Here is a 144,179-nt window from a genome sequence, read left to right as displayed (position 1 = left end):
TGTATCCCAGTTTGTGCTAGCCTTCTTATGGAAAACCTGTTTACTTATGTCTGTACTCAGATATTGTTGCTTCCGCTGACTCGTCTATGATCGAGCACTTGTATTCGAGCCCTCGAGGCCCCTGGCTTGTATTATGATGCTTGTATGACTTATTTTATTTTTAGAGTTGTGTTGTGATATCTTCCCGTGAGTATCTGATCTTGATCGTACACGTTTGCGTGTATGATTAGTGTACGATTGAATCGGGGCGTCACACAGCTGAGCCCGGGCTCCAAATCGCCCCTCTTGTTATAAAGGTTGTTTATTATCTTCTTGGACTATACGCCTAGGCGTGTGTAACTCTATCTGCAGGTTAGTTATTTCTTCCCAGGGCATATGTGACTTAATCTGGTCGTCTTCTCAATTCTAGTTGGTGGCGCATCGCCATGGGAAGGACAGGACAATGATAGGAGAAACAAGACACGGACCGGTTCCGGCTGGCTATTACAATTCCAAGTAAGTGTCTCCACTCCCCTGTACCAACCTTACGTGAATCCATCCGGCCACCGTATCGTACGACGCTGCACAGAGCCCCCGCATTGCACCGTCTATCACTTTCGACATATTTATTTACAACTCCAAGAAAAACTACATGAAAGAAACACACCATAATGTATTTGTAAGACTTACTTTTTTAATAATCATTTGATACTTATTTCGAATTAAATGAATTACGTAATATTATGTGAAAATTCTGAAATTAATCACCTCATAAAAAAACTATTTCCCCTTCACCCACGTACTCTTTTCTCTCCATTTCTCTAAATCCTTTTCCGCATCCACCCTGTGTCCCCACCGGTCAAAGACCCATCCAAAATTACTCTTCTATTTCGCCCGCGAAGAGGTGCCGCTAAAAGCCACCGCCCACCCCGGTATTTTTTTGCCAGATTCAATCGGTTCTCCTATCCCACGACTATAGCGATCAGGGCCGGGAGATTGGGGGTGGCCGGCTGGCCGCCCCGCCGGTTCGAGCTTGGATCCACAACATGAACCAGCCCCGCGAGCACTCCGCTCTATTCTCCCCCTGATTGCAGCGACCGGCGACGGCGGATTGAAGGAGGCCGCCTCACCAGCGGATCTCGGATCCACCGCATCAACCGGCCCGCGAGCCATACCCCAACGATTACAGCGACCGGCGACAGCTCTCGGTAATTTTCTCATCCCGCAAGCCCTTAATGTTCAGTGATTAGGGTTCATGCATACCATTAATCATCCTGCCCTTCTCGTTAATTAGGATCACCAGGATACAGCGAAGGGATTTGGGGGAGAAAAGCACCGAGGTGATGTAGACGAAAGAGAGAAGGTGAGATCCAGAGTTGTATTGGAGAGGAATTCAGAGTTTCAGTTTTACAAGTCATACCCACACATGGTAACAGCTTGCCCCTTTAACTGAACTCAGGCACCACACGGCCATAGTGCTTGTGGTTAAAACTTGAAGCCTTAAATTGATTCTACTGCCTGCTTGTGGTTAGCTAAAACATGAAATTGATTTTACTGTCGCTGCTCGTGGTTCAGCTGCCCCATAAATAGTCCCTAACTAGTGCTGTTAAAACTGAATAAGCACTGAGACTGCACTTGATTTTGACTCCTCACAGAGATGTATAGCCCTGTGCCAATGTACTTTTATCTCCACTACTAAATTAAAGAGAACTAAACTTAATATTTGCCTTGCCGCTCTTAATTGATTGCTACCCATGATGTTAAGGGTCTGAAGCCCACAAGCATATTCAGTACGCCCATAACTTGATAAAAGCAGATACATGGTGAACTCAAGCTGCTCCTACTTTACAAACATACAACACCATCCATTGAGCCTTAATTTTGAAAGAGTATAGTAAACTTTATGGTTTTCTGAACTATGCCAGCAGTGACAGTAATAGTATTTTTTGTTGTTTTTTGTTCTGAACATTCTGGACAGGTAAAATAATTGACTAAAGATTGATTCATTTCTATTCCTGCACTCTTTTACTCTCCTACCAACTACTCCCTCCATCCCATAATATAAGAAGTTTTTTAACAGCACACTAGTGTTAAAAAACGTCTTACATTATGGGACAGAGGGAGTAATCTAGATGATGCTTTCTCTGTTCACTGTCATCCTATTTGAACTTGTGCTGACATTGCATAATTCAATGTTGATTAACTACCTTCTTTTACTTGACTTGTTTGACACAGGCACCTGAAGGTTCTACCATGCCAAAAACAAAAAAGCGTGTCAGATCTACAAACGGTGCATCAGCTACCTCAAGAATAACTGGATCCAAAGCTACCACAACAACTGAGTTGGTTGAAGCTACAAACCATCAAGAATAGTCTGCACCAAATCCAACAAACACATCACCTCTCCTAACTTCTAAGGATAGCAACTCGCCTGACACTAATTAGGGGATGCAAGGTTCTCAAGACATGATAGGCACATCTAGCCAATTTCATAACATGATTACACTACAAGGCCAAGGTATATGCAACATCATCTTCACACCATCTTTTTTCCACTTGCAATTCTAACTTTCTAATTTATCTGACAAGTTTTAATGTAGACTCATAAGCATGCTCCACTGGTCCAACTGATGCATAAGCATTCTCCACCATGGGGGATGAGACCTACAGACCCAGTCGAAGCAGCTAAAATATCTTCTTTGTAATCCATCATATGAAGTTTGCCTTACTGGTGGTAGGAGCAAGCCGGTATGTCTAGCTTATGTAAGATTTCTTCCTATTGTTTCAGACTTGAAATAGATTCTCATATTGATCATGTGTAATCCATCATATGAACTTTGCCTTACTTGAGCATCAATTTTCTTTATACTACAGAATGTGATGGAAAAGAAAAGGGAAGCACAATCAGAAGGTGAGTTGGCAATATCGGATACAAAAATTGTGGCTGGAGTTCTAAAGGAAGAAAGCACCCATAGCACCTTCCTTTCTAGCATGGGTTATGCATCAAGATCCAGGAGATTTGAGACCTCTACTTAATCTTCACAGAATTGAAGAGAAGGATAGAGAGGCGAGAGATGCAAGTGATAGGTACATGTCTTGTTTCTCTTTGTGTTCTGCTTGTTTCTTTTTCCTTGCTTTTGTGCATGTGCGTAGTGCACCCATGATAGTGAGAAAATGAGAACACAAATCTGAGTGAACAAGACATTCGTCTTCAATTCTTGTAACGGAAGTTGTACTAAGGAGTGCTTTGTTGTTTATGTATTGTTTGTTCCAAATCCAATCATACAAAGTAACATAAAAATAATATATATATGCTTGTAATGAGAAATACATGGTTTGTTGCACGGTTTTTTGCTGCTGCAGCACAAAGGCAGGAGAGTAACATTGTAATGCATGGTTTCTAATCCTGAAATCTAGTATGATTTGTTGATTGGTTTATGTTCTTGCTTTTTAGAATGATATAGGCTGGTAGAGTTTGATCTAGAAAATTGTTGTCCTAGCTTAGTTGCTTGCTTGGGTTGTTGACTTGATATATTATTTGTGGTGCTTGCTGCTTTTCAAAATGATAAATAAAATCTAATTCTTGGGTTTGCATGTTTTTCTTAACCATTATAAGCTATTCTTGGGTTTACTGTTTCATTTGCCCATTTGTATGCTTTCCTTGACATTTAATAATGTTCCGCTCTATTTCAGATTGTTAATTTGATAGATTGTAAGCCTCTTAGTGGTACTCCTGTACCTTGTTATCTTGTCTATTTTCATCTCATCAAAGGTACAACCTTGTTGCGTTTCTTCAATTTATAGGCACCAAGAGGAGTTAGCCGTGAAGCTTGAAGCACAAGTGACAACATTTGAAGAGATGCAGAGGAAGCAATAGGAAAAATTGGAAGCTATGAAGAAGAGCCAGCAAGAGAAGAATGAAGCCTGGCAAAAGAAGCAACAGGAGATGGATAACCTAATTGGTTTTCTCTTAAAGGCTCAAGCAAACTTAGCAGTCCCAGTCTGTTGGGGATATAACTACTGAGTATAAACCGCCCAGGAGGGGCCGGGTTATACCTGTAATGAGTTATCCATATTGAAGCCCATGAAGACAAGGTGTATGGCGCTTTATGGAGGAGATTAACAAGAAGGCCCAAGAGCCGAAAGGCGGATTACGTCCCGTAGATGTAAATCGCCATATGGTAGTTGACTTGTGTTGTAAGATAAGAAAGGGTAGAAACCAAGCCGGACACGTTTATGAGCCGGCTGGGATTCTGTGAACCGCCGGGCGTCAACCTGTTTATATAAAGGGACGACCTGCCGGCGGTTTAGGGACAACAAACAACAACTGGAGAGTCAGGACAAGCGGATTCGCTCCTTGGTCATCGAAACCCTAGCAATTCCACATCAACTGGATTAGGCCTTTACCTTTACTGTAAGGGGCCGAACCAGTATAAACTCCTTGCGTCCTTTGTCCTGCTTTAACCCCCTTTAAGCTAACCTATCGTGATGGCTCCACGACTAAGTCCTCACACTAGAAAGTTGGCGAGTCATCCACCGGAGAGACCGAGTCATTGTACCAACTGCAAGATGGCCGGTTTGGGGGCTGTTCCGATGGCGACAGTATTCCGGACCCCCTCGATCTGCCGAGCCGGGTTGCGATCTTCATGGCCGGTACACAGTCAGCGCAACACTCTTCGACCGCAGCGGCGATGATCTCCGGTTCAGTGCCGGCGGCAGCAGCTGGAGCAGGAGGCCCTGCGCAACCGCCGGTTCAGGTTTTGTCCGATTTATTTGACACTTTGGCAACACTACTGGCGGCTGAGGTTAATCCGGCGGATCAGGATCAGCATAACGCAGAAGTTGCGAAGGTAAAGGATCAGATAGCTCAAGCCAAGGCAGACCTGGCAGCTGAGAACACCAGGATGGCTGCAGAGCGGGCCGAGTTGGATGCACAGGCTTATCGGCTTATGTTGGATCAGAACGCGTCTAATGATGTAATGAGGAGAAGGTACCGGTCTCACCTGCCTCCGGTTTATGAGGCAAGGAATGTCTTTAACACGCCAGGAGCAGGAACCAGCAATCAGCCAGTGGTAAACCGGGTAGAAGCACCGGGAACGGGGCCGCCGGTCTAGCCGCGCACAATGGATCCGCCTCGTCAGAATATCCTGTCACAGCATTTATCGATGCCTCCGGGTCATTACTCCAACCCCTTGGATAACATAGTCGCTGCCGCTTCACGATTAGCGGCCCTCCCAGTCGAAGGCGAGTCCCCCGTGGCGGTTGAGACGCGACGGGCTAGGGAGCTCCTTCAGACAGCCTTGACTCAGCAGCAGGCTTATTCATACAGCCGCGAGAGGATTCATTCCACCTTCCGCCCAAGCTGGAGTTACAGCAGGCACATTGATGAACTGGCTGTATCGAGCAGTGCGCGGAACCGTAACCCGCCTCGAGGGCATAACCCGGCGGGCGGTGGTGCTAATGCTCAGGACTTGGTGGATCATGGTAGAGCGCGTCGAGAAGCCGAGTTAGCAGCGTAGTACGCGGCCTGTCAGCTCACTCCGGTTTCGTCCAACCACTTCGGTGGAACCAGGAGTTACATCTAGTTCTTTGGGGGTGTCGTGTCTCGCCCCGGCTCTACGTAATGTACGGCTGCCCAAGGACTTCAAGGATCCTCGTAAAGTGCCCAATTGCACTGCCGATTTACCCCCCGAGTCATGGGTCGAAAGCTATGAGATGGCGATGGAGATGCTGGACGTGGACGATGCGGCATGTGCTAAATACTTCACCATGATGTTGGAAGGAACAACTCGCACTTGGCTGAAAAGTTTGCCAGCTAACTCCATCGGGTCATGGGCCGAGTTAAAGGCCCGGTTTATCAAGAATTTCAAGGACACGTGCAAGAAGCCCATGTCAGTTGTGGACTTAGCCGCCTGTGTCCAAGAGGAAGGGGAATCGATGACCCATTGGGTGCGTCGGGTTTCGGAAATCTTGCATTCATCGGACCGCATCAATGCCGATACATCAGTCTTAACGTTAGAGGGCAATTGCCGGTTCACGCCTTTGAAGCTGAAATTGGGACGGCTCAAGCGTCACTACAATGACATGGGAACGCTTATGACAGCTCTGGTTAAGTATGCCGACTCTGATAGTACCAAGGACCCCGAGTCTGACGATGAAAAACCGGGAAAGGGAAAGAAGAGCGGCAACACCAAGGGGCAGCAGCATAACCCGCCGGGCCATGGAAACAACGGTAAGCGTAAAGCGGATAACAGTTTAGATTTTGTGGCTAACACAAACACCCAGAATAATGGTCAGCGTCGTAAGGGTAAACCGCCCCCGCGGGGTGGAGGATCAAGTGTCAATCTTGAGCGCCTGTTAAACCAGCCTTGCCCAAGGCATGGGACGCGAGAAAGGCCAGCTACGCACCTCTGGAAGGATTGCTTTATCATGTGGGAGTTCAAAAACTCGGATCTTTTCCAATATAATCATGGACCACCCGGCGGTTCAGGACCCGGATCTCATGGGCCGGGTTATGGTGGAGGCAGTTCTGGCTCAGGATTTCAAAGTAATCAAAACGGACATGGCAATCAGGGCAGTCAGGGCAACCAGGGTGGTTATAATCAGCAGGGGAGTCAGCAGCAGCAACAGTCGGGTTACCAGAGCAACCCGAAGTAGTTGAATAGTGGGCAGTATCATGTCTTCACTACTAGCCTGTGCAAGCGCGATCAGAAGCTTCATAAAAGGGCAGTAAATTCTGCTAATGCCCGGGCTGTCAGTATGGCCATTGTAGTGGAGCGCAAGGAGGCTGGGAAGGAATATCCGGTTTAACGGCTGGTTTATTATATCAGTGAGGTGCTTATTGGGTCCAAACAGAGGTACCCACATTGGCAGAAACTGGTGTATGCAGTTTTCATGGCAAGCCGGAAGCTTAAGCAGTATTTTCAGGGTCATCCCATCACTGTGGTTAGTTCTGCCCCTTTATGAGATATAATCCAAAACAGGGAGGCAACTGGCCGGGTTGCCAAGTGGGCCATTGAGCTTGGACCTCACGGGTTAAAATATGTGCCTCGTACGACAATCAAGTCCCAAGCGCTTGTGGATTTCATCAATGACTGGACAGAGTTACAAGCGCCGGAAGAAAAGCCGGATCATACTTATTGGAGTATTCATTTCAATGGATCCAGGCAATTGGAGGGCTCGGGGGCTGGAGTCGTGTTAACTTCCCCACTAGGTGATAAGTTTTGTTATGTTCTCCGTTTAATGTTCCCTTGCACTAACAATGCAGCTGAATATGAGGCTTTACTCCACGGTCTTCGAATGGCTAAGGAGATGAATTTAAGCCGGGTTAAGTGCTTTGGTGACTCGGACCTGGTGGCTCAACAAGTGTCTGGTACTTGGGATTCCAAGGGCCCGCTCATGGCAGCACATCGTCGAGAGGTGGATATTGTTGCTGGTCACTTCAAAGGTTATCAGGTTGACCATGTGGACTAGCGAAAGAACGAAGCGGCGGACGCTTTAAGCCGTTTGGGTTCCCAACGTAAACCGGTTCCACCCAATGTTTTTCTGGATGTTTTGCATAACCCGTCGGTCAAGCTACCTACAGAGGAGGATTTGGCTATTCCTGATCCGGAGGCTCAGCTGGTGGCGGCTCTTCACGTTATCCCAGTTTGGACGGTCCCATATTTGGCGTATATGAACCGGGGCGAGTTACCGGAGGATGGAACTTTGGTCAGGTAGATAATCCGGCGGTCCAAGTCAATGACTATAGTCAACAGAGAATTGCATCATTGCAGTGTAACATGGGCGTTTCAGCGCTGCGTATCTCCTGAAGAAGGCCGTGAGATTTTGCGTGAGATCCACGAAGGAGAATGTGGTCACCACGCCGGTTCAAAGTCTTTGGTAGCTAAAGCTTTTCGTCACGGTTTCTATTGGCTAACCGCTCATGCTGATGCTGAGGACTTGGTAAAAAAGTGTGATGGTTGTCAGAAGTTTTCACGCCGAGCTCATGTTTCGGCTCAAGAATTGAGGATGATTCCAATCACTTGGCTATTTGCAACTTGGGGGCTGGATATGGTTGGGCCCTTTAAGAGGTCCAAGGATAAGAAGACCCACCTTCTGGTGGCGGTTGATAAGTTCACTAAGTTGGTGGAGGCAGAGCTAGTCAGTAAGTGTGATGCAGCTACGGCAGTTCAATTCATCAAGAAGGTGATTTTCCGGTTTGGCTTTCCACACAGTATCATAACTGATAATGGCACCAATCTATCCAAGGGTGCTACGAAGGAATTTTCTCAACGTGAGCACATCCGGCTTGACGTGTCATCAGTGGCTCACCCCCAATCTAATGGTCAAGCGGAAAGAGCCAATCAAGAGATCCTGAGAGGCATCAAGCCCCAGCTTATGGCGCCTTTGCAACGGATGCCGGGTTGTTGGGTGGAGGAGTTACCTTCTGTGTTATGGAGTATCAATACCACACCCAACAGATCTACGGGTTATACGCCTTTTTTCATGGTTTATGGAGCAGAGGCGGTTCTCCCTAGTGACATCCGTCATGACTCGCCTCGGGTGGTGGCTTATGTTGAGGCTGACAATGAAAAAAGGACGTCAGGAAGCACTTGACCTATTAGATGAAGAGCGTGACATTGCAGCGGCTCAGTCGGCGATTTACCAGCAAGATCTGCGTCATTATCACAGCCGCCGGGTCAAAACCAGAACTTTTCAAGAAGGCGATCTGGTGCTTCGGTTCATCCAGGATCAGACTGATATGCACAAGTTATCCCCGCCTTGGGAAGGACCTTTTGTGGTCAGCAAGAATCTGCATAACGGGTCATACTACCTTATCGATGTTCGAGAGCACAAAGACTCACGTAAATCGGAGGAAGAGACCCATCGGCCGTGGAATATCGCTCATCTTCGGCCCTACTACACCTGAGCCATATGCTCCTCTTATGTACATATTCTTGACGATGTATATATTATGATCAATATAACAAACCGGCATCCCTGCTAAAGCAGGGCCTCTGCCATTCTTCCTTCAAAAGTTATTTGGTTACATGGGGGCTTCTGTTTATAAAGCGGAGTTCTGATTACCCATTGATCCGGCTTATAAAGCCACAAAAAAAACTTGGGGGCTTGTTACCCAAGGTCAAAAGGGGCCAAAGAGAGTGTTGCAAAAAGGACAACTCAAACATAGGCACCCATTGAGCACAGCTCAAAATATTACTTGGGGGCTTTTTGCTTCTACAAGAACAAAAGTCTATAACCTTGTAATAGGCTATAAAAGCCAGGCTTGGAAGCCAGGTGTATTCACCTAAAACCCCGGGTTATCCTGCCTTTCTTAAGTAAGCCACTCCATCCAGGTAATCCTGGTAAGACATGTCGAACGTTTGACAAGTCAATCTTATAAAGACCCTGAACTTGTCATAGTTAAAATGACGATTGGTTAATGTGAGGTCCATCTTATAAAGGCTTTGTAAAATGGTTAACTCAGTGGCCTGGCAGCCCATGAAAAGCCTCGCCTTTTTCCATATTTTCTTCTGATTTTTTTATTTTTGAGATCTATTTTAAGGAGGTTTATACTAATCCGGTGTTCATTGACCTGGTCTGGCTGTTGACTATAAGTCGGTCGAACAAACTAAAAAGATTGATGGTGTCGATTGGCCCGACTTGGCTTTTGATTATAAATCGTCAGCGATAATCCGGTGTTTATTAACTCAGTTTGGCTTCGACTACAAGTCGCCAGTATGATATACGGATAATCCGGTGTTTATTACTACCCGGTACGGCTTTACTACAAACCGGCAAAACATGGGAGGAGTTATCAGTACTCAAGATTTGGGTTATCACCCTTACTACAAAAAGTTGGTAAACCAACAATGTGATTCAAATGTCACAGGTATGATATATTTCATATTTGATTATTCTTGAGCACACCTTGGTTATAAACCGGGTTATATGTTGGGCATTATGACCCATCCGGCGGTAAACCGCCAGGACACTTTAAACTTGTTGTATGCAAAAACAGGTTGAATAAAGTTGTTAAGGATCATAAGCAGACATAGCATTATTATGACGGATTAACAGTATTATGCAAAGTGAATATGCATGATGGCATAGCAGACCAAGTGTTTCAACTAGCCTATTACAAGGCGCTTTGATGCTCACAAGGATAATTGTTTATCACAAGCATTGCGGTATGCAGAGGCTAAACCGGCCTCCGGATCATGAATCTTCGCGAGGCTGACTTGAAGGTTGTGGATCATCCTGCGCCGGTTCATCCTCCTCCTCTCCACCCAGCGGCTGGAAGTCAATGGTTGTCCAGTCAATCCCAGTTAAGGCTTGGAAAATAGCTTCATCACTTATAAGGGTGGACGGTTCAACATCAGGGGCATAAGTATGCTTACGGATGGGCGGGATAAGATTCTGCACATCATAATTTGGCGTGTTAACCCGTCTATTGTCGGCATCGTAAATCGACTGGTAATGAGAAAGATCAGTCTCTTCAGCCAATTTACTAGCCAGAGGACGCATTTCCCTTGTCAAAGCTCGGAGGTCATCATTGTCAAAATCTGATCCGTCCTCCTTTATGCTCCGGTAGCCATTTCCTACATCAGACGGGTCAAGATCTGGCACCCATGCCTTAGCCCGGGTTAGCGCGGTCAGAGCACCTGCCCTTGCAGCTGATCTTTTTAACTCCTCAAACCGGGCGGGCAACATTGACAGCCTCTGTAATGTCTCCGTGATCAAGGTTGGGGGCGGTTTGTTATGAGAGGCAGTACAGATGATCCATTGTGCGCCGGTATATAACTGCTCTATAAGAGTATAGGCAGCCTACAATTTCTTTTGCATATCAGATCCAAGATGGGTAATGCGAGATCCTACATCATTACACATGTTGATAAACCGGCAGTTTATGGGATAATACATGCTCAAAGCTTATAGTAAGGATACTTACCAAACACATCAGTGGTCATGGCATTTATTTGCCGCTTTAAACCGGTCAGCTCTTCTACCACCGGATTAAGAGCTGCTTCTACATCATCAGCCCTCTTTTGCAGTGTGGCTTTCTCTATGTCCCAGTCCGCCCGCTCCTTCTTGAAGTTCTCTTTCGGTTTCTCCATGGCTGCTAAGGCACTGGTCAGCTCCTCTTTGGCTTTGGAGGTTTCTGCCTGTTGGGACTTGATATTTTCTTGAAGATCAGCGGTTTGGGATTCCTTTTTTGCTCAGCTCAGCCTATAAGAGATATACATGTTATAAGTTGACAACATATATTTGAAGTACCAAGCACATAACAAGTTATACACTTGGCACTTGGGGGCTAATGTCTATTGCTTCTTATCAAAATTTTCTTGTAAGTCCCAAGATCAATTCAAGCATTATTCTTGGCACTTGGGGGCTAATGTATATTTGCTCAATAATACAGTCTCCGGTTCATCTTGAGGAGATAAACCGACCCTTGGGGGTTACGCGGGCAAAAGTGGAAAGATCAATATTCTTAAGTCCCACTTCATCTTGAAGAGATAAAGCGGCCCTTGGGGGTTACGCAGGCAAAAGTGGAAAGATCAATATTCTAAAGTCCCAGTTCATCTTCCAAAGATAAACCGGCCCTTGGGGGCTACGCAGGCGAAAATTCAGATATTATAAAGTCCCGGTTTACATTGGTATCATAAACCAGCCCTTGGGGGCTACTGGAGTTGATATTAGAAATTGGACATAAGGGAGAAACAATTATGCAGAGTTAATGGTATTTACCTCATATCGCTCCTTCATCATGTTTACTAAACCGGCTTCATAGTCGCGGCTTGTGTACAGATGGTTTAAATACCCAGAATGGATGTCTTGGGCATTGAGGTGAGCATAGATGGACAAATCTATATTCCACTTGCCCTTATCCATAGCAGAAAATTCCTCCTTGGCATTATGTTTTGATAAAGCGACAGGATTGCCAGGGGGTGGCCGATGCCAGTAATCATGATATCATCCGTTTTATCACTAGCCGCTTTGACTGGGCTTGGCGGTTTATCCGCAGCTTTAGCCGGACTGGGTGGATCAGCGGCATGAACTGTGGGATCATCTTCCATCTGTTCAGCAAAGGTTTCATGGTCTTGCGGAGGTGGATCATCAGGAATAGCATCAGGATTTGGCTCAAACTGTTCTGGAATTTTTTTCGGTTCAGCAGTCGGGTTATCATCGGCCGGTTTATTTAACTTGGCCTTTTTGCTAGGTCTGGGCTTGGCACTGAAAAGAACAAGCACAAAGGTTGATACAGTGAGTAAAGCAGAGAATATTAAGGGTCAGTTTAAACATGCTTACCCAGGAACCGTTTTAAGGGTTGGCAGTTGCGTCTCTGTTGATTCGCCAGAAGAAGAATGGGAAGTTCCCTGATAATTTGAATCAGATGGTGTAAGAGGTTGCCGGAAATAACCCGCCTTAGGATAACGTGGGTCAGAAGTATAAGAGACTTCTGGGCGGCGCTTACGAACCAGCGTGTTCGGTAAACGGGAAGAGGTTACCACGTGACCATTGTGCCGGGTTGTACGGCGAGCTTCGTGTTGCTGTTTCTTCAAAAGAAAGTTTGGGTCCATGTGAGCTAGAGGGTGAGAAAATCTTACTTTCCGGTTTGCTTGACGAGTTTTCGGAGTTGGCAGAGGTTCTGAGCTGGAGGAAAGAATAATTACCTCTATGTCACCAGCTTGACTAGCCTCTGCGTCCTCCTGATAATAATCATTATCAATAAGATGAATGAAGAAGGAACCAAGTGAATCAAGTTCTACCTCTGACTCGTGATTCTCATCATCTTCATCAAAGTTTAAATCGGTGGAGTCGGCGGTTTTCTTTTTGGCAGGCCTCTTGGTGACCTTAGTCTTGACACAAGGTGTTTTCGCCGGTTTATCCTGCGGTTTCTTCTTCCAGAATGGATCGTCACCCTGTCAAGGATTGTCAAAAGTTATAAGGGAAGATTATAAGGGTCGGATTAAAATAAGAGTTACGCAATTCTTACAGCTGGCGGTTTATTCAAAACGCAGAAGGGACTAAGCCCTGTTTTGCTGCAGACAGCCACCGGTTCATCCAGTATCTTTTTAACAGCTTCTGTAATTTCAGCATAACTTAGCTGAATGTCGATATGCCGTTGAGGATCTTTTAAGTCCCATGTATATTTGCACATTAAACCGGGTCGACGGCTTAAAGGCAGAATGCTCCAAGATATCCAGGAGCGAACAAAGTCAACGCCTATTAAACCGTTCGCAACAAAGGCTCTGAGCTTTGAGAGTTGTGGTGCGTAGTTAGCCCGTTCTTTTGCAGTCAGCCTTTGAGGGAATGGATGTGTATTGGTGAGCCGGTGAGCACGATAACCCGGCAGAGGATTCTCTTCAATAGGAGACGTATCTCGGCAATAGAAGCAAGTCTGGTTCCAATCTTTGGGGTGAGTATGATGTTTGGCGTGAGGAAAACTGACATCTTTCCTCTTTTGAATTGGAACCCCGCCAAGTTCAGTATTGGGCCCATCTGTAAATTCAGTACGACGGTTCAAATAGAAGAAGTCTCTGAACAGTTCAACAGTGGGTTCTTCCTGCAGATAAGCTTCGCAGAACACTTGAAAGTTACAAATATTGGACACCGAGTTGGGTCCAATATCTTGAGGGTGGAGTTGGAAGCTAGCAAGCACATCACGGAAATTTTTTGATCCGGGAGGACTGAACCCTTGACCCAGGTGATCAACGAATACAATCACTTCTCCATCCTTGGGTTCAGGAGGATTTTCTGCACCGGGGGCCCTCCAGTGTATGACGTCCTTTTTTGCTAAGGCGCCGGTTGCAACGCACCCATTCAGTTTTTCTTCAGTAACCCGGGAAGGAACCCAGTTGCAGGTATAGAAAGACTTAGCCATTTATCCACAACCTGAGGGAAGGTTGGAGCCGGTTTAAGGTTTATGAATGACAAGGCATAAACGTCAAAAGCGAAAAAGCAGGTGTTGAAATGCATACAATTGTTAAACCGGAGGTTGGTGTCATTGTGGTTATTAAGACGAAATTGGCGGTTTAAGAGGGGACTAATGGTACCGGCGGATTATCATTCCATAAAATTAAACCGCCTATGCTAGTATGGAAAGTACAGATCTGAAGCGATGCAAACAGGTTTCACAGATTGATATGATAAATTCAGATCTGCAGTGTGTCAGCAAATCAAAATATATTCTGACCTAAAATACAGGTGCTTAAGCAGCTCATCAAATCCAGATGGGATTTTTCTATACGAAGAGGATGCTCTAATGATGAAAAAAAGGGAACTATAACTATGACTGCACAGGAAAATATCAGATCTGAAATTGCCATTTACGCTACGAAGAAGAACAGGGAAGAACAACACTAAGCTTTGATGAACTTGCAGAAACCCTAGACAGGATCTATGGGAAAGAGCAAAGAAAGACTCACCAGGGCTGTTGAATGCTGAGGCATGCGGACGAAACTCTGGTCGAATCAGGTTGATGCAGCGGCCGTTGTTGGGGCAGAGGCGATGGTCGACGGCGGCGGCAGCGCTCGAGTACTGAGGCGACGCGAGGTGGAAGAAAGACGAAGAGGCAAGGGGAGAAAAGGAAAGGCACCCTCGGCCCTATTTATAAGACGAAGGGATAAGCGACAGGCATGGGAATCGAGGAGCCCAAAAAATGGATATGTGACATAGCCGTCGCCTCGACTTTCGGAGGCTCATTAATAAAAGTAAGGTATATGCGGTTTTTTAATGAACAGGTGACGTCATGACGGTTTACTATAATCCTGGAAGACGACGTCATGGCGGATTACAAGGTTTACTCGAAGGTGCTGAAGAAGAAATTTTCCTAAGTGTTGAAAATTGACATGAACATGTTCAAATCAATCTGGGGCCTAATGTTGGGGATATAACTACTAAGTATAAACCGCCCAGGAGGGTCCGGGTTATACCTATAATGAGTTATCCATATTGAAGCCCATGAATACAAGGTGTATGGCGCTTTACGAAGGAGATTAACAAGAAGGCCCAAGAGCCCAAAGGCGGATTAGGGCCCGTAGATGTAAACCGCCATATGGTAGTTGACTTGTGTTGTAAGATAAGAAAGGGTAGAAACTGAGCCGGACACGTTTATGAGCCGGCCGGGATTCTGTGAACCGCCGGGCGTCAACCTGTGTATATAAAGGGACGACCCGGCGGCGGTTTAGGGACAACAAACAATAACTCGAGAGCCAAGCCAAGCGGATTCGCTCCCTGGTCATCGAAACCCTAGCAATTCCACATGAACTGGATTAGGCCTTTACCTTCACCGCAAGGGGCCGAACCAGTATAAACTCCTTGCATCCTTTGTCCCGCTTTAACCCCTTTAATCTAACCCGTCGCGATGGCTCCACGACAAGTCCTCACACTAGGACATCTGCCATGACTAACCCACGACACAGTCCAAAACTGATGGTGCATGAAGGCCATCCTTTTCTGATGGAAAGATAGTTGCTGAATCATATGTTCTAGTCACCAGAGCAACACTTGTGGTCTTTAGTTATCTAAATGTTGCCTTTTTAACTTGTGTATTGTTGTGTCAAACTTGTGAGTCAGTGTTACTTTTTGATGTCATTTTTATTTAGGGGATGATTTGGCTGAGACGATTGACTATATAATATGATTGGTCGTTGATAGAAATTTATGACGTGATTTGGATATTATCTTATATATAATGTGATGTGATGTGAATTAAATATTGATAATTTGTTGTACTAATTCTAAATAATTAAATATATTTTGATGGTGTCATCCTCATCAATAATGAAACACTAGCAGTGGGATAGTCTGCTCAGGTGTTGGCGTGGTAGAAGTCAGTGACGTTGCTTTGTCACTGCATATGGCATATTTTCTCGTAACGTGTGACATTAATTGATTGTCATGGAAGTAACAAGTTGATAACGTAGTAGAGAACGTCACCGAAGTTCCCATTTTCATGACGTTACTTTGTGCGTGCCGTCACTAGGAGTAATTGGTGACGGGGATTCCATGACGATCCTTGTGACGTCCATAAAACGTCACTTAGGGGTAATTTGTGACATTATTAGCTATTCGATGACATTTTTTGTCTCGTCACACTTGGCCCGATCTCTTGTAGTGAAGACTTGATCTCTGGGTTGGCAATGCAAGGTAAACCGGTTGCTCTGAGTCGGGGTGCCACAACGCTTGGTATCAGAGCCGCGCTGATTGTAGGACACGCTAGACTGTTAGTGTGTTAGTGAAACGGTAGATAGCTTCATTTGAGTGCCGGTAGCCATAGAAATTGGTTGTTGCATTGCATGCATGTTTTATTGTTGTTATTACTCACCGTATGGTTTGTGAGTGTAGATGGCACCAGTAGCGATCTTGTACCATCCTGAGCCAGCTCCGTGCACATCGACGCACCTGCTTCAGAACGTGTGGCGACGACTCTACCCAGAGGGTGCTCATCCAGAGTATCGGGTGTATCGCGAGCATCTGGCCGGTGCATTGTATGAGTATTATGCTGAGGTAACTCTACACCACAGTTCCCCTTCCGGCACTTACACTCGTTCTTCTAAGGGTGGTCTTGCTTCTACGCCATCTCAGGTGGTTCAGTTTGCTACTATCGAGGCTCTTGTAGACTTGCGCTGCAACGAGGTTCGCATGCACACCCACCCTGGTCTTTTCTACTACCCATCTCTGCACGAGAATGGGCGTATCCGGTTTCCTTTGATTAATCCGGCGTGCGATCGTCCCACTAGCCACCTTTCTCGCTACATCACCGCTAGTTATCTCCTAAACTACAAGTTAGCTTGGGAGCTTTCACGCGCTCGCGCAGCTCTCGCGACCGCTCGTATCAGGAACCCTCTTCCAGCTGTCATCTATACTTCTGCTCCAGTTCCTTCCGCCTCCGTTCCCCCGGCGACCGCGCAGGGTACCCTTAACCCTCTGACGGTGAACCCTCGCAGCGCTCCTGCTGCATGGTCTTCCCTTGTCGCTACTCCTGCCGCTCCTATGCTTAGATCCCATCCCCCGCCTGCCCCTGAGGGAGAGCCCTCGAGGCAGCGCCAGCGTGTCTCTCTTAACCCGGAGGTCTCTACTATCAGTTCAGGATCTGGGTCCGGCTCAGGAGACGAGCCTGCAGCAGCACCATCCGAGCAGTAGACCGTTAGAGTATCGCTGTAGTCATGAGCGCGATGTATGGTTGTACTTGCACTTGTCATGATGCGTAGTTTCATGTACGAGGGTAGTAGACCCGTTGTGATGATTACTTTCATGTTGGGACTATGTATAATTATGTTGGACTATTTTATTCGCCTTGGTTTTTATTCGCTGCTTTCTTCCGGGATTTGTCATTGGCTTTTTCCCCCATTTTGGAATTTTCTCATCATGGTTGCTATGTATTGGGAAAACGAAAAATAGGATGACTCGTGGAGGCAGCAACAGCCAAGCCTGTGAGGATGTCCCTGTCCGTCGCTCCGCAAGACAGGCAAGACATTCCCCTGAGCCATACCCGGCACCTCCGTCTCCACCGCCAAATCCGCCTTCCATCGAGAAAATCCTGCGAATGTTTGAAGAAAGGAGCAACGATCTGCTGGAAATACTGAATAGTGTGCAAGTTATGGTTGGGCAGAATGGAAACCAGAATGGCCATCACTTCAAGCTGTCAGATTTTCAGCGAACCAAGCCTCCTAGTTTCAGCCACGCTATTGATCCATTGGACGCCGACGACTGGCTGAGGACTATTGAGAGGAAACTGGAGATTGCTCGCAATGAAGAAGGAGACAAGGTTCCCTTCGCAACGCATTATCTCGAAGGAGCTGCCGCTATATGGTGGGATAATGCCAAGACAATATGGCCTGCAGACGAGGAAATTACTTGGACAAAATGCAAGGATCAATTCCGCAAGTATAATATCCCCACCAGAGTTATGAAGATCAAGCAACCGGAATTCCTCACTCTCACTCAAGGCAGCATGACCGTCAACGAGTATCTGAATAAATTCAACCATTTGGCCTGCTATTCTCTCCACGATGTTGGCACCGAAGAGCGGAAGATCGACTGGTTTCTTGGAGGCCTTAATCAGCATCTCAGGTGCACTCTCAGCATGTTTGATTTCCCAGACTTCCTGACTATGGTGAACAAGACCCTCCCGCAGAAAGGGAACACAAGCTCCTGCACGACAACAAGCAAGCTATTAACGACCACAAGCGCAAATTCGAGCCGAAGAAGGATATGCAACCAGTGCAAAAGGCTCATACTTGGCAACAGACTCAGGTGGAGTACAAACCCAACTGGCAGCAGAATGTCAACAAGACTACCACGCAAGTCAAGAATGTCGTGACCAGCCCGGTGCGTGAACATTGTCAGCGCAGCAATTCATGCTTCAGCTGTGGTCAAACCGGACACTACGCTAGACAGTGTCCCAAGAACAACAAACAAGCAACTCCATTTCATCCGCAAGTCAACTACATGGAGCCGTATTCCGCCCCAGATATGATCCAAGGGCAAATCCATCATATCTCCACAGACGAAGTCCAAGAGGACCCAGAAGTCGTCATTGGTATGTTTCCTGTTAATGACATACCCGCCGTAATTTTATTTGACTTGGGGGCTTCCCACTCTTTTATTTAGCGGGGTTTTGCTTCCCAAAACAATTTTCCTTGCTCAATTTTGGGAAAACACATGCTGGTACAATCCCTGGGATCCCTACTCAGAAGCAATCTCGTCTGCCGAAATTTGGAAATTGACATCAAAGGCGTCAAGTTTCCAACATCGTTGATAATCATTGACTCCAACAAATTGGATGTCATTCTGGGCATGAATTGGTTAACCCAATACCAAGTATGCATTAGCTGTGCGACCAGAGAAGTTACCCTGAAAACATGGAAGGTCGCACCACAAGTTTTTATGGCCGCAAGCGCATACCCACGAAAGATATGGTTTTTGCAGCCGTGGCAGAAGATGTGGAATTAATTCCAGTGGTCAGTGAGTATCCAGATGTATTTCCTGAAGAATTACCAGGCATGCCACCAGACCGAGAATTGGAGTTTGCAATTGACTTGGTGCCTGGAACCACCCCGATACATAAGAAATATTATCGGATGCCTTCTTCAGAATTGGTGGAATTGAAGAAACAACTGGATGAGATGCTGCAGAAAGGATACATCCGTCCAAGCTCTTCACCATGGGGATCACCAGCATTCTTCGTGGACAAAAAGGATGGCAGTCTACCAATGTGCGTAGACTACCGACAGCTGAATGTTGTCACCATTAAAAACAAGTATCCACTGCCGAGGATTGACGATCTGTTTGATCAACTCAGTGGGGCCAAAGTATTCTCCAAAATTGATTTGAGGACTGGATATCATCAGCTCAAGATAAAGAAGGAAGATATTCCTAAGACCGCGTTCACCACTCGGTACGGTCTTTATGAATATATCGTTATGTCCTTCGGCCTCACCAACGCCCCTGCCTTCTTTATGCATATGATGAACAAGGTGTTTATGGACTTCTTGGACAAATTTGTGGTGGTGTTCATTGATGACATCCTCATTTACTCCAAGAGCAAGGACGAACACAAGGAACATCTTCGAGCAGTTCTGCAAAGGTTTCGCGACCGTCAACTTTATGCCAAATTCAGCAAATGTGAGTTCTGGCTCCAGCAAGTGGGATTTATCGGGCATGTCCTCTCGGTAGAAGGAATCTCAGTAGACCCAAGAAAGGTAAAGGATGTGCTTGATTGGTCCGCACCCACAACAGTTTCAGAAATCCGGAGTTTTCTTGGACTAGCCGGATATTATCGTCGTTTTATCGAAGGATTCTCCAAGATCGCCAAGCCAATGACTAAGCTTCTTAAGAAGGATAAGAAGTTCATATGGACTGAGGACTGCGAACGGAGTTTCAATGAGTTAAAAATCAGGCTGACATCGGCACCAGTATTAACTCTTTTAGACATCTACCGCAGTTTTGATGTCTACTGCGACGCATCCAGAAGAGGACTTGGGTGTGTGCTCATGCAAGATGGCAAAGTTGTGGCCTATGCATCTCGCCAACTGTGGCAACACGAAGGAAACTATCCTACTCATGATTTGGAATTGGTCGCGGTGGTGCATGCTTTGAAGATCTGGAGACACTATCTGATTGGAAAGAAGTGCCAAATATTCACCGACCATAAGAGTCTCAAGTATATATTCACTCAGCCCGATTTGAACCTTCGACAGCGAAGATGGCTCGGGTTGGTTAAGGACTACGACATCGGAATAAATTATCACCCGGGCAAAGCTAATGTGGTGACTGACGCCCTCAGCCGTAAACCGGCCAACCTGAATGCTCTAATGGATTCCTTGCCTCCTGAGCTTTATGAAGAAATCATGCAGCTCAATTTGGTAATCACCGATGCCCACCTTGCCAACATATTGGAAGTTGCCCCTACTCTCGAAGAAGAAATACGCAGTGCTCAGGCAGATGATAAGAGGTTGAAATCGTATGTCCAGAAGATGCACCAAGGGCATGCATCAGATTTCTCTACGGATCAGCGAGGTTCGCTAAGGTTCCGAGGAAGACTTTGTGTACCCAATCAAGCAGGTCTAAAGAAGAAAATATTGGCAGAAGCACATGAAGCACCATACTCAATTCACCCCGGTGGTACCAAAATGTATGAGGACCTTTGTCGGGTATTTTGGTGGAATGGAATGAAGAAAGACATCGCATACTTTGTGGCCTGTTGCGACATATGGAACAAGGTAAAGGCGGAACACCAAAAACCCGCCGGACTCCTCCAACCTCTGCCAGTATCCCAATGGAAACGGGATGATATCTGCATGGATTTCATCACCGGACTACCCAAGTCTCATCAAGGAAACGACGCAATATGGGTCATAGTGGATACCTTAACAAAGGTGGCACATTTTCTTCCTATCCGGACCACTGATACGTCTCCAACGTATCTATAATTTATAAAGTATTCATGCTATTATACTATCCTTCTAGGATGTTTTATATGCATTTATATGATATTTTATATGATTTTTGGGACTAACCTATTAACCTAGAGCCCAGTGCCAGTTTCTGTTTTCTCCTTGTTTTAGAGTATCGCAGAAAAGGAAAACTAAACGGAGTCCAATTGACGTGCCACTTGACGGAGATCATTTTTGGACCAGAAGAAGCCCACGGAGTACCAGAAGCAGGCCAGAAGAGTCCCGGGCTGCCCACGAGGGTGGGGGCCGCGCCCACCCCCTAGGGCGCGCCCCTGCCTCATGGACAGCCCGGAGACCCCCCTAACATGAAATGGGCGCGCCCCCTGCCTCGTGGACAGCCCGGAGACTCCCTTAACGTGAAATCAACGCAAAACTCTTCTATATATATACCCAAACTTCCAGAAAGAAACCTAGATCGGAAGTTCCGCCGCCGCAAGCCTCTGTAGCCACGAGAAATCAATCTAGGCCCTCTCCGGCACCCTGCCGAGGGGGCCATCATCACCGGTGGCCATGGAGGAGTATCCCGGAGGGGCCATCATCACCATGAAGGCCAAGGACCAGAGGGTGGAGGCCATGGAGGAGGAAGCACAAGGGGGAGAACCTCTCCTCCTCTCTTCCGGTGGCGCTGGAATGCCATCGGGAGGGGAATCATCGCCACGGTGATTGTCTTCATCAACATCACCATCATCGTCACCATCCTCACCTCTTTTACGCGGTCCACTCTCCCGCACCCCGCTGCAATCCCTACTTGAACATGGTGCTTTATGCTACATATTATGATCCAATGATGTGTTGCCATCCTATGATGTTTTGAGTAGATATCTTTTGTCCTTGGGTTGATTGATGATACAGATTGGTACGAGTTGTATGTTTTATTTTGGTGTTGTCCTATGGTGCCCTCCGTGTCGTGCAAGCATGAGGGATTCCCGCTATAGGGTGTTGCAATACGTTCATGATTCGCTTATAGTTGGTTGGTGAGTGACTGAAACACAAACCCGAGTAAGAGGGATTGTTGTGTATGGGAATAAAGAGGACTTGATGCTTTAATGCTATGGTTGGGTTTTACCTTAATGATCTTTAGTAGTTGCGGATGCTTGCTAGAGTTCCAATCATAAGTTCATATGATCCAAGTAGAGAAAGTATGTTAGCTTATGCCTCTCCCTCATATGAAATTGCAATGATGACTACCGGTCTTGTTAATAATTGCCTAGGACAATTCCGCACACCGATCCACCATTATTCCACACTCGCTATTTATAATATTTAGTAATATATTCTAACTTTATGATAACAGCACCTACTTTCATATTTTATCTCTCCGATATCATACAAAGTTATCCACTTCATACCCACAACGTAGTTTTATTTCTCGTTGCTAGTTGGAAGCAAACGTTCGGTGCACGTAGAGTCGTATCAGTGGCAGATAGGGCTTGAGAGAATATTGATCTTACCTTTAGCTCCTTGTGGGTTCGACACTCCATACTTATCACTTCCACCTTTGGAAATTGCTACGATGATTCCCTGCACTTGGGGATTATCAAGCTCTTTTCTGGCGCCGTTGCCGGGGAGCAATAGCGTGGGGTTGATATTCTCGTGTGTGCTTGTTTGCTTTCTTCACTAAGTAGATTTTGTTTTTCCTTTTTGTTTCTGTTTAGTTGTGGGTGAAACATACAAAAAAAATAAAAGAATGAAAATACAAAAAAAAAATTACTTGCCTCTCATGCCTAAAAAGTTTTTTCAAAAAGGGAAGTGATTGGAAAGTGATGCATTGAAGAAGTGAGGGTCGACCTTGAGCACTTGTGCTCATGCTCACGGAAACAATGTAGAATTTTTCATGGAAGTTTCTCTGTAAATAATTATCCCCTTGTATATATTCATTGTATTATAAAAATAATGTGCCAAGCTTTGGTTTTAGGATGATTAGATTGCTTGTTTACTATGTGCGGAACAAAAACAGAAACTTTGGCTGTAGTGCGTGAATTTACATTTTTTTACTGGAAAGTCAAATGGGCTGAAACTTTTTGCACATTACTTCTGTACAAATTTTTCAAATTTTCAAATTTAGTTCATAATTTTAGGAGTTACAGAAGTATATTAAACTTCCAGATTACTACAGACTGTCCTGTTTAAGACAGATTCTGTTTTTGATGCATTGATTGCTTGTTTTGATGAAACTATTGATTTCTATCAGTGGATTAAGCCATGGAAAAGTTATATTACAGTAGCTTCAATGCAAAAACAAAATATGAATTGGTTTGCAACAATACTTATAGTAGTGATTTGCTTTGTTATACTAACGGATCTCACAAAGTTTTTGTTAAGTTTTTGTGGATGAAGTGTTCGAAGAACGAGGAGTTACCGATGTGAGAAGAATAAAGAGAGGCAAGAGTTAAAGCTTGGGGATGCCCAAGGCACCCCAAGTAAATATTTCAAATGATACTCAAGCATCTAAGCTTGGGGATGCCCCGGTTGGCATCCCATCTTTCTTCTTCAACAAATATCGGTATACCTCCGTTTTTGTTTTGTTCACATGATTTGTGTCCTTTGTGTTTTTCTTTTTCTTTAAGAACCATGCTAGTATGAGTTGTCCCTTCATCAATTTATAGAATACTTCATGTGCTTCACTTATATCTTTTAAGTACGATCTTATAGAATTACTCTTTGTGCTTCACTTAAATCTTTTGAGTATGGTTTTATAGAATGCTTCGTGTGCTTCACTTATATATTTTGAGTTTAGATATTGGTTAGTCTATGTTAATTGTAGAATGCTCCATGAATTTCACTTATATATTTTGGAGTATGAATAATACTATCATTTAAAGTGGTCTGGAAGAGTGTCAACTTTAGGAATTAGTGATCCCACTATTTTGGAGGGTGTTGAATCTTAGTGTGATATTTATGGAAGTGGATTTGGAAGAGTGTCAACTTTAGCTAGTAATGATTCCACTATTTCGGAAGAGGCTCCAATTGAGTATGAGAATAAAGTTGCTATCCATGATGCTACTGAAAATTATTATGAGGGAGGAATACATGCTTGTAGGAGTTGCAATAATATCAAGTTTCCTCTCTATGTGCTTAAAGTTTTGAAGTTATACTTGTTTTGCCTTCCTATGCTAGTTGATTGTTGTTCTTATAAATTGTGTGCTCACAAAATCCCTAGGCATAGTAAGTAGGTTATATTTAAATGTGCTAGTCATATTCTTCAAGATGCTCTCTTTGTGCCTCAATTCCTATCTTTTATGTGAGCATCATTGAAATCATCATGCCTAGCTAAAAGGCATTAAAGAAAAGCGCTTGTTGGGAGACAACCCAGTATTTACCCTTACTGTGTTTGTGTGTTTACATGATTAATCTACTGTAGTAATCATGTTTTATAGCTTTTGTTTCAATAAAATGCCAAGTAAGACCTTTGGGAAGACTTGGGTGAAAGTCAATGTGATCTTGCTGTAAAAAACAGAAACTTTGCGCTCACGAGATTAGCTGTCAGTTTTTACAGAGGAGTGCTTTTGAGTTAATTCTTTTTGAAGAAGATTAATATAGAAATTCCTCACGTCCACCAATTTATTTCATAATTTTTGGAGTAGCAGAAGTATGGTTTATGTTCAGATCATTACAGACTGTTCTGTTTCTGACAGATTCTGTTTTCATTGCATAGTTTGCTTGTTTTCTAGTTTCTATGGCTTATATTCCTCAATATAAATTGTAGAAATGATATGGTACAGTAGGCATTGTGTGAGAACAATTATGAACCTTGTCTTTGACAGTACCAAAGTGAATGATTTGCTCTTTATCATACTAACCTATCTCACGAAGTTACGTTAAGTTTTGTGTGATTGAAGTTTTCAAGCTTTGGGTGAGATACCGATATGAGGAGAATAAGGAGTGGAAAGACCCTAAGCTTGGGGATGCCCAAGGCACCCCAAGGTAATATTCAAGGAAAACTCAAGCGCCTAAGCTTGGGGATGCCCCGGAAGGCATCCCCTCTTTCGTCTTCAAAACTATCGATATACCTTACTCGGAGCTATATTTTTATTCGTCATATGATATGTGTTTTCTTGGAGCGTATTTTCAATTTTACTTGCTGTTTGAATAAAATCAGTGGATCTGAAATATTGAATGAAAAAGAATCCTCCCATGGCTAGTTAATTATTTGACTACTCAGTGTTCTTCACTCATATCTTTTGGAGTAGTTTGTCATTTACTCGTGTGCCTTACGTATATCCTATGAGTAAATGGTTGAATAAATTGAATGTCATAAAACTGAATTTATATATGTTTCATATGCTTATAACATGGGGAGTAATGACTTCACACGTAATAAGTATAGGTAGTAAACTTATTGAAAGTTAGCAAACGTAGAATTGGTCACTTAAATAATTCATGAAAGAATATTGAAGGAAGAGAGGTTTCACATATAAATACACTATCTTGGACATCTTTTATGATTGGGAGCACTCATTAAAATATGACATGCTAAAGAGTTGATGTTGGACAAGGAAGACAACGTAATGGGTTATGTTTTCTTATATCTGAAATAAAGTATATTGTCATGGATCATCCAACATGTTGAGCTTGCCTTTCCCCCTCATGCTAGCCAAATTATTTGCACCAAGTGGAGATACTACTTGTGCTTCCAAATACCCTTAAAACCAGTTTTGCCATGAGAGTCCACCATATCTACCTATGGATTGAGTAAGATCCTTCAAGTAAGTTGTCATCGGTGCAAGCAATAAAAATTGCTCTCTAAATATGTATGATTGATTGGTGTGGAGGAAATAAGCTTTATACGATCTTATGATGTGGAAGAAATAAAAGCGACGGACTGCATAATAAAGGTCCATATCACAAGTGGCAATATAAAGTGACGTTCTTTCGCATTAAGATTTTGTGCATCCAACCCTGAAAGCGCATGGCAACCTCTGCTTCCCTCTGCGAAGGGCCTATCTTTTACTTTTATCTTCTACCTTATGCAAGAGTCTTGGTGATCTTCACCTTTCCTTTTTACATTTATCCTTTGGCAAGCACAGGATGTTGGAAGGATCCTGATATATATATATATATATATATATATATATATATATCTAATTGGATGTAAGTTAGCATGAGCTATTATTGTTGACATTACCCTTGAGGTAAAAGGTTGGGAGGCGAAACTATAAGCCCCTGTCTTTCTCTGTGTCCGATTAAAACTCCATAACCACAAGTATTGCGTGAGTGTTAGCAATTGTAAAATATTAAATGATAGTTGAGTATGTGGAGTTTGCTAAATCTAAGCTCTGACATAGACCCTTCCTGAAAATAAGATGAATTGCAACTGTTTGATGACTGAGAATATAGTTTGTTAGTTTCACGAAAGTTTATGATCTATACTTTGACATGTGAATAGCTTGTTACTTTATCATGAGAAGTTTTATGAGATGAGCTACTGTTATGACATATAATGATGCTAGAAAAGGTGACTGAAATTATCATTGATCAAACTTGTGCATGCGCTAGCATTCACACTTCATAAATTATTTCTTTTATCATTTACCTACTCGAGGACGAGCAGGAATTAAGCTTGGGGATGCTGATACGTCTCCAACGTATCTATAATTTATGAAGTATTCATGCTATTATATTATCCTTTTAGGATGTTTTATATGCATTTATATGATATTTCATATGATTTTTGGGACTAACCTATTAACCTAGAGCCTAGTGCCAGTTTCTGTTTTCTCCTTGTTTTAGAGTATCGCAGAAAAGGAAAACTAAACGGAGTCCAATTGACGTGCCACTTGACGGAGATCATTTTTGGACCAGAAGAAGCCCACGGAGTACCAGAAGCAGGCCAGAAGAGTCCCGGGCTGCCCACGAGGGTGGGGGCGCGTCGGCCCCCCAGGGTGCGCCCCCTGCCTCATGGACAGCCCGGAGACCCCCCTGACGTGAAATCAACGCAAAACTCTTCTATATATACCCAAATTTCCAGAAAGAAACCTAGATCGGAAGTTCCGCCGCCGCAAGCCTCTGTAGCCATGAGAAATCAATCTAGGACCTCTCCGGCACCCTGCCGAAGGGGGCCATCATCACCGGTGGCCATGGAGGAGCATCCCGGAGGGGCCATCATCACCATGAAGGCCAAGGACCAGAGGGTGGAGGCCATGGAGGAGGAAGCACAAGGGGGAGAACCTCTCCTCCTCTCTTCCGGTGGCGCCGGAGTGCCATCGGGAGGGGAATCATCGCCACGGTGATCGTCTTCATCAACATCACCATCATCATCACCATCCTCACCTCTTTTACGCGGTCCACTCTCCCGCACACCGCTGTAATCCCTACTTCAACATGGTGCTTTATGCTACATATTATGATCCAATGATGTGTTGCCACCCTATGATGTTTTGAGTAGATATCTTTTGTCCTTGGGTTGATTGATGATATAGATTGGTACGAGTTGTATGTTTTATTTGGTGCTGTCCTATGGTGCCCTCCGTGTCGTGCAAGCGTGAGGGATTCCCGCTGTAGGGTGTTGCAATACGTTCATGATTCGAATATAGTGGGTTGGTGAGTGACTGAAACACAAACCCGAGTAAAAGGGATTGTTGCGTATAGGAATAAAGAGGACTTGATGCTTTAATGCTATGGTTGGGTTTTACCTTAATGATCTTTAGTAGTTGCGGATGCTTGCTAGAGTTCCAATCATAAGTGCATATGATCCAAGTAGAGAAAGTATGTTAGCTTATGCCTCTCCCTCATATGAAATTGCAATGATGACTACCGGTCTTGTTAATAATTGCCTAGGACAATTCCGCACACCGATCCACCATTATTCCACACTCGCTATTTATAATATTTAGTAATATATTCTAACTTTATGATAACAGCACCTACTTTCATATTTTAGCTCTCCGATATCATACAAAGTTATCCACTTCATACCCACAACGTAGTTTTATTTTTCGTTGCTAGTTGGAAGCAAACGTTCGGTGCACGTAGAGTCGTATCAGTGGCAGATAGGGCTTGAGAGAATATTGATCTTACCTTTAGCTCCTTGTGGGTTCGACACTCCATACTTATCACTTCCACCTTTGGAAATTGCTATGATGATTCCCTGCACTTGGGGATTATCATCCACATACCGTGCAAATCAACTCACACAGATGTATGTGTCAAGAATCGTAAGTCTGCATCGAGTACCCAAGACTATCACCTCCGACAGGGGATCTCTCTTCACCTCCGCATTTTGGTCCCGACTACATCAAGCCTTGGGGACCGCTTTGAAATACAGCACGGCTTATCATCCTCAGACAGATGGACAGACTGAGCGAGTAAATCAAATACTCAAAGATATGCTCCAGGCATGTACATTGGCCCAAGGGACCAAGTGGGAAGACTGTCTGCCCTACACCGAGTTTTCCTACAACAACCGTTTCCAGGCCAGCTTAAAGATGTCACCCTATGAAGCCCTGTATGGCCGGAAATGCCGCACTCCATTGAACTGGTCTCAAACCGGAGACTGCCGCATTTTCGGGACTGATTTAATGCTCGAAGCGGAGAAGCAAGTCAAGGAAATCCGAGACAGACTGCAACTGGCCAAATCACGACAGAAGAGCTACTATGATGCCAAACATCGTCAGATCAGCTTCGCACCCGGAGAACACGTATATCTCCGAGTCACCCCTATGAAAGGAGTCAAGAGGTTTAGGACACGAGGAAAATTGGCACCCAGATATATTGGTCCATTCCCCGTCATGGCCAGAGTCGGAACCGTTGCATATCAGTTGGAATTGCCACCAGAACTGTCAGAAGTACACAACGTGTTTCACATCTCACAGCTAAGAAGATGTATCTCGCCACCGGAGAAAAGGATTGATATGGCAGAGATAGAATTGGCTAAGGATTTGACTTATGAAGAAAAGCCAATCAGAATATTGGATCAGACAGAAAGGGTCACTCGCAGCAAAGAAATAAGGTTTTACAAGGTTTAGTGGGAGCATCACACCGAAGAGGAAGCGACCTGGGAAAGAGAGGAATTTTTAAGGACCGCATACCCAGAATTGTTTTCCCAAGCAACCGAATCTCGAGGACGAGATTCATCTTAAGTGGGGGAGGTTTGCGATAGCCTGGACTTTGCCTTCTCTCTTTTTTCGGACTTGCCTTCTCTCTCTTTTCCGAACTTGATTTTTATCGTGGTTTTTGCCCTGACTTGATTTGGATTTTGGAATCATTTCAAATGGACTTGTGACTTGGGCATATCCTGTACTTTCACCCAAGTGACCTATCTACTTTATTCCTATGATAAATCTCCAAAATAATCAAATGAATATTTTTCATAAAAGAAAAATATTCATTTTTCTCTCTGAAATTCACTTCAGAAACTTGTGCTCCAAAGCAACCCCAATTTTCTTGCTCAGAAAAATCTGAGATAATTCCTGAATATTCTTAGAACCTTGGCACACCTTCCCATGCAAAAATATTACATCACTTTTTGGAATATTTTTGCTGTAGAAAATCATTTCTATTCTGGCCCAAACTTCCAGTTTGTACAGCAAGTACATTTTTCCTTTAGCTTTTAGCCTTGATCTTTCTTGAGCTTAAACACCCTACTAAGAAACCCTAAACCCCAAGAGATCAGCCCTAATGGCCTTCTAGAAGGTGGCCAAACTTGGCGACCAAGTTTCTGGACAGAAACTTGCCAGCTTGGTTTAGTCAAATCTGGTCGGCCTGAGCATGAGCTATCACCACTCCCAGACTAAACACTGCACGGACGAACGCGTAGACAAGATTTGGCCGCGCTTGGGCGTCGTCTTGACCATGCCAGCTTGGTGACCACGCGAGGACACGGCGCCTGGCTGCGTCTCGACGCGCTCTGGCTGGCGCTTTCCTCTCTGTTTCGCGCCTGCTCATTCCAGCGCTTGCCGACGCCTGCCGCGCCACGCCACCGACCCCGACCCATCACCCTTGACCGCTTCCTGGCGCTCGCCAACGCCGGAGCCGCCGCAGCAAGCACGGGCGCGTCGTGGCCAAAATGCCACAATGCGCGCGTGCGCTTGTCCACTTCCTCCACCGCCTCCTATGCTCGTTCGCGAGCGTGGACAAGCTCCTGCGTTGACGCTGAGCGATTGCCCCCTCACCTTGGAGCTTCTCGTCGCTATTCGCCGCGTGTCTGGAGAGCTTCGGCGACGACACGTCCCCCCTTGCTCCGGCTATATATAGCAACCCCGCCTCGAATCCTAGCCAAGCACCACTCCACACCACCTCCATGAACACGTTGAATGACCCCAGCTCGGTCGGGCAGGCCTCTGGCCATCGCCCCGACCAGAGGACTCCGGCGATCCCTACAGGCCAGCCACCGCTCTCCGGTGCCTCTCGAGCTCAAGCAACTGCTTGGGCGGGGCATTGGTGGCCTGTTGCTGCTGCCTGGACGCCGCCGAGCCCTCGGAGCCGAGCCGTTGTCTTCAACCTCTCCGGTGAAACCCGTCCGCCACCGTAGCTTGCGAGCTCAACCGCGAGCAGCTCCGTCCACCCCACGCCAAGCCACAGGTACGGGCAGGTGCGCCACGAGCCCAGCTTCAATCCTACCCCTCTAGCCTAGCCCCAAACCCCCTCGTCGCCGGCGTGAGCTCCGGCGAAGCGCCGCCCCTCTCTGATCTCGACCCCCCCTCTCTCTCTCCTGACGGGCGGGGCCCAGTGTCAGCCTCACCACTCGCGCCCGAAGCTGTACGAGTGGAGGCGCACTCCCGCTTTACGCCTTCGACGTCACCCCCCAGGATTTCTGTTTAATTCAAATATTATTCAGAAATTTGACTAAACTTTGACCAGCCACCATTTCTAAACCATAAGTCCAAATGATTTGATTCTTTTTTGCATTGTCTTTGTTTCAGAAAACTCTAGCAGCACACCAAAGGGTGGATTTTTCCTTCCTGTCTAGAGTTTCTGGTGATTTTCAGAATGTGCTTTGACAATTATTTTTGTGGTTTTAAATTCTTTTCAGAAGGAGAAGCTTGTCTTGAAGCAAACCAAGAGGGGTGTGATCCTCCTCTACACTAAGGCAAGCCACACCAACATTTGGATGGTGTTATTTCAATATCTGTGATTTTCTACTTGAATATGAGTTCTTATTTACATTTAAAATTTGATAAATAAATTTGGTTAATTACTAGTTATTTCATCATGCTTGATATGCTTGTTTTAGTTACTGGTTGTATGCATGAACTTGTTTGGCTAAGTACAGTAAGATTTGCACTAGACATATTGCTATGGAAATAATGATAGTTATTTTATTAGTGACATTTTCAATTAAATGATGAACTAATAAAAATATTGTTGGATAATAAAAATGAGTTAGAACTATAGAAGTTTTGATTCGGAGTATTGCAAGATGTTTATGTTGTTAAGTTTGATCCATGACTATGAGTTGTTTGATTTGCATGTCGAGTAGTTGCATAATTATTGCATTATATAACATTTGCGATAAAAGGTTTTTATCAAAGCTAAACTTGATTAAGTTCAACTTGAATATGATGTTGATCACATCATGGTGCCACTGAATCGGGGTTTTAATTCAGTGCGACCACATTTACCTTATGCAAAGGTCTTGATTCGGTCCTTTGTTGTGGCTCTCACAGGTGCCTCCCACGAGGGAAGGTTATGGGCGTGCATACCCTGGCCCGGTAGGCAGACATAACCTTGTGTGCTCGTTTTTGTTTTTATGGTACCTTGTCCCCGTTTGGGACCGTTTTGCCACGACGGGGGCCGTTGGTGTCTTTGGTAGACACGGGGACACCCAAGACCTAGCCCTAAGAGGGAGTTGGTTGGAGTGGCCGGGAAGAGTGCGTGACAAAGGGAGGGTTTCGTCGGAATGCTTTGGTCTACCCGAATGGGATTGCGAGGCCAGGTGTTCCGTAGTGTGGGTAAAGTGCGCTACCTCTGCAGAGTGTATTTAATCTATCGATAGCCGCGTCCTCGGTTATGGGCATAACTCGTGAGTAAGTCACACCATGGATCAACTTTTAAAATAAATCTTGCAAACTAAGTGATTGTTGTGATGCATTGGTTCGTGATGGATCATGAACTCTTGAGGTGTTCATGAGTGATTGATTTCAGGTGTGACCCCGGCACGGTCACCGTTTGGTTATGAGGTAACCGTCTGGTAAGCGAGTCCGTGAGACTCGGAGTAAGTGTTGTTTGCATTGCATCTGTAGTGTTTCTTGCATTAAATTAATCTATTAAATTATCATGATATTGTTTGTCATCGTGCTTATGTTTGTTGTGAGCTTGCAAGTACATTCAATGCACTGACCTGGCGTGTTATGCCAGTTTTCAGGCAAGTCGGTTCGCATCGGAGTGCATCTCGTGTCTAGGCCGTGTCCACGTCGATGTCCCTGTGCTATGGCGTTCCACTTCGTCATTCTTCTGCTGCCATGTAGTTCGTGTGATCGAGGCCCCGTCATGTTCATTAAATAATGTACATACTATCCAGCAGCACCGAGTGTGCCGCTTGGCCTCGTATCTCGATGTAATATCAGACCTATGTAATCCGCTAGCATCCATAAAGCGGTTGTTTCTGTACCATGTTGTTGTGTGTTGCCAGAATACTTGATCTGTGGGATGGCAATGCAAGGTAAACCGGTTGCTCTAAGCCAGGGTGCCACACCGAAGGTTTCATTCCGTTTGGACTCCGTTTGATATTCCTTTTCTGCGAAACACTGAAATAAGCAAAAAAAACTAATTTGCACTGGGCCTTGGGTTAATAGGTTAGTCCCAAAAATAATATAAAAGTGTATAAATAAGCCCACCATTAAACATCCAAAAAAGAATATACAATAGCATGGAGCAATCAAAACTTATTGATACGTTGGAGACGTATCATGCATTACCGAGAGGGCCCAAAGATACCTCTTCGACAATCGGAGTGACAAATCCTAATCTTGATCTATGCCAACTCAACAAACACCATCGGAGACACCTGTAGAGCATCTTTATGATCACCCAGTTACGTTGTGACGTTTGATAGCACACTTTCAGTATGTATCCAGATTGAGACTTAGAGTCATCCGGATCAGTGTCAAAGCTTGCATTGACATAACCCTTTACGACGAACTTTTTGTCACTTCCATAACCGAGAAACATGTCCTTATGCCACTAAGGATAATTTTGACCGCTATCCAGTGATCCACTCCTGGATCACTATTGTACCCTCTTGCCAAACTCATGGTGAGGTTCACAATAAGTCCGGTACACAGCATAGCATACTTTATAGAACCTATGACTGAGGCATAGGGAATGACTTTTCATTCTCTTTCTATTTTCTGCCGTGGTCGGGTTTTGAGTCCTTACTCAACTTCACACCTTGCAACACAGGCAAGAACTCCTTCTTTGACTGTTCCATTTTGAACTACTTCAAAAACTTGTCAAGGTATGTACTCATTTGAAAATATTTATCAGGCATCTTGATCTATCTCTATAGATCTTGATGCCCAATATATAAGCAGCTTCACCGAGGTCTTTCATTGAAAAATTCTTATTCAAGTATCCTTTTATATTATTCAGAAATTCAGTATCATTTGCGATCAACAATATGTCATCCACATATAATATCAGAATTGCTACTGAGCTCCCACTCACTTTCTTGTAAATACAGGCTTCTCCAAAAGTCTGTATAAAACCATATGCTTTGATCACACTATCAAAGCGTATATTCCAACTCCGAGAGGCTTGCACCAGTCCATAAATGGATCGCTGGAGCTTGCACACTTTGTTAGTACCTTTTGGATCGACAAAACCTTCTGGTTGCATCATATACAACTCTTCTTTAATATATCCATTAAGGAATGCAGTTTTGACATCCATTTGCCAAATTTCATAATCATAAAATGCGGCAATTGCTAACATGATTCGGACGGACTTAAGCATCGCTACGGCTGAGAAAGTCTCATCGTAGTCAACTCCTTGAACTTTTCGAAAACCTTTTTGCAACAAGTCGAGCTTTGTAGATAGTAACATTACCGCCAGCGTCAATCTTCTTACTGAAGATCCATTTATTCTCTATGGCTTGCCGATCATCGGGCAAGTCAACCAAAGTCCACACATTGTTCTCATACATGGATCCCATCTCAGATTTCATGGCCTCAAGCCATTTCGCGAAATCTGGGCTCATCATCGCTACCTCATAGTTCGTAGGTTCGTCATGGTCAAGTAACATGACCTCCAGAATAGGATTACCGTACCACTCTGGTGCGGATCTTACTCTAGTTGACCTACGAGGTTCGGTAGTAACTTGATCAGAAGTTTCATGATCATCATCATTAGCTTCCTCACTAATTGGTGTAGGAATCACTAGAACTGATTTCTATGATGAACTACTTTTCAATAAGGGAGCATGTACAATTACCTCATCAAGTTCTACTTTCCTCCCACTCACTTCTTTTGAGAGAAACTCCTTCTCTAGAAAGGATCTATTCTTAGCAATGAATATCTTGCCTTCGGATCTGTGATAGAAGGTGTACCCAACAGTATCCTTTGGGTATCCCATGAAGACACATTTCTCTGATTTGGGTTTGAGCTTATCAGGCTGAAACCTTTTCACATAAGCATCGCAACGCCAAACTTTAAGAAACGATAGCTTAGGTTTCTAGCTAAACCACAGTTCATACGGTGTCATCTCAACGGATTTTTAGACGGTGCTCTATTTAAGATGAATGCAGCTGTCTCTAATGCATAACCCCAAAATGATAGTGGTACATCGGTAAGACACATCATAGATTGCACATATCTAATAAAGTACGGTTATGATGTTCGGACGCACCATTACGCGGTGGTGTTCCAGGTGGCGTGAGTTGCGAAACTATTCCACATTGTTTCAAATGAAGATCAAACTCATAACTCAAATATTCATCTCCACGGTCAGATCGTAGAAACTTTATTTTCTTCTTACGATGATTTTCCACTTCACTCTGAAGTTCTTTGAACTTTTCAAATGTTTCAGACTTATGTTTCATCAAGTAGATATACCTATATCTACTCAAATTATCTGTGAAGGTCAGAAAATAACGATACCCGCCGTGAGCCTCAACACTCATCGGACCGCATACATCAGTATGTATTGTTTCCAATAAGTCAATTGCTCGCTCCATTGTTCCAGAGAACAAAGTCCTAGTCATCTTGCCCATGAGGCATGGTTCGCAAGCATCAAGTGATTCCAAAAGTCCATCAGCATGGAGTTTCTTCATGCGCTTTACACCAATATGACCTAAACTGCAGTGCCACATATAAGTTGCATTATCATCATTAACTTTGCATCTTTTGGCTTCAATATTATGAATATGTGTATCACTATGATCGAGATTCAATAAACCATTTATATTGAATGTATGACTATTGAAGGTTTTATTTATGTAAATAGAACAACAATTATTCTTTGACTTAAATGAATAACCGTATTGCAATAAACATGATCCAATCATATTCATGCTCAATGCAAACACCAAATAACATTTATTTTAGGTTCAACACTAACCCCAAAGGTAAAGGGAGTGTGCGATGGTGATCTTATCAACCTTGGAATCACTTCCAATTCACATCATCACCTCGCCCTTAACTAGTATGTTTATTTTGCAACTCCCGTTTCGAGTTACTACTCTTAGCAACTGAACCAGTATCAAATACTGAGGGGTTTCTATAAACACTAGTAAAGTACACATCAATAACATGTATATCAAATATAACTTTGTTCACTTTGCCATCCTTCTTATCCGCCAAGTATCTAGGGCAGTTCCACTTCCAGTGACTATTTCCTTTGCAGTAGAAGCACTCAGTTTCAAGCTTGGGTCTAGCTTTGGGCTTCTTCATGGGAGTGGCAACTTACTTGCCATTCTTCTTGAAGTTCCTTTCTTTCCCTTGCCCTTTTACTTGAAACTAGTGGTCTTGTAAACCATCAACTCTTGATGCTTTTCTTGATTTCTACCTTCGCTGATTTCAGCATCGCGAAGAGCTCGGGAATTGTCTTGTTCATCCCTTGCATATTATAGTTCATCATGAAGTTCTTGTAACTTGGTGATAGTGACTAGAGAACTTTGTCAATCACTATCTTATATGGAAGATTAACTCCCACTTGATTCAAGCGATTGTAGTACTCAGACATTCTGAGCACATGCTCACTGGTTGAGCTATTCTCCTCCATCTTGTAGGCAAAATACTTGTCAGAGGTCTCATACCTCTCGACTCGGGCATGAGTCTGAAATACAAATTTCAGCTCTTGGAACATCTTATATGCTCTGTGTCGTTCAAAACGTTTTTGAAGTCCCGGTTCTAAGCCGTAAAGTATGGTGCACTAAACTATCAAGTAGTCGTCATATCGAGCTTGCCAAACATTCATAACGTCTGCATCTGCTCCTGCAATAGGTCCATCAAGGGCATAATACTTCTGTGCAGCAATGAGGATAATCCTCAGATCACGGAGCTAGTCCACATCATTGCCACTAATATCTTTCAACTTATTTTTCTCTAGGAACATATCAAAAATAAAATAGGGGAGCTATACGCGAGCTATTGATCTACAACAACATAGATATGCAAAATACTATCAGGTACTAAGTTCATGATAAATTAAAGTTCAATTAATCATATTACTTAAGAACTCCCACTTAGATAGACATCCCTCTAATCATCTAAGTGATCACGTGATCCATATCAACAAAACCATGTCCGATCATCACGTGAGATGGAGAAGTTTTCAATGGTGAACATCACTATTTTGATCATATCTACTATATGATTCACGCTCGACCTTTCGGTCTCAGTGTTCCGAGGCCATATCTGCATATGCTAGGCTCGTCAAGTTTAACCCGAGTATTCTGCATGTGCAAAACTGGCTTGCACCCGTTGTATGTGAACGTAGAGCTTATCACACCCGATCATCACGTGGTGTCTCGGCAAGATGAACTGTCGCAACGGTGCATACTCAGGGAGAACACTTGTACCTTGAAATTTAGTGAGAGATCATCTTATAATGCTACCGCCGTACTAAGCAAAATAAGATGCATAAAGGATAAACATCACATGCAATCAATATAAGTGATATGATATGGCCATCATCATCTTGTGCCTTTGATCTCCATCTCAAAAGCAGCGTCATGATCATCATCGTCACCGGCTTGACACCTTGATCTCCATCGAAGCATCGTTGTCGTCTCGCCAACTATTGCTTCTACGACTATCGCTACCGCTTAGTGATACAGTAAATCAATTACATGGCGATTACATTTCATACAATAAAGCGACAACCATATGGCTCCTGCCAGTTGCCGATAACTGTTACAAAACATGATCATCTCATACAACAAATTATATATCATCACGTCTTGACCATATCACATCACAGCAAGCCCTGCAAAAACAAGTTAGACATCCTCTACTTTGTTGTTGGAAGTTTTACGTGGCTGCTACGGGCTTAGCAAGAACCGTTCTTACCTACGCATCAAAACCACAATGTTTTTTTGTCAAGTGTGCTGTTTTAACCTTCAACAAGGACCGGGCGTAGTCACACTCGATTCAACTAAAGCTAGAGAAACAGACACCCACTAGCCACCTGTGTGCGAAGCACGGCGGTAGAACCAGTCTCATGAACGCGGTCATGTAATGTCGGTCTGGGCCGCTTCATCCAACAATACGGCCGAATCAAAGTATGACATGCTGGTAAGCAGTATGACTATTATCGCTCATAACTCTTTGTGTTCTACTCGTGCATATAACATCTACGCATAGACCTGGCTCGGATGCCACTGTTGGGGAACGTAGTATTTCAAAAAAATTCCTACGATCATGCAAGATCTATCTAGGAGAAGCATAGCAACGAGCGGGGACAGTGTGTCCACATACCCTCGTAGACCGAAAGCAGAAGCGTTAAGTAATGCGGTTGATGTAGTCGAACGTCTTCGCGATCCAACCGATCAAGTACCGAATGCACAGCACCTCCGCGATCTGCACATGCTCAGCTCGATGACGTCCCTCGAACTCTAGATCCAGCTGAGACGGAGGGAGAGTTTCGTCAGCACGACGGCATGTTGACGGTGATGATGAAGTTACCGACGCAGGGCTTCGCCTAAGATCAACTTGTGTGTCTATGGGGTGCCCCCCTCCCCCGTATATAAAGGAGTGGAAGAGGGGGAGGGCCGGCCTCATGGGGCGCGCCCAAGGGGGGATTCCTACTCCTAGTAGAAGTAGGTTTCCCCCTTCCCTAGTTGGAGTAGAAGAAGAAGGAAGAGGGAGAGAAGGAAAGCCCACCCCCCATTCGGATTGGGCTTGGGGGGCGCGTGCCTCCCACTTGGCCGCCTCCTCCTCTCTTCCACCATGGCCCATTAAGGCCCATTAACTCCCCGGGGGGTTCCGGTAACCCCCCGGTACTCCGGAAAATGCCCGAACTCATCCGAAACCTTTCCGGTGTCCAAACATAGCCTTCCAATATATCAATCTTCATGTATCGACCATTTCGAGACTCCTCGTCATGTCCGTGATCACATCCAGGACTCCGAACAACCTTCGGTACATCAAAACACATAAACTCATAATACCGATCAGCATCGAACGTTAAGCGTGCGGACCCTACGGGTTCGAGAACTATGTAGACATGACCGAGACTCATCTCCGGTCAATAACGAACAGTGGAACCTGGATGCTCATATTGGTTCCCACATATTCTACGAAGATCTTTATCGGTCAAACCGCATAACAACATACGTTGTTCCCTTTGTCATCGGTATGTTACTTGCCCGAGATTCGATCGTCGGTATCATCATACCTAGTTCAATCTCGTTACCGGCAAGTCTCTTTACTCGTTCTGTAATGCATCATCCCGCAACTAACTCATTAGTCACATTGCTTGCAAGGCTTATAGTGATGTGCATTACCGAGAGGGCCCAGAGATACCTCTCCGACAATCGGAGTGACAAATCCTAATCTTGATCTATGCCAACTCAACAAACACCATCGGAGACACCTGTAGAGCATCTTTATGATCACCCAGTTACGTTGTGACGTTTGATAGCACACTAAGTGTTCCTCCGGTATTCGGGAGTTGCATAATCTCATAGTCATAGGAACATGTATAAGTCATGAAGAAAGCAACATCAATAAACTAAACGATCATAGTGCTAAGCTAACGGTCAAGTCAATCACATCATTCTCTAATGATGTGATCCCATTCATCAAATGACAACTCATGTCTATGGCTAGGAAACTTAACCATCTTTGATTAACGAGCTAGTCAAGTAGAGGCATACTAGTGACACTCTGTTTGTCTATGTATTCACACATGTACTAAGTTTCTGGTTAATACAATTCTAGCATGAATAATAAACATTTATCATGATATAAGGAAATATAAATAACAACTTTATTATTGCCTCTAGGGCATATTTCCTTCAGAATGCTACCTAACCTATTTATCCATGTAATTTTCTTTATTGTGGCATGAATGTTCAGATCCATAAGATTCAAAACAAAAGTTTAATATTGACATAAACACAATAATACTTCAAGCATACTAACAAGGCAATTATGTCTTCTCAAAATAACATGGCCAAAGAAAGCTTATCCCTACAAAATCATATAATCTGGCTATGCTCCATCTTCATCACACAAATTATTCAAATCATGCACAACCCCGATATTGGCCAAGCAATTGTTTCATACTTTAATATTCTCAAACCTTTTCAACTTTCATGCAATACATGAGCGTGAGCCATGGATATAGCACTATAGGTGGAATAGAATATGGTGGTTGTGGAGAAGACAAAAAGAAGGAGATAGTCTCACATCAACTAAGTGTATCAACGGGCTATGGAGATGCCCATCAATAGATATCAATGTGAGTGAGTAGGGATTGCCATGCAACGGATTCACTAGAGCTATAAGTTTATGAAAGCTCAAAAAGAAACTAAGTGGGTGTGCATCCAACTCGCTTGCTCACAAAGACCTAGGGAAATTTGAGGAAGCCCATCATTGGAATATACAAGCCAAGTTCTATAATGAAAAATTCCCACTAGTATATGAAAGTGACAACATATGAGACTCTCTATCATGAAGATCATGGTGCTAATTTGAAGCACAAGTGTGGTAAAAGGATAGTAACATTGCCCCTTCTCTCTTTTTCTCTCATTTTTTTGGCCTCTTTTTTTTCGTCTGGAGTCTCATCCCGACTTGTGGGGGAATCATAGTCTCCATCATCCTTTCCTCACATGGGACAATGCTCTAATAATGAAGATCATGACACTCTTATTTACTTACAACTCGATACTTGGAACAAAATATGACTATATGAATGCCTCCGGTGGTGTACTGGGATGTGCAATGAATCAAGAGTGATATGTATGAAAGAGTTATGAACGGTGGCTTTCCCACAAATACGATGTCAACTACATGATCATGCAAAGCAATATGACAATGATGAAGCGAGTCATAATAAACGGAACATTGGAAAGTTGCATGGCAATATATCTCGGAATGGCTATGGAAATGCCATAATAGGTAGGTATGGTGGCTGTTTTGAGGAAGGTATATGGTGGGTGTATGGTACCGGCGAAAGTTGCACGGCACTAGAGAGGCTAGCAATGGTGGAAGGGTGAGAGTGCGCATAATCCATGGACTCAACATTAGTCATAAAGAACTCACATATTATTGCAAAAATCTATTAGTTATCGAAACGAAGTACTACGTGCATGCTCCTAGGGGACCATCGCTCGTCCCCGACCGCCACTCACAAGGAATACAATAAATAAATAAATCATGTTCCGACTTCATCACATAGCGGTTCACCATACGAGCATGCTACGGGACTCACAAACTTTAACACAAGTATTTCTACAATCGACAATTACTCACTAGCATGACTCTAATATCACCATCTTTATATCTCAAAACAATCATAAGGAATCAAACTTCTCATAGTATTCAATGCACTTTATATGAAAGTTTTTATTATGTCCCTCTTGGATGTCTATCATATTAGGATTAAATTTATAATCAAAGCAAATTATCATGCTGTTTTATACTCTCAAAATAATATAAGTGAAGCATGAGAGTTCAATAATTTACACAAAATAAGCCACCGTCGTGCTCTAAAAAGATATAAGTGAAGCACTAGAGCAAAATTGCCTAGCTCAAAAGATATAAGTGAAGCACATAGAGTATTCTAATAAATCATGATTCATGTGTGTCCCTCTCAAAAGGTGTGTACATCAAGGATGATTGTGGCAAACTAAAAAGTAAAGACTCATATCATACAAGACGCTCCAAGCAAAACACATATCATGTGGTGAATAAAAATATAGGCTCAAGTAAAGTTACCGATAGACGAAGATGAAAGAGGGGATGCCTTCCGAGGCATCCCCAAGCTTAGGCTTTTGGTTTTCCTTGAATATTACCTTGGGGTGCCTTGGGCATCCCCAAGCTTAGGCTCGTGTCACTCCTTATTCCATAGTCCATCAAATCCTTACCCAAAACTTGAAAACTTCACAACACAAAACTCAACAGAAAATCTCATAAGCTCCGTTAGTATAAGAAAATAAATCACCACTTTTGGTATTGTTGTGAACTCATCCTTTATTTATATTGATGTAATATCTACTGTATTCCAACTTTTACATGGTTCATACCCCCTGATACTACCCATAGATTCATCAAAATAAGCAAACAACACAAAGAAAATAGAATCTATCAAAAACTAAACAGTCTGTAGCAATCTGTAAACTTCGAATTCTTCTGTAACTACAAAAATTCTGAAAAATTAGGACAGCAGAGGCAATTTGTATATCAATCCTGCAAAAATAATCAGCATTTTATCGCCCTTCTGTGATGTTTAAAAATTCTGGGACTGAGCGCAAAAGTTTCTGTTTTTCAGCATGATCAAATCAACTATCACCGTAAGCTATCTCAAAGGTCTTACTTGGCACAAACACTAACTAAAACACCAAAACACAATTACTATAGAGGTAATAATGTGTAATTTATTAAGTAACAGTATCAAAACAAAAAATACAAAAATAAAATTGGGTTGCCTCCCAACAAGCGCTATTGTTTAACGTCCCTAGCTAGGCATAAAACATAGATAGATCTAGGTATTGTCATCTTTGATGCAATTCTTTCCTCATCAAATCTTCCAAAACCCGTCTTAACAAATCTATCTTTTCCTTTATTTCCTTTCTAGTAGAAGAACTTAAATCATGAAAAAGACTTTGACTAGTGATTTTGACATTCATAAACCCGAAATCAGGACCATCACCATATATGTCATCATACAGAACACGTACTTCGTTTCTAACGGGTTCTTTCATCATCTTATTCATCCAATCCTTATTAAATCCCACATAAATTCCCCCAGTAATCCAATCAAATTCCTCATAAGCCTCAAGATACAAAGTTTGAGAGATTTTAGAATAAGGAACCCTCCTCCTAAGATTCTAGCTATAAGATCGATAATCAATTATCTAGTCTCTTGTCCTAACTTCCATTATCTAGTCTCTTGTCAATTCCCACGAGGCAAATATGGGAGTCCAATTTCTCCTCAAATTCTTACATAATTCCTATCATGCACCAAACAGAGGAATAAAATGACTTATCCCATATCTAATCTCAATAGAACTCCCTACTCTAAACTTCTATTCCTCTTTCCAAATATTGCCAAACACGCAGTAAATTTACACCACTAAGTTTTCGGCGGACCTAACCGATCCCTTATATATAATGGATCATAAACCGAATATGGATAAAATTCAACATAGATTCCATTAAAACAACCAAAATTTGACATAATGTACATATACTCGGTCAAATTTGCATAAGTTCAACATAGATTCTACTTAATTTAAATTTCAGCTCAAACTCGACATAGATTCTACATAATTTAAACATTGGCTCAAGCTAGACATAGATTCTACTTATTCTTATATAGTGCCATCCATTGGGGCCGCGTCATGCCACCGATCTTGGGGTCCAGCCCTACGCCGTCGTCGGTGATGTTGGGGAAGATGCGGCGCCATTTTTCGATGTCGATATCCTCCTCCTCATCGGAGATGACGACCCCCCCCCCCCCCCCCGTCTACCGCCTCATCAGCGAATCGCTGCCGCTCTGCCTCCACTAACTCCAGGTACTGGCGGTAGAGGTCCACCATGTACTCCTCGGTGGCGGCCTTCGTCACGAGGAGCTCCCTCGCCGCCCGGTCCTCCCTAGCCACCGTCGCGCTTACCCTTCCCACCGGCAGCGGCTCAAGCTCGACTGGCACCGTGCAGCTGGGCATCCCACTGGTCGTACTTGAGCGCGGCGAGTTTGGCGGTGTGGAAGGAGCCAAGGCAATGGCGTTGGCCGGTTTCCCTATCCCGGATCTCGGCCACCCAAGTCCCCACCCCTGTTGCCGGATGTCGTGGTAGCTCCTCTACGGCGGCCGCGACACGGGGACGTCGGGGAATCCGGAGAGGCGGACCGGAGAGGGGACGGTGGTGGCGACGGCTATTTGAGGAAGATCCGATGGAGGAGAACGCACGGCTACCATGGTGGCGCCGATCGAAGCTCCCGATCGGCGGCGGGGACATCCAGCCACCGTGTCCGGCCATGGGAAGGAGAGGCAGCGGTGGGGGAGGCGCCGTCGTCGGGGCGAGGAGAGGAGGAGAGGCAGAGGAGGGGAAGAGACATAGTGAGAGTTTTTACTCGGCTGCCGAGCGGTGGAGTAAATATAAGGGGATGAGCGACTACGAAGTATAATTTTTACTCCACTAAAGCCGATTGGGGGTCGGCTAAATCCCGGTTAGAGGAGTAAAACTGAAATTTTACTCCTTTAATCAGTTATAGGGATCAGTTAGAAATGCCCTAAACGCAGACGCGAACACTATGAGAGAACTTAGCCTTGTTCCAAGCCAGCCTGCAACAGTTGCTGCTGATGCGACCAAAGTTGCACCCAGCCATGACAACCCAAGAGGGCAACGACACAAAGCATCGCCACCCTCAGAATGAAAATAGGTTTTCACGGGTGGTATTTTCCTGCACACGTCCTAGGAGTAGTGCCTAGATGCTAGAGCCTACAAATGATCATAATTCTGAAGGTCTATTGAAACTGAACCTTCCAAGTGCCATTTTTTATCTATGATTCAAGATCATAGCGAAAAAAGGCTTTCACCCCGTTTTATATATAAAGCACCAAACCACAGGCGTCCAGTACAAACATACGCCACGCCAACGTAACACACGCACACACTCAAGACAGAATACATAGGCGCTGAGCGCAGCAACACCACTCCTAGCACTACCGCTCCGAAGAGATGAAGCTACATATGACGAACCATGCGCTCCAAGGCAGCGCCTTCATGAAGGATACGACGCCGGAGCGCTGCCACCGCCTGATCCAAGGATCATAGTTTCCCCCGGAGCCGCATGACGGGCAATGAGAGCCGCGACGACGCCTTCAAAAAGGGAACGATATTCGTCGCCGCCGGTCCGTCCGAAGATAGAGCAGGTTTTCACCTCGGCCAACATTCACCGCCACCGAACGCCACATCCCGGCAACCACACCGCCCACACGACCATGGTGTCCGGGTAGCACCAAGGCACGGGCTCTGCCCAAGAGCACCGCGCAACCACCACCAGGGCCGCCGCCCCAGCATCCAAGACCTCGACACCACCTCACCCGAGACCCGCCGCACCCCAACGAAAGAGACGAGCGGAAAGGTCCACCTTTCGTGCCCCTGGGCAACCCCCAGCATCGAGACCCAATAGGTCAGCCAGAACTGTCATCCACCGACCCATCCTGCTGCCCCAAGCGCGAGACGAGCTCGGTCCAGCAGCATCGAGAGGGCGACGAGGTCAGTCCTGCTGCACCGTGCGCGAGACGAGCTTGGTCCTGCTGCATTGTGCGCGAGACGAGTTCGGTCCTGCAGCATCGGGCGCGAGACGAGCGGTGGACCGCAGCTGGCAGAGGACCAGCCCATTGATGGGAGTAGCGCCCGGGCGACGAGGAGATGGGGTGAAGGTCGAGACGGCCCGAACGTAGACAAACCGACGCCAGAGAAGCCGGCCGTTGCCGCGGGCAGATCCATCGAGCCACCGTGAAGCCGCCATGACGCCGCCCACGCCCGGCCGCTGCCCTACCCGCGTCGCCCAGCGAGCTCCAAGCACCGGAGCCGCCGGGCACGCACCACCGGAGCCAGGCGCCACCGGCCGGCCCCCAAAGCTAGATCTGGCTGGATCCGACAAGAGACCGGTCGCGCCACACCTCCCGAGACAGGAGCACCGCAGCCGTCCCGCTGCGCGAAGAATGAGGGTCGCCGGAGCGCCGCCGCCAGCAGGCCACCCCGTGAGACCGCCGCCGCGCCGCTGGATCCCGCGGACATCCAGCGCCGCCGCCCCCCCCCCCCCCCCCCGGGCTTTGCTCGACGGAGCTCACCGGTGACGGCGGGGGCGGGGGGAGGCCGGGCCAAGGGCCGCGGCCACAGGGGGGGCCCCGGGCACGCGCGGGCGCGCCGCGGGAGGGGGGAGGACAGGGGGGAGAGGGGCGGGGCGGGCCGGGAGGCGCGCGCCCGGCGGCGGGCGGCGGGGAGGCTAGGTCGCCGGCGGCGGCGGGGGGGTGTGTGTGTGGAAACCCTAGCGGAGCGGGGCTGAAGATGCACGCTAATTTTTTCATTGGTCTCTTCGCATCTCCTTCGCCGCCCCCTCCCCTACACCCCGGCTGCTCCGTCCACCGGCCCCTCCCCAGCATCCCGGCTGGTGTGTCCCCTTGGAGATCATATACGCATGAATCGACTAATTTGATTGACAAGAAAGAAAGTGATGCATTTCCTAGTTTTTAGCAAACATGTTGCTGTTGAATTAACCTCCTGTAGTTTGTTAGCTGGAGAAGTGCTCCAAGCCGGTACGCAAAAAATGGCTTGGCAGAAGAAACCAGCTTAGTTTATCTTCTCAACAATAAGTCAAAACACCAAACAAGCATGCTAGATTTGGCAAGTATGTCAGGAAAACTCGTAGGGGCACACACGTGTCCAGCCGTGCAGACCGGCCATTTGCCTCGCGCGATCTAAGTTGTTGGATTCCGCATGGGCCACATCAATTCTGAAGTTTTAGGTTTCAGAACATAAGTTTTCATCGTTCGCTCGAACCAAGTTTTAGCAGTCAAAACTTAGCGAAGTTTTAAAAACTCATCAAAACATATTCAATATGGAATCTATATGAAAGCCCTTGCAAACATAATGTAATTTAGACTTTTGGTTGAAAAGATATAAAAGATTGAAGATCAAAAGCAAAAAAAATGAGGCTGCGTGCCCCCGCCTCTGTGTGCCAGTAATCCCCTCCCAAGCATATCAATTCTCTTGGCATCGGAAGTCAAAATTGCACACTAAAGAATGGATAATAACGTGTATGGCGTCGGCCATTTGAATCAAAGCGGTTGATGTAACATTAAGATAAAGAGTTAAATACACGGCCGGTGCCTTAACTTGTCCAGTGCGATCAGTTTGGTGTTCAAAATTGCAAAATACATAAAAATGGTGCAATAACTTGTCCTATGATGCAGATACAGTGCCTCCTGCCTATGTGGCATGCTAGCTTGGCATTGGCCCACATGTCATTGGCTGGCAATGGATGAGTGATGGATGTCACACGCATGAGGATTTTTTATAGAACCCCTCATATTTTTACAGCTGCCATTGGCTGGCAGTGGGCCGCGATCTGTACAGCCCGCCGAAGATGACCACCAGGTTAGACTCTACTTAGTGAACATATTTTACCTAGACACTATATATCACGTGGCTACTTATCTCTTCAAGCTTTCCTCTTATATATTTATTTAAATATATGGCGCTCTTATGGGCCCGTACATGTATTTTCCATGTTTATTAATTCTGTTGGAAAAAAGGAAATGTAAGAAAATATTACAACTGCCATAAACTTAAAAAAAAAGTGTTAGCGCATTTGAAAAAAAATATTCATCGTATCTTTCAAAAACATAGGTGTATTAAGAAATTGTAAACATTTTTTTTCAAAAAATGATCGTCATGCATTCAAAAAATTGACAACATCTATTTCAAAAGAATGTTCAACATGTATTAAAAATATTATTGTGTAAAATTATTCTTACATTTCTACAAACACGTTTAACATGTTTTAACACATTTATATAACTTTTTTTACACAATGGCTTTTAATACACATTGAACAGTTTTCATCATACAACTTTGTCAATTTTTAATAATTATGTATTCTAAAAATACTATGAAGATACACAATAAATCTATGTGCTTGTGGTCCTGACTGAAGATATTTTTTTACAGTATTTGATTATATACATTGAACTGTTTATATCGACATAAATTTTGAAAAAAGTTCATGTTTACCTATTTAAGCTACACAATAATGAAAATAGAATAAAGATTTAAATAGACAATAATGACATATGATAATTATTATATTTTTATATGAGAAAGTTTACATATCATAAAAACCTAACGGTAACTTGAAAGAAAGCTAAATAACATGGAAGGGAATTGCATAGCGAAAGGTAGAAGAGCTATATAGGTTTCCAGGGAACAGTTGTCACAAAGTATTGTTCGACCTGCATGCAATTTATTTAATCATACTGATATGTGAGACCTACTTTTGTCTTTCCTACATAGTTAATTAAAATATGCGGGGGAAGGGGGGGTTTTGAAAAGAAAAACATGCGCAAGTCATCCAGCACCTCACCGGCTGCCTGCCACTGACGTGTGGGCCAACGTCTTGCAGGCACGCGACACATGCATGGTGTACACTCGAATACGTATGGAGGCACCATATTTGCATAATAGGACAAGTTATATCACCAGTTTTATGTATTTTGTAACTTTTGGCATCAAAGTGACCACGCTAGACAAGTTAAGTCACCCACATTGTATTTAACTCTAAGATAAAGATGTATAAATGATATATTCCATACTAATTAAATAGGGCCATTTACATTTGTGTCCCAAACTCAAACCTACTACTCAGATTTATCCCTAATTTTGAAGCATGCTTAAATTTACCCCTCTGCCGTCAGTTCTTTATAAAATGCCCTTTTGTGCCATTACCATCCAGTCAAAGGGCTTTGACCCTTTTCTAGGTGTTTGCTGGACATTTTTGCCCCTGGAAAAAATAAAATAGAAATTAAAAGGGAAGAGAGAAAGCTTACCTTTCGGCCCAAGTACACAACGCCAGACCCAGCCCACCTTCCCTAGTTATCGTCTTCCTCTGCTCGTCGAATGCGCACGCGCGAGTGCGCGCCATCATCGACAGTTGCCGCCACAGTAGCTCGAGAAGGGCTACTTAGCGACGCCAGCAACCCCCTGGACAACCCTAGACTGCTTTCCCTCTATTCCTGTCGGATCTCGGGTTCCGGCAAAACCCTCAAGGTTCGAACACTGGGCTGCGCACGAAGATCTCCCCCTACCGAATCACGCCCTCAGCCTCGCCGAGATCTCTAAGCTTAGCTCGACGAACTCGCAACACAAGAGACACAAGATTTATACTGGTTCGGGCCACCGTTGTGGTGTAATACCCTACTCCAGTGTGGTGTGGTGGATTGCCTCTTGGGCTGAGGATGAACAGTACAAGGGGAAGAACAGCCTCCTGAGGTGAGGTGTTCTTGTGCTTGGTGGGTGTGAGGATGGGTTGGATCTAGTCCAAGATGAGATGCTGAGGCTCTGTTGAGATGAGTCCGGCCCCTACTGTGGTGGCTAATCCTATTTATAGAGGCCCTGGTCCTCTCCCCAAATAGTGAGCGGGAAGGGATGCCACAACGGTCAATTTGAAAGGGGACAGCTAGTACAAGCTATCCTGACTAAAGGTGGTCTTCGCCTACAAAAGGCTCTGGTGGTGACGCCGCCTTGGGCTCCATGGTGACCTCCGTCTTGCCGTCCTGCTGGTCTTGGTCTCGTTGCACCGATATGAAAACCTTTGCTTGACGCCTCGGTACCCCTCGCCTGCGCTTGCCTCCTTAGCACCAAAGAGGAAACAAGGACCGCTTGGCGCCCGCCTGGTCTCGATCGTCATGGCTCACGTCATGAGAACCTCGCGAGGTTTGCCTTGACTTGATCTCTCTGCCCCTCGCGAGCCAGCCTGGTGAAGGCGCTCCCGAGGAGGTCTTGTGTCGTCCGCCTCGCGAGGGTCTTGGAAGCTTGTTGGTGAAGATGGGTCGTACGGGCCTGCTCGCAGAGCCACGCCGTGGGCCGCAGGCAGGCAAGTCTGGGGACCCCCATTCCCAGAACACTGACAGTAGCCCCCGGGCCCAAGGCGCACTCGGACTTGGCTTCGAGGCGAAGCCAAAGGGCAAGTGCGAAGCGCCGCGGGCCCCAACAGCCTGCGGCCTCGGTCGACGCGTGGCGGTTGATTGGACGTGGACGCCTCCACTTCCCCATGCTGCCTTGATTCCCGCCTGGCTAGGCGGCCACCGCGGTCTACACGGTTTCCCTCCCGTTGTTGCGGCGCACTCCCCAATTCTTCCGCTTCCTCGAAGCTCAGCCTCTTCTCCCGATCCGATCTGAGCTCAATCCTCCCATTGCCATGGTGCCGGACCAGTCGGAGAAAGGGAAGAGTCCCCTGTCCTCCGCCGAGCTACGTCCGGCCATTGAGCCTGCTGTTGGCAGGTCGCTGGTGCTCAACCAAGAAGCCATGGACAAGGTGCGTCCCATGCTCGCCTCCAGCTTGAATGAGTGGGGAGTGACGGTGGCCTGGCCTGCGTCCCGTGCTCGTATCGACCGGACAACCACCGAGGTCCCATTCTTCATTGACGCCCTTTGGGCTGGCTTGGTTCCTCCTTTCTCCACCTTCTTCAACGCAGTGCTTGCCCATTATCAGATCCACATGCTGCACCTTGATCCCCAATCTGTGACCCTTCTTGCCGTCTTCGCCTTTGTTTGCGAGGCCATGGTGGGCATTGCTCCTTCCGTGGCCCTTCTCCGCCACTTCTTCTTGTTGTACCTGACTGATCCCTGGCAGAGCTCGGGGTGCCTGAGCTTCCAGGCTGTGGCGGCGACAGCAGGCGCGGGGATTGACTTCGAGCTTCCACCATCCACGAGCGAGTTTCGGACACGGTAGGTGTTTGTTGATGTCGGAGTGCTCAGCCCTCTGCTCCATTCTCCGTCGGCGCCTGCCATTCCCAACTCCGGTTGGTGCCATCAAAGGCTCGCCGATCCGCACCTTGTCCTTGTCTGGCTCAGGTTGAAGGGGCTGAAAGACCTTGGCGTGACTGCACCTATGGTGGTGAATGAGTTCGTCCGGCGCCGGGTTGCTCCGCTTCAGCCCCATTCCCGGCCAATGTGGGCCTTGCTCAGCAACAAGGACCACATGAGACTTCAGGAGTCCGGCTCCCCCTTAAGGCGTGGCGAACATGCTCGGGGTCCTGACGGGTGTCTCGTTGCCAGATGACATGCCGGGGAAGAGTTGCCTGCTGTACCGCTGCTCGAACAAGGTGGAATTTGTGGAGCGTATGCCCTCCTTCGATGAGTGGGGGCTGCGTCCAGTCGGTCTGGTGGGGCCCCGTGAGAACCCCGTCGACGTGGTTCTCCTCCCTGCCGCTGGCGTCGAGCTCGCCCCAGGTGTGGATGCAGGGGGGCGAGCACCGCTGGAGGCCGGTGGCGCGGGCACCGAGGTGCTAATGTCGCCTAGGGCTCACGAGGCGTAGTCTTCGGGAACTCGTGATTCCTGCCCTGGGGCGGCAGTTGAGGGGGTGATGCAGCCTGCGACTCCCGAGGCCGAGGATCCTGAGGCCTCGGCAGGTTGCCGCGAGGCAGAGCCCAATAGCCCCCCTCAGCTTGGCGCTCCTGAGGTTGTCCCTTCGAGTGCTTCTCCAGCTGCGCCTCGTGTTGGCCGCCATGTCCAGCGCTTCGATCAGCTTTGTGTGGACTTCAAGGAGCTCCGCAAGAGGAGGGGGTCCCCAAGCCGCGGCAGCGGCACCTTTGGGCCGTTAAAACGGAGAAAGTACATCGCCGTTGACAAGTAAGTACCTTATCTTTGTGATTCTTCGAGTGCTACTTCCCTTCCTGACGATGGCTCTTCAGGATCCCTTCCGCCAAGGCTGCGGAATCTCCTAAGAAGCAACCTCCTCTCGCCTTGTTTCTCCCGCTAGACTTGAGCGCTACAAGCCCGCGCGCCGCTCACGGCGCGGAGTCAACCGGGGAAGCTAGCCCGTTAACAAGGCGTCTTGAGCTCGCGCCCTCGCTGTCTCCCCTTCGCGGCCTTGCTTGGAATATAGCAAGCATGCCAAGGGTTCCTCCCCTAGCCGTGTACGGCGGCAGGGTGGCTTCGGTCTTGGGCTCCTCTTCAAGCAGCGGGCCTCCACTCGCTCGGGCCCCTCGTGAGGCCTGGCCGGCAACCGGGTGGGTGCCAGCCCCCGGACCCCTGCTGAAAGGGGGCGAGCTGCTTCGGGCCCCCTCTGCGGCCCCCGCGACGGAGGACGGAGTTAGTAGCATGCTCAAGTCGGCGCAAGAAAGGAGCGTCGTCCGCCACGACCTCTTTCAGGAGGCGATGGGCGCGATGAACCGGCTTGGCGAAGAGCTCGTGGATGTGGACGCGCGCCTTGTGGCCGAGGGTCTTCGGCTGGTGGAGGAGCGGGGCATAAGATGAAGGTGGCTATCAACCTCGGGCGCCACCAGCGCGAGCTTGATAATGCGAAGGCCGAGGTTTCTCTCGCAGCCTCGCGTGAGGCCTGCTCCCGAGCTCAGGAAGAGGCCCGGGAAGCTGACCGCCGTCGCGAGGCCGCGGAGAGACGCGCGTGGGAGCTCCAAGCCTGGAGCGCCTCCTTGGAGCAGCAAGTGGAGGCGCGCAGAGCCGCCCTGGCGTCGATGAGGGGGACACCCGTCGAAGAGGAGGAGATCCGGAAACATGAGGAAGTGTTGGCGCTGGAAGCCGTGGAGCATAGCCTTGAGCTTGAGCGGCTGGAGACGAGGGAGCGTCAAGTTGGCGAAGTGGAAGATGATGTTGACGTGCGCGAGGCCAGGGCCCAGGAGGAGGTCGATCGCCGGGTGGCCGGGGCTCACGCGGATCTTGAGGGTAGGCACGACCCGAAGTTGAAGTTTGTGGAAGCTGAGGCTGCAGGTAGGACTGCTGCCCTTAAGTCCAGGTTAGCTGAGGTGGAGAGGCGCAAGGAGGCCACCGCAGCCGCTCTGGTCTCGGCGCAGGCGGAACTGGCCTCCGCTCGCGCCGATGCTTCCTCTTCAGCGGCGGGTTGCTGACGTTGAGTCCGTCGTGCGGCAGAACAGGGAGGAAGTGCTTCAACGGCGGACGCTGGAGCGCGTGCACGCCCCCATGCTCCAGGGCCTCAAGAACAGGGCGAATGTTGCCCTGGGCCACATCTGTGATGAAAATGCCCCTCATCCCTGCGTGGACGACTACGCCAGTCACCTCCGCTTCTTCACCGACGTGGTGACGCGCCTGGAGAATCGTTCTGAGAGAGCTTGCCAGCTTGTCGAAGAGACACTACTAGGGAAAAGCCTATACACAGAGGTATAGTAGTAGCTCTGGTTAAAATAGGACGCTACTGCTACTTTGTAGTAGCGCGTTCCAGGAAAGCGCGCTATAGCTACAACTATAGCAGTAGCGCGTGTGCAAGAAAAAGCGCTACCACTATAAATCCCACTGTGTTGGCGGTAGGCTAGGAAAAGTAGTAGCGGTTCCGCACGAAGCGCGCTACCACTATGGTCGTTGTTGCAGCGCGTTTCCTGCGTAGAGCACTACTGCTAAGAAAGAAAAGAAAAATGAAAAACAAATAGAAAAGTAAATGAAAATGAAAGAAGTAGGAAACAGAGAAATGAAAAAAATAAAATGTAAGAATAAACAAAAGAAATAATTGCTTCCTATAGCAGTAGGTTTGTTTCTAAAACGCACTATAGCTAACTTAGCTATAGCACTTTTTCTTAAGAGCGCTACTGCTAGTTCGACTTAACCACCCGCGGGCTCAAAATTTTGCTAAGTCCTCCTTTCCCCCTTGTTCCCCTAACTCCTCTGTCGCCGCCGCCCGAGCCCGAGCCTGCCCTCACCGCCGCCGCCCGAGGCCACCCTCGACCTCACCGCCACTGCCCGAGCCCGCCCAGGACCGTCGCCCCCCGATCCCGAGCCCGCCCTCGCCGCCCCTACCTCCGTCGTCGAGCACCTCCCGGCTACCGTCTCTCCCCTCTTTGTAAGCCCCCCACCCCTCCTCCACCCCCTCTCTCTCTGCTTAGTTAGTAGATGTTTTTTAGTAGTAGTAGATGTTAATTTAGGGTTCATAGATAATGATTTTTAGTAGTAGTAGATGTTAATTAGTAGTAGTGATGGTACTAGTTAACTAGGGCAGTATGGTTAATAGTAGATGTTTTTTACTATTGTATAATGTAGTTTTTTTACTAGTTTTAGTAAGTGTTTAAAATAATTAGTAAGTAAATTAATAAACTAGTTGAACTAGTTTAGTTTTAGTTGAACTAGTTTAGTAAGTAAATTAATAAACTAGTTGAATTAATAGAACTAATGTATTTTTAGTAAGAAAATTAATATAACTAGTTGAACTAGTTTATTTTTAGAAAGAACTAGTTTTTTTCTATTTATAGTAAGTTTATATTTAGTAAGAACTAGTTGAATTAATAGAACTAGTTGAACATGTCATATTTGTTGTTATTTTTTTAGTTTAAGCAATTATTCGGGATGTATTAGTGATAACTTATAGGGTTTTTGTTTTTGCAGAAATCAAGGAGCCCCTCCATCATCCCCGTCGTCGTCCCCGTCACCGACCCCCTCCGACCTCGAGGTGAGACCAGCCAAATCTCCATGTCAATATGAGTCCTATAAGATATGATGTAGATAAAAATATGTATATCTTGTGTTTCTCAAATAGGATATGTGGTTGCCCAAGTGGCCGGTCATGTTTAGGTTACACCTCCGAGTGGCCTATGTTTTGCCGGAGTGTTGATTAATTTCCGTTCAGGCAAATTTCAGGCGCTCAATATGTCCTTTTTTAGCAAAGGTCATGCCGGATTTTTCCGTGAATTCTGGCATTACTTGTGCTAGAATATGTAGGAAATATCGAGTGGCCTAGATTTTCTTGAAAAATAATTAAACGACATTTCGGGTTGACTTTGTGGCCACCATATATGAGAGGACGAAGAATCCCGACTGTTATTGTGGGGGTCGTTTCTCCTTCTTCTCCTTCTGCTAGACCTTTGTTATGCACTAGGGGAAGGAGGAGTAACGACCATCACCGACAGTCGCAAATGTCAGAGAGGAATCAGTGAGGGAGAGTCTCTACCATATATGAGAGGACGAAGAATCCCGACTGTTGTCGTGGGGGTAGCTTCTCCTTTATTCCCGTGTGCTAGACAATTTGGTCGAATATATACACCACGTGAGCTGAGAGTTTTCAAGAAAAAGACTCGACAGACCGATAGTCAACCCGTGATGAATAATAATGATCTAATTTAGGTTTTTTAGTACATATATTTAATTGTACAAGTTTAATATTTGAATTATGAAGGTAGGAAATGTCGTACTCGGACGACGAAAGTCTCCCGAGGGAGTGCAGCTGGTGCCACGACGATCGAGGTCTGTGCGACAGGCCTCACCTGGACGAAGATCGGCGCTTCAGCATTAAGCTCGAGGAGACCTTCGATGTTGAAACGGTACGCAACGACGACAAGTGTTTTTTTCGTAATTAAGCACGACTTCAACTATTTCAACGTCTAATTTTTATATTTTACAATTCGAATAGCTTATCCCATGCCATGCAAGCCACTATGTCTTGGAGAGGATGGGTTTTGAAGACCATGAAAATTTTGAAACAAAGAAAATACACCTAAGGACCCATCATGATATGGATGTTGAAGTAAATCTGTACAATTCTCAGAGCGTAACTCATTTTGGTTGCCAAAATTGGGAAGCACTTTGCAAGATGTATGGTTTTTATGAGGATATGAGTGTCACCATGGATCTTGGTGATCCTGACATCGAGCAAGACAATATGGACATTTGGGTCCTTGTTGATACGCTTCCGATTCTACCGCTATGTGAGTTTCTCAAACATAGTTATTAACTAATTTATATTGTTTATTTCAAAATAGTTGACAGCTTATTTTCATTCTTTAAAGATTGTGCGGAAGATGGTAGACAAAATCCACTACACCGATGGCTTCGAATTAACTTATAAGGAGACAAATCATCTGATCGCATTTTGTACTGATCTTGAGAATTACAATACCTATTATTGAACTCCTCCAAATTATGGTGAATACGTGCCACTAGTGCACATGTTAAACCACAGTAACTTCTATGGAGATACCCTGGTAAGATTTTTTACTATTACGACATCCGTGCATCTTTTGCATACTTCTAAAACTAGTACATCATTGCTAACTATGAAGTTATTACTATATTTTTCAACAGAAAATCCCGATGGATTGTGTGCCTCATCTGATGTATCAGAATGGTCGCCTTGATGTTCTAAACATACAGCCAGGTCATCCTACGGATCTCACCTGTGCATATCGGATTTCTAAAACCGGTGAACACATGCTAATCAAAGAATGGAAAAAATATTTGGACAGTCGTAAGGAGGTTCTTGGAAGCAACATTAAGCGAAAGGCAAGAATTGGAGACAGGATAATCTCCATTCTCCATAATGGAGAGTCAGGGGCTATCTTGTTTTATGCTATTTTACCTTAGAGAATATAGTAGGTCCTAAGAGAATGTAGTAGGTCCTATGAGGTACAATATGTTTATTATGTGGTACAATGTGTTAGAGTTGATGATGAGGAGTAGTTGTGATTATGACTAGTGACCAACTTGCTATGTGATGTCTCATTGATGAAAATGATGATCATGAGGAGATTTTATATGACAATGATGTATTATGATGATAAGTTGTTAATGATATGATGATGATATTTATTATATTATTGGGTGAAAGAACCACGGATTAGTTTCAAGTGGATGTCCATCCACTTGAAACTAGTCCACGGTTCTTTCACCCTGTGATGTAATAAGTCATTATGATGTAAAAACAATCTCTAAATTGCTGTTGTATGAAAACTTGTATAAAGGTGTATGAATACAACATGAAATAAAAGTAAAATACGGAATAATAGTAGTAGCGCGGGCCGAGAGAAGCGCTACTAGTAATTACCAGTAGCGCTCTTTGATGAAAGCGCTACTACTAAGTCGACATAGCAGTAGCGTGGGTTAACAGACGCTACTGCTAACCTTTAGCTGTAGCGCCTTACTAGTAGCGCGGTACCCAACGCTACTGATAGGCATTATACCTGCGCTACTGCTAGGGTTTTCCCTAGTAGCGAGAGGAGTCGTGGCCTCCTGGGGCACGCATTCTCCCGTGTCTTCAGTCATCTCCAGAACACCTACCAGGACTTTGACTTTGACGCCGCCATTGCTCCAGTTCCGGAGGCCATCCGGGGTGACCTGGCGCGGTGGACGGAGGACCATGTGGACGCGCTGGTCAGAGCCTTCACTTCCGAGGACGACGCGGTGGTGGTCGCGGCGGACGAAGGCGACGTAGTCGATGATGGTGATGGCAGCGCCGGTGAAGGTGATGGTGATGCTAGCGATGGTGACAGCGCTGGGGGCAGCGGGGCCAGCGACGCGCCTGAGGACGACCTGGGGGACGCGGCGAGCGACATGTCCGACTGATCCCGTGTTTCCCTGCTGTTCGTCTGCATGCAAAAGCTCGGGCGCGGCCCCTGAGATTGTAAGAGAATTTTTGGAGGGGAAGCCCCTCATGTAAATACACTACTGCATCTATCCTTTTAGGCCAAGTTGAATATGTGTCTTTATGATCCCACGAATCCTAGGGCGAGTTTGTCGTCGCTGTTTACCTGAGCCTGGACGAGTCCCAAACTGACTCATGTCGTCGCGAGTTTCTGAGAGGCTCCCGAGGAGCCTGCCGATCCGCCCGAGAGGGCTTTGTGAGAAGCGGGCGCCCGCCGTGGCGCGACGTACGCGTGGCGCGCGTGTGCCATGCCCAGCCCCGCTCGTGAGGGGGAAGCAACAGGCGCGAACCCGAATTAAGGCAAGAACCAGATAGCAAGAAATCGCTCGAACGAGAAAAGGCACCCCCGCGCACATCAACGAAAATTCAACTTCAACTTAAATCCAAATCTAGAAGGCAGGGCTACAGAAAAGAGATCCAAAGCAAATGGCCGCGTCCGGCGCCTAGTCTAGTCTTCTTGTCTTCGAGTCTTCTCACCAGCGCGGAGCTAAGTGCTGCCACTAGGACGTGGGAGGGAGCCCCGGAGGCCAGAGGGCGGCACTCATGAGACTCTGGGGCGTGTACAGCCCCACTCAATATTACGTGAGAGTGTCACGAGCGGAGACCTTCACAGGCGTGAGCCTTACTTCATATCGCCCGACGAGGGCCCCGCCTTGCGCCTCCCTCGACCACCGTTGGGGGCGACCGGAAACCAGGACGACACCAAGGGGCAAAGGGGACGCCAGCGGCGCCCTCGGCGACCACGGGTCCTCTGCCGGGGGAAGGCTCTGGAGCAACTCCCCGGCAGAGGGCCTACCTCCGGGGGACGCCTCGCTCCGTGCGGCGCGGGGAGGGGCCTTCCTCCCGGCCCCTCTCCTGCAGCCCCCAGCGTGCCCCCCATCGGCAGGGAGGCCGACGAGCTGGGGCCGCCATCCACTGCCGCGACCTGATCCTCCTGCGTCCCATGGTTAGCGTAAGCCTGCTCCTGAGGAATTAGTGGTACCCTGTAGCTGTCGTCGCCGGTGCGGTTGGTGAGGCTTCCGGAGGGCTCCTGAAAGGTGCGGACTTCTAGCGCTTCCTCCTCCTAACCTGGCTCGAGGAACGAGCCAGGGTCGTCTTCCGGCATGTACTCCTGGTCCACCATGCGGGCACGTAGGCCTCCGAGGCCGCCGCCTCGAAGACCTCGTCGTAGTGCCCCACGCTCCATGTTGCCCGGCCTAGCGTGCCACCTTGAGGATGGTAGGGTTGCATCCCGCCGGGGCCGTAGGTGGCAGCGCTCATGCCCGCGCCCACCGGAGGTGGCGCAGGTGCGAGCGGGCGTCCAGCTCCGTTGGTTGCTCCGGTGTCGATGAAGCCTGTTGGCGTGCCCGTGGGCACGCGGGCGCGGCGAGGCCCGCCATGCGGCCCGGCCGTAGCTTGAGGTGTGAGCAGAGAGCAGAAGGGTGGTGCTCCCGAGGCCACGGCGTCCAAGAGCTTGGCGACACGCTCTAGCAATGCATCCCGGCCGCTCTCCATTAACTGGCATCCAACAGCTCCCGAGCCACTGTGGGTGGGGACCTCATGTTTGCTTGCTCCCGTCGGGTGTGCGGCGCCGTGGCCACGGCATGGCTTGAGGTCCTTGCGGCTGCCCGTTCTTGTCATGGGGTAAGGGCGGACGGTGGGTGACCGCGCCGCCCACGCCCCGCAGTGTTTGGTGGTGCGCGTGTTGCCTCGGCGCGAGGTTGAGGTCTTCTTGGGCGGGCAGCGCCGCCTGGGCTGGCCAGGCTGCCCAGCGGTCGGCGTTGGTCCTTGAGTCACCGGACATCAGAGACGCGGAGTGTCGGGGGATCAACGAGCGGATCGACTGGCGGAAGAAGAGCTCCGGCGCACCCCTACTTGGCGTGCCAAATATCGGCTCTCGGGTTCCGGCAAAACCCTCAAGGTTCGAACACTGGGGTGCGCACGAAGATCTCCCCCTACCGAATCACGCCCTCAGCCTCGCTGGGATCTCTAAGCTTAGCTCGACGAACTCGCAACACAAGAGACACAAGATTTATACTGGTTCGGGCCACCGTTGTGGTGTAATACCCTACTGTTACGGAACGTAGTAATTTCAAAATTTTCCTACGCACACACAGGATCATGGTGATGCATAGCAACGAGAGGGGAGAGTGTGTCCATGTACCCTCGTAGACCGAAAGCGGAAGCGTTAGCACAACGCGGTTGATGTAGTCGTACGTCTTCACGATTTGATCGATCCAAGTCCCGAACGCACAGCACCTCCGTGTTCAGCACACGTTCAACTCGATGACGTCCCGCGAGCTCAGATCCAGCAGAGCTTCTCCGGAGAGTTTCGTCAGCACGACGGCGTGATGACGGTGATGATGATGCTACCGACGCAGGGCTTCGCCTAAGCACCGCTACGATATTATCGAGGTGGATTATGGTGGAGGGGGGCACCGCACACGGCTAAGAGATCAATGATCAATTGTTGTGTCCCCAAGGGGTGCCCCCCTCCCCGTATATAAAGGAGTGGAGGAGTGGGAGGAGGCCGGCCTCCCTAGGCGCGCCCCATGAGGAGTCCTACTCCAACCGGGAGTATGACTCCCCCCTTCCAAGTAGGAGTAGGAGAAGGGAAGGAAGGGAGAGAGGAAGAGAAGGAAAAAGGGGACGCCGCCCCCCTCCTTGTCCAATTCGGACTAGAGGGGGAGGGGGCGCGTGGCTGCCCTAGCCGCCCGTCCTCTTCTCCCACTAAGGCCCATGAGGCCCAATTAACTCCCCGGGGGGTTCCGGTAACCCCCGGTACTCCGGTATATGCCTGAAACCTCCCGGAACCCTTCCGGTGTCCAAAAATAGTCGTCCAATATATCGATCTTTACGTCTCGACCATTTCGAGACTCCTCGTCATGTCCGTGATCATATCCGGGACTCCGAACTACCTTCGGTACATCAAAACACTAAAACTCATAATACCGATCGTCACCGAACTTTAAGCGTGCGGACCCTACGGGTTCGAGAACAATGTAGACATGACCGAGACACGTCTCCAGTCAGTAACCAATAGCGGAACCTGGATGCTCATATTGCCCCCTACTTATTCTACGAAGATCTTTATCGGTCAAACCGCTTAACAACATACGTTGTTCCCTTTGTCATCGGTATGTTACTTGCCCGAGATTCGATCATCGGTATCTCAATACCTCGTTCAATCTCGTTACCGGCAAGTCTCTTTACTTGTTCCGTAATACATCATCCCGCAACTAACTCATTAGTACAATGCTTGCAAGGCTTATAGTGATGTGCATTACCGAGTGGGCCCAGAGATACCTCTCTGACAATCGGATTGACAAATCCTAATCTCGAGATATGCCAACTCAACAAGTACCTTCGGAGACACCTGTAGAGCACCTTTATAATCACCCAGTTACGTTGTGACGTTTGGTAGCACACAAAGTGTTCCTCCGGTATTCGGAAGTTGCATAATCTCATAGTCATAGGAACATGTATAAGTCATGAAGAAAGCAATAGCAACATACTAAACGATCAAGTGCTAAGCTAACGGAAAGGGTCAAGTCAATCACATCATTCTCCTAATGATGTGATCCCGTTTATCAAATGACAACTCATGTCTATGGTTACAAAACATAACCATCTTTGATCAACGAGCTAGTCAAGTAGAGGCATACTAGTGACACTTTGTTTGTCTATGTATTCACACATGTATCATGTTTCCGGTTAATACAATTCTAGCATGAATAATAAACATTTATCATGACATAAGGAAATAAATAATAACTTTATTATTGCCTCTAGGGCATATTTCCTTCACCTACTCCAGTGTGGTGTGGTGGATTGCCTCTTGGGCTGAGGATGAACAATACAAGGGGAATAACAGCCTCCTGAGGTGAGGTGTTCTTGTGCTTGGTGGGTGTGAGGATGGGTTGGATCTAGTCCAAGATGAGATGGCTGAGGCTCTGTTGAGATGAGTTCGGCCCATACTGTGGTGGCTAATCCTATTTATAGAGGCCCTGGTCCTCTCCCCAAATATTGAGCGGGAAGGGTTGCCACAACGGCCAATTTGAAAGGGGACAGCTAGTACAAGCTATCCTGACTAAAGGTGGTCTTCGCCTGCAAAAGACACTAGTGGTGACGCTGCCTTGGGCTCCATGGTGACCTCCATCTTGCCATCCTGCTGGTCTTGGTCTCGTTGCACCGATATGGAAACCTTTGCTTGACGCCTCGGTACCCCTCGCCTGCGCTTGCCTCCTTAGCACCACAGAGGAAACAAGGACACTGCGCGCGTTGGCGCCCGCCTGGTCTCGATCGTCATGGCTCACATCATGAGAACCTCGCGAGGTTTGCCTTGCCTTGATCTCTCCGCCCCTCGCGAGCCATCCTGGTGAAGGCGCTCCCGAGGAGGTCTTGTGTCGTCCGCCTCGCGAGGCTTGGCCCCTCGCGAGGGTCTTGGAAGCTTGTTGGTGAAGATGGGTCGTACGGGCCTGCTCGCAGAGCCACGCTGTGGGCCGCAGGCAGGCAAGTCTGGGGACCCCCGTTCCCGGAACGCCGACACTTCCCCCGCTCGATTTCCTCCCTCCAGCCGCATCCGAGAACGGTGGCCACCATGACCGTTGCCATCACCGCGGCCATGGTCCTCACAGACGGCTGCAAATCTACCCAGGAGATGCGCACGCCTCTAGTACGTCGCCTCATGTGAGCAGCTCACGCAGGAATGCCCCAACATGACCAGATTGACCGTCTTCCTCGTCTACGACCACCGGATCGCCATCACCGATTCGCCGTCATCAATTTGTCGCCCTGCCCTGCTAAACCACAAATATATGTCGTCGTCGTGCTCATGGTGCCCCTATGATGTCGCCCAACCCCCTAAACCACTGGAGCTGTGCCCGCCTGCTTGAATTCATCGATCACCGCCGTCGGCCGCCGCCTAGCTCGTCGCTGTGGTCGATTCCGACCAGCCCTGCTCGCGCCGCTGTTGCCAGTGCAGGCACCTCACCGCAGTTGTTCGAACCGTACTCTCTGCCATCCAAATGGTCGTCGGATTTGCGATTCCGTCCGCCGCCACCGTGGTTTCAGTCATCGGAGAGCGCCGCCGTTTAAAACATTGCCTGGTTCACTGACATGTGGACCCAAGTCGCCAGCTAATAAGATTAAACTAATTAACCTAGTACATTAAGTATAGTTTTTTTGGTTGACTTAGATTTAGGTATAATTAATCTAAAATAAATAGCCTATGACAAGTGGGCCTAATCCTCTGTTGGCCCACTGGTAATACACTATGGTTGTGTTTTTTTACTTTACTTTTTTTCTTTTTTTCCTATGGATGAGGGGCCCATCTGTAAGTGAAAGTGAGAGGTGAGAGAGTTGTTTCCTTAAAAAACCTATGGATAACGAGGCCCACCCATAAGTGACACATGTCGACAGGGGCAAAAATGTCCAGCAAACGTCGCATAGACTGTCAAACCCCATTGGCTGGACGGTGGCAAGGGCGTTTCTATATGGACACCTAACGGCAGAGTGGCAAATTTGAGCATGGTTCGAAATTAGGGGTAAATTTGAGTACTGGGTTCGAGTTAGGGGTACAAATGTAAAGGTCCCAATTAAATAACCATCTTATGCCTCACAAGGAGAATTGTGGCACGGAAAAATATGACAAAGAAGATAAAAGGAGAATAAGATGACCGGTAAAGTCGTTGGATTCCAAAGAGGGCACATTTAGTCTCAAGTTTTAGGTTTTGAAACTTAAATTTTCATTGTTCGCTCGTACCATGTTTCAGCAGTTGAAACTTAGCAAAGTTTTAAAAAATCATCAAAACATGTTCAAAATGGAACTTATTTAAAAGCCCTCATCAAAAGAAACATGAATACACAAACAAAATTTAATTTAGATTTGGTTCAAAAGATATGAAAATTTGAAAATCAAAAGCCAAACAAATTAAGGTTGTGTGCCCCGACCCTGCGTGCCACTAATCCCCTCCCGAGCATATCAATTGTCTTGACGCCGGAAGTAAAAAATGCACGCTAAACAATGGATAATAATCAAGCATGGCTTCGGCCATTTGAATCAACCGTTTTGCTAAAACACATCTAGATGTGCTCTAAGTATTTCACATCTAAGTCTTATGTCATTGATTTTACGTTAAGATTTGTGCAAAGTTTTTTCTAAGTGCTTGTTGTAATATTAAGGTAAATATGCAAAATTGATATATTCCATAGTAATTAAATGACCATCTTATTGTTCATTGTTTTTTATACAGCTTACCACTCATGCCAAGTGGTATTAAATGACCATCTTATGTCTCACAAGGAGGAAATTCCTACGTGTATATAAAGTAAACTGATATAGAACAGCGGCATGAAAAAACTATGATATAGAGGACATAGGAAAAAAATCAATGGTGTTATGAAAAGACACATTGCAGAATAGGTAAGGAAAAATACCTTAATAATGGCGAAGAACATAGTGTGGAGATAGATTGACAGAATAGGTGAGAAAAATACCTTAATAATTGCGCAAAAGTAGTATATTACGTTAAGATTCGTGCAAAGTTTTTTCTAAGTGCTTGTTGTAATATTAAGGTAAATATGCAAAATTGATATATTCCATAGTAATTAAATGACCATCTTATTGTTCATTGTTTTTTATACAGCTTACCACTCATGCCAAGTGGTATTAAATGACCATCTTATGTCTCACAAGGAGGAAATTCCTACGTGTATATAAAGTAAACTGATATAGAACAGCGGCATGAAAAAACTATGATATAGAGGACATAGGAAAAAAATCAATGGTGTTATGAAAAGACACATTGCAGAATAGGTAAGGAAAAATACCTTAATAATGGCGAAGAACATAGTGTGGAGATAGATTGACAGAATAGGTGAGAAAAATACCTTAATAATTGCGCAAAAGTAGTATATTATGGAGATGCGGGGGATCGAACCCCGTGCCTCCCGCATGCAAAGCGGGCGCTCTACCATTTGAGCTACATCCCCTTTGTATGCATATGATGTCTAAAGTCCCCTATTCAGACGTGTAAACTCTGTCCTACTTCTGCACTGCTAATACTAACCTCTATGGGCCAATGTTTTACCTATGATGAGCGGCCCACTTGTGTGCGCCTGATGGCCCGTGCAGGTTTAACCATCGGCCTCCAAGAAAATTGTCCAGCGTTGAGCGTTCAGCGTGGTTGGAGAGTCATATTTAGTCCCACCTCGGCCGGAGGGAGTGAGCGCGTGGACGGAAGGTCTATAAGAACGGACCTGGGTGCGTCTGGTAAAATCATGATCCTTCAGGCAGCAAAGGGAAATGAGGAGTGGTACAGGCTCGCTAAATCATGCGAGAGGGGTGCCCGCCCCAATAAGCCTGTTACGACACTGGGGCATCCCCGTGATCTACCATCTGATCCTGAATTTATATTTAATGCCTTTCTTGTTTTTGTTTCTTCCCTTTGTTTATTTTGAATTGAATTTTGATTTGAAAGTCTTGGTTTAGATTTTTTTTTTAGAAAAAGGCCTTCATGGTTAACTTTACTAAAATTATGCAATGCTTACATCATCAGCTAAAATATCAGTAATAAATTTCGGAGGTGAGTTCAACCACAAGCTTGGTGGCCACAATCTTGGTGAATCAGTCCATTTTGAGCTACCATATTAGATTTTTGTTTTGGTTCACCAAATGTTTGATTTGATTATTTCTTTTTGCTTGTTTGTTGATCTTCTTTTTGTGAATGACGGTTTGATCGGAAGCCCAGGCTGGCCTGCACTGTCATTTGATTGCAGCAGTGGGTGTCGCTCACAGCATAGATGAGCTTTCATTCCAACTTAATTATGTGGCCTTCTCCAAGGTAGCAAGAACAAATCCCTGCCATTTGGAAGCGACGTTGAAAAAAATCTTCATAGTATGTTGGATCCAGTGTGAAGTAATCCGTGCACGAGCACTTCTATCCCGGGGAATAACTCTCTCACCCTTCATGGAACCCTCTGTCTTCTCCATTTTCTCTTGGACGCACATCATCATCGTGATTTTAGCATCTTTATCGTCCGAATCCGACGTGAAAGTGCGTTATATCGACTAGAGGGGGGGTGAATAGGCGATTTTTATGAATTCTTCACTAAGGAATTTGCTGGTGAGGAAATTCCTTAGCGAAGAACTACTTGCAATGGAATAAGTACTCAAAAGTAAACATAACAGAACACAAGCATAGTCATCATGATGAAATGAAGACAAGCACTGAGTATAGAAAGCGTAAACACAGGATAACACAAGATGAAGACAAACAGACTACAGAAATTGAACTGAGGAAATTGAGAAAGTCTTCAGTCAAAGTCTTCAAACACAGATATGAACAAGTGCACAACACAGTTATGAGGAAATGAAAGAGTTGAGGAAATAGAACCAGTAAGCTTGGTGAAGACAATGATTTGGTAGACCAGTTCCAACTGCTGTCTCAGTTGTACGTCTGGTTGGAGCGGCTAGGTATTTAAACCTGAGGACACACAGTCCTCACCGTATTCTCCTTAAGCTAAGGTCACACAGACCTCGCCCAATCACTCGTGGTAAGTCTTCAGGTGACTTCCAAACCTTCATAGACTCGGTCACTCGGCGATCCACAATTCCTCTTGGATGCTCTAGACCATGACGCTTAACCGTCTGGAAGAAGCACAGTCTTCAAAGGTAACAAGCGTCGGATCCACGCAGGATCAATCTCTTCAGTGATGCTCAATCACTTTGGGTTTGTAGGTGTTTGGGTTTGGGTTTTTCTCACTCGATGATTTTCGCTCAAAGTCCTCGGAGGATGGGATGCTCTCAAATGACAAGTGTCAGTTTCTCTCGGAGCAGCCAACCAGCTAGTGGTTGTAGGGGGCGGCTATTTATAGCCTAGGGAGCAGTCCGACATGATAAGACATAAATGCCCTTCAATGATATGACCGTTAGGTGGGTAGATATTTTGGGACAGATGGCACAAGGCACAACAACGGTCGGAAATTTGAGTATCAAATTCCTCAGGGCTATCATGTTCCTCACTGTGTAGGCAATCCGCACTGGCGAATTCCAAACTCCTCGGTCAGAACAAATTCCTAAGAGACCAGAAGAACTTCGTCTCTGTCACTGAAGAATATGACTGAACTGTATGAGATTTCCAATGGCTTCACTCGAAGGGATTGGTAGGTGTAGGATTTTGAGTTGAGCATCACTTGGAAAATTTTCCTTTGTATTTCCTCGACCCCCTTTAACAGTACGGTGTTTCCTATGACTCAAGAAAGAGAAAATGAAACTACGAAAACAAAAGTCTTCACGCTTCATGTTCCTCTAATGAATACCAAATCTTCAAGGTCACACCAATTTCTTCACTTTCAAAGTCTTCAGAAAGTCTTCAGAATTCCAAAATCTTCAGTCGAAGAACTTCATTTTTAGGGGTCGACTTTCTCTGTAAATATCAAACTCCTTATAGACTTATAGACCTGTGTACACCCACAAACACATTAGTCCCTTAACCTATAAGTCTTCAATACACCAAAATCACTAAGGGGCACTAGATGCACTTACAATCTCCCCCTTTTTGGTGATTGATGACAATATAGGTTAAATTTTCAACGGGAATAAACATATGAAGTATAAATACTGATATTGAGGAATTTGATTGCAAGATATAGAAGAACTCCCCCTGAAGATGTGCATAGTGAGGAATTTGCTTTTGAAGCAATGCACACTTGAAGAGTCGAATCATGGAGATCTCCCCCTATATCTTGTAATTCATACACGCATTTGACATATAATGTGAAGAATTTGAAATGCATGATGAAATATTGTAACACCCCGCATGTAACTTGCCATATTTGTAACTCCGACTCTTGCCATTTCCGGCTATGTGTTATGATTTTCCCTCCGTTGTTGGGTTTTGTCTTTCGTTTTGTATTTTGTCATGTCATGCATTTTCATATCATGTCATCATGTGCATTGCATTCGCATACGTGTTCGTCTCCTGCATTCGAGCATTTTCCCCGTTGTCCGTTTTGCAATCCGGCGCTCCTATCTCCTCCAGTGCACCCCTCTTGTTTTCTTTCGTGTGCGTGTGTCAAACTTTCTCGGAATGGACCGAGGCTTGTCAAGTGGTCTTTTTATACCACCCGGAGACTACCGGTCAAGTTTCGTTCCATTCGGAGGTCGTTTGGTACTCCATCGGTTAACCGGGCATCCGCAAAGACCATTTGAGTGTCCAGCAAAACCCCCCTCTAAAACCAGCCCAAAACCCACCAAACTCTCTTCCATGCTCTAGGTCGTTCGATCACGATCGTGTGGGCGAAAACCGCACCTCATTTGGACTCTCCTAACTCCCTCTAACTATATAAGTGCATCCCCTCCCGTATACATTCGCAGTCCAACCCTAAAATTCCCCACCGCGCGCCGCCGGACAAAACTGCCACCGACGGACACGTCCGCCGCCGCGCCCCGTCCAACCCGCGGCTGCCACGTGGCGAGCCCGTCGCCGCCGCCGCCGGAGCCCGCGAGGCCCGGGCGAGGCCCCCGCGGCCCGTCGCCGTCGCCTCCCGGCCCGTTCGCCTCCGCCCGCGGTTCCCCCGTGCCGCCGCCTGAGGGCCGCGCCTCCCGCCGCCCACCGCCGTTGCCGCCTGGGCCGCCGCCGCCGCGGCGCCCGTCCCCGCCGCCGCGTGCCCGCCGCCGGCCATCGCCGCCTCCGATCCCCTCCGCCGCCGCCGCCTCCGCGTCCCCTCCCTCCGGCCGCCGCCCGCCTGCACCTTCTCCTCCTCCGGCCGACGAGCTCGGGCTCGAGGAGCTCGAGCGACCTCCGATCGGATCTGGTAGTCCTCGTTAATTTCTCAGCATGTGCTCCTGTTTGAGATGCCGTAACTCTGTGCATGCAGCTCCGATTCGCGCGTGTAATATGTCAAATTGTTCGTCTCGTGTTGCTTTTCATTTTTGTTCAATTGCACCATGTTCATTAGAGGTCATCTTGATGCCCAAATCTTCGTTGGAAGAGGGCTAGTTGCTGTTAATCTCTGGTTCTTATCAGAACTTGGAGATTTGTCATTTTTGTATCTTTTATTCTGTGCATCTTTTCAGCCTGAGCTCTACATGTGTTTTGAAGTATGTCATGCCATCTTTCCAGTGGTATAGTACATGTATTTTTGTGATCTCTGTGGTGACTAGCACAAGCATGCAAAGTAGGTCCCGTAATATTTCTTTCTCTAAGTCTTTGTCTGCTGTAATTTTGTTGCCATGTAAACTTGATGCTACAGAGAGATCCATGCATATTTTGGAGATGTTCAGTAAGGATGATTTGTAGCTATAGTTATAGTTGATCCATTCCTGCAATTGTTTGCAATTATGGAGTGCCATAGCATGACTCAATCTTGCTCTACTTTTGCTATAAAATATTTCTGGCAGATTCTTGACATGACTTGCAATCTTGCCATGTTTATTGTAGTTAATCCATACATGCTATGCAATTGTTCTTTCCATGGTTAGCTTGAGAAACATGCCATCTTGCTGTAGGTATACTTAGTTTGTAGTGCATTGCTCTGTCGGGAGTGCATCAAGCTCACAAAGAGGCCTACATATTAATATTTCTGCCATGCTCTGTTTTCTGTTAAGTCTGAAACCTGATAACGAAACTTGCTATGTTTACGTGCTTGCCATCATATCTTCTGGTCCTTTTTGGCTTATGGTCAGTAAGGGACTTTTGTCATGTGCTTTTAGTAGAACACTGCCATGCCTTGTTTTGCTATGTTAAGTTCCTGTAGCATGTTGATTCCGTGCTCTGAACATTGCTACCCGATGCTGATTTCTGTAATGTCCAGTTTTTTCACCAAGTCTGTGAACCTGTAATCTTTTGCATTTTTGCCATGGTTGTTTGAGATTGATATGTTGTGAACTAGCCGTAGCTCAGTGTTCATCTTTTGTCAAGCATCTCCTGTAGATTACTGCCATGTGCTTTGTTGCTATGTTGGGGTGCTGTAGCATTGTTGTTTGTTGTATTTTAAGTGCTATCTTGCTGTTTATCGCAGATTAGTGTCATTCTTGTTTTGCTTGCCATTTGCAAACCGTGCATCCGATTCCGGTGATCTTTATATCGATTTAGACCGAAATCATCTCATCTTTCCAGTGGCATGCTTGGTTTGCCAAGTTACTGCCATGTTCATCATTTTCCTTCCGGAGCACGCATATGCATCGCATATCATATCTTGCATATCATACATGTTTTGCATCATGTTGCTTGCGCGTTTCTCGTTGTTGATTGTGGTTCCGTTTGTTTGTGTTCTTGTCTTGGGTAGAGCCGGGAGACGAGTTCGTGAACGAGGAACCTGTCGAGTACGCTTACGAGGATCAAGCTTTCGACAACTCTGAGAATCTTGCAGGCAAGATGACCACCCCTCGAAATCACTTCTATCTTAGCTTTGCTAGTTGTTCGCTCTTTTGCCATGCTCGCTACCTATCACTTGCTATATCATGTCTCTCATTTTAGCCATGTCAGCCCTAACCATCCTTTCCTAGCAAACCGTTGTTTGGCTATGTTACCGCTTTTGCTCAGCCCCTCTTATAGCGTTGCTAGTTGCAGGTGAAGTTGAAGTTTGTTCCATGTCGGAACATGGATATGTTGGGATATCACAATATATCTTATTCAATTAATGCATCTATATATTTTGGTAAAGGGTGGAAGGCTCGGCCTTATGCCTGGTGTTTTGTTCCACTCTTGCCGCCCTAGTTACTGTTATACCGGGATTATGTTCCTTGAGTTTGCGTTCCTTACGCGGTCAGGTGATTTATGGGACCCCCTTGACAGCTCGCCTTGAATAAAACTCCTCCAGCAAGGCCCAACCTTGGTTTTACCATTTGCGACCTATACCCTTTTTCCCCCGGGTTTTCTAGAGCCCGAGGGTCATCTTTATTTTAAACCCCCGGGCCAGTGCTCCTCTGAGTATTGGTCCAAACTGTCAGTCGCCGGTGGCCACCAGGGGCAACTCTGGTCTGGCCTATCGGAAGCTTGGACAATCCGGTGTGCCCTGAGAACGAGATATGTGCAGCTCCTATCGGGATTTGTCGGCACAATCGGGCGGCTTTGCTGGTCTTGTTTTACCATTGTCGAGATGTCTTGTAAACCGGGATTCCGAGACTGATCGGGTCTTTCCGGGAGAAGGTTTATCCTTCGTTGACCGTGAGAGCTTATGATGGGCTAAGTTGGGACACCCCTGCAGGGTATTATCTTTCGAAAGCCGTGCCCGCGGTTATGAGGCAGATGGGAATTTGTTAATGTCCGGTTGTAGATAACTTGTCACTTGACCCAAATTAAAATACATCAACTGCGTGTGTAGCCGTGATGGTCTCTTCTCGGCGGAGTCCGGGAAGTGAACACGGTCTGAGTTATGTATGACGTAAGTAGGTGTTCAGGATCACTTCTTGGTCATTGCTAGATGACGTCCGTTCCATTGCTTCTCTTCTCGCTCTCATTTGCGCAAGTTAGCCACCATATATGCTTTTGCCGCTGCAGCTCCACCTCTTTGCACCATCTTGTCCTACTAGCTTAAATAGACTTGATCTCGCGGGTGTGAGATTGCTGAGTCCCCGTGACTCACAGATTCTACCAAAACAGTTGCAGGTGCCGACGATGCCAGCGCAGATGATGGCGTCGATCTCAAGTGGGAGTTCGACGAGGAACGTGGTCGTTACTATGTGTCTTTTCCTGATGATCAGTAGTGGAGCCCAGTTGGGACGATCAGGGATCTAGCATTTGGGGTTGTCTTATTTTCATCTGGATTTTGACCGTAGTCGGTCTATTTGATTGTATTTTGGATGATGTATGAATGATATTTATGTATTGTGTGAAGTGGCGATTGTAAGCCAACTCTTTATCCCATTCTTGTTCATTACATGGGATTGTGTGAAGATGACCCTTCTTGCGACAAAACCACTATGCGGTTATGCCTCTAAGTCGGGCCTCGACACGTGGGAGATATAGCCGCATCGTGGGTGTTACAAATATGGTGACTGATGTAATTCAGCATGTGTGCATTAGTATTAACGAGGAATAAGCATGCAGAAGAACACAACAAAAGTATCAGGCCACCATAGAGTTTAAGTTTACAACTCGATCCAACAAAGTCATCAAAAGAACGAGAGTTGTAACTTAGCAGAAAAACGCCCATATAAGATAGACCCGCTTGGAGACTAACTCAAATTTCTCCCCCTTTGTCATCGAATGACCAAAAGGGTTGAAAATGCGGACTAACGCCCCTGAAGAATATCATGTTGATGGAGGAGCGCCAATGTTGTTGGGGTCGTTTGTCGTAGTAGGGCCTGCCACAGTGCCGTCCAAGTCTTCATGCTCGTCGGTTTCGCGCGATGAAGAATATGAGCTGGCCACCAAGGAAGGAACCTTGACCTTCTTGTATTTATTCGGTGGAGGAGCAGACCAGTCAAGATCTTCCTTGAGACCCATTTTCTTTAGATCTTCTTCACCATATACATGTGACAGAATAGCCTAGGTGCGACCGAAGACTTCATGGAGGTAGTAATGGTTTTTCTTCATTGCATTATGTGTAGCAGTCATGTTGTGAAGAATAGAACCAAACTGACGCTTAACCCATTTATGGTTTCGATCCACCTTCTGGTGCAGACTAAGAAGCAGCTCACGGTCAGTCATCACTCGAGGAGCAGTGGCTTGAGGATTTGGCTTGGATGCATGGGCAGCAGAATCATGAGTGGCAGAGTCATCATTGGTGGAATACGATGCAGCTTTGCGAAACTGACCATCCAATGGACGAATGCCTTCATCAATAACAGCTAGTGCCTTGCCCTTTTCATCAGCTGAGGAATAGGTCCGCTTGAGGACTTCAATCGGGGGCAAGTAGCTGAGGTGATTCTGAAAACCAGCCTTGTAGTTGAGTGAAGACCTTGTTCTGAGGAATCTCATAATCCAAGGAGCATAAGGCTTCAGCTCAAACGGAGAAAGTGCAACATTTGCCAGAGTCCTCATGAAGAAATCATGATAGTTGACAGGAATGCCATGTATGATATTGAACAGCAGATTCTTCATGATGCCAACGACTTCTTCATCATTCGAATCATGGCCTTTGATTGGACTCATAGTCTTCGTCAGAATGCGATAGACTGTTCTTGGCACATAGAGCAATTCCCTCACGAGGAATTTGGTCCTTGGGGCTTGACCAGGTTTCAGAGGCTTCATAAGAACTTGCATATAATGAGCAGTCAGTTCAGGCTCTTTGTACAGGCAACGAGCTCCTTCAGGTGGAGGACTGATGGGCAGGGTGTGAAGTAATTCAGAGGCCGGTGCCTTATAGTGAGTATTTTCGGTCATCCAGTCCAAAACCCAGGAGTTCACATCGTCAGCATCTCCTGTGATGTGCAGAGTTGCGTAGAATTGAAGAATGAGCTCTTCATTCCAATCAACTATGTCTGTGCAAAAGTTGAGGAGGCCTGCGTCATGAAGCACACTGAGGACAGGTGAAAAGCATGGCAGTGATTCCATGTCCACATGAGGAATATGCTCGTGGTCGAAGACTTTGTCCTTGTTGAAGAGCAGTGAAGAATAGAAGTTGGCCTGGCTAGCGGTCCAGAAGCGCTTCTTTCTAAGACGAGCAGAATCATAGGGATTATAGTCAGTGAAGAACACGTGCTCGCCGAAGAAATCATCAGCCTTGAATTTCTGCTTCTTTGAGAATGGATCCTTTGGTTTGGGCTGAGGAGTGTCAGTCAATTGCATTATCACCTCAGAAATCGCAATCTCAGGTTCCACAGGCTGAGGAATTTCAGCTTCTTCTTCAGTGACAGCTCGGGTCTTCAATTCTTCATTTACATTTTCTTCAGCACTAGTGGCTGGAATTTCTTCATGGACAGACGGTGTGGCATGTGGTTCATCAGATCCCATTTGAACTGTAGTTACTGGGGACTGAGGATTTTTTTGCAACGGTGTGAACAGTGGAGAGTTGGGGTGCTGACTTTCCCAAAAGTCATCATTCAACACGGGTGTGGTACAGCCAATATCCACATCTTCATCTTCCATTTCTTCAACGCCGGCCTCTTCAGCAGTAAACTGAGGCATAGGCGAGGAGACAACTGGTGTTGAAGGGATTGCATCCACTTCAATTTCTTCATCCAACTGCTCTGACGAAGCAGCAGAAGGATTCTCTTCATCGGATTCGCTTGGAATCACATATTCTTCATCATAAGGAACAAGGTCCTTTGATGGCATGGTTGAGATAGGAACAACATCAATGGGATTTGCAAACGAGCTGGTCAAAGGCTTCATCTTCTTCGGAGCGGAAGAATCTAATGAAGTTGATGCCTTCCTTTTCTTCACTACTGCACGCTCTGCAGCCTTGGTCTTCTTCACATCTGATGCAGATGGAAGGATCGGAGTAGGGGTAGGCACAGGAGGAGCAGAGGAACTCGGTTGAATTTCTTCAGGCACAACTGATGTAGTTGCCCTGACTTCTTCATTTTCTTCAGGCGCACCACTAGTGGATGCCCTGGCAATTTCTTCAGCCGCTGGAATGCAGTTATCAGCCCTGGTGCTTTGTGTTTCTTCAGCAGCCTGAATGTCATCAGCGGTGCTGGCATTTTCTTCAGTCGGCTGAGCAGATGCTTCAGCCTGAGGATTTTCTTGTTGCGTTGGAGCTGCAACATTGGACGTGAACTTCTCAGTCAAATTCACAAAACGGACTTTGGCTCCAAGCCAGTCAGTGCGGTACACGTTAAATTCATCACTGAGTTTCTTGATCTCAGATTGAATACTGACAAGTTCTTCAGTTGTCTTAGAGACAACGTGTTTCTTCAGAAAACGCTCCTTCTTGTACTGCGCTTTCTTGATCTGCCTGGCCTTTTCAAATTTCCATTTCTCTTCTTGGATGAAGACAGTCAGCATATGACTTTGGCCAGGAGTCAACTTGAAATCAGGCATAGGAGTGTTGGGGTCCTTGTGCCAGAGATCAATGTAGTCGAGGATCAACTTTGGATCCAAAAGCAGAGGCACATTTGTGCCCTTGGCTCTAGCGGCCCTGACTTGCCTGTCTCTAATGATTTCGGCAAGTTCTTCATCATCAGCTTCATCTTTGTCAGATGGCACTTGGAAGGCGACCTGCTTCTTGTGAGGACTTGGGCGAGAACCTCGTCCAACAGTGGCCTTTGTCTTCAGCAGATTGGGGCGAGTTGAAGAATTTGGTGGAGCTGAGGAACTAGCAGAAGCTCCTGAGGCAATAGAGATGCTCGTTGTCCTTTGGCACGTGGTAAGGTGCACAGGTGCTGAGGACTTGGTCGAAGCAGCGAGGACTTTGGCGGAGGAGCAGAGGACTTTGGAGGAGCAGGAGCAGCTTGAGGAGTTGGCCGTGAGGGCTTTGAAGATTCTGGCCGTGAGGGCATTGCTGAGGAACTTGGCCGTGAGGGCATTGAAGAACAAGCACTTGGCTTGTGAGCAGGCTTCTTTGACATTGTCGGCGTTCTGGGAACGGGGGTCCCCAGACTTGCCTGCCTGCGGCCCACGGCGTGGCTTTGCTAGCAGGCCTGTACGGCCCATCTTCATCAACAAGGCATTCAAGACCCTCGCGAGGCGGACGACGTAAGACCTCCTCAGGAGCTGCCTCTCCAGGCAGGCTCGCGAGGAGCGGAGATATCAAGGCGGGGCCAACCTCGCGAGGTTCTCGTGACGTGAGCCATGACGATCAACACCAGGCGGGCGCCAGCGCGCGCAGCGTCCTTGTTTCCTCTTGGGTGCTAAGGGAGCAAGCACAGGCGCGGAGTACCAAGGCATCAGGCAAAGGTTTCCACATCGATGCAACAGGACCAAGACCAGCAGGCCTGCAGGATGGTGGTCACCATGGAGCCCAAGACGGCGTCACCCCAAAGCCTTTTGCAGGCGAAGACCGCTTTTGTCAGGATGGCTTGTACTAGCTGTCCCCTTTCAAATTGCCTGCCGTTTTTGGCTCCCTTCCCGCTCAATATTTGGGAAGAGGAACAGGGCCTATATAAGTAGAACTAGCCACTGCAGTAGGGGCAACTAGTCTTGGATTGGATCCATCCCATCCTCACACCCACAAGTTCACCGAGCACAAGAGCACCTCAACCTCAGGAGGCTGTTCTTCCCCTTGTACTGTTCATCATCAGCCCAAGAGGCAATCCACTACCACCACCACACTGGATTAGGGTGTTACACCACAACGGTGGCCCGAACCAGTATAAACCTCATGTCCTTCTGTGTTGCGAGTTCGTCAAGTTCGTCCGCGAGATCTTAGCGAGCTAGGGCGTAGATCGGTAGGAGGGAAAAAACTTCGCGCGCACCCCAGAGTTTGAACCCCAAGGGTTTTGCCGGAACCCCAGATCCAACATTTGGCGTGCCAGGTAGGGGTGCGCCGTAGCTTCCCTTTCCGTCGATCCATCGCTCTGTCACTCCGTCGTCTCCATGGCAGACGCTCGCCGCGCTCGAGCTGAGCATCGGGCTGCCCTCACCGCCCATGTTGCTCAGACGGCTCCCGTCGGCGGGCCACCTCGTCGTTCTCTGTCTCCCGCCGCCAACGCCACCACCGACCCGGCGGGGAACGAGCAGCAAGCGTCCTCGCTGCACCCATCGGTGCGGCAGGACGGCCACACCGCCACTCCATCACTGACCCCCGCCGGTTCCTCGTCCGACGCACGTCGCGCTCCCATGGACGCGCATGCCATGCTCCTCATGGCGAACGAGCTCCTGCGCTACCGCCCGATCGACGACCTCTACGAGGACTGGCTTGACCGCGTCGCCGAGCTCATCCGCGCCGCAGGGGGCTCCCCGGCGCCGTCCCACTCTCTGCCTCGCCCTCCGCCAGCCACGGGCGACGTGGCTCATGGAGCGCCTCCACCACCTCTGCCCCAAGACTGTGCCTTGGCGCCAAGGCGCCCGGCCCCATGGCGCGATCCACCATGCCCGGTGCGCGCGCGAAGAGAGAAGCTGCCAAGAAATCCCCCGGCTGCGAGAAGCTGCACCTGTGCTCCCCGCGCCGCTTCGCCAAGACCGCGCGCTACCTGCGGTGGCGGCGCGCGGACCTCGTCAAGACCAAGCTCCACCTCCGAGACGGGCCCGGCAACCACGGCCGGCTGCCGCGCCTTCACCCCCGAGCTGCGTAGCATCGCCTGGCCGGGCAAGTTCAAGCCGGATCTGCCCCCTCGCTACGACGGCACCGCCGACCCCGCGGAGTTCCTGCAGCTCTACGAGCTGAGCATCGAAGCTGCCAACGGTGACGAGAAAGTCATGGCGAACTGGTTTCCCATGGCTCTCAAGGATGGTGCCCGCTCTTGGCTCCTGAACCTGCCTCAAGGCTCGATCTCCTCCTAGGATGAGATGCGCAACCGCTTCGTCGCCAACTTCCAGGGCACCCGCGACCACCCGCCGGCCGCGGGCGACCTGCGCCGCATCAAGCAACAGCCAGGAGAGACCCTCCAGAAGTACATCCAGCGCTTCAACAACACTCGCCTCAAGATCCCCAAGTTCACAGACGAGGCCATCATCTTCACGTTCTCTGACGGCATCCGCGACATCAAGATGAAGGAGGAGCTCGCTATCCACGAGGAGCTGTGCACATCTCAGGAACTACTCAACCTGGCGACCAAGTGCGCAAGATCTGAGGAGGGGCACCTTTCCCTCCTCGAGCTGCCACCTGCGGGCGGAGAGGAGAAGAAGGCCAAGTCCAAGGACGTGAAGCGCAAGGAGGCGGCTGTGCTCGCAGCGGAGCCCGACACCAAGCGAGGCAGGGACCAGCCCGAGTCATCCAAGGGCGGCCGACCGTTCTACGCGTTCCACAACCTGAACACCCATAACACCAGTGACTGTCAAGAACTCAGAGCCATTCGCGAAGGACACTTCGGTCGACGCCCCAAGCGCAGCGATCGGGGCTACGGCCAAGGAGGAGGACGTGGAGGCGGACGCTGGGACGATCGTGGCCCGCGCCAGGAGTGGCGCGACAGGCCTCGTGAGGACCGCTGGCAGGATCATCCTCGCGAGGGCGCCTGGAGGGACCAGCCTCGTGAGGACCGTCCTCAGGGCAATGCAGGGCTTCCTCCGCTGCCGCCACCACCAAGAAGGAATGACGACCACCATCAAGACGAGGGGGCTGGAGGCTTCCAAGAGTCGCGCGCTATCGCCTGCATCTTGGGCGGCGCTCAGGCCCCAGCCTCGCAGCGTATCTTCAAACAGTTCGCTCGTGAGGTGAATGCAGTCCTCCCCAAGCTCGAGGCCACGCGCCCGCTCAGGTGGTCCCAGTGCGCCATCACCTTCAACTCAGCAGACTAGCTCAAGTGCGCGGCCACCGCTGGCGCTCTCCCAATGCTTTTTTCACCAGTCATGAGCAACGTGCAAGTTACCAAGACCCTCATCGATGGCGGCGCAGGGCTCAACGTCCTGTCCGTCGACATGTTCGACAACCTCCAAGTGCCATATGAGCAGCTTCAGCCTACCAAGCCTTTCTCAGGAGTGACCGACGGCTCCACCACACCGATAGGGCAGGTCCGCCTCCCTGTCACCTTCGGAGAACGCAAGAACTACCGCACCGAGCTTATCGACTTCGACGTCGTGCACATCCGTCTGCCGTACAACGCCATCCTCGGGTATCCAGCCCTGGCCAAGTTCATGGCTGTCACCCACCACGGCTACAATGTCCTCAAGATGCCGGGAAGCGGTGGAATCATCACGATCCCATGTGAAGAAAGAGATGCGGTGTGCTCCCTCGAGCACGCCTTCCAAGCTGCAGCAATCGACGACCCCGACAGCAAGGGCGAAGGCTCTTCTGAGGCCCTCACTAAGAAGAAGAAGCAGTTGCGCCGTGCAGGATCTCAGGAGGATGGCGTCGCGGCTGGAGCCTCGTCAGGATCAGCGCCCGCTCCAGGGGCGCCTCCCTCCATCGCATAGGAAGGCGCGCCCGGCGCCCTCCTCGGGCAGGGCTCGGGGGCTCTCTTCTGGAGGGCCTCAGACCTTGCCAACATCATGAGGGAGGCGCTTGGGCACCACTTGGAGGCGTGCTTTGCGGCACGCTTCCCTCAGGAGAATACAGGGCAAGGAGCGCCCACCACTCAGGAGTTCATCCCTAAGACCACTCAGGAACTGCAAGACGCAAGGGCCATACGCGGCGATCGCCGCTCACGAGGCGCAACTCCCCATCCAGGCGAGGATGTCGTGCTGCGCGTCTGCATCAACGTTCCAGGGCTCAACAGGGCCGCATCTCAGGAGCCTTTCTGGCCTTTGCGCATGGGCCGTTGCGAGGGTCCACCACACAGCTACGTTCGCATGCCTTTCGACCTGCCGAGCGTGTCGTTCGTCTACCAGCGCAACTTGCAGCGCGTCCTGGCAGCTCAGGAGGCCAGGCACCGCGCTGTCCTGGCAGAGATGGAGACGGTCCTCAGGGAACTACCTGAGCCCCCAGAGCCTCCCGAGGCTCAGGGTCCCGGTGGCTCATGAGGATTTACCCCTTCGCTGCACGCCTTCAGCTGCACCAACCCTTCTTCGTCGATAGAACCAGGTGACATTTTCCAAATTCATTTAGCTGGGAGCACCCCTCGGGCTGCATTATTCCCAGGCCGCGTGGGTCCGTCCCTGTGGCATGTATCCCTGTTGCTTATGTCTTCAGTTTACTCTGTTGGGGGCGCCCCTCGGGCTGCATCATCCCCAAGCTGCTCGGGCCTGACCCAGTGGCATGTATCTTTATGCATTTACCCAAGCTGATTTGCCTTCCATGCTTAATCTACCTATGATATTCACCTGCTCGATCACCACCCGCCACGGGTCCATTAACCCCGTGCAATTCGCTTGCGCGTTAAAAGGGGGGCTCCTGAGCATCGCGACTCAGGAGCTCTTACTGGCTCTCCAGCTCTCACCCTTGGCCTTGACCACAGCATCGCGACCTGGCATACCAGCGGCGGCTGAGCTCGCTCGAGGGCCGGGACCTGAAGACGTAGAGTGCTTGCACCTAACCGCATTGCAAGAACATACAGCCATCAAGACTCAAGACCAGGCGCAACCCGCCTTGAGGTAGGGCCTCGTGAGTCCCGCACTGGCTCACGAGTGCCCAGATACACCTCGCAGCCCTGCCGTGCAAGCCACATGTCAGGGCGGGGTTGTACACGCCCCGGGGGCTCCTCCCGGAGGCCCCCTCCCACGCACAAGTGGAAGCACCATGCTCCGCGCTGGCCGTCAACACTGCCGAGGAGCGGCTATGCCCGTGCACAAGCAGAAGCACTATGCTCCGCGCTGGTAATAAACAACTGAGGGCGGCTTCATGGTCGCACCAACCTCAGGGAGCCCCAGAGCTCAGCGTCCGGCCTCACCGCAACGCCTCCCCTCAGGAGAGCCGCGCGAGGGGGCTGGGCACGGGGGCTGCGCTCGGGTCATGCCCAAGCGTACGCCACCCAACCAGGTCTCCTAGACCTGGGGGCTACGCTTGGGTCACGCCCAAGCGCACACCACCCAACCAGGTCTCCCGGACCTGGTCGTCGCACGCCCCTCCTGAGGCCTCGGCGAGGGCAGGTGTGGAAATTGTTTGCACGTCAAGGGGGACTCCCGAGCATCGCGACTCAGGAGCCTATCTGGTCACGTAGCCCCTCACTCCTTGGTCCGTCCTGGTCTTCGGTCGGCCCAATGGCGGTTGAGGTATGCGCGGGGCCGGGCTCTGCCGACGTAGAACATTAATCTATCCTCGCGAACTCTCCCTATAAGCTGTTTGCGCGTCAAGGGGGACTCGTGAGCATCGCGACTCAGGAGCCTAACTGGTCACGTAGCCCCTCACTCCTTGGTCCGTCCTGGTCTCCGGTCGGTCCAATGGCGGTTGAGGTATACGCGGGGCCGGGCTTTGCCGACGCAGAACACAAAGCAAATAGGAAGGAAAGCACAAAATCTCGAAGCAAATATTACAAACATATTGTCCTCACAATATTAAATGAAAAGTATAAACGCCTCCACGAGGCCTGATGCATGTTGCAGGAACAAAACAGGAGAGTAGCCGCAGGTCACCCCTGGACACCGCCATCGCCTGCGGAAGGTGCTCCTCCGTGGGTGACGCCATCTTCGCGTGCACCACCAGCCGCAGGATCGGCGGCATCGCCGGACAAGGGTGCGGAGACAAAGCCGCGGAACTTCTTCAGCAGGGCCTCCACCTGACCTTGCACAACTGTGGCGGCGGCTGTGCAGTGGTCATCAGCCACAGGCTCCAGCAGCTCGTCAAGACAAGCGTTGGGGTCGCGGAGGTGCAGATGGCTGAAGACGCGAGTCAATGCCGCTGAAGACAGGACGCGGGCTTCTGCCTCCGCCATGGGACCGACACCATCAACGACTTCCTCAAGCGCCTTCACCAAGAGAGGAAGCAGCTGGGCGGGGCCGTCCTCATCGGTGGCCAGCGACCTCTCCAAGCCGTGCTCGTAGAGCGTCTTCAGTGCCACGCAAGACCTCTTCTCGAGATCGGCAAAGGCCATGCGGTCTTCGGCCAGGACCCGCGCCTTGGCATCAAGATCGGCCTCCCTCGCCTTCACCTTCCGCTCCAGCTCTTCCAGCCGGCTGCGCTCGCCGGCCTGCGTCTTCCCCAACTCCCCAGCTCAGCGTCATGGTTCTTGACGGCGTCCTCCCGGGCCTTCATCTCCTCCTCCTTCACCTGGCGGCAGCGTGCTTCTTCGTCATGCTTGTCGCGCAGGCTCTTCAGCTCGTCCTCCAGCTCTCGGCAGTGGTCGCGGGCGGCCTTGGCGTCCTTCAGTGCCGCCTCACGATCGGCTGCAGCATTGGCAGCGCTCTGCTTCTCCTTCTCGGAGGACGCCGCAGCCTGACTCAGCGTCGTGCGAACCGCCAAGTCGGAGTGAAGCCAGCCAGAGCCCAGCTCTAGGCGTCTGGCCACCAGGCGCGGGTTCGCGCTCAGGATATCTGCCTGCAACTGGGTCATCTCCAAATGAGCGCGCTCTAGAACAGCGGCAGGAGCAGAAGAACCTGGGAGTGGAGGTGCAGCAGTGGGAGGAGGCGACGTCGTCACCAAGGCCTGGGAGACTACGGGTTTGGGAGCAGTCGGGACCTCCTCAGCCGAGCCAGGCGCCGGCACCTCAGGAGCCAGAGGGGCCGCGGGGACTGACTCCTCCCAGCGATGCTCCTCTTGGCCTCACGAAGACGATCGGGTTGGGGAGGTGCGAGCGCTAACATCTCCTTTCTCAGCAGAAGGGGGCGCAGCTGTGGTACCCTCTTTCCTCCTCTTCGCCGCCGATAGCAGCCTGGACAACCAAGACGAAGGTTAGGAAGCTGCGACATGAGCAAAAACAAGACGGAGATCAAGCACTTACTGGTCCACCGCGACGTATTCCACCTTCCGCTTGGGGAGCTTGAAGCCTGAAAGCCTCGGAGCCTGGGGAGTAGGCGCGCGGGCTCCGGGGGCAGAAGACGGCGCAGCAGGGGGGCTGGAGGCGGCCCCAGGAGGCGTCAAGACGGAGGCAGCATCTCGAGGAACCAACGACGACCTACCCCTTGTCGGGATGAGGGGCTGCTCCCTCTCCCCCGACGAGCGTCGGCCTCGGCGTCGTCAGGCAGGGCGCGGAGGATCTCGGCCTTGCTCAGAGGAGAAGTCTCCCCCACCTCTTCAAGAGTCTTCTCCGAGTCCACCTCCTCTTCCTCCTCCCCACGAGACTCGTCAGAGGACACCTCCACCGGCTTTGGTGCTACGTGGGCTCCTGTGAGCGCTGGCGGCACCAGCCCGCGCGCGTCAAAGGTCGGCCTGGAGGCGACAAATTCCTCCCAGTCCCTGCGGTGGAACAAAGGAACGAAGGCGCTAGGCGGGTACTCCTGGTTGTCCCCAACTATGAGGCGCAGGACAGCAGCCAGTTCGTCGCCAGGCAGGGCCCCCGGCCTCAGGCGGGTCTTGTTCCCCTCTTCTTCAAGCTCCCACAGGGGGGCGCGCGTGCCTGAAGTGGGGCAACTCGCAACATCAAGAACTCCCTCAGGAGCATGACCCCCGTCACCTTGGCCGCCTTCGCGTTGCCCGGCTTCAAGTCGGTCGCCATCTGCCTCAACACAGACGACGCCCGCTCATCAGCAAGCTCCGCCTTGGGCCACCCCTTGTTGGACTGGGGCGCCTCCGTTGGCAACACCAGACACGGATGGGTGCGCTTGGCGTCCATCATGACCCATTTGGATGGATATTGCCGGCCCTCTTCCCGGTGCTCGAGATTGAGTTGGCCTTGCTAGACGCGACGAAATTGGCGCATCCGGAGATTTGTCCATCGGTGATGCGAAGGAAGAAGAAGTGGCGCAGAAGCGCCACGGATGGCATCACGCCCAGGTACGCCTCGCAGTAATAGGCGAAGATGGACAGGAGGAGGATAGAGTTGGGATGGAGGTGCAACGCCAGTAGCCCGTAGTGGTCGAGGACCTCGTAAAAGAAATCGAAGAAGGGAGGAACCAACTCGACGGCGACGCTGCTCGAGAAGAAGGGGAAGAAGGTGCTTCCCTCAGGCTCCGGCACGTCGGAGGCAAGCCGGAGCTCCGTCTTCCCCCACTCATTGCCCTCCCCCGCCGTCAGCAGGCGCACGGAGGCGAGGCTCTTCTCTGTGACGGTGGGCGCTTCAAGAGCCGGCTCATACCAAGCCGGTGCCGAGGAAGTCTTGACCTGGCGCGGCGCCATGGGTCGCAGATGCGGAGCGAGATTGGAGCAGATCTGGAGGTAGCGGTGGCGAGGAGCGAGAAAGGGGATCTGGAGCAAGGCGAGGAAGAAGCAATGAAGGCAAGCACTGTCTGCACCGGCCTTTTGTCGAATTGAGCAGTTGCCGAGTCAGCGTGGGAAGCGCAGATGCCCACGTCCAATCAACCGCCATGCGTCGACCGAGGCCGCAAGCTTTTGGGGCCCGCGGCACTCCGCGCTTGACCTTTGGCTTCGCCTCGAAGCCAAGCCCGAGCGCACCTTGGGCCCGGGGGCTACTGTCGGCGTTCTGGGAACGGGGGTCCCCAGACTTGCCTGCCTGTGGCCCACGGCGTGGCTTTTCTAGCAGGCCTGTACGGCCCATCTTCATCAACAAGGCATTCAAGACCCTCGCGAGGGGCCAAGCCTCGCGAGGCGGACGATGCAAGACCTCCTCAGGAGCTACCTCTCCAGGCAGGCTCGCGAGGAGCGGAGATATCAAGGCGGGGCCAACCTCGCGAGGTTCTCATGACGTGAGCCATGACGATCAACACCAGGCGGGCGCCAGCGCGCGCATTGTCCTTGTTTCCTCTTGGGTGCTAAGGGAGGAGGCGCAGGCGCGGAGTACCAAGGCATCAGGCAAAGGTTTCCATATCGGTGCAACAAGACCAAGACCAGCAGGCCTGCAGGACGGAGGTCACCATGGAGCCCAAGACGGCGTCACCCCAGAGCCTTTTGCAGGCGAAGACCGCTTTTGTCAGGATAGCTTGTACTAGCTGTCCCCTTTCAAATTGCCCGCCGTTGTTGGCTCCCTTCCCGCTCAATATTTGGGAAGAGGACCAGGGCCTATATAAGTAGAACTAGCCACCGCGGTAGGGGCAACTAGTCTTGGATTGGATCCATCCCATCCTCACACCCACAAGTTCACCGAGCACAAGAACACCTCAACCTCAGGAGGTTGTTCTTCCCCTTGTACTGTTCATCATCAGCCCAAGAGGCAATCTACCACCACCACCACACTAGATTAGGGTGTTACACCACAATGGTGGCCCGAACTAGTATAAACCTCGTGTCCTTCTGTGTTGCGAGTTCGTTGAGTTCGTCCGCGAGATCTTAGCGAGCTAGGGCGTAGATCGGTAGGAGGGAAAGAACTTCGCGCGCACCCCAAAGTTCGAACCTTAAGGGTTTTGCCGGAACCCCAGATCTGACAGACATGGCTTTCTTCGGTTTGACAGAGGCCTCAGCAGCAGCAGCAAAGTCTTCGTTGAATTTCCTCACTGCTTCTCTGGCTTGTCTGGACAATTTGGCCTGGCGCTTGGCCCATTCATCAGGATAATCCTCACCGCGCTTGAGGCTGGTGGGATCTGCTTCTTGGCCAGGTGCCAACGAAGGTCTTGGGCATGGAGGATTTAGCGCGAATTTCTTCATGTATTTGGGAGTAACATATCTGTACTCCCTCCACTCTCTTGCCCATCTCCTCTCTATCCTTTGGATGCGCACCTTGCGCTGATTCTTGTCCTCCTTACCAAACTTGGCCTCATCAGGAGTGCAATAGTCTTTGTATATGTCATCGGGGATCTCAAAAGTAGTATTGATTTCAGGCCTCTTTCCTCCTTTCTGTGGCTTCTTTCCATCAACCATTTTCTTCAGCTGAGGAATTTGAACAATGGAATTCTCTGAAGATGTATGCAACTTTTCTTCAAGGAACGCTGCAAATGAGTTAAGTTGATGAGAACCTAGTGATTCAGCAGCGGACATGAGTACCTGCGAACAGAGTATAGTTGCGAGGAATTTGGAGAGGTCATATGCGTACTCAAAAGGTTTTTCAAAAAGAACAAGTTTGAGGAATTTGACCAGATGAGTCTTGAAGAATTTCACTAAGCGTTCTTTGTCTTAGGTTCCAGAGTTGTATAGATCGAAGATCCACACAATTAAGGAATCTTGAAGAAAAATTGTTGCTTAGAGAAACGAATCAAGAACAGATGACATGTGAGGTGTTTAGTGTGTGAAGAGTTTGAAGAATAAACACCTTTGAAGATTTTGTAGAAATCATTTGAATCAAAGAGGGCGATAAAAGTAAATTTTAATTACCCTAGACGAAGAACACGACGAACTGAGAGGTGGAGATGTGAAGTTCGTCAGTTCAGATCTTCCACGCCCTAACTCGGCAGAGGAAGACTACTACGGCGGCAGCGGAGTGAAGAAATCCGCAGCCGGCGCGAGTACGACGGCGACGAGGTCGAGGCAGTGAAGCTCTTCCTCACCGGCAACGATGAAGTAGCGGCGGCGCTAGGGTTTGAGAAGCTCGAGCGGGGGTGAGGTCGAGCCGAGTAAAAGAGAAGTGAGGAAGGGGAGGGGTGTATATAGCCACGGTGAAAAACTGTTCGCCTGAAGAAATAGGACGAACGTGCCCCTGACCCTTCTCATTCGCTTGACATGTGTCACCCACATACTGAGAAGTGGAGATCGTGTGTGATCGTGGGTAAATAGATAAGTATTTCGTGGAATGCGGAACGGTTTGAGCGGCAAAGCCGAAAATTCATCCGGTGGTGTGAATACCTATAAGGCCTTTGATTCACTGGTTGACTATCGTGAGGTGAATCCGATGGTCACAGACTCGTAACTTCAAGCACAACCATCCATCTCAATCCAATTTGGATAAGATAAGTTAGAAGTTCCGTTCGCAAATTCTTCAGCTGACAAGAACACAATGAAGATTTTGAACGAGTTTCAAATAGAACGCACATGAAGAATTTGTGAATAGATTGGGTTGAGTATAGCATAGAGGGGGAAGGGTCCGATCACATTCACTTAGGAGAAAAACCAACTTGAAGAATTAGCCATAATTGAATGCTGTAGAGGACATAAACTCTTATATATATAGCCAATGAAGAAAAACGACGGAAACAGTGAAGACAATGCAAAGATCAAGAAAAATGAACAACTGAGGAATTTCAAACTGAGGAAAAACTCAAATCGAAGATTTTCAACGTTTGTGGTGGCGTGACCCACCGTATAAGAATGATGATTTCAGACACCATGTACAATTGTCGTAGGGTTCTGAGAATGAAATTCTTCGTTAATTTCTTCACACTTAGAGTGTTATTCTTCATTGATTGAAGAAAAAGTTTCTTCATGTGTTGCACATCTAAGTCATCAATTTTGCATAAGTGTTAGGATGAGTGTCCTTTTCAAAGAACTTTCGACTATTCTAAGATATTTAGCTCACACCGCAACTTGCTAAATCTCCTCTCATCCAAGGGCTTAGTGAAGATATCGGCTAGCTGTTCTTCAGACTTCACATGCTCAATAGAAATGTCGCCCTTCAACACATGATCACGAAGAAAATGATGACGAATCTGAATGTGCTTTGTGTTCGAGTGCTGAACTGGGTTGTGAGCAATCTTGATGGCACTCTCATTGTCACAGTAGAGAGGCACATTCTTCACGTTGACGCCGTAGTCCTTGAGAGTTTGCTTCATCCACAGCAATTGAGCACAGCAAGAACCAGCAGCAATGTACTCAGCTTCAGCAGTAGACAGTGATACGCAGTTCTGTTTCTTCGAGGACCAACAGACCAAAGATCGTCCGAGGAAATGACATGTGCCAGATGTTGACTTGCGGTCCACACGATCACCAGCATAGTCAGAGTCTAAATATCCAATGAGATCAAAAACCGAGCCCTTGGGGGTACCATAATCCAAGTGTTGGTGTGTGAGCTAGATATCGAAGAATATGCTTCACAGCCATATGGTGTGATTCCTTCGGTGTAGTTTGGAATCGGGCACACATGCAAACACTAAGCATAATATCTGGCCTAGATGCACATAAATATAATAAAGAACCAATCATGGAGCGGTATACCTTTTGAACGAAGTCAATACCATTTTCATTAGTGCATAGATGGCCATTTGTGGGCATTGGAATTTTGACGCCTTTGCAATCTTGCATGCCGAATTTCCTCAGTACATCCTTGAGGTATTTCTCCTGAGATATGAATATGCCATTGCGCTGTTGACGAATTTGAAGACCTAAGAAGAATTTCAACTCTCCTATCATAGACATTTCATATTCCTCTCTCATCATATAACCAAATTCGTCAGTGTAACGTTGGTCAGTACAGCCAAAGATAATATCATCAACATATATTTGGCACACAAACAATTCACCATCATAAGACTTAGTGAAAAGAGTTGGGTCAAGTGAACCGGGTTTGAAGCCTTTCTTCATGAGGAATTCCTTCAAAGTATCATACCACGCCCGAGGGGCCTGCTTGAGGCCATAGAGGGCCTTATTGAGTCTGAAGACTTTGTCAGGATGCTTTGGATCTTCAAAACCTAGGGGTTGAGCAACATATACTTCTTCCTCAAGCTTACCATTGAGGAATGCACTTTTCACATCCATTTGATATAAAGTGATATCATGATGGTTAGCATAAGCAAGTAATATGTGAATAGCCTCAAGTCTAGCAACAGGTGCAAAAGTTTCATCGAAATCAATTCCTTCAACCTGTGTGTAGCCTTGAGCTACAAGCCGTGCCTTATTCCTCACCACAAGGCCATTTTCATCTTGCTTGTTGCGGTAGATCCACTTTGTGCTAATGATATTGTGCTTGCGAGGATCTGGACGTTTGACCAGTTCCCAGACGTTGTTGAGCTCGAATTGATGTAATTCTTCTTGCATAGCTTGAATCCACTCAGGCTCCACAAATGCTTCATCTACCTTAGTGGGCTCTGTGATAGAGACAAAAGCAAAGTGCCCACAAAAGTTAGACAAATGTGAAGCTTTTGAGCGTGTGAGAGGACCTGGTGCTTCAATGTCATCGATGATTCTCTCAATTTGCACTTCGTTTGCAATGCGAGGATGAGCGGGTTGTCGTCGAGGAATTTGATCAGCATTTTCTTCAGGACCATTTTCCTCAGCACCATTTTCTTCAGGTGCACCAGCTCGACGTTCTTCATGTTCTGGAATGAATTCTTCAGCTGATTCTTCGGTAGGAATGACATCCTCAGTAGCCTTGAATTTGATAGATTCCTCATGTGATTGTTTATCTAGCACAGAAGGTAGGTGCTCTCTTTGCGAGCCATTAGTTTCATCGAACCGCACATCTACAGTTTCAACAACCTTGTGAAGAACGTTGTTGAAGACTCTGTAGGTGTGCGAGTCCTTTCCGTAACCAAGCATAAAACCTTCATGTGCTTTCGGTGCAAATTTAGAGTTGTTATGAGGATCTCTAATCCAACATTTAGCACCGAAGACTTTGAAATAACTCACATTGGGTTTCTTGTCAGTGAGGAGTTCATAGGCAGTCTTCTTGAAGAATTTGTGAAGATATACCCTGTTGATGATGTGGCACGCAGTATCAATTGCCTCAATCCAGAAACGACGAGGCGTCTTGTACTCATCAAGCATAGTGCGAGCCATCTCAACAAGAGTTATGTTCTTGCGCTCCATGACGCCATTCTGCTGAGGAGTATAAGGAGCAGATAACTCATGAGTAATACCAAGTTCATCAAGATAGTCATCAAGACCAGAATTCTTGAACTCAGTTCCATTGTCACTTCTGATGTGCCTGATCTTCACACCAAAGTTGGTTGAAGCCCTCGAGGAAAATCATTTGAAGACTTCCTGCACCTCATGTTTGTAAATGACAATATGTACCCATGTGTAACGAGAGTAATCATCAACAATAACAAAGCCATATTGAGATGCATCATTTGTGACTGCAGAATAATGGTTAGGACCAAAGAGATCCATATGAAGCAATTCAAATGGTCGAGTGGTAGTCATGATTGTCTTCGCTGGATGTTTGGCCTTGGTCATCTTTCCAGCTTCACAGGCTCCACACAAATGATCCTTGAGGAATTTGACATTCTCAATGCCAATGACATGCTTCTTCTTTGCAAGCGTGTGCAAATTCCTCATGCCTGCATGACCAAGTCGTCGATGCCATAGCCAGCCTTCTGAAGCTTTTGCAAGTAGGCACACAGCTGGTTGTGGTCCTGTAGAGAAATCAACAGTATAGAAGTCTTCTCTCCTAAAGCCTTTGAAGACTTTGGAATTGTCAGCTTCCATGATCACAACACAACGATACTTGCCAAAGACAACAACCATACCAAGATCACAAAGCATTGAGACAGACATGAGGTTGTATCCTAAGGACTCGACAAGCATGACTTTGTCCATGTGCCGATCCTTTGAGATCGCAACCTTACCTAGACCCAATACCTTGCTTTTGCCTTTGTCAGCGAAGATGATATGCTTCAGATGCGATGGAGATAAGGGAGCATCCATCAATATATTCTTGTCACCAGTCATGTGATTTGTACATCCACTATCGAGGACCCACTCAGTGGCTTTGGGTTGATCATCCTGCAGATGAATTAGTGCAGCTTACGAACTCATATACTTCATCAGTGAAGAATATGACATCAATTCATCAGATCAGTTTCATCAAGCAATAGAACAGATAAAGCAGTAGAGGACGTGAGAAATGAAAGTTCATTTCTTCATGATTAGCCTGCGTCCTTTCAGGCAGTTTCAGGTCTCCAGCAAATTCTTCAGACGTTTGAGCACGTCTGGAGACCTGACCCTGCATAAGACATTAGTTCTTTTTCTTCACCACCCACATCTGAAGGGGTGGCAAAGAGTTCATCACTCTGCGAGCTCCATATGAGAAAGGTGGCATAGATTCCAGTCCATTTCGTTTCACATAGGAGTTAGGATAAGCATATGAATAAGCAGAGAAATTCTTCGAAGACTTATGAACATAATGATTAGAAGAATAATGCTCATATTCATAGACCTTAGCTCTTCCCTGCGAAACAGAGGTGTTAGCACGATGATAATCATATGAGGACTTTGATCCTTTTGAGGAATTTGATCCACGTGAGGAATTTGGTCCGTATGAGGACTTGGATCCATATGAAGAATTTGGTCCATATGAAGAATTTGATCTGGGGTTCCTATTCTTCACAAGTGATGTCATGAGGACATTCACCTGAAGACTTTCGAGGCATCTTTTGGGAACCCAGATTTTCTTCATAGGGGAACCGTTCCTGCAGTTAGTGCCAACATATCTAGCAAATACTTCACCATCCTGATTTTTGAACAGTTTATAGTTGGAGTCAAATGACTCATTTGAAGAATGAGGAGATTCACATGTAAAGTCAGATAAATTGGATGGATCAACTGGAGGTCCTTTTGCAGCAACCCATGAGGTTTTGGGGTACTGCTCAGGCTTCCAATATGTACCATCAGCATTGAGTTTCCTCTCAAAGCTAATACCCTCTTTCCTAGGGTTCCTGTTGAGGATCTGCTTTTTAAGCACATCACAAAGAGTCTGATGCCCTTTGAGGCTTTTGTACATGCCTGTCATGTACAATTCCTTCAGCCCTGCATCATCAGTGATACTAGCAATGTCCTCAGGTGAGGAATTAGTGATAGCAGAGACAGGTGAAGAATTTGCAGCATTGGAAGCATTTGAACATTCAGGGGAAGAATTAGCAGATTCACGTTCAATGCATTCAAACATGGAGGAACAAATTCTTCCTGAGAAGCGCTGATATGTTGAGCAAGCAATGAATCGCGCTCCTTCTGAAGATCTTCATAACTCACTCTTAGCTTTTCAAGATCTTGTTTTCTCTGAAGAAATTCATAAGAAAGCTTCTCATGATCAGATAAGAGAGTGTTATGATGACCTTCAAGGTTTTCAAACCTAGACTGAAGTCTCTGAAGATTTTCAGTTAAGGTTTTAGTGCGATCCATTTCTTCACCCAACATATCATCACTTTTGTCTAGCATATTTTGAACCTTTTCAAAAGCCTTTTGTTGTTTCACAGCAATCTTAGCAAGTTTAGAGTAGCTGGGCTTGAGGTTTTCATCAGATTCATTCTCACTTGATTCAGAGGAGGTATATTTGAGTACCTTGGCACCCTTTTCCATCAAGCAATAGGTGGGAGCATAGTCATCATTGTCTTCATCAGCCTTGTTAATGGAGCCATTTTCTTTAGAGTTGAAGATAGACTTGCTGACGAATGCAGTAGCGAGAGCTAGACTCGCCACACCAGACTCGGACTCCTCAGATGCCTCCTCTTCCTCATGTTCCTCAGATTCAGCCGTAGAGTCCATTTCCTTGCCAATGAATGCCTGAGCCTTCTTGGACCTGCTCTTCTTGTGAGATGAAGACTTCGAGGATTTTGATGATGAAGACTTTGAAGATTTCTTCTTCTTCTTCTTCGCATCATTAGAACTGTAATCCTTGTATTTCTTCTTCTTTGATTCCTTTTCCCACAGAGGACAATCTTGAATGTAGTGACCAGGTTTCTTGCACTTGTGGCATAGCCTCTTCTTGTAGTCAATGGATGAGGAATCATTGCTCCTTGAGGATCTTCCAAAGCGACCACGTCTTGAGAACCTCTGGAATTTCTTCACGAGCAGTGCTAGCTCCTGGCTCAGTTCTTCAGGATCACCAAGGCTACTACCAGAATCTTCACCTTCAGATTCAGAGACAGCCTTGGCCTTCAGGGCACGTGGTCTGCCATAGCTCGAACCATAGAGATCTCTCTTTTCAGCAAGCTGGAACTCATGAGTGTTTAGCCTCTCGAGGATATTAGCGGGATCAAGTGACTTGTAATCAGCACGTTCTTGTATCATCAATGTCAGAGTGTCAAATGAGGAATCAAGCGATCTCAGCAATTTCTTCACCACCTCATGGTCGGTGATGTCAGTGGCACCAAGTGCTTGAAGCTCATTTGAGATGTCAGTGAGGCGATCTAAGGTTTCCTGAACATTTTCATTGTCGAGTCTTTTGAAGCGGTTGAAGAGATTGCGAAGAACGTCAACACAAGAGTCACGTTGAGTTGAGACTCCTTCATTCACTTTGGACAGCCTATCCCAGATAAGCTTAGAAGTTTCCAAAGCACTCACTCTTCCATACTGGCCTTTGCTCAGATGGCCACATATGATGTTCTTCGCTTGAGAATCGGGTTGCTTGAATCTCTTCACATCAGTAGCGTTCAGAGAAGGTGTGACTGAGGGAACACCATTTTCCACAACATACCAGAGATCGTTATCAATTGCCTCAAGATGCATTCGCATCTTATTCTTCAAGTAGGGGTAGTCCGTCCCATCGAAGGTAGGACACCCAGCAGAGACCTTGATCATACCTGCGGTCGACATAACTAAAACTCCAGGCGGTTAAACCAAAATCACACAGAACAAGGGAGTACCTTGCTCTGATACCAATTGAAAGTGCGTTATATCGACTAGAGGGGGGTGAATAGGCAATTTTTATAAATTCTTCACTGAGGAATTTGCTGGTGAGGAAATTCCATAGCGAAGAACTACTTGCAGCGGAATAAGTACTCAAAAGTAAACATAACAGAACACAAGCATACTCATCATGATGAAATGAAGACAAGCACTGAGTACAGAAAGCGTAAACACAGGATAACACAAGATGAAGACAAACAGACTGCAGAAATTGAACTAAGGAAATTGAGAAAGTCTTCAGTCAAAGTCTTCAAACACAGATATGAACAAGTGCACAGTTATGAGGAAATGAAAGAGTTGAGGAAATAGAACCAGTAAGCTTGGTGAAGACAATGATTTGGTAGACCAGTTCCAACTGCCGTCTTAGTTGTACGTCTGGTTGGAGTGGCTAGGTATTTAAACCTGAGGACACACAGTCCTCACCGTATTCTCCTTGAGCTAAGGTCACACAGACCTCGCCCAATCACTCGTGGTAAGTCTTCAGATGACTTCCAAACCTTCACAGACTCGGTCACTCGGCGATCCACAATTCCTCTTGGATGCTCTAGACCATGACGCCTAACCGTCTGGAAGAAGCACAGTCTTCAAAGGTAACAAGCGTCGGATCCACGCAGGATCAATCTCTTCCGTGATGCTCAATCACTTTGGGTTTGTAGGTGTTTCGGTTTGGGTTTTCCTCACTCGATGATTTTCGCTCAAAGTCCTCGGAGGATGGGATGCTCTCAAATGACAAGTGTCAGTTTCTCTCGGAGCAGCCAACCAGCTAGTGGTTGTAGGGGGCGGCTATTTATAGACTAGGGAGCAGCCCGACATGATAAGACATAAATGCCCTTCAATGATATGATCGTTAGGTGGGTAGATATTTTGGGACAGCTGGCACAAGGCACAACAACGGTCGGAAATTTCAGTATCAAATTCCTCAGGGCTATCATGTTCCTCACTGTGTAGGCAATCCGCACTGGCGAATTCCTAACTCCTCAGTCAGAACAAATTCCTCAGAGACCAGAAGAACTTCGTCTCTGTCACTGAAGAATATGACTGAAATGTATGAGATTTCCAATGGCTTCACTCGAAGGGATTGGTAGGTGTAGGATTTTGAGTTGAGCATCACTTGGAAATTTTTCCTTAGTATTTTCTCGACCCCCTTTAACAGTACGGTGTTTCCTATGACTCAAGAAAGAGAAAATGAAACTACGAGAACAAAAGTCTTCACGCTTCATGTTCCTCGAATGAATACCAAGTCTTCAAGGTCACACCAATTTCTTCACTTTCAAAGTCTTCAGAATTCCAAAGTCGTCAGTATAGACTTATAGACCTGTGTACACTCACAAACACATTAGTCCCTTAACCTATAAGTCTTCAATACACCAAAATCACTAAGGGGCACTAGATGCACTTACACGAAGAACCAATGAAGTTGTTAAATATGGATTCATCAAGCTCCATGTTTCCATAGCCATCATACCACGTCGAACCCATCGATGGCCTACAAATGACCAAAAGAATGAAAAAGCTTCTCCGACATTTCATTGAACACATAGAGTGCGAGGTGTATATCTATGGGAGTTGGACGTACCTAGGCGGCGTCCGATGGCAGCATGGCCAGTGACATTGCGGGTTGGGGCCTCCGTAAGCTGTGGGTTGGGGACGACGATGACGAAACTACAGTGGCGGTTGTGCGGACGAGGCAGAAAAGAGAAGAGGAATAGGTAGGGCATGCAAGGAGGGGGGCGTCAAGAGAATTTGTTCGGGCCCTTGCAGTCTGTCTTACGCGGCGGGTATGAGGGCTCTAGTGGCAGATGCTCTAAGAGCATCTCTAGCAGACCCCGTAAAAAAGCCCTGACCCGCAAAATAACCGCCAAAATGCGGGTCGGCGAGAAAAATCGTGCCCGAATAGACCCCGCAAATGCATCCGGCCCGTAATTTTTTTTAGGTGCGCGGCAAAATCTCGACCCCAACCCGCGAATACGCGGGTCCCCCCTCCCCGTCGGCGCCCTGTATATAGCGAGAGCGGTTGGTCGCGAGGACATTTTAGCCCGCGCTTTTCCCCACCTACCACCTCCCCTCTCCCCCTCGCCCCGCCGCCGGGCCAGCGCCCACGATTCCGACGACAGTAGCCAGCGGGATCACGCCGAAAGGCCGCCACACGTTCGAGGTTGCCCTCCGCCACCCCCTCCTGCTTCGGCGGGCCGAAAAGTTGTAGATCTGCAGCCGCTCATCGCGAGTGGCCGGATTTGGCTTTTCCGGTCGCCGCTGGCTGCGCCAAGCGATGGAATGGTCAGGGAGCACCCCGCGTAGCCCTGGCAAAGCCTCATCGCCGTATGCAGGTACGGGTTCGTCCTATCGCCGCTGCCGACGGTTTGCCGGCATGGATTCGGCCGGCCGTCCGCCGGGCTCGGCGCTCGCGTAGCGGTTCTGCGGCTCGCCGATGCTGCTCATACAGTGCGATGACTACACGCAGACAGTACTGCGGCTAACTTCGGGCACGCCGAAGCACCCCGGATGGGTGTTCTTCAAATGCCCTATGTATCCAATGATGTTGAAAAAGCAAAGAAATGTATTATCTTGTGTCAAATTGAAGTGCAAATTTCGGATTTGCGGGCCGGCGGCAGCGGCGCAAGAGCAGAACCCGCAAAGCCGACCCGTAAAAGAGCATATTCCGCGCTTTTATACGGGTCCCTTTTGGGGGTCTGCCTTTGCGGCCGCCCGCGCCGGCCCGCCAAGCCGTTTTTCCACGAACTGCAAACGCGTTTTGCGGGTCAGCGTTATACGGGGTCTGCTAGAGATGCTCTAACTTGTCATAGTGCAACCGCAGTTTCGGCGCCTACCATATTTTGCCTAGGAAAAAGTACAAGATTCTCCACACAAAAGCATGAGTTTAGCAATCCAACACCCTAAACACAAAAACCAGCTTTACAAATAACTGTTCACATCCAATATGTTATATCCTAACAAAGATCTTCAGTTTCAACACAAGAGCATATGACCACTTAGTTAAGTTCAAGGATTTCATTAAAGAAAAACTATAAGCATGTAGCATTATTGTCGGAGTTGTATGTTTGCCTCCTCCTATGCTTAAATCCTGGCTTCGCCCTTGAAAACAGAACCTGCCAGTCACCACTACGCGTCGCATGCCTATCCTCCATGCTTGCTTGTGTGCGCTCCTCACCTCCTCACAAACACGACAACACTGGTGTCCTGGACTCAACGTTGCCCTTCTCCGTTTTGGCTATTTCCACTTCTCGACACAGTCCTGTAACAAATTACGGACCTGTAGTCATCTTAACAAGTGATCATGTTTATTGGCTTGGTTATTTTATTTCTATGGTTCAAGGGGGTTTTGAATTTTGACAAAGTTCCGCTTTTGTTTCATTACCTCTTCATTTTGTTCTATGTTCATTTCCAGCTATATTCTTTTGTATAGTCTTGCTAAATCTCAGTCAACTCGGAGTTGGTTCCGTCTAAGTCAATGTTATATTCGTGAGATCTTACATTAAGATCTTTTTTTCTTTAAAAAGAAGATCTCAATGTAAGATCTATGCAAATATTTCGGTTCAATTTTTTTCCTCCTCACATGCTATGTGACATGACGGAGACTTGGTTAAGTCTCAGTCGGAGTGGGCTGAGACCTAGGCACATCCTTTGTTGTATTTGTCTTCAGAATATCTACATTCGTTTTCACATCTGATAATTTTTATAGAAAGAAATATGATAATGCTCGATTTCTTTCATTCCCATTCCTATTTCTATCCCTCCTGTACTTTCTTGGCCTATTTTGTCATCTAGTTGACCTCTCTCGCAGTCTCCACCAAAGCCAACAATGGATGCGCGCGTGTGCACACTTTATATATATGTCAGTCAACTGGATTTTATATTTGAGTCATTTTTTCCTGACCTATGTTGTTTATTGTGTGGGCTTGTTTCTTTTTTGACTGACCTCTTATTTGGGTCAGTCGAATTTCTTTTGGGCCGAAGCCCATTAACTATGCGATCCAGTCCTCCTCTCTCTCGCTTCATTTTTCTAATATTTTTATGTTTTTATGTGTTTTTGCTTTTGTTTTTCTGTTTCTCTTTGTTAGTTGTTTTTATTTTTTGTTTTGTGGATATTTGTGGGATGTTGGATGAGTGTAATGTACACACATAAATACTTTGCAATATGTGTAAAATTACACTACTATATGATTATTGTTTGTGAACTAAAAAAGTGTAATTTAAGAGCGAAGTTGTGCGCAAGTTTTGAAAACTTTTTTCGTTATTTTGTTATTGGGTAATAATAATGCTACTAAATCATTGTTCCTTATTTTAATTAATTAATTTATTTTCGTTTCATCTTAAAGGGTGACACTAATGACAATGATTTATTCTTCCTTAGAAAAACTTATTAATTTGATTTTGTTTTAATTTTTATTATTTTATTTTCTTTCTTCTTATAAGGTAATATCAATGTCGATAATTCATTCCTCCTTAGAAAGCCTCATTATTTTATCTTGTCCTACTTTTTATTTTATTTAATTTTTTCCTTAAAGAGTAATACCTAAGCCACTAATTCATACTCTTTTGAAAACTTTGGTATTTTGGTTTTTCAGTTTTATTTTATTTCTGTTATTCTTTAATGATAATAATAATACCAATGCCGCAAATTCATTTCTTCTCAGGAAACTTCGTTTTTTGTGAAAATTACACTATTATATTCTTATTCCCGCATATTATAAAAAAGTGTAACTTCTGTGCAAATTGTTTGCAAAATATTTCATTATCTGTTTTATTATTTTCAGTTCCTTTCTTCTTAACGGGAAACCAATGACACTAATTCATTATTTCTTAGAAAACTTCATTATTTCAATTTGGTTGAAGCTTTAATTTCATTTTATTTATTCTTTAAGGGTACCAATACCTCTAATTCATTCCTACTTAGGAAACTCTTTTTTTTGTGAAATTTCACTATTTGTGCTTATTCTTGCATATTATAAAAACACGCAATTTCAATTCAAACCGTGTGCAAATCTTGTCATAATTGTTTTATTACTTTTCCTTCTTCTTAAATGGTAATACCATGATCACTAATTCATTATTTTTATTCGGATAAGTACAGACACCATGAATCAAATACCAATGCCACTAATTCATTCTTTCTTTAGGAAATTTCCTTTTTGCAAATAAAATTCACTATCATGTGTCTATTCTTGCATGTTATAACAAAGCGCAATTTATGTGCAAATTTTGTAATTATTTTGTTTTAGTTTGTTGTATCTTTTTATTTCCTATTTAAGGGTATTTTTGCTTCATTTTTATTTCTATTTTCTATTTCTATGGGTTTTTCCTTTTCCTTTTTTCTTTCTTTTATTGGTTATGTTTTGTTTTCTGTGTGTTTTTGGCTGAGTGTAATTATATACAAACAAATACTATATAATATGTGCCAACATTTCATGATTATATGATTACTTTTGCATATTATCATAAAGTGTAATTTTGGTGCAAAGTTGTGTGCAAGTTTTTTTTTAATTCTCTTTCGTCTTAAAGGAAATACAGTATTTCAGTTACACTCTGTGTAAATTATAGTAGAATGCGAAAATGCACTATTATCTGCTTATTCTTAGCATATTTCAAAAAGTGCAATATCAGTGCAAATTGTGTGCAAGTTTTGAAAGTTTTTTTTCCTTTTCTTTCTTCTTAAAGTGTTCCATTCTTTCTTAGAAAACTTTATTATTTTAGTTTTGTTTTAGTTTTTTTCTGAAAGGGTAATACCAATGCCAGAACTGTTTTACTGTGTTTGTTCATTCATTCTAGTCTGTACGTAGTCTCTATTGAAATATTCAAATCGTCTCATTTATGTACGGCTTATATTTTATGTACTAATGCAGCAGTTCACAAGTGTATGTGCATGCATGAATGGTTTGTACGCATGCACCCGCAACTTAAAAATTCAATTTGAGTAAAACATGAAAAAAGTAAAGAAAAAAAAGAGAGTTAACATAATGAAGCATGCACCTTACGGTTAGAGGCGCGCTTGACTGAAACATGTTTGGGTCAGTCAACTGACTCAAATCTTGTTTTCAGTCCCGCGCGTGCACCATGTGCTCAAATTCACCGGGCACCGGCCGATGCGCTAATTAATGAATCGTAGATTGCATCGAACTACCGGTGCTACATCGAACGTCGGTGGAGCGCAATTTCGCAGCGCTTCCATCGATCTGTCCATTTAACAACTGATTCTCTCCAACGAAGTGAGCAAACGATTGAACCAGCCCAATGGGCCAGCTACACGCATCTAGCAGCACTGCGCCGTTAACCAACTAGGCTAACATGGCAACTTGCGGTTACTCTGGCGCCAAGTCTAGCAAAAAATTGTGTACCTTGGGACGGTCAACTCATCATCTTTCTCAAGCTACAGATCTGAAAAGCAAATCTACACACGATCTACTGTATTGTATGTTAGTACATTGCAAACACTGGTTTGTTAACGAAGAGACGGTTTTCACTTAAGGTCGCATAGCTAGGAAGCCACTGCAAGAGAGGTGTCACTGAAAGCTAACCCAGGATGGACAAGAAATGCAGCAGAGAGGAGTCGAGCTGGCTGGAGGTTGAGTTGGCCTCGCCGTGCACGGCGAAGAAGGCGGAGAAGGCGTCCATCGTCAACCCCAGGCGACGGAGCTCCGCGGCGAATGCCGTGGCGCTGGCCTTGATCATGACGATCCCGCCCATCCTTTTCATCTTCAGCGGCCGCCTCGACGCGCCGGCGGTGTGGATCAAATCCACCGTGGCCGGCTTAGGTAATTGAAATTTTCGTGTTTTCTCCACTGACGCCCAAACTGTTTAGGTTTTTATCAGTTTGGTTCTTCCATGCTACGAACGCCCGTGGTTGCACTAGCATGTACAGTAAAAAAATTGGGGGGTGTTACTCTGAGTCTCTGACTAAATTATGCTCCATTCCAGCTGCAGAATCATCCAAGAAGAAAGACATGCTTCTTGGGGGCCTTCTCCTTCCAGGATTGGACGAGCAATCCTGCGCCAGCCGGTACCAGTCCGTCTACTACCGCAAGAACATGACACGCTCGCCGACACCGTATCTCATCGACCGGCTGCGGCAGCAGGAGGCGCTGCAGCGGCGATGCGGTCCAGGCACCGACGCGTACCGGAGAGCCTCCGACAGGCTGAAATCCGGGGTAAAGGACGTCGACACCGTCGACGGCTGCAGCTACCTCGTGCTGCTGTCTTACCGGGGCCTCGGCAACCGGATACTCGCCGCGGCCTCGGCCTTCCTCTATGCCATGCTCACCGACCGCGTGCTGCTCGTCGACCGGGGCAAGACCATGGGCGACCTCTTCTGCGAGCCCTTCCCGGGGACCACGTGGCTGCTGCCCCTCGACTTCCCGCTCCAGGGCTACAAGGACCTCGGCGAGGACGCGGCGGAGAGCTACGGCAACGTGACTACGCTGCGCAACGAGACCGGCGGGTCGTCGTCGGAGCACCGGTTCGTGTACATGCACCTCGACCACGCCGCGTCCGTCGAGAACAAGCTCGCCTACTGCGACGACCACCGGCAGTTCCTCCACCGGGTCCAGTGGGTGGTCATGAGGACGGACGGCTACATTGCGCCCATCCTCTTCCTCAACCCGGCGTACCAGCAGGAGCTCCACCGGATGTTCCCCCGGAAAGACTCCGTCTTCTACATCGTCTCGCGGTATCTTCTCCACCCGACGAACGACGTCTGGGGCATGGTCACGCGGTTCTACGACTCCTACCTCAAGAACGCCGACGAGCGGCTGGGCATTCAGATCAGGGCCTTTGTCAAGGACGACAAGCCGGTCCAGCACATCTTGGATCAGATCCTCGCGTGCACCTCTCAAGAGCGCCTCCTGCCGGGGGTGCTGCCAAGCGCCGGAGGAGCACCGCCCCCGCCGACGACGACGGCCGGCGCGCGGTCCAAGGCCGTCCTCGTGACGGGCCTCAACGGGTGGTACCACGACAGCATCCGGGAGATGTACTGGCGGTCGGCGAGCGCGAACGGGGAGGTGGTGAGCGTGCACCAGCCGAGCCGCGAAGAGCACCAGCGTATGTTCCACCGGATGCAAGACATGAAGGCGCTGGCCGAGATGTACCTGCTGAGCATGACCGACAAGATCGTCACCAGCGGCTGGTCGACGTTCGGATACGTCGGCACCGCTCTCGGCGGGCTCACGCCATACATCATGTTCAAGCCGGAGGACCAGAACCCGAAGGTGCCCGACCCGCCGTGCAAACGGGCGATGTCCATGGAGCCGTGTGCTCAGGGGCCGCCATACTTCGAGTGCACCAGGAAAGAAGTCGACAAACTCCTCGACACTAGTAATCTGGTGCCTCATGTCCGGGCTTGCGAAGACATGTCTTGGGGTCTGAAGCTCACTGAGCCGATCTCCGAGAAGGATGTGTAGAATTTTCGATCACAGCTTACACCGTAATTCGTGAGAAGCATGTTTTTCCGCAGGGTGGTGGAGAGAAAGTGCCGCAAATAAACAATGCAAATCATGATACTCTCTTCGATCCGTATTATATGGATCGGAGGGAGTACACTTTATGTAAGTTTCACATATGAATTATCTAAGTGACCCAGAAGCCAGAACTACCTGAGTAATTCGTGTATTTGCGTGGCTAGACATAGAAAATTAGAGATTTTTTATGGTACATTGTTCTACACAATTTAATTTGTAGCATTAAGTTGATTCAATGGTCAGTCTCAAGGGTTTTTTCGGTCAAGTTTCCCGTTAACCGGTTGGTTATCCGAAATTCGGTTGCCCCCCGAAATTTTGTTACCGTTCGAAAAGTTTGAATTTAAACATGAAAATGGTGCATTGCAATGTAGCAGTCGTGCTCGCAGCTAAAAAAGGTGTCGGGTTGCGATAAGGAGGTTTTGAACAAGGACCTTGAGATGGGAAGTCTTTGCAGTTTGCACTAACAACTTGATCAATGGCAACTTTGTGTATGTTAAAGGTCAAATATTATATATTTTGGCCATGATTTGTTTTGAATTGAAAGTTTGTTTGATTAGTTTGAGATGAAAAGAAAAACTGAAATTTCCAAGATTCGCAGTTACTGGTTTCACCGACCCCAAACGGTAAAAAAAACGAGAACGAGAGAAATAACCTCGGTCAATGCAAGTGCATGTCAATAGGATTTTGATTAAATGATTTGTTAATTCCTTGTTAGGGGTATACAGAACATATTGATGCGTGTTGCCACACCCGTCCATCTTAACAAGAGTAATGGTAGGAAATAATGATAATTGTGACATTGTAATAACATTTAAATTGTTCATATTATTGTGAGACAGCTATATCAGCTTAATGTTTTTTGAATATCATCGCAGAAAGGGGACCTATGATTTACATCATTTTTTTTAGAAAAGGAGGAGGACCCCCGGCCTTTGCATCTGGGCGATGCATACGGCCACTTTATTAATTATTCTCACAGGACCTTACAAAGTCATACAACAGTAAGACTAAAGCCATCATCTAAGCAACAACTGTCGCTACTCCTATCCAATTGATGAAGAGGCGCTGATAGTCTGGGCCTAATACCAAGCAGACATCGCAGCCAAACCTAAACATCTAAGGCCTGAGGTCCCAACTAGGACGCCTGCCGGGTATGGGGCACCCACCTGTCCGGCGCACTCCTCAACCAGGACGCCTGCCGGGTATGAGACCCCCGCAGCCACTGAGGGAGTCCTGGACTAAGGGGTCCTCGGGCGTCCGGCCTGTTACTCTTTGGGCCGGACTGATGGGCTATGAAGACATGAAGACCGAAGACTATACCCGTGTCCGGATTGGACTCTACTTGGCATGGAAGGCAAGCTAGGCGATCGATTATGAAGATTCCTCCTTATGTAACCGACTCCATGTAACCCTAGATCTCTCCGGTGTCTATATAAACCGGAGAGCATAGACCGGATAGGACAGATTCATTACCATATACTCATAGGCTAGACTTCTAGGGTTTAGCCATTACGATCTCGTGGTAGATCAACTCTTGTAACACTCATATTCATCAAGATCAATCAAGCAGGAAGTAGGCTATTACCTCCATAGAGAGGGCCCGAACCTGGGTAAACATCGTGTCCCCCGTCTCCTGTTACCATCGATCCTAGATGCACAGTTCGGGACCCCCTACCCGAGATCCGCCGGTTTTGACACCGACAGCCACCTGCCACCAATCCATCTTCAGTGCTGTACTGCTGCACCACCTTGCCCGGCCTCTCTGCCATCGACGCCACCACGACGCCTGATAACATCACCCTCCTGCGTGAGTCCCTCGCCACACATCGGGCGCCGAGTCTCCACTGCACCACGCCGCCGTGAAACGCCATCATTAATGTGCAGGATGAATCACCGCTCCACCAATTATTCCGTCCACTGGTCCCTCGAGCCCGTGAACACCTCCAAGAATGACGCCACAAGAGGGAAAAGACACAATAATGTTGCCGTCATCCGATCTACTGATCTAGGGTTTCCCGCGCAGGTAGCAGGTGGCCTGGAACTTCTCAACAGTGATGCCTTCAACAAGGGAACGACACCGAATAGTGCCGCCATCACCGGCCTCGGCAGCAGCCGCGAGCAGGTCTTCATCCAGATCTATTCCAATGGCCTCCATCAAGCGTCTTGTGCACGGACCGTCCACCACCGCGGCTGCCGCGTCGCCCGTCGCGAGTCCACAACCGCCGACACATCCTCCGCCGCCCCAGGATCCAGCCCTTGCTGGCCGCCGGAACGAAGCAACCGAGCCCCATCGAGGGCGGCCAACGGGGGCGGAGAAGCTAGATCCAGCCAAGCCTGGCCAGGATCCGGCCTCTCCCCGCGCTGAAGCCACTCCCGCGGCCCTGCATCTCGCCCGCGCCTGAGGCGATGCAGGCAGCGCATGCGCGTGCAACACCGCGGAGAGGGGAAGCGCCCCGCCGCCACTTTCCCTGGGGCGCGCGCGGACTTCGTCGGCGGCCCCTCCAGCGGCGGCGAAGCAAGGGCGGGGGCGAGGGGGACCTGGGGGTGGCGGCGCTAGGGTTCCCCCGTGTCGCCCGGGGCGACGCGGGGGGCGAGGGGGCGAGGAGTTCGTGTGTTTGTGTCGGGGCCATGATTTACATCCATAACATGGGGAGCAGAAAATTCAGCCGACCACAATCGCATGTAGGTACTTACGACAAAGGACCTTAATAACATCAACGCATATCAGGATTTACTTTGGTTACAAACCAAACTTTATGACTTGAAAATTTCAATACTGTAAAATCAAGACAACTCTTTTCTTTTATCAATATTGTAAATTTCAATACTATATTGTAGTTGTCCATGATCAAAGACACACACACACGCACAAGCACACACACACACACACACACACACACACCAAACCACATGTTGCCACACCGGCGCTTGTCGGCGTTCTGGGAACCAGGGTACCCAGACTTGCCTAGCTGCGGCCCATGGCATGGCTTCATCGACGGCCTTGTATGGCCCATCTACAATACCTTCAAGACAAGACCCTCGCGAGGGGCCAAGCCTTGCGAGGCGGGCGACATCAAGACCTCCGGAGGGAGCGGCCTCCCCGGGCTGTCTCCTGAGGAGCAGAGAATTCTATGCAGGTGCCCACCTCATGAGGTTGAGGTGACGCAAGCCATGACGACCAAGGCCAGGCGGGCGCCAGCGGGCGCAGATGAGCAGGTTTCCTCTTTGGTGCTAAGGAGGCAAGCGCAGACGCGGGGTCCTGAGGAATCAGCCAAAGGTTTCCATTCCCGTGCAACGAAACCAAGACCACTAGGACGGCAGGATGGATGTCATCACCGAGCCCACCGCAGCGTCATGACCAGAGGCTTTGCAGGCGAAGACCACCTTTCGTGGGATCCCTTCCCGCCTACGTTTTGGAGGAAGAGGACCGTTGCCACTATAAAGATAGGCTAGACACCACCAAGAGAGGGTAGAGACATCATCAAATCACGCCCACACCAGAGCAGACCTCGCGAGGTTATTCTTCCCTTGTACTAGTTTATCCTCAGCCTCTCGTGAGGTTAATCCACCCCAAAGCAAGAGTAGGGTCTTACACCGCAAGGTGGCCCGAACCTGGGTAAACTGTTGTGTCAATCTTCTTCCTTGTTCATCGAGCTAGGCCGTGGGGGTGACGACTTGATTGGTTGGAGAGGTTGAGTTCTTCGCACACGCCCCAGAGTTTGAACCTTTATTGGGTCCGCAGAGCCCTAAATCCGAAATTTGGCGCGCCAGGTAGGGGCGTGTCAAAGATCCGCTTCTTCATCCACCGCGCTCCGCCCGCGCCGCGTGGTTCCCATGGCAGGCGCTGCTCCACCCGCCAGGCGCGTTCGGGGGCATCGCGGGCCTTCAAGCTTTCTCCCCCGCCTTGCAACAGGTGCAGTGGACGCTAAAGTTCAGGCCGGGGTTGCCGCCACGGTACGACAGCGCGGCGGATCCTGCGGAATTCCTCCGGGTGTACGCAGAGGCCATCTAGGCGGCGGGCGGCAACGACAAGATCATGGCGAATTAGCTCCCTATGGCTCTCACGGGTGCGCCGCGCGCCTGGCTGCTCAACCTGCCAAAGTCTTCGGTGGCCTCCTGGGAGGAGCTCTACGACCTGTTAATTGCGCACTTCGCAGCGCCGGCGCCCCACGCCATTGCGGCCATCCTTGGCGGGTCGCAGGTGCCGGCGTCAAGTCGCCACATCAAGCAACTCTTCCGGCAGGTTGGGGCCGCTGATGTCTACTACGACTATGTCGGTATTTCCCCAAAGAGGAAGGGATGATGCAGCACATCGACGGTAGGTATTTCTCTCAGTGAAGAAACCAAGGTTATCGAACCAGTAGGAGAACCAAGCAACACAATGTAAACAGCCCCTGCACACAAATAACAACCACTCGCAACCCGACGTGTTAAAGGGGTTGTCAATCCCTTTTGGGTAACGGCGCCAGAGATGGTGCGTGGACGGGAAATAAATTGTAGTAGATTGAATAATAGATCGCAAATAAAATAAAACGCAGCAAGGTATTTTTGTATTTTTGGTTTAATAGATCTGGAAATAAATGCAAAGGAAAAGTAGATCGCAAAGGCAAACATATGAGAAAGAGACCCGGGGGCCGTAGGTTTCACTAGTGGCTTCTTTCGAGAAAAATAGCAAACGGTGGGTGAAAAAACTACTGTTGGTCAATTGATAGAACTTCAGATAATCATGACGATATCCAGGCAATGATCATTATATAGGCATCACGTCCAATATTAGTAGACCGACTCCTGCCTGCATCTACTACTATTACTCCACACATCGACCGCTATCCAGCATGCATCTAGTGTATTAAGTTCATGGAGAAACAGAGTAATGCAATAAGAACGATGACATGATGTAGACAAGATCTATCTATGTAGAGATAGACCCCATCGTTTTATCCTTAGTAGCAACGATACATACGTGTCGGTTCCCCTTCTGTCACTGGGATCAAGCACCGTAAGATCGAACCCACTACAAAGCACCTCTTCCCATTGCAAGATAAATAGAACAAGTTGGCCAAACAACACCCGAATATCGGAGAAGAAATACGAGGCTATAAGAGATCATGCATAAAAGAGATCAAAGAAACTCAAATACTTTCATGGATATAAAAAGATATAACTGATCATAAACTCAAAGTTCATCGGATCCCAACAAACACACCGCAAGGAGAGTTACACCATATGGATCTCCAAGAGACCATTGTATTGAGAATTCAGCGAGAGAGAGAGAGGAAGCCATCTAGCTACTAACTACGGACCCGAAGGTCTACAAAGAACTACTCACGCATCATCAGAGAGGCAGCAATGGAGGTGGTGAACGCCATCCGTGATGGTGTCTACATTGGATCTGGTGGTTCTGAACTCTGCGGCGGCTGGAATTGATTTTCGTCGACTACCCTAGGGTTTTGGGAATATTGGGGTATTTATAGATCAAAGAGGTGGTCCAGGGGGCACCCGAGGTGGGCCAAACCCACCAGGGCGCGCCTGGGCCTCCTGGCGCACCCTGGTGGGTTGTGCCCTCCTCGGATCACCCCCAGGCACAGCCAGGGCCCATTAGGTGTCTTCTGGTCCCAAAAAAATCTCCATGAAGTTCCGTTGCATTTGGACTCCGTCTGATACTGATTTCCTGCGATGTAAAAAACATGCAGAAAACAACAACTGGCACTTGGCATTATGTCAATAGGTTAGTACCAAAAAATGATATAAAATGACTATAAAATGATTATAAAATATCCAAGATTGATAATATAACAGCATGGAACAATCAAAAATTATAGATACATTGGAGATGTACCAGCATCCCCAAGCTTAACTCCTACTCGTCCTCGAGTAGGTAAGTGATAAAAACATAATTTTTGATGTGGAATGCTGCCTAACATGTCATATCATATTCTTTTATTTATAGCATGGACATTTGGACTTTTATGTGATTCAAAGCAATAGTCTAGTTTTGATATGATAATTTAAATACTCAAGCATATCAACAAGCAACCATGTCTTTCAAAATATCAACGCTAAAATAAGTTATCCCTAGCCCATCATGCTCAACCGTTGATCCATTCATGAAACACACTCACATATTAGCTACACCCAATACTCAAGTACGATCATATTGCCTCTTAGTTGGTGCTTTTATAAGAGAAGATGGAGACTTAGAGATAAGGCCCTTCGCAAAGGGAAGTAGGGATTTGTAGAGGTGCCAGAGCTCAAAGCGAAAAACTTAGAGATAAAAACATTTTGTGAGGTGTATCCTTCTCACCAACAAAAACGACTTAGAGTTCCCAACACTTTCCATGCTAGATATATCATAGGCGGTTCCCAAACAGAAAATAAAGTTTACTCCTTTTTCCATCATACTTTCACTTTCCATGGCTAGTCGTATCCACGGTTGCCCTCCATACCAACACTTTCCAAGGAATTTATTATTTGACAACATAAAGTTAATTCATTTTTCATTTCGGTACCGGGCATCCCTAAAACCTTTGCCTTACCCTCATGCAATGACAAGTGAATAAACACTCATCGTGAGAATAACACATCTAGCATGGAAAATATTAGCCACCCCTTACTGCTCCGCGAGCGAAACGAACACACAAAAGAGAAGTTTATTTTGAAAATTAGAGATGGCACATGCAAATTTGCTTAGAACGGCAAAAGAATACCGCATATAGGTAGATATAGTGGACTCATGTGGCAAAACTGGTTTAAAGGATTTTGGATGCACTAGTAGAGATCATACTTACTGCAAAATGAAGGCTAGTAAAAGATTGAGAAGCGCCCAACCAAGAAAGAAATAATCTCATAAGCAAGCATTAAGCATAATTAACACCGAATAATGCACCACAAGTAGGATATAATTTCATTGCATGACTATTGACTTTCGTGCTTGCACAGGGAATCACAAACCTTAACACCAATATTCTTACTAAAGCATAATTACTCATCAACATAACTCACATATCACATCATCATATCTCAATACTATTACAAGAAATCAAGTTTATTTTGTCCAATGATCTTCATGAAAGTTTTAATTATATCCTTCTTGGATATCTATCACTTTGGGACTAATTTTCATGTGTTGCTTTTCATAAGCTCAAACAAATATAAGTGAAGATCATGAGCATAATTTTTTCTTTCTCTCAAAATAATTTAAGTGAAGCAAGAGATAATTTCTTAAAAAAATTACTAACTCTCAAATAAATCTAAGTGAAGCAAGAGAGAATTTCTTCAAAAATACTAAAGCACACCGTGCTCAAAAAGATATAAGTGAAGCACTAGAGCAAGTCCATGGCTCATAAAAGATTTAAGTGAAGCATGGAGAGCAATTCTAACAAGTCATGACATAATTTTGGCTCTCTCAAATAGGTGTGTCCAGCAAGGGATCAAGACTTAAAACACAAAATAAAACAAGCAAAGACCCATATCATACAAGACGCTCCAAGCAAAACACATAGTATGTGACAAATAAAAATATAGCTTCAAGTAAAATACCGATGGTCGTTACAAGAAAGAGGGGATGCCACTCGGGGGCATCCCCAAGCTTAGATGTTTTCTCACTTTGGATAATAGCTTGGGATGCCGGGGACGGAGGGCGCGCCTGACCTAATTCTTTCACCTATATATACCCATATATCCCCACACCAAAGGCATCGACGAAAAGACTTTTCCATCGCCGCAACCTTCTGTACCCGTGAGATCCCATCTAGGGACCTTTTATGGCACCCTGCCGGAGGGGGGTTCGATCATGTAGGGCTTCTACATCAACTCTATTGCCCTTCCGATGAAGCGTGAGTAGTTTACCACAGACCTATGGGTCCATAGCTAGTAGCTAGATGGCTTCTTCTCTCTCTTTTATTCTCAATACCATGTTCTCCTTGATGTTCTTGGAGATCTATTCGATGTAATACTTTTTTGCGGTGTATTTTCCGAGATCCGATGAATTGTGGATTCATGATCAGCTTATCTATGAATATTATTTGAATCTTCTCTGAATTCTTTTATGCATGATTTGATATCTTTGTAATTCTCTTTGAACTCTCAGTTTGGTTTGGCCAACTAGAATGGTCTTTTTGCAATGGGAGAAGTGCTTAGCTTTGGGTTCAATCTTGCGGTGTCCCTTCCCAGTGACAGCAGGGGCAACAAGGCACGTATTGTATTGTTGCCATCAAGGATAAAAAGATGGGGTTTTCATCATATCGCTTGAGTTAATTCCTCTACATCATGTCATCTTACTTAATGCGTTACTCCGTTCTTCATGAACTTAATACTCTAGATGTAGGCAGGAGTCGGTCGATGTGTGGAGTAATAGTAGTAGATGTGGAATCATTTCGGTCTACTTGACACAGACGTGATGCCTATATTCATGATCATTGCCTTAGATATCGTCATAACTATGCGCTCTTCTATCAATTGCTTGGCAGTAATTTGTTCACCCACCGTATTATTTTCTATCTTGAGAGAAGCCTTTAGTGAAACCTATGCCCCCCGGGTCTATTTTCCATCATATAAGTTTCTATTTTCCATCATATAAGTTTCTATTTTTCATCATATAAGTTTCTATTTTCCATCATATTAGTTTCCGATCTACTATTTTGCAATCTTTTAGTTTCCGTTCCATAAACCAAAAATACCAAAAATATTTACTTTATCGTTTACCTATCTCTATCAGATCTCACTTTTGCAAGTAACCATGAAGGGACTGACAACCCCTTTATCGCGTTGGGTGCAAGTGAAGGAAATATGCCCTAGAGGCAATAATAAAGTTGTTATTTATATTTCCTTATATCATGATAAATGTTTATTATTCATGCTAGAATTGTATTAACCGGAAACTTAGTACATGTGTGAATACATAGACAAACAGAGTGTCCCTAGTATGCCTCTACTTGACTAGCTCGTTAATCAAAGATGGTTAAGTTTCCTGACCATAGACATGTGTTGTCATTTGATCAATGGGATCACATCATCAGAGAATCATGTGATGGACAAGACCCATTCGTTAGCTTAGCATAACTATCGTTTAGTTTTATTGCTATTGATATCTTCATGACTTATACATGTTCCTCTGACTATGAGATTATGCAACTCCCGAATACCAGAGGAACACCTTGTGTGCTATCAAACGTCACAACGTAACTGGGTGATTATAAAGATGCTGTGTCTCCGAAGGTGTTTGTTGAGTTGGCATAGATCGAGATTAAGATTTGTCACTCCGTATATCGGAGAGGTATCTCTGGTCCCTCTCGGGAATGCATATCACTATAAGCGTTGCAAGCAATGTGACTAATGAGTTAGTTACGGGATGATGCATTACAGAACGAGTAAAGAGACTTGCCTGTAACAAGATTGAACTGTTGGGGATCGTAGCAGAAATTTAAAATTTTCTACGTATCACCAAGATCAATCTATGGAGTCATCTAGCAACGAGAGAGAGGGGAGTGCATCTACATACCCTTGTAGATCGCGCGCGGAAGCGTTCAAGAGAACGGGGTTGATGGAGTCGTACTCGTCGTGATCCAAATCACCGATGATCCTAGCGCCGAACGGACGGCACCTCCGCGTTCAACACACGTACGGAGCGGGGACGTCTCCTCCTTCTTGATCCAGCAAGGGGGGAGGAGAAGTTGATGGAGATCCAGCAGCACGACGGCGTGGTGGTGGAAGTAGCGGGATCCCGGCAGGGCTTCGCCAAGCGCAAGCGGGGAGGAAGAGGTGTCACGGGAGGGAGGGAGGCGCCAGGGCTTGGGGTGCAGCTCCCATGCGCCTCCCCACTATATATTGGGGTGGAGGGGGCTGGTTTCTTGCCCTCCAAGTCCATTGGGGCGTTGGCAAAGGTGGGGGAAAGAAATCCCATCATTTCCCTTCCCCACCGATTGTTACCCACCCTTTTTAGGGATCTTGATCTTATCCCTTCGGGATATGATCTTATTCCTTCTAAGGTGGGATCTTGGTCTGCCTTGACCAGGGGTGTGGGGCCTTGCCCCCACTACCCACGTTCATGTGGGTCCCCCCATGCAGGTGGGCCCCACTTCGGAACCTTCTAGAACCGTCCCGGTACAATACCGAAAAATCCCGAACATTTTCCGGTGGCCAAAATAGGACTTCCCATATATAAATCTTTACCTCCGGACTATTCCGGAACTCCTCGTGACGTTCGGATCTCATCTGGGACTCCGAACAACTTTCGGTTAACCGCATACTAATATCTCTACAACTCTAGCGTCACCAAACCTTAAGTGTGTAGACCCTACGGGTTCGGGAGACATGCAGACACGACCGAGATTCGATCGTCGGTATCCCAATACCTTGTTCAATCTCGTTACTGGCAAGTCACTTTACTCGTACCGTAATGCATGATCCCGTGACCAAACACTTGGTCACATTGAGCTCATTATGATGATGCATTACCGAGTGGGCCCAGAGATACCTCTCCGTCATACGGAGTGACAAATCCCAGTCTCGATTCGTGCCAACCCAACAGACACTTTCAGAGATACCCATAGTGCACCTCTATAGCCACCCAGTTACGTTGTGACGTTTGGCACACCCAAAGCACTCCTATGGTATCCGGGAGTTGCACAATCTCATGGTCTAAGGAAATGATACTTGACATTTGGAAAAGCTCTAGCAGACGAACTACACGATCTTGTGCTATGCTTAGGATTGGGTCTTGTCCATCACATCATTCTCCTAATGATGTGATCCCGTTATCAATGACATCCAATGTCCATAGTCAGGAAACCGTAACCATCTATTGATCAACGAGCTAGTCAACTAGAGGCTCACTAGGGACATGTTGTGGTCTATGTATTCACACATGTATTACGGTTTCCGGATAACACAATTATAGCATGAACAATAGACAATTTATCATGAACAAGGAAATATAATAATAACCATTTTATTATTGCCTCTAGGGCATATTTCCAACAGTCTCCCACTTGCACTAGAGTCAATAATCTAGTTCACATCGCCATGTGATTAACACTCATAGTCCACATCGCCATGTGACTACACCCAAAGAGTTTACTAGAGTCAATAATCTAGTTCACATCATCATGTGATTAAGACTCAATGAGTTCTAGGGTTTGATCATGTTCTGCTTGTGAGAGAGGTTTTAGTCAACGGGTCTGCAACATTCAGATCCGTGTGTAGTTCGCAAATCTCTATTTCATATTGTAGATGTTGCTACTATGCTCCACTTGGAGCTATTCCAAATGGTTGCTCCATTATATGTATCCGGTTTGCTACTCAGAGTCATCCGGCTTGGTGTTAAAGCTTGCATCGACGTAACCCTTTACGCCAAATTCTTCATCACCTCCACAATCGAGAAAACATTTCCTCATTCGCAAGGACAATTTTGACCGCTGCCCAATGATCCACTCCTGGATCATTCTTATACCCCCTTGCCAGACATGTGGCAAGGCACATCGCGGTACACAGCATGGCATATCGTATAGAGCCTATGGCTAAGGCATAGGGGACGACCTTCGTCCTTTCTCTTTCTTCTGTCGTGGTCGAGCTTTAAGTCTTAACTTCACACCTTACAACTCAGGCAAGAACTCCTTCTTTGACTGAGCCATCTTGAACTCCTTCAAGATCATGTCAAGGTATGTGTTCTGTGAAAGTCTTATCAGGCGTCTTGATCTATCTCTATAGATCTTGATACCCAATATGTAAGCAGTTTTACCAAGGTCTTCCTTTGAAAAACTCCATTCAAACAACCCTTTTTGTTTTCCAGAAATTCTACATCATTTCCGATCAACAATATGTCATCCACATATACTTATCAGAAATGTTGTAGTGCTCCCACTCACTTTCTTGTAAATACAAGTTTCTTGCAAACTTTGTATAAACCCAAAAACTTTGATCACCTCATCAAAGCGTATGTTCCAACTCCGAGATGCTTGCTCCAGTCCATAGAGGGATAGCTGGAGCTTGCATACCTTTTAGCATCCTTAGGATCGACAAAAACTTTCTGGTTGTATCACATACAGCCTGGTTGTATCACATACAGCCTTTCCTCACGGAAACCGTCAAGGAAACTTTTGTTTTGACATCCATCTGCCAGATTTCGTAAATGAAAATTCAGCAACTGCTAACATAATTCTAACAGACTTTAGCATCGCTATGATTGAGAGAGTCTCATCACAGTCAACTCCTTGAACTTGTCGGAAACTTCTTTGAGACAAGTCGAGCTTCATAAATGGTGACATTACCATCAGCGTCTGTCTTCTTCTTAAAGATCCATTTATTCTTAGTGGCTTGCCGATCATTGGGCAAGTCCACCAAAGTCCATACTTTGTTCTCATACATGGATCCTATCTCGGATTTCATGGCTCCTAGCCATTTGTTGGAATCTGGGCCCACCATCGCTTCTCCATAGCTCATAGGTTCATCATTGTCCAACAACATGACCTTTAAGACAGGGTGACCACTCAGAAGTTGTATACACCCTTGTCGACCTACGAGGTTTGATAGTAACTTGATCTGAAGCTCCATGATCATCTTCATTAGCTTTCTCTTCAACTGAGGCAAGTGCCACAGAAACATCTTTCTGTGCTGCGCTACTCTCTGATTGAAGTGAAGGTTCAACAACCTCATCAAGTTCTATCTTCCTCCCACTCAATTCTTTCGAGAGAAACTCTTTCTCGACAAAGGACCTGTTCATAGCGACAAACAATTTGCCCTCAGATCTGAGATAGAAGGTATACCGAATCGTCTTGTTTGGGTATTCTATGAAGACACAATTTTCCGCTTTGGGTTCGAGCTTTTCTGGCCGAAGCCTATCGACTAAGCATCGTAGCCCCAAACCTTAAGAAACAACAACTTAGGTTTCTTGCCAAACCTAGTTCATACGGTGTCATCTCCACGGACTTAGATGGTGCCCTATTTAAAGTGAATGTAGCTGTCTCTAATGCATAACCCCAAAACGATAGCGGTAGATCGGTAAGAGATATCATAGATCGCACCACAACCAATAGGGTGCGACTACGACGCTCGGACACACCATTACGCTATGGTGTTCCAGGTGGCGTCAACTGTGAAACGATTCCACCTTGTCTTTAGTGATTGCCAAACTCACAACTCAGATACTTTTCCCTTGATCAGATCGCAGGAACTTGATCTTCTTGTTATGATGATTCTCAACTTCACTCTGAAATTGCTTGAACTTTTCAAACATTTCAGACTTATGCTTCATTAAGTAAATATACCCATATCTACTCAATTCATTGGTGAAGGTGAGAAAATAACGATATCCACCGCACGCGTCAACACTCATCGGATCGCACACATCAGCATGTATGATTTCCAACAAGTCACTTGCCCGTTCCATTGTTCCAGAAAACGGGGTTTTAGTCATCTTGCTAATGAGGCATGGCTCGCATGTGTCAAGTGATTCAAAATCAAGTGACTCCAAAACTCCATCGGCATGGAGGTTCTTCATGCGCTTTACACCAATATGACCTTAAGCGGCAGTGCCACAAAAGTGGTACTATCATTATCAACTCTACATCTTTTGGCATCAATGTTATGAACATGTGTATCACCACGATCGAGATTCAATAAACCATTCACATGGGGTGCATGACCATAGAAGGTGTTATTCATGTAAACAGAATAACCATTATTCTCTGACTTAAATGGATAACCGCATTGCAATAAACATGATCTAATCATGTTCATGCTCAACGCAGACACCAATGCAAACAACATTTATCTAGGTTCAACACTAATCTCGAAGGTAGAGGGAGCGTGCAATGGTGATCACATCAACCTTGGAAACACTTCCAACATGCATCGTCACCTCGCCCCTAGCTAGTCTCCGTTTATTCCGTAGCTTTTGTTTCGAGCTACCAATCTTAGCAACTGAACCGGTATCTAATACCCATGTGCTACTAGGAGTACTAGTAAGGTACACATCAATAACACATATATCAAATATACTTTTGTTGAAGTTGCCAGCCTTCTTATCTACCAAGTATTTGAGGCAGTTCCGCTACCAGTGACAGTTCCCCTAATAGAAGCACTTCGTCTCGGGTTTGGGTTCTTGGGTTTCTTCATTGGAGCGGCAACTGGCTTGCCATTCATGAAGTTTCCCTACTTGCCCTTTCCCTTCTTTGAAACTAGTGGTCTTGTTAACCATCAACACTTGATGCTCCTTCTTCATTTCTACTTCTGCGGCCTACCGCGAACTGCTCCGGGATCATCTCCATCCCCTGCATGTTATAGTTCATCACGAAGTTCTAGTAGCTTGGTGATAGCGACTGGAGAACTTTGTCAATCAATCTCTTATCTGGAAGATTAACTCCCACTTGATTCAAGCGATTGAAGTACCCAGACATTCTGAGCACATGCTCACTGGCTAAGCTATTCTCCTCCATCTTGTAGGCAAAGATCTAGTCAGAGGTCTCAAACCTCTCAACATGGGCGTGAGCCTGAAATACCAATTTCAGCTCTTGGAATATCTCATATGTTCCATGGCGTTCAAAACGCTTTTGGAGCCCCGACTCTAAGCCGTAAAGGATGGCGCACTAAACTATCAAGTAGTCATCAGAACGTGTCTGCCAGATGTTCACAACATCCACAGACGACGCTAGAGGGGTTGGCACACCGAGCGGTGCATCAAGGACAGAAGCCTTTTGTGTAGCAGTGAGGACAATCCTCAGACTACGGCCCTAGTCCGCACAATTGCTCACAATAACTTTCAACTTAGTCTTTCTCTAGGAACGTATTAAAACAAGGAGCTTAAGCACGAGCTATTGATCTGCAACTTAATTTGCAAAGACAATTTAGACTATGTTCATGACAATGAGTTCAATTAATCAAATTATTTAAAGAACTCCCACTTAGATAGACATCCCTCTAGTCATCTAAGTGATACATGATCCGAATCAACTAGGCCATGTCCGATCATCATGTGAGACGGACTAGTCATCAACGGTGAACATCTCCATGTTGATCGCATCTACTATACGACTCATGTTCGACCTTTCGATCTCTTGTGTTCCGAGGCCATGTCTGTACATGCTAGGCTCGTCAACACCCGTTGTATGCGAACGTTAGAATCTATCACACCCGATCATCACGTGGTGCTTCGAAACAATGAACCTTCGCAACGGTGCACAGTTAGGGGGAACACATTTCTTGAAATTTTAGTGAGAGATCATCTTATTTATGCTACCGTCGTTCTAAGCAAATAAGATGTAAACATGACAGACATCACATGCAAATCATAAAGTGACATGATATGGCCAATATCATCTTGCGCCTTTTGATCTCCATCTTCGAGGCATGGCATGATCACCTTCGTCACCGGCATGACACCATGATCTCCATCATCATGATCTCCATCATCGTGTCTTCATGAAGTTGTCTCGCCAACTATTACTTCTACTACTATGGCTAACGGTTAGCAATAAAGTAAAGTAATTACATGGCGTTTTCATTGACACGCAGGTCACACAATAAATTAAGACAACTCCTATGGCTCCTGCCGGTTGTCATACTCATCGACATGCAAGTCGTGATTCCTATTACAAGAACATGATCAATCTCATACATCACATATATCATTCATCACATCCTTTTGGCCATATCACATCACATAGCATACCATGCAAAAACAAGTTAGACGTCCTCTAATTGTTGTTGCATGTTTTACATGGCTGCTATGGGTTTCCAGCAAGAACGTTTCTTAGCTACGCAAAAGCCACAACGGTGATATGCCAATTGCTATTTACCCTTCATAAGGACCCTTTTCATCGAATCCGGTCCGACTAAAGTGGGAGAGACAGACACCCGCTAGCCACCTTATGCATCAAGTGCATGTCAGTCGGTGGAACCTGTCTCACGTAAGAGTACGTGTAAGGTCGGTCCGGGCCGCTTCATCCCACAATGCCGCCGAATCAAGATAAGACTAGTAACGGTAAGCAAATTTAACAAATCGTCGCCCACAACTACTTTGTGTTCTACTCGTGCATAGAATCTACGCATAAACCTGGCTCATGAAGCCACTATTGGTGATCGTAGCAGAAATTTAAAATTTTCTACGTATCACCAAGATCAATCTATGGAGTCATCTAGCAACGAGAGAGAGGGGAGTGCATCTACATACCCTTGTAGATCGCGCGCGGAAGCGTTCAAGAGAACGGGGTTGATGGAGTCGTACTCGTCGTGATCCAAATCACCGATGATCCTAGCGCCGAACGGACGGCACCTCCGCGTTCAACACACGTACGGAGTGGGGACGTCTCCTCCTTCTTGATCCACCAAGGGGGGGAGGATAAGTTGATGGAGATCCAGCAGCACGACGGCGTGGTGGTGGAAGTAGCGGGATCCCGGCAGGGCTTCGCCAAGCGCAAGCGGGCAGGAAGAGGTGTCACGGGAGGGAGGGAGGCGCCAGGGCTTGGGGTGCAGCTCCCATGCGCCTCCCCACTATATATAGGGGTGGAGGGGGCTGGTTTCTTGCCCTCCAAGTCCATTGGGGCGTTGGCAAAGGTGGGGGAAAGAAATCCCATCATTTCCCTTCCCCATCGATTGTTATCCCCCCTTCTTAGGGATCTTGATCTTATCCCTTCGGGACATGATCTTATTCCTTCTAAGGTGGGATCTTGGTGCGCCTTGACCAGGGGTGTGGGGCCTTGCCCCCACTACCCACGTTCATGTGGGTCCCCCATGCAGGTGGGCCCCACTTCGGAACCTTCTAGAACCTTCCCGGTACAATACCGAAAAATCCCGAACATTTTTCGGTGGCCAAAATAGGACTTCCCATATATAAATCTTTACCTCCGGACCATTTCGGAACTCCTCGTGACGTCCGGGATCTCATCCGGGACTCCGAACAACTTTCGGTTAACCGCATACTAATATCTCTACAACTCTAGCGTCACCAAACCTTAAGTGTGTAGACCCTACGGGTTCGGGAGACATGCAGACACGACCGAGACGACTCTCCGGTCAATAACCAACAGCGAGATCTGCATACCCATGTTGGCTCCCACATGTTCCACGATGATCTCATCGGATGAACCACGATGTCGAGGATTCAATCAATCCCGTATACAATTCCCTTTGTCAATCGGTATGTTACTTGCCCGAGATTCGATCGTCGGTATCCCAATACCTTGTTCAATCTCGTTACCGGCAAGTCACTTTACTCGTACCGTAATGCATGATCCCGTGACCAAACACTTGGTCACATTGAGCTCATTATGATGATGCATTACCGAGTGGGCCCAGAGATACCTCTCCGTCATACGGAGTGACAAATCCCAGTCTCGATTCGTGCCAACCCAACAGACACTTTCAGAGATACCCATAGTGCACCTTTATAGCCACCCAGTTACGTTGTGACGTTTGGCACACCCAAAGCACTCCTATGGTATCCGGGAGTTGCACAATCTCATGGTCTAAGGAAATGATACTTGACATTTGGAAAAGCTCTAGCAGACGAACTACACGATCTTGTGCTATGCTTAGGATTGGGTCTTGTCCATCACATCATTCTCCTAATGATGTGATCCCGTTATCAATGACATCCAATGTCCATAGTCAGGAAACCGTAACCATCTATTGATCAACGAGCTAGTCAACTAGAGGCTCACTAGGGACATGTTGTGATCTATGTATTCACACATGTATTACGGTTTCCGGATAACACAATTATAGCATGAACAATAGACAATTATCATGAACAAGGAAATATAATAATAACCATTTTATTATTGCCTCTAGGGCATATTTCCAACAGTCTCCCACTTGCACTAGAGTCAATAATCTAGTTCACATCGCCATGTGATTAACACTCATAGTCCACATCGCCATGTGACTACACCCAAAGAGTTTACTAGAGTCAATAATCTAGTTCACATCATCATGTGATTAAGACTCAATGAGTTCTACGGTTTGATCATGTTCTGCTTGTGAGAGAGGTTTTAGTCAACGGGTCTGCAACATTCAGATCCGTGTGTACTTCGCAAATCTCTATTTCATATTGTAGATGTTGCTACTATGCTCCACTTGGAGCTATTCCAAATGGTTGCTCCATTATACGTCTCCGGTTTGCTACTCAGAGTCATCCGGCTTGGTGTTAAAGCTTGCATCGACGTAACCCTTTACGCCAAATTCTTCATCACCTCCACAATCGAGAAAACATTTATAGCATGAACAATAGACAATTATCATGAACAAGGAAATATAATAATAACCATTTTATTATTGCCTCTAGGGCATATTTCCAACATGAACTAGGTATGATGATACCGACGATTGAATCTCAGGCAAGTAACATACTGATGACAAAGGGAATAATGTATGTTCTTATGCGGTTTGACCGATAAAGATCTTTGTAGAATATGTAGGAGCCAATATGAGCATCCAGGTTCCGCTATTGGTTATTGACCGGAGATGTGTCTCGGTCATGTATACATAGTTCTCGAACCCGTAGGGTCCGCACGCTTAGCGTTCCATGACGATTTGTATTATGAGTTATGTGTTTTGGTGACCGAAGTTTGTTCGGAGTCCCGGATGAGATCACGGACATGACGAGGAGTCTCGAAATGGTTGAGAGGTAAAGATTGATATATTGAAAGGTTATATACGGACACCGGAATGGTTCCGATAAGGTTCGAGGATTTTTCGGAGTACCGGGAGGCTATCGGAACCCCCCGGGAAAGTTAATGGGCCTATTGGGCCATGGTGGAGGAGAGGAGGCAGGCCACTGGAGGTGGCGCGCGCCCCCCTTGCCCTATCCGAATTGGACAAGGGGAGGGGGCGTGGCCCCCCTCTTTCCTTCTCCTTCTCCCTCCTTTCCCCTTTCCCCCTCTCCGTTGGAAGGAAAGGGGGCCGAATCCTACTAGGAACGGAGTCCTAGTAGGACTCCCCCCTCTTGGCACGCCCCCTTTAGCCGGCCTCCTCCTCCCCCTCCTTTATATACATGGGCAGGGGAGCACCCCAAAGTTAACAACAGTTGTTTCTTAGCCGTGTGCGGTGCCCCCTCCACAATTTACCACCTCGGTCATATTGTCGTAATGCTTAGGCGAAGCCCTGCATGGATCACATCACCAACACCGTTGCCACGCCGTCATGCTGATGGAACTCTCCCTCGACCCTCTACTGGATCAAGAGCTCGAGGGACGTCATCGAGCTGAACATGTGCTGAACACGAAGGTGCCGTATGTTCGGTACTTGGATCGGTTGGATCGTGAAGACGTTCGACTACATCAACCGCGTTAACTAAACGCTTCCGCTTTCGATCTATGAAGGTACGTGAACACACTCTCCCCACTCGTTGCTATGCTTCTCCTAGATAGATCTTGCGTGATCGTAGGAATTTTTTTGAATTACTACGTTCCCCAACAGTGGCATCAGAGCCAGGTCCATGTGTAGATGACATGCACGAGTAGAACACAAAGAGTTGTGGGCGATAATAGTCATACTGCTTACCACTAACATCTTACTTTGATTCGGCGATATTGTTGGATGAAGCGGCCCGAGCCGACATTACATGACTGCGTTCATGAGACTGGTTCTACCGACGTGCTTCGCACACAGGTGGCTAGCGGGTGTCTGTTTCTCCAACTTTAGTTGAATCAAGTTTGACTATGGGCGGTCCTTGTTGAAGGTTCAAACAACACACTTAACGAAAAATCGTTGTGGTTTTGATGCGTAGGTAAGAACGGTTCTTGCTAGAAGCCCGTAGCAGCCACGTAAAACTTGCAACAACAAAGTAGAGGACGTCTAACATGTTTTTGCAGGGCATGTTGTGATGTGATATGGTCAAGACATGATGTGATATAAGTTATTGTATGAGATGATCATGTTTTGTAAAAGTTATCGGCAACTGGCAGGAGCCTTATGGTTGTTGCTTTATTGTATGAAATGCAATAGCCATGTAATCGCTTTACTTTATCACTAAGCGGTAGTGATAGTCGTGGAAGAAATAGTTGGCGAGATGACAACGATGCTACAATGGAGATCAAGGTGTCAAGCCGGTGACGATGGAGATCATGACGGTGCTTTGAAGATGGAGATCAAAGGCACAAGATGATGATGGCCATATCATGTCACATATTTTGATTGCATGTGATGTTTATCTTTTATGCATCTTATTTTGCATAGTATGGCGGTAGCATTATAAGATGATCCCTCATTAAATTTCAAGGTATAAGTGTTCTCCTTGAGTATGCACCGTTGCTACAGTTCGTCGTGCCGAGACACCACATGATGATCGGGTGTGATAAGCTCTACGTTCACATACAACGGGTGCAAGCTAGTTTTGCACATGCAGAATACTCGGGTTAAATTTGACGAGCCTAGCATATGCAGATATGACCTCGGAACACTGAGACTGAAAGGTCGAACGTGAATCATATAGTAGATATGATCAACATAGAGATGTTCACCACTGAAAACTAATCCATCTCACGTGATGATCGGACATGGTTTAGTTGATATGGATCACGTGATCATTTAGATGACTAGAGGGATGTCTATCTAAGTGGGAGTTCTTAAGTAATATGATTGGGAGTTCTTAAGTAATATGATTAATTGAACTTTAATATACCATGAACTTAGTACCTGATAGTTTTTGCATATCTATGTTGTTGTAGATCAACGGCTCATGCTACCGTTCCCTTGAATTTTAATGCGTTCCTAGAGAAAGCTAAGTTGAAAGATGATGGTAGCAACTACACGGACTGGGTCCATAACTTGAGGATTATCCTCATTGCTACATAGAAGAATTACGTCCTGGAAGCACCGCTAGGTGCAAGACCCGCTGCAGGAGCAACTTCAGACGTTATGAACGTCTGGCAGAGCAAAGCTGATGACTACTAAATAGTTCAGTGTGCCATGCTTTACAACTTAGAATCTGGACTTCAAAGACGTTTTGAACGTCATGGAGCATATGAGATGTTCCAGGAGTTGAAGTTAATATTTCAAGCAAATGCCCGAATTGAGAGATATGAAGCCGCCAATAAGTTCTATAGCTGCAAGATGGAGGAGAATAGTTATGTCAGTGAACATATACTCAGAATGTCTGGGTACCACAACCACTTGACTCAACTGGGAGTTAATCTTCCTGATGATAGCGTCATTGACAGAGTTCTTCAATCACTACCACCACGCTATAAAAGCTTCGTGATGAACTATAATATGCAAGGGATGGATAAGACAATTCCCGAGCTCTTCGCGATGCTAAAGGCTGCAGAGGTAGAAATCAAGAAGGAACATCAAGTGTTGATGGTTAACAAGACCACTAGTTTCAAGAAAAAGGGCAAAGGGAAGAAGGGAACTTCAAGAAGAACGACAAGCAAGTTGCTGCTCAAGTGAAGAAGCGAAGCCCAAGTCTGGACCTAAGCCTGAAACTGAGTGCTTCTACTACAAAGCGAGTGGTCACTGGAAGCGGAACTGCCCCAAGTATTTGGCAGATAAGAAGGATGGCAAAGTGAAAGGTATATTTGATGTACGTGTTATTGATGTGTACCTTACTAATGCTCATAGTAGAGCCTGGGTATTTGATACTGGTTCTGTTGCTCATATTTGCAACTCGAAACAGGGACTACGGATTAAATGAAGATTGGCTAAGGACGACGTGACGATGCACGTGGGAAATGGTTCCAAAGTCGATGTGATCGCCGTCGGTACGCTACCTCTACATTTACCGTCGGGATTAGTTTTAGACCTAAATAATTGTTATTTGGTGCCAGCGTTGAGCATGAACATTATATCTGGATCTTGTTTAATGCGAGATGGTTATTCATTTAAATCAGAGAATAATGGTTGTTCTATTTATATGAGTAATATCTTTTATGGTCATGCACCCTTGATGAGTGGTATATTTTTATTGAATCTTGATTGTAGTGATACACATATTCATAATATTGAAGCCAAAAGATGCAAAGCTAATAATGATAGTGCAACTTATTAGTGGCACTGCCGTTTAGGTCATATTGGTGTAAAGCACATGAAGAAACTCCATGCTGATGGGCTTTTGGAATCAGTTAATGCTTGAGAACCATGCCTCACGGGCAAGATGACTAAGACTCCGTTCTCCGGAACAATGGAGTGAGCAACTAACTTGTTGGAAATAATACATACCGATGTATGCGGTCCGATGAGTGTTGAGGCTCACGGCAGTATCGTTATTTTCTGACCTTCACAAGATGATTTGAGCAGATATGGGTATATCTACTTAATGAAACATAAGTCTGAAACATTTTAAAAGTTCAAAGAATTTCAGAGTGAAGTGGAAAATCATCCTAACAAGAAAATAAAGTTTCTACGATCTGATCGTGGAGGTGAATATTTGAGTTATGAGTTTGGTCTGCATTTGAAACAATGTGGAATAGTTTCGCAACTCACGCCACCTGGAACACCACAGTGTAATGGTGTGTCGTAACGTCGTAACCGTACTTTATTAGATATGGTGCGATCTATGATGTCTCTTACCGATTTACCACTATTGTTTTGGGGTTATGCTTTAGAGACAGTTGCATTCACGTTAAATAGGACACCATCTAAATCCGTTGAGACAACACCATATGAACTGTGGTTTGGCAAGAAACCTAAGCTGTCTTTTCTTAATGTTTGGGGTTGCGATGCTTATGTGAAAAAGCTTCAACCTGATAAGCTCGAACCCAAATCATAGAAATGCGTCTTCATAGGATACCCAAAGGAGACTGTTGGGTACACCTTCTATCACGGATCTGAAGGCAAGATATTCGTTGCTAAGAATGGATCCTTTGTGGAGAAGGAGTTTCTCTCGAAAGAAGTGAGTGGGAGGAAAGTAGAACTTGATGAGGTAATTGTACCTTCTCCTGAATTGGAAAGTAGTTCATCACAGAAATCAGGTCAAGTGATTCCTACACCAATTAGTGAGGAAGCTAATGATGATGATCATGAAACTTCAGATGAAGTTACTACCGAACCTCGTAGGTCAACCAGAGTACGTTCCGCACCAGTGTGGTACGGTAATCTTGTTCTGGAAGTCATGTTACTAGACCATGACGAACCTGCGAACTATGAGGAAGCAATGATGAGCTCAACCTAGCGATAACAATGATGTAGAGATTGAACCTGTTGTTGATCTTGATAACCCACAATCAAAGAATCAACGTTATGATAAGAGAGACTTCGTTTCTAGGAAGCATGGTAAAGAAAGAGAACCATGGGTTCAGAAACCCATGCCTTTTCCTCCTAAACCATCCAAGAAAAAGGATGATGAGGATTTTGAGTGCTTTGCTGAAATGATTAGACCTATATTTTTGCGTATGCGTTTTACTAACATGCTTAAAATGAATCCTTATGCTAAGTATATGAAAGATATTGTTACAAATAAAAGAAAGATACCGGAAGCTGATTTCCACCATGCTTGCTAATTATACTTTTAAAGGTGGAATACCTAAGAAACTAGGAGATCCAGGAGTACCAACTATACCATGCTCCATTAAAAGAAACTATGTTAAAACTGCTTTATGTGATCTTGGAGCCGGTGTTAGTGTTATGCCTCTCTCTTTATATCGTAGACTTGATTTGAATAAGTTGACACCTACTGAAATATCTTTGCAAATGGCCGATAAATCAACCGCTATACCTGTCGGTATTTGTGAGGATGTGCCTGTTGTGGTTGCAAATGTTACTATTTTAACGGACTTTGTTATTCTTGATATTCCCGAGGACGATAGTATGTCGATTATCCTTGGTAGACCCTTTTTGAATACTGCAGGGGCTATTATTGATTGCAACAAAGGCAATGTCACTTTTCATGTTAATGGTAATGAGCATACGGTACACTTTTCGAGGACACAACCTCAAGTCCACAGTATCAATTCTATTGGAAAAATTCCAACTATTACTATTGGAGGTTTTGAATTTCCCTTTCCGACTATCAAAAAGAAATATGATATTCTTATTATTGGGGATGTGCATATCCCCGTTGAGGTAACCTAGTGCTATTCGAAAATTCTCCGGTTTCATGCGATTCGGAATGAGTTTGTTAACAAGACCTGATCAACCTTGTTAGTGGATTCCTTTTGATGAGCATGAGACGGATGAAGTTAGAAAGCACAACTCTCTGTACCCTCATTTTACTTTCTGTTATTTAGATTAAATAAAGCAAAATTAGTATTTTCTATCTATTTTCTGAATTATCCGTGCAATAAAAAAAATACCCCGAAAATGAAAGTTCTCCAAATGCCCTGAAATTGAAATATGATTTTTTCTAGAATATTTAAGAATATTTGGCACTGAGAACACATCAGGGGGAGCCACCACCTGGCCATGAGGATCCAGGGCGCGCTCCCCTGCCTCGTAGGCCCCTGGTGGCCCCCCTCCACTTATTCCAGCACCCACACACTCCTTCTTCCTCCAGAAAAAATCACCAACCAGCTCAAGCACGAGTTCTAGCTCATCTTGCTACCATTTTCGATCTCCTTGCTCAAAGCTCCACTCACAAAACTGCTTTGGGGGATTGTTCTTCGGTATGTGACTCCTCCAATGGTCCAATTAGTTTTTTGTTCTAGTGCTTTATTTATTGCCAATTTTTGCTGCTTAGGTGACCCTATTCTTGAGCTTGCATGTCAAATTTATTTGGTCCCAAGTAGTACTAATGCATGATATAGTCTCTAGGCACTTGTGGGGGTAGTTGCTATCAATCTTGTTGAGTTTGGTTCACTTTTATTTTGAGTTCCTAAAAATTTCAGAAATTTTCAGAAAATGATGAAGAGATTATTGAGGGGATCTTCGAGCTGAAGCTCGAAGGATAAGCAAAGTGAAGAAGATAAGAAGCCCAAATATAATCTCCCTCGCACCATGGAGGTTCAGCCGTGTGAATGGCCTTGTGATGAGTTCTTGAGAGCAACCGGGATTCATGATGATTTTTATTATTTGGCTGAGAATGCAGGCCTCACCGACTTCCTCCACGACCAGCTCAATCAGTATCTCCTACTCACTAATTTTTTTGTGCAAATTTTCATTTCCATGCTAGACGATCACCACCTTCGGTGGATTTTTATTTATATGATGAGTATAAGGAGATGTTGCTTTATGACTTTTGTGGGGTTTGCAAGTTGCCCTTTGAGGGCAGCATAGAGGAACCACACCGTAACGATGTGGAAGGGTTTATTGATATGATCGCTGTAGGGGAGACGAGGAAGGTTTCCGATGCAAGAATTACTAGCATACACTTTCCTGTTCTATGTTACTTTGCAATATTTGCTAGTAGATGCTTAATTGGTCGCGGGAACTGTGGAAATCTTAGTGCCCCTAATATTGTTATTCTATGCCATGCTTTTTTTTGTGACACCACTTTTAGTTTAGGCGCTATTGTTGCTAAGCGGTTAAATCTGAACCGTACGAAGGGTCCCATCTTTGGAGGTATCTTTGCTTCGCGTCTTGCTAAATATTTTGAGATACCTATTAGACACTATGAGAAAGAGGAAAGTTTGCTACCTTCTATTTTTCAAGACTATAAGAGTATGGTAGCACATGATTTTATTGTTAAGAATAAGAACAAGATGCTTAACTATAGACTGATATTTGATAAAAATTACTTTGAGACTATCACCTTGCCTGCTCCTTCTTTGTTCAACATATTTTCAGGCATGTACCTTGTTCTGCCGGAGGCCATTCATGCCTACCGGAGCCTAACATCAGCTCCAGAGCCGGAGCCGGAGCCACCAGTTGATCCTCACCGTCAGTCTGTTTATCAGTGGGATCCGGAGGAGATCGCTAACCAGTGGCACCCTGAGGATCCTCCTCAATACACTGGAGAGGACAACTTTGATCCATGGGCATAGACCAACTTAGGCCAAAAGCCTAAGCTTGGGGGAGTACGTATTTCCCACCGACATTACATTCATGTTCATACACACTCATTCTAGTTGTCGGTGCTCATACTTTTTCATTGTACTATCCATGCTAGTTTATTTTCTTTTCTCGCTTTCTTCTTGTGTGTTTGAAAAACCTTAAGAAAAACCAAAAAAATTAGTTGTAGCTTTTAGCTAGTTTACTTTTCATGCCTGTAGTAGTAGTAGTAATACTTGAAAGAAAACCCAAAAAGATTTCTCGTTCTTCTTTTGCTTGTTGGGAGCTTTCCCGTGTAAATAGTTTTATTTCCTTTCTTTTCTTTGGGGGTCGATAGGAGAAGACCATGATGAAAATGTTGAGTGGCTCTCATATGCATTATTGTTGATTTAATCAAGAGCCCATATTACCTTGTCTTCTCCCTTGAATTAAATGCTTGCAGATTCCAGCTTAGTCCAATGCACATGCACTATTATTATTATCCACACCGTTTGATCGTGCAAGTGAATGGCAATAATGACGAAATATGATGGACTGATTGAGATGAGAGAAGCTGGTATGAACTCGACCTCTCTTGTTTTTGTAAATATGATTAGTTCATCATTCCTGATTCAGCCTATTATGAATAAACATGTTTGCAATGACAATTAGAGATTATAGTTGCTTATGCCATGCTTAATTAGCTAGGAGTTTATAATGGTTTACCCTGCGTGCCAACATGCTATTAAAATAGTTGTGATGTGGTATGATAGGGTGGTGTCCTCCTTTGAATGATTCGAGTGGCTTGACTTGGCACATGTTCACGCATGTAGTTGAAACAAAATCAACATAGCCTCCACGATATTTATGTTCATGGTGAATTATATCCTACTCATGCTTGCATTCAGTGTTGATTATTTTGAATGCATGTTCATGACTGTTGTCGCTCTCTAGTTGGTCGCTTCCTAGTCTCTTTCTAGCCTTCACTTGTACTAAGCGGGAATACTGCTTGTGCATCCACTTCCATAAACCCCAAAGTTATTCCATATGAGTCCACCATACCTTCCTATATGCTGTATCTACATGCCGTTCCAAGTAAATTTGTATGTGCCAAACTCTAAACCTTCAAATAAAATTCTGTTTTGTATGCTCGAATAGCTCATGTATCAACTAGGGTTGTCTATATCTTCCATGCTAGGCGGGTTATTCTCAAGAGGAGTGGACTCCACTCCTCACTCACGAGAAAATGGCTGGTCACCGGGATGCCCAGTCCCATGCTCAAACCAAATCAAAATAATTGTAAACAAAACTCCCCCAGGATTGTTGTTAGTTGGAGGCACCTGTTGTTTCGGGCAAGCCATGGATTGATGCTTGTTGGTTGTGGGGGAGTATAAACTTTACCATTCTTCTTGGGAACCGCCTAAAATGTGTGTAGCATGGAAGATATCGAGATCTCTCAATTGTTATGTTGACAATGAAAGTATACCACTCAAAATATTACTTATCTCTATTTCAAAATCGAGCTCTGGCACCTCTACAAATCCCTGCTTCCCTCTGCGAAGGGCCTATCTATTTACTTTTATGTTGAGTCATCATCCTCTTATTAAAAAGCACCAGTTAGAGAGTACTGCTGTCATTTGCATCCATTACTATTAATTTATATTGAGTATGACTGGATCTATTTTACCATGAATTACAATGTCTAGTCAGTCCTTGATCTTCAGAGGTGCTCTGCATTTATGTTTTGCGGTCTCAAAAAGGGCTAGCGAGATACCATCTTGTTATATCATATTATGGTTGTTTTGAGAAAGTGTTGTCATCCGAGATTTATTATTATTGCTCGCTAGTTGATTATGCCATTGATATGAGTAAACATGAGATCTAAGTGTTATTGTGAATATGGTTAGTTCATAATCTTTGCTGAAAACTTGAATGCTGGCTTTACATATTTACAACAACAAGAGCAAACAGAGTTTGTAAATTTTTTTTCTTTATCACTTTCACTTTGTCAACTGAATTGCTTGAGGACAAGCAAAGGTTTAAGCTTGGGGGAGTTGATACGTCTCCACCGTATCTACTTTTCCAAACACTTTTGCCCTTGTTTTGGACTCTAACTTGCATGATTTGAATGGAACTAACCCGGACTGACGCTGTTTTCAGCAGAATTGCCATGGTGTTATTTTTGTGCAGAAATAAAAGTTCTCGGAATGACCTGAAAATCCATGGAGAATATTTTTGGAATATATAAAAATATTGGCGAAACCACGAGGGTGGGGGCGCGCCCCTGCCTCATGGGCCCCCTGTTGCTCCACCAACCTCAACTCCAACTCCATATATTCACGTTCGGGGAGAAAAAAATCAGAGAGAAGGATTCATCGCGTTTTACGATACGGAGCCGCCGTCAAGCCCTAAACTCTCTCCGGAGGGTTGATCTGGAGTCCGTTCGGGGCTCCGGAGAGGGGAATCTGTCGCCGTCGTCATCATCAACCTTCCTCCATCACCAATTTGATGATGCTCACCGCCGTGCGTGAGTAATTCCAGCGTAGGCTTGCTGGACGGTGATGGGTTGGATGAGATTTATCATGTAATCGAGTTAGTTTTGTTAGGGTTTGATCCCTAGTATCCACTATGTTCTGAGATTGATGTTCCTATGAATTTGCTATGCTTAATGCTTGTCACTAGGGCCCGAGTGCCATGAATTCAGATCTGAACCTATTATGTTTTCATGAATATATGTGAGTTCTTGATCCTATCTTCCAAGTCATTAGTCACCTACTATGTGTTATGATCCGGCAACCCCGAAGTGACAATAATCGGGACCACTCCCGGTGATGACCGTAGTTTGAGGAGTTCATGTATTCACTATGTGTTAATGCTTTGGTCCGGTACTCTATTAAAAGGAGGCCTTAATATCCCTTAGTTTCCATTTGGACCCCGCTGCCACGGGAGGGTAGGACAAAAGATGTCATGCAAGTTCTTTTCCATAAGCACGTATGACTATATTCGGAATACATGCCTACATTACATTGATGAACTGGAGCTAGTTCTGTGTCACCCTATGTTCTGTTGCATGAATAATCGCATCCGACATAATTATCCATCACTGATCCAATGCCTACGAACTTTTCACATATTGATCTTTGCTTAGTTACTTTTCCGTTGCCACTGTTACAATTACTACAAAGCTGCTACTGTTACTTTTGCCACCGTTACTGTTACTTCCATACTACTTTGCTACTAAATACTTTGCTGCAGATATTAAGTTATCCAAGTGTGGTTGAATTGACAACCTAACTGCTAATACTTGAGAATATTCTTTGGCTCCCCTTGTGTCGAATCAATAAATTTGGGTTGAATCTCTACCCTCGAAAACTGTTGCGATCCCCTATACTTGTGGGTTATCAGTTATTGACTGGAGATGAGTCTCGGTCATGTCTACATAGTTCTCGAACTCGTAGGGTCCGCACGCTTAAGGTTCGATGACGATCGGTATTATGAGTTTATGTGTTATGATGTACCAAACGTTGTTCAGAGTCCCGGATCTGATCACAGACATGAAGAGGAGTCTCGAAATGGTAGAGACATGAAGATTGATATATTGGAAGGTTATGTTTGGACAACGGAAAAGGTTTCAGATAGGTTCGGGCATTTTCCGGAGTACCACGGGTTTACCGAAACCCCCCGGGGGCTTAATGGGCCTACATGGGCTTTAGTGGAAGAGAGAGGAGGCGGGCAAGAGGAGGGGCGCGCCCCCCAAGCCCAATCCGAATTGGGGAGGGGGCCGGCCCCCCTTTCCTTCTTCCCCTCTTCCCCTTGCTTCCCCATCCTATTAGGACTAGGAAAGGAGGAACCTACTACTAGTAGGAGTAGGATTCCCCTCCCTTGGGGGCGCACCATGAGGCCGGCCGGCCCCCTCCTCCCCTCCTTTATATATGGGGGAGGGGGCACCCCATACACACACAAGTTGATTCTTAGCCGTGTGCGGTGCCCCCCTCCACATATTTCCACCTCAGTCATATCATTGTAGTGCTTAGGCGAAGCCCTGCGTCGGTAACTTCATCATCACCGTCATCACGCCGTCGTGCTGACGAAACTCTCCCTCAGCCTCAGCTGGATCAAGAGTTCGAGGGACGTCACCGAGCTGAACATGTGTAGATCGCGGAGGTGTCGTGTGTTCGGTACTTGATCGGTTGGATCGCGAAGACGTTCGACTACATCAACCGCATTACTTAACGCTTCCGCTTTCGGTCTATGAGGGTACGTGGACACACTCTCCCGCTCGTTGCTATGCATCACATAGATAGATCTTGCGTGAACGTAGGTAATTTTTTTGAAATATTGCGTTCCCCAACAGTGGCATCCGAGCCAGGTCCATGTGTAGATGTTATATGCACGAGTAGAACACAAAGATTTGTGGGCGATAATAGTCATACTGCTTACCAGCATGTCATACTTTGATTCGGCGGTATTGTTGGATGAAGCGGCCCAGACCGACATTACATGACCGCGTTCATGAGACTGGTTCTACTATCGTGCTTTGCACACATGTGGCTAGTGGGTGTCTGTTTCTCCAACTTTAGTTGAATCGAGTGTGACTACGCCCGGTCCTTGTTGAAGGTTAAAACAGCACACTTGACGAGAAATTGTTGTGGTTTTTTATGCGTAGGTAAGAACGGTTCTTGCTAAGCCCGTAGCAGCCACGTAAAACTTGCAACCACAAAGTAGAGGACGTCTAACTTGTTTTTACAAGGCTTGCTGTGATATGATATGGGCAAGACGTGATGATATATAAATTGTTGTATGAGATGATCATGTTTTGTAAAATTTATCGGCAAATGGTAGGAGCCTTATGGTTGTCGCTTTATTGTATGAAAAGCAATCGCCACATAATTGCTTTACTTTATCACTAAGTGGTAGCGATAGTCGTAGAAGCAATAGTTGGCGAGACGACAACGATGCTTCGATGGAAATCAAGGTGTCAAGCCGGTGACGATGGTGATCTTGACGGTGCTTTGGAGATGGAGATCAAAGGCACAAGATGATGATGGCCATATCATATCACTTATATTGATTGCATATGATGTTTATCCTTTATGCATATTATTTTGCTTAGTTCGGCGGTAGCATTATAAGATGATCTCTCACTAAATTTCAAGGTATAAGTGTTCTCCCTGAGTATGCACTGTTGCGACAGTTCTTCGTGCTGAGACACCACGTGATGATCGGGTGTGATAAGCTCTATGTTCACATACAACGGGTGCAAGCCAGTTTTGCACACGCAGAATACTCGGGTTAAACTTGACGAGCCTAGCATATGCAGATATGCCCTCGGAACACTGAGATCGAAAGATCGAGCATGAATCATATAGTAGATATGATCAACATAGTGATGTTCACCATTGAAAACTACTCCATCTCACGTGTTGATCGGACATGGTTTAGTTGATTTGGATCACATGATCATTTAGATGACTAGAGGGATTTCTATCTAAGTGGGAGTTCTTAAGTAATATGATTAATTAAACTTCAATTTATCATGAACTTAGCCCTGATAGTATTTGCATAAATATGTTGTAGATCAATAGCTCGCGATGTAGCTCCCCGTTTATTTTTGATATGTTCCTAGAGAAAAATAAGTTGAAAGATGACAGTAGCAATGATGCGGACTTGGTCCGTGATCTGAGGATTATTCTCATTGCTGCACAGAAGAATTATGTACTTGATGCACCGCTAGGTGACAGACCTATTGCAGGAGCAGATGCATACGTTATGAACGTTTGACAAGCTCAGTATGATGACTACTTGATAGTTTAGTGCACCATGCTTTACGGCTTAGACCCGGGACTTCAAAAATGTTTTGAATGACATGGAGCATATGAGATGTTCCAAGAGTTGAAATTGGTATTTCAGACTCATGCCCGTGTTAAGAGGTATGAGACCTCTGACAAAGTACTTTGCCTACAAATGGAGGAGAATAGCTCAGCTAGTGAGCACATGCTCAGAATGTCTGGGTACTACAATCGTTTGAATCAAGTGGGAGTTAATCTTCCAGAGAAGATAGTGATTGACAGAGTTCTCTAGTCACTATCACCAAGTTAATAGAACTTCGTGATGAACTATAATATGCAAAGGATAACGGAAACGGTTCCCAAGCTCTTCGCGATGCTGAAATCGGCGAAGGTAGAAATCAAGAAAAAGCATCAAGTGTTGATGGTTGACAAGACCACTAGTTTCAAGTAAAATGGTAAGGGAAAGAAAGGGAAATTCAAGAAGAATGGCAAGCAAGTTGCCACTCACATGAAGAAGCCCAAAAGCTAGACCCAAGCCTGAAACTGAGTGCTTCTACTGCAAAGGAAATGGTCACTGGAAGTGGAACTGCCCTAGATACTTGGCGGATGAGAAGGATGGAAAAGTGAACAAAGGTATATTGGATATACAAGTTATAGATATGTACTTTACTAGTGTTTATAGCAACCCCTCGGTATTTGATACTGGTTCAGTTGCTAAGAGTAGTAACTCGAAACGGGAGTTGCAAAATAAACAAAGACTAGTTAAGGGCGAGGTGATGATGTGTGTTGGAAGTGATTCCAAGGTTGATAAGATCACCATCGCACACTCCCTTCACCTTCGAGATTAGTGTTGAACCTAAAATAAATGTTATTAATTTGGTGTTTGCATTGAGCATGAATATGATTGGATCATGTTTATTGTAGTACGGTTATTCATTTAAGTCAAAGAATAATTGTTGTTCTGTTTACATGAATAAAACCTTCTATGGTCATACACTTAATATAAATGGTTTATTGAATCTCGATCGTAGTGATACACATATTCCTAATATTGATGCCAAAAGATGCAAAGTTTATAATGATAGTGCAACTTACTTGTGGCACTGCCGTTTAGGTCATATTGGTGTAAAGCACATGAAGAAACTCCATGCAGATGGACTTTTGGAATCACTTGATTATGAATCACCTGATGCTTGCGAACCATGCCTCATGGGCAAGATGACTAAGACTCCGTTCTCCGGAACAATGGAGCGAGCAACTGACTTAATGGAAAAAATACATACTAATTTATGTTGTCCGATGAGTGTTAAGGCTCGCGGCGGGTATCGTTATTTTCTAACCTTCACAAGATGATTTGAGCAGATATGGGTATATCTACTTAATGAAACACAAGTCTGAAACATTTGAAAAAGTTCAAAGAATTTCAGAGTGAAGTGGAGAATTATCATTACAAGAAAATAAAAGTTCCTACGATCTGATCGCATAGGCGAATATTTGAGTTACGAGTTTGGTCTTCAATTAAACCAATGTGGAATAGTTTCACAAACTCATGCCACCTGGAACACCACAGCATAATGGTGTGTCCGAACATCGTAACCGTACTTTATTAGATATGGTGTGATCTATGATGTCTCTTACCGATTTACCACTATCGTTTTGGGGTTATGCATTAGAGACAGCTACATTCACGTTAATAGGGCACCATCTAAATCTGTTGAGACGACACCGTATGAACTGTGGTTTGTTAAGAAACCTAAGCTGTCGTTTCTTAAAGTTTGGGGTTGCGATGCTTATGTGGAAAAGTTTCAGCCTGATAAGCTCAAACCCAAATTGGAGAAGTGCGTCTTCATAGAATACCCAAAAAGGAAAATGTAGGGTACACCTTCTATCATAGATCCGAAGGCAAGATCTTTGTTGCTAAGAATGGATCCTTTCTAGAGAAGGAGTTTCTCTCGAAAGAAGTGAGTGGGAGGAAAGTAGAACTTGATGAGGTAATTGTACCTACTCCCGAATTGGAAAGTAGTTCATCACATAAATCAGTTCCAGTGATTCCTTCACCAATTAGTGAGGACGCTAATGATGATGATCATGAAACTTCAGATCTAGTTACTACCAAACCTCGTAGGTAAACTAGAGTAAGATCCACACCAGAATGGTACGATAATCCTGCTCTGGAGGTCATGTTACTTGACCATGACGAACCTACAAACTATGAGGAAGCGATGATGAGACTAGATTCCGCAAAATGGTTTGAGGCCATGAAATCTGAGATGGGATCCATCTATAAGAACAAAGTGTGGACTTTGGTGGACTTTCCCGATGATCGACGAGCCATAGAGAATAAATGGATCTTCTAGAGGAAGACGGACACTGATAGTAGTGTTACTATCTACAAAGCTCGAAATTGTCAAAAAAGGTTTTCGACAAGTTCAAGGTGTTCAATACGATGAGATTTTCTCATTCGTATCAATACTTAAGTATGTCCAAATCATGTTAGCAATTGCCGCATTTTATGAAATTTGGCAAATGGATGTCAAAACTGCGCTCCTTAATGGATTTCTTAAAGAAGAGTTGTATATGATGCAACCAGAAGGTTTTGTCAATCCAAAAAGTGCTAACAAAGTGTGTAAGCTCCAGTGATCCATTTATGGACTGGTGCATTGTTCTCGGAGTTGGAATGTATGCTTTGATAGTGTGATCAAAGCATATGGTTTTATACAGACTTTTGGAGAAGCATGTATTTACAAGAAAGTGAGTGGGAGCACTACAGCCTTTCTGATAAGTATATCTGAATGACATATTGTTGATTTGAAATGATATAGAATTTCTGGATAGCATAAAAGGATACTTGAACAAGAGTTTTTCAATGAAAGACCTCGGTGAAGCTACTTATATATTGGGCATCAAGATCTATAGAGATAGATCAAGATGCTTAATTGGACTTTCACAAAGCACATACCTTGATAAAGTTTTGAAGAAGTTCAAAATGGATCAAGCAAAGAAAGGGTTCTTGCCAGTGTTACAAGGTGTGAAGTTGAGTCAGACTTAATGCCTGACCACTGCAGAAGATAGAGAGAAAATGAAAGTCATTCCCTATGCTTCAGCCATAGGTTCTATCATGTATGCAATGTTGTGTACCAGACCTGATGTGTGCCTTGCTATTAGTTTAGCAGGGAGGTACCAAAGTAATCCAGGAGTGGATCACTGGACAGCGTTCAAGAACATCCTGAAATACCTGAAAAGGACTAAGGATATGTTTCTCGTTTATGGAGGTGACAAAGAGCTCGTCGTAAATGGTTACATAGATGCATGCTTTGACGCTGATCCGGATGACTCTAAGTCACAAACCGGATACGTATTTATATTGAACGGTGGAGCTGTCAGTTGGTGCAGTTCTAAGCAAAGCGTCGTGGCGGGATCTACGTGTGAAGCGGAGTACATAGCTGCTTCGGAAGCAGCAAATGAAGGAGTCTGGATGAAGGAGTTCATATCTGATCTAGGTGTCATACCTAGTGCATCGGGTCCAATGAAAATCTTTTGTGACAATACTGGTGCAATTGCCTTGGCAAAGGAATCCAGATTTCACAAGAGAACCAAGCACATCAAGAGACGCTTCAATTCCATCTGCGATCAAGTCAAGGAGGGAGACATAGAGATTTGCAAGATACATACGGATCTGAATGTTGCAGACCCGTTGACTAAGCCTCTCTCACGAGCAAAACATGATCAGCACCAAGACTCCATGGGTGTTAGAATCATTACTATGTAATCTAAATTATTGACTCTAGTGCAAGTGGGAGACTGAAGGAAATATGCCCTAGAGGCAATAATAAAGTTGTTATTATATTTCCTTATATCATGATAAATGTTTATTATTCATGCTAGAATTGTATTAACCGGAAACTTAGTACATGTGTGAAACATAGACAAACAGAGTGTCACTAGTATGCCTCTACTTGACTAGCTCGTTAATTAAAGATGGTTAAGTTTTCTAGCCATAGCCATGCGTTGTCATTTGATTAATGGGATCACATCATTAGAGAACGATGTGATGGAGACCCATCCGTTAGCTTAGCACGATGATCGCTTAGTTTACTGCTATTGCTTTCTTCATGACTTATACATGTTCCTATGACTGTGAGATTATGCAACTCTCGAATACCGGAGGAACACTTAGTGTGCTATCAAACGTCAGAACGTGTGGCACCCCGCCTCAGAGAAACTGGAACGCCCCGTATTCCAGCCCAGAGATCAAGGAGAAGTCTTCTGGAATACGGCACTGCTTAGCATAGAACAAATCAGCTCTTTATTACAATCTATATGGGTACAAGGGGGTTACATCGGCACGGCGAAACTACGCGTGCCATGGTTGTTCCATGCAAGCAGCAGAACAACACGAAGCAGCGGAATAACTCTAGCAGCGGAAGAGCGACGATGGTGATGAACTCCACTCCGCAGGGACTCTGGCTGGAACTCTTATCCTAGCTCGCAAACAAGGGATCCACGGCAAACAAGCAATCAAATCCGGCATGACTTGCAAACTGGCATGACACGCCAGGTCAGTACATTGAATGTACTTGGAAGCTCACAGCAACCAAAGCAATCAAGACTAACAATATATAGCATGGAAATTATAGATTATTATGCAATGATGAACATGATATTATCAGAACAACATGGCATGTACAACACGATACAGCTAGAGCAATACAAGCATGGCATAAACATATGAACGTGATGAGACTAGCATGCAACATGATGAGACTATCATGCACCAACTTACTCTGCTCGGGTTACATCGTAACCATCACATGCATCACTTACCATCACGGACATCACACGATCATCTTAGGATCCAATCAAGCTTGGTATTAACAATACCGTAGTAATCATTTATGGCCACAAGGAGCTTGGCCTTTACCCTTGACTCTCGCATAACACCACAAATATCCATCAACTCGGTATCCATGATACCACAGTGATCCTCTCACGATCACATAAATATCAACCAACTTCTTTCATTATCGAACCGGGGTTGTTATTAATCAAGTTATTAGGATTACTGTTGACCCATAGTGTGACCGACTATGAACTGGGCCCATATCCGCGGGCGCGGCTATCGATAGATTTGACACACACTCTGCAAAGGTTAGCACACTGTACCCACACCACGGAACCCATGGCCTCGTACTCCCATTCGGGTGGACCAATGACATTCCAACAAAACCGATCTACTGCCATGACATTCTCCCGGCCACTCCGACCAACTCCCCTTTGGGCTAAGTCATGGGTGGCCCCGTGCCTACCAAAGGCATCAACGGTCACCGTCGTGGCAAAACATAAACGTCCGAAACGGGGACAAAAGCGCGCAAAACAACTCAGGCACACAAGGCTTATGCCGTCCTACCCGGCCAATGTAGTGCCCGCGCATAACCTTCCCTCGTTGGAGGCACCGGATAAAGGCATGACAATAGACCCAGTTAGGACCCCCCCCCATAAGGCAAATGTGGTTGCACTGGTCAGCTCGATTTGGTGGCACCATGACTCAGCCAACAGTTGTTCAAGTTCATTATTATCCGGTTAAACTTGAATGCAATATGTTGAGCGATGATAAAAATAACATGATGCAACTATAATGCATGAACATGATATCAACATAAGCATGGGGGTGGATCACAATCAACGAGCATAACAACAACATTTAACCATTTATCCAGATGAGCATGGCATACTGACGAGCATGAAAATTACAACTAGAACACTACTCATAGCATAACATGACCACTAGCATCAACAATAAATACCATGCAATAACATAATGATAAAACTACCATGCAAGCATTTAACCAACTGGATGCAAAAGAACATGCACAACCACGGTACTCGGAACAGACGATAGTCGTGCACCGAAGACCATCACCAACATGTACTATTACCCAGCATGGCCAATATTAAAGTAATACTAGCATGAAGAACATAATAACAGAGTGCAAGAAAACATGGCATGACGGTAACCACCGACCCATAAGCATAACCGAAATAATGACAGCGATAGCAACACAAATAGACAGTTATTAAAGATTCAAGTTGAAAACCAATGCTTCTGCATGGCTATCATGCAAATGGTGGTTGTGGCTTGCCTGGGGATGAAGAAGGCTCCGGGGAGAAGTGCAGAGGGATCGCAGAAAGATTTGCCGGAAACAGTCCTCTCCTGGAGGGGCTATTTACGTGCAAGGGCAAAATGGTCATTTCAGAATGTTAACACATGGTGAAAGTGTGACCAATAGAACGGGCTCGACGATACAAATAAATGAGCTTTGGAATCACCTGATTTGGAGCTACGGGTAAAAAGATACGACCGTTCATTCGTCAGGCAGAAAACAAATAAAAACTTATTCATTTCTGCACTTAACTGAAGAACGTTCACAATATAAGGGTTTCGGCCGGCGGCTGGAAAAAGGGAAAGCGCATTTCAAAGAAACCGCCTTCAGATAACGAAAACGTATTCTGGTCTAAAGAACACTGAAGTACGCTTTCAAACCTGGAAAACGTATTTCCGTGGATACGTGTCCACTTATCCACGTCATCAGTGCCTTGTCAACGCCGGTGAAGCTGACGGGTGGGGTCGCGCATGGCGGTAGGGCCCACCTGGCCAGCTGGGCGAGGTGGCTTTGTCTTGCTCGCGCCCGCCCGTGAAGCAGGGAGGCCACCGGCGTCAGGTGATGCTTGCAGGCGCCACAGAGGGCCTCCGGCGCCGCTCCGCCTATCGACGAGCTCAGCGTGGAAAGCCGCGTTGATCTGTGCCCGTGGCGCACGCCGGAGAGGAAGGGGTCGGGCAGGGTTAGAGCGGTGGCGGACGGCGGCTTCGGACGGCGAGGGGCATGCGGCCAGAGGCCATAGGAGGGAGGGGCGAAGGGTAGGGGATGCTCGCCGGGGTTCGGTTAGATGTTTGGTGGTGGCAAAACGGAGGGAGAAGACCTGCCCTGCTCGGATTTGAGCAGAGGCCTGCGGCGGCCATGGCGACATTGAGCGGCCAAGAGCAGCTCCGGCGATGGATGGAGAGGTCGGGGAGGACCAGTGGTGTGTGGTGAGACCGTGGGTGAGCTCGAAGGGCTCGGGGGAGGGCTTAAATAGCCGTGCAAGGGCATGGCCGAGCTGGCGTCGCCGCGGACGCGTGGCCGGCGCAGCGAACGCGTGTGCTCGTGCATGGGCTCGAAGGTAGACGATGGCGGGGAAACAGGGGAGAGTCTCACGGGGCGGAGGCGGCCAAGGGGGCACGGGGAGGATGACGACGGCGATGAACCGAGCCAAATCGCCACTGTTCGTCCGTGCGCACGCGGCGGCTTGCGTCGGTGAGGAAGAGGACGGAGGGGAGATGGCTCCAGGAGGACGGCGACAGCGGGAAACACGCTAGACATGCACGGGCGAGCGAACGGGACGACCACGAGCCGTGCCCGAGCAAAACGACGCTCTGGACGCGACCAATGCTGCCAGAGCGCGTGCAAACGACGCGGTCACCACTGTGCCCGGTAAGGAGGGGACGCAAGAGACTGCCGCCAGCTGTCTAGTGATGAGTCCCTGCATCATATAAGTTGAGGGAGGTGATGGATCGACAGAAGAAGCTCTACAGCTGAGTTAGTCTTCGATTAAAGTTTGTTGTATCAAACTTTATCAAGCCACTGTGCTCAACAGAGAATTGATTGGGTCAAATGGTGTTGTTTGGGACGATAGACTAAGGAAAGACAAGAGTCCTGGGGGTTTTGGAGGCAAATAGATCAAAGCTTAATATATTTGCTTTGCAACTGACCAAAAGGGTCCAGAATCAAGATCATGATGATGCTCTCACATGGGGTATCCACTTGAGCTCAACTTGGGCAAGGCTGAGTTATTTGGTCATATGAAGATGCTGCAAAAGGTTTCATACCAATTGGATAAACCATTTGCAAAAATTCTAGAGGAATAATGGCTAGATGAAATATGCCCAAATTGGGTGGAGATAGGTTATATAGGTAGGAGAAGGCCTGGGAAAATTTTCAGATATAATGGAGCAAGATAAAATATACTTGCTTCACTAACTGAAAATTTGGACAGAAACAAAGATTTGAAGTTGTGCTCACATGGATGCATTGCATGAGCTCAAATCTTGAGGAGGGCTTTGATTTGATAAAATGAAAGACCATGCAAAAAATTCAACTCAATTGGATTAACCTAGCTAGTACTTCCTTCACAACCAATTCCCTCAGACAGGAACTTTGAAAAATTGCTCAGGAATATTTACTAGGCAAATTAAGTTGAATTTTGGCATGAGGCAATTATTTTGACATGAAAAGATGTCCAAGAAGTTTGTACTAAATTGGGAAAACATAAATAGCACTTGCTTCACAATGTGCTATTTAGGACAGAATAGGAAAGTAATTAATTGAGCATGATGGGAAACACGGCCAATGAAATATTTTGCCATATTTGTGAAAGATATGACCCAAACAATTTATGAGAATTATTTGGGAATTTTAGGAGTGATGGAAATATAGGTTGCTTCACAACCTAGGGCAGACAGGGTTATTCCTTTAATAGAAAAAGGAATATTCCCTAGCAAACGAATATTGGGGTTGGGCCAAGAGGGAAATGGCAAGGAGTTGGGATGGATATGAGGATGACAAATCACTCTGGAAAGAAAGAAGAGGGCATCTTCTTTAGTTTCCAGACCACAAAGCCACGGAAAAAGAAAACTCAAGCAAATATCTCAGAAAACAAAAGAAAAAGAAAGGGCCAAAAATCAGGTTGTGACACAACGTAACTAGGTGATTATAAAGATGCTCTATAGGTGTCTCCGAAGGTGTTTATTGAGTTTGCATAGATCGAGATTAGAATTTGTCACTCAGTGTATCGGAGAGGTATCTCTGGGCCCTCTCGGTAATGCACATCACTATAAGCCTTGCAAGCAATGTGACTAATGAGTTAGTTGCGGGATGATGCATTACGGAACGAGTAAAGAGACTTGCCGGTAACGAGATTGAACTAGGTATGATTGTCGGCGTTCTGGGAACGGGGGTCCCCAGACTTACCTGCCTGCGGCCCACGGCGTGGCTGTGCTAGCAGGCCTGTACGGCCCATGTTCATCAACAAGGCATCCAAGACCCTTGCGAGGGGCCAAGCCTCGCTAGGCGGACGACGCTAGACCTCCTAAAGAGTGGCCTCTCCAGGCGGGCTCACGAGGAGCGGAGATATCAAAGTGGGGCAAACCTCACGAGGCTCTCATGACGTGAGCCATGACGATCGACACCAGGCGGGTGCCAGGCGGGTGCCAGCGCGCGCAGCGTCCTTGTTACCTCTTTAGTGCTAAGGAGGAAAGCGCAGGCGAGGAGTACCGAGGCATCAGGCAAAGGTTGCCATATCGCTGCAACGAGACCAAGACCAGAAGGACGGCAAGACGGAGGTCATCGTGGAGCCCAAGACGGCGTCACCGCCAAGGCCTTTTGCAGGCGAAGACCACTTTTGTCAGGATAGCTTGTACTAGCTGTCCCCTTTCAAATTGCCCGTCGTTGTTGGCTCCCTTCCCGCTCAATATTTGGGGAGAGGACCAGGGCCTATATAAGTAGAACTAGCCACCACAGTAGGGGGCAAGCTGATAGCTCATCGAGTCCTCACCCACAAGTTCACAGAGCACAAGAGCACCTCAACCTCAGGAAGTTGTTTTTCCCCTTGTACTGCTCATCATCAGCCCAAGAGGCAATCCACCACCACCACACTGGAGTAGGGTATTACACCACAACGATGGCCCGAACCAGTATAAATATCGTGTCTTTCTGTGTTGCGAGTTCGTCGAGTTCGTCCGCGAGATCTTAGCGAGCTAGGGCGTAGATCGGTAGGAGGGAAAGAACTTCGCGCGCACCCTAGAGTTCGAACCTTAAGGGTTTTGCCGGAACCCCAGATCCGACATTTGGCGCGCCAGGTACGGGTGCACCGTAGCTTCCCTTCCGTCGATCGGCGCTCTGTCGCTCCGTCATCTCCATGGCAGACGCTTGCCGTGCAAAAGCTGAGCGCCGGGCTGCTCTCACCGCCTGCGTTGCTCAGACGGCTCCCGTCGGCGGGCCACCCCGTCGCTCTCTGTCTCCCACCGTCAACGCCGCCACCGGCCCAGCGGGGAATGAGCAGCAAGCATCTTCGCTGCACCCGTCGGTGCGGTAGGACTGCCGCACCGCCACTCCGTCGATGACCGCAGCCGGTTCCTCGTCCCATGCACGTCATGTTCCCATGGACGCGCGGGCCGCGCTCTTCATGGCGAACGAGCTCCTGCGCTACCGCCCCGTTGACGACCTCTACGAGGACTGGCTCGACCGCGTCACCGAGCTCGTCCGCGCCGCAAGGGGCTCTCCGACGCCGTGCCTTTCTCTGCCTCACCCTCCGCCAGCCACGGGCGACGTGGCTCATGGCGCGCCTCCACCACCTCTGCCCCAAGACGGTGCCATGGCGCCAAGGCGGGCGGCCCCACGGCATGATCCACCATGCCCGGTGCCTGTGCGCGAGGAGAGAAGCTGCCAAGAAATTCTTCGGCCGCGAGAAGCTGCGCCAGCGCTCCCCACGCCGCTTCGCCAAGACCGCGCGCTACCGCGTGGCGTGCGGACCTCGTCAAGACCACGTTCCACCTCCGAGACGGGCCCCGGAGACCACGGCCGGCTGCCGCGCCTTCACCCCCGAGCTGTGTAGCGTCGCCTGGCCGGGCAAGTTCAAGCCCGATCTGGCCTCTCGCTACGACGGCACCGCCGACCCCGCAGAGTTCCTGCAACTCTACGAGATGAGCATCGAAGCTTCCAACGGTGACGAGAAAGTCATGGCGAACTGGTTTCCCATGGCTCTCAAGGATGGTGCCCGCTCTTGGCTCCTGAACCTGCCTCAAGGCTCAATCTCCTCCTGGGACGAGATACGCGACCGCTTCATCGCCAACTTCCAGGGCACTCGTGACCGCCCGCCGGCCGCGGCCGACCTACGCCGCATCAAGCAGCAACCGGGAGAGACCCTCCAGAAGTACATCCAGCGCTTCAACAACACCCACCTCAAGATCCCCAAGGTCACGGATGAGGCCATCATCTCCGCGTTCTCCGACGGCGTCCGTGACGTCAAGATGAAGGAAGAGCTGGCTATCCATGAGGAGTTGTGCACATGTCAGGAGCTGTTCAACCTGGCGATCAAGTGCGCAAGAGCTGAGGAGGGGTGCCTTTCCCTCCTAGAGCTGCCCGCTGCGGGCGCAGGGCAGAAGAAAGCCAAGGCCAAGGACGTGAAGCGCAAGGAAGCAACCGTGCTCGCAGCAGAGCCAGACACCAAGCGGGGCAGGGACCAGCCCGAGTCATCCAAGAACAGCCGACCGTTCTGCGCCTTCCACAACCTGAACACCCACAACACCAGTGACTGTCAAGAACTCAGAGCCATTCGCGAAGGACACTTCGGTCGACGCCCCGAGCGCAGCGACCGGGGCTACGGCCGAGGAGGAGGACGTGGTGGCGGACGCTGGGATGACCGTGGCCCGCGCCAAGAGTGGCGTGACCATCCTTGCGAGGACCGCTGGCGGGATCATCTTCGTGAGGGCGCTCGGAGGGACCAGCCTCGCGAAGATCGTCCTCAGGGCAACGCCGGTCTTCCTCCGCTGCCGCCGCTGCCAAGAAGGAACAATGACCACCATCAAGACGAGGGGGCTGGGGGCTTCCAGGAGCCACGTGCAATCGCCTGCATCTTGGGCGGAGCCCAGGCCCCAGCTTCGCAGCGTATCTTCAAGCAGTTTTCTCGTGAAGTGAATGCAGTTCTCCCCAAACTTGAGGCCACGCGCCCGCTTAGATGGTCCCAGTGTGCCATCACCTTCAACTCTGCAGATCAGCTCAAGCGTGCGGCCACCGCCGGTGCCCTCCCGATGTTGTGCTCCCCAGTCATCAAAAACATGCAGGTTACCAAGACCCTCATCGACGGCGGCGCAGGGCTCAATGTCCTGTCCGTTGACACATTCGACAACCTCCAAGTGCCATATGAGCAGCTCCAGCCTACCAAGCCTTTCTCAGGAGTGACCGACGGTTCCACCACACCGATAGGGCAGGTCCGCCTCCCTATCACCTTCGCGGAACGCAAGAACTACCGCACCGAGCTCATCGACTTTGACGTCGCGCACATCCGTCTGCCGTACAACGCCATCCTCGGGTATCCAGCCCTGGCCAAGTTCATGGCAGTGACCCACCACGGGTACAACGTCCTAAAGATGCCGGGAAGCAGCGGAATCATCACAGTCCCGTGTGAAGAGGGAGATGCGGTGTGCTCCCTCGAGCGCGCCTTCCAAGTTACAGCAATCGACGACCCCGACAGCAAGAGCGAGGGCCCTCATGAGGCCCTCCCCAAGAAGAAGAAGCAGCTGCGCCGTGCAGAATCTCAGGAGGATGGCGTCGCAGCTGGAGCCTCGTCAGGATCAGCGCCCGCTTCAGGGGCGCCTCCCTCCATCGCATTGGAAGGTGCGCTCGGCGCCCTCCTCGGGCAGGGCTCGGGGGCTCTCTCCTGGAGGGCCTCAGATCTTGCCAGCATCACGAGGGAGGCGCTCAG

The 144,179-nt window shown here is 46.9% G+C and overlaps 2 protein-coding genes, 1 long non-coding RNA gene and 2 other non-coding genes across 7 annotated transcripts; 3 read left to right on the top strand and 2 right to left on the bottom strand.

The window, feature by feature from the left end:
* The first annotated feature begins 937 nt into the window (after positions 1-937).
* LOC109756190 (uncharacterized) lies at positions 938-4,359 on the top strand. Of its 3 annotated transcripts, none has more exons than XR_002231182.3 (6): positions 938-1,187; positions 1,274-1,342; positions 2,215-2,497; positions 2,580-2,727; positions 2,854-3,066; positions 3,784-4,359. It is a non-coding gene; the product is annotated as an uncharacterized lncRNA (long non-coding RNA). The 3 variants fall into 3 exon arrangements; XR_005764459.2 differs by having other exon boundaries at positions 2,580-2,742; XR_005764460.2 differs by having other exon boundaries at positions 2,569-2,742.
* A 59,172-nt stretch (positions 4,360-63,531) lies between these two features.
* TRNAA-UGC (transfer RNA alanine (anticodon UGC)) lies at positions 63,532-63,604 on the bottom strand. The gene has a single exon. It is a non-coding gene; the product is annotated as a tRNA-Ala (tRNA).
* A 308-nt stretch (positions 63,605-63,912) lies between these two features.
* On the top strand, positions 63,913-64,018 carry LOC120970100 (small nucleolar RNA Z279/snoR105/snoR108). Its single transcript, XR_005764846.1, has one exon. It is a non-coding gene; the product is annotated as a small nucleolar RNA Z279/snoR105/snoR108 (small nucleolar RNA).
* A 16,765-nt stretch (positions 64,019-80,783) lies between these two features.
* LOC141026924 (uncharacterized) lies at positions 80,784-90,895 on the bottom strand. The gene is made up of 2 exons (XM_073503808.1): positions 90,021-90,895; positions 80,784-80,871 (listed from the first exon to the last, which is right to left on the bottom strand). Exons 1-2 carry the CDS (start codon positions 90,893-90,895, stop codon positions 80,784-80,786), a joined length of 963 nt encoding a protein of 320 aa, XP_073359909.1.
* Positions 90,896-97,719: 6,824 nt separating this feature from the next.
* On the top strand, positions 97,720-100,149 carry LOC109756193 (probable fucosyltransferase 7). Its single transcript, XM_020315057.3, has 2 exons — positions 97,720-98,283; positions 98,447-100,149. The coding sequence occupies exons 1-2, from the start codon at positions 98,052-98,054 to the stop codon at positions 99,922-99,924; spliced, it is 1,710 nt and encodes a 569-aa protein (XP_020170646.1). The 5' UTR covers positions 97,720-98,051; the 3' UTR covers positions 99,925-100,149.
* The last annotated feature ends 44,030 nt before the right edge of the window (positions 100,150-144,179 follow it).

The sequence above is a fragment of the Aegilops tauschii genome, chromosome 7 (assembly GCF_002575655.3).
Source record: "Aegilops tauschii subsp. strangulata cultivar AL8/78 chromosome 7, Aet v6.0, whole genome shotgun sequence".
NCBI lineage: Eukaryota > Viridiplantae > Streptophyta > Magnoliopsida > Poales > Poaceae > Aegilops > Aegilops tauschii.
Note: the sequence above shows the minus strand (reverse complement) of the source record. Positions and strands in the feature narration are given on the sequence as shown.

Coding starts and splice junctions, on each gene's coding strand:
- LOC141026924 (XM_073503808.1), bottom strand. CDS start 90,895: ATGATACAAGAACGTGCTGATTACAAGTCACTTGATCCCGCTAATATC. Junction 80,872..90,020: donor CTAGACAAAAGTGATGATAT/GTTGGGTGAAGA, acceptor CTCATGTCGCAG/CTTCCTAACCTTCGTCTTGG.
- LOC109756193 (XM_020315057.3), top strand. CDS start 98,052: ATGGACAAGAAATGCAGCAGAGAGGAGTCGAGCTGGCTGGAGGTTGAG. Junction 98,284..98,446: donor ATCCACCGTGGCCGGCTTAG/GTAATTGAAATT, acceptor GCTCCATTCCAG/CTGCAGAATCATCCAAGAAG.